Source organism: Panulirus ornatus, chromosome 18 (genome assembly GCF_036320965.1).
Source record: "Panulirus ornatus isolate Po-2019 chromosome 18, ASM3632096v1, whole genome shotgun sequence".
Lineage (NCBI taxonomy): Eukaryota > Metazoa > Arthropoda > Malacostraca > Decapoda > Palinuridae > Panulirus > Panulirus ornatus.
In genome coordinates, this window is record NC_092241.1 from 44,686,243 (window position 1) to 44,830,421 (window position 144,179).

The 144,179-nt window shown below is 41.4% G+C and overlaps 2 protein-coding genes across 2 annotated transcripts in view; both read right to left on the minus strand.

The window, feature by feature from the left end:
- Positions 1-57,004: 57,004 nt before the first annotated feature.
- Positions 57,005-115,699, minus strand: LOC139755045 (uncharacterized). The gene is made up of 4 exons (XM_071673028.1): positions 115,594-115,699; positions 106,688-106,866; positions 63,937-64,016; positions 57,005-63,588 (listed from the first exon to the last, which is right to left on the minus strand). The coding sequence occupies exons 2-4, from the start codon at positions 106,851-106,853 to the stop codon at positions 63,433-63,435; spliced, it is 402 nt and encodes a 133-aa protein (XP_071529129.1). The 5' UTR covers positions 106,854-106,866; positions 115,594-115,699; the 3' UTR covers positions 57,005-63,432.
- Positions 115,700-117,991: 2,292 nt separating this feature from the next.
- The window catches only part of CNBP (CCHC-type zinc finger nucleic acid binding protein), a 439,472-nt gene continuing 413,284 nt past the window's right edge, over positions 117,992-144,179 (minus strand). The window contains exon 7 of the mRNA XM_071673026.1: positions 117,992-118,866. Within this exon, the coding sequence (XP_071529127.1) occupies positions 118,779-118,866 (88 nt within the window). The 3' untranslated portion in view covers positions 117,992-118,778. The remainder of the gene's footprint in view (positions 118,867-144,179) is intronic.

Genomic DNA, 144,179 nt, shown 5'->3' on the forward strand with positions numbered 1-144,179 from the left:
ACGTGAGCTGAAAAGGAAGGCACATTGAAAGTGAAATGAGAAGGTATCTGGGATCTTGAAAAAAGAATAAGAAAGTGTTATGAAATGAAGAATATGGAGAGAATCAGAGAAATATCGTAGCGACAGTGATGGGAACAGATAGTGATGGGGTAACGGGCAAAGAAAAGATCAAAACCAGATGAAGAGATGATTGTGAGAGTCACGAAGATTGGTACGGTGAAATGAGGGGAGACACCGAGTCTTCCAGATGATGAAACGAGGTAAAGCAGGAGTGGATGGCATCGTAGCTGAGTTTACCTAAAAAGGAAATATAAACGTTTATTGATAGTCAGGCTACCCAACGTTTGTATGGTCCTGGGTGAGGTGCCTGGGGACTGGCAGAGTGCATGTATAATGTCATAATGTAATGGTAAAAGTAACACAAGACAAGGCTCGAATTACAAAAGTATAAATCCTTTAAGTATGTTTACAAGTTGTACGGGAGAGTGATGGTCTGCTCAGCGTATCAGACTGGCCAGGAGTAATGTGGCTTTAGCATAAGTAGAAGGTTTGTGGGGCAGGTGTTTGCTCTGAAGACTTTGTTTGGTAAATACTTGGAGGAAAAGAATGGCGTGTATGAAGCATTCATGTATCTGAAGAAAGTTCATAATAGGGACGAGAATGAGGCCTTGTGGAAGGGGCTATAAATATTTTGGTTACGTAAATGGAAAGTTACTTAACGAAGTGAAGAAGTTTTACCGGGAAAGTGAAGGAAGGGAGGAGGATGAGGGGATCTCGGTGAAGGTGGATGTGCCACAAGGATCCGTAATGTCGCGAGGTGGTTGATCATTGAGACGGGTGAGGGAGGCGAAAACAGGGGTCACCTGGAGTGTGTGTGTGTGTGTGTGTGTGTGGGGGGGGGGGGGGGTGTACGTGGGTATGATCCTGGATTGGGGGGGGGGGGGGGTCATCGTCACGGCAGGTGCATCACTGGTTGTTTGATGTTGGCTCGGCTCTTGAGGCAGACTTCAGAGAAAACCTCCAGAAGCGGGTGACGGAGGATGGCAGAGTGTGAGAGGAGAAACGTGAGAGCAAACCTGAACCAAAGTAATGAGGTGCAGCAGCGGGGACACGAGACTGGCTGGTTTAAGAGTAAGACTGAATGACGAGGAAGTGGACGTGGCAGTGGATAGAACTATGGGGGCTGAAGTGAGCCACAGCCTGGGAGAGAAAAAGTCAGGTCTTGCGTGGAGCGTGAGGGAGGAGAGGTCAGTATGTGGGAGGGCAAATATGTCTGCATTTGAAGTTATAGTTGTCTGGATGGCGTCGTGTGGACAAGAGTTGATATCCGAGAAATGAAATGTTTGAGGATGGTATATGGCGTGCCGAGTTGAACATGTATAGAATGACGGTGTATGTGTGTGTGTGTGTGTGTGAGAGAGAGAGAGAGAGAGAGAGAGAGAGAGAGAGAGAGAGAGAGAGAGAGAGAGAGAGAGAGAGAGAGAGAGAGAGAAGCTTGGTAGTAAGTGCGGTACGAGTGAGAGAGTTGACCAAATCTGCTGAGACGATTAGAACAATGACTGAAGAAGAAGATCTGTGTGTCAAGAGTGGAGGGAGCAGGAGGGGTAGGGGAGACCTAGAAGGAAATGGAGGGATATGGTAAGGGAGGCTTTGGGGTATGGGGGGGTTAAGACTCAGGAGGGTGAGAGGCGTGCGCGGGATGGTAGGCATTGCATGTGCCAGGTAAAAGTGGAGGGAGGAGGGAGTTGCTGTGACCAGATCATCAGATGTGGTCAGCGTAAACCATAATCCAGGCTGTAGAGTTTGGCTGTGGCTGGAAGGCACTGCATTCAGTACACTGGATGTGAGCAGACGAGGCCGTTGTTCACTTGTCCCTAACGATCCTTTGCTAAAGTGATTCAAACAAATAAGAAATGAAAAGAAAATCATCCAGCAGTTAAGACACACCTTATAGATAACTGGGCACCTGATTCAGAAGCGGGGAAAAAATCAACAAAGACGCCACAGATGTAAACAATAAATAATAACATCAATAATGACACACTTGGGAAGGCGTCTCCACATCTGGCGTCATCATTACGTTCCTAGAGTCTACACTACGTCATACGTGACCCAGTGTTGCTGCGTCCAGAAGCCGAGGGTAATGATATTCTATATATAATAATGCGCTACACCACCACCACCAAGTACGTTCCCTGGCGTTCGGCGTTACGTCACCCACAGTGTTGGTCGCTCAATGAAACCTTCCCTGCTGCCGGTAGTCGCTGGGAGTCACGACGCTGTGTTCCCACTTCGTCATATGTTACCTGAACACTGTATTGTACAATGATATCTTATATATGTATCCTGCGTGGATCAGAAGTGTGAGTAATCATTATTATAGAGAAGTCTTAGAAAAAACGAAGAAAACACGAAGTTAAAAGAAAAACAAACGTTCGCTTCAAACTGGTTTAGAACACTTTAAACAAAAATGGTGCATACTGGACCACGGTGTGGCTGTGGTGTGGGTTGTGTGGTACAGCCTGTGTAATGCAGGTTATGGGATAGGTTGTGTGTGGTGCAGGTTATATGACCCTGACTGTGTAGTACAGGATGTGTAGTGCATGTGTGGTACAGGTTGTGGTGCAAGATGTGTGGTACAGGTTGTGTGGTACAGGTTATGTGGTGCATATTGTGTGGTACAGGTTGTGTGGTGCATATTGTGTTACAGGTTGTGTGGTGCATATTGTGTGGTTCAGGTTTTGTGGTACATATTGTGTGGTACAGGTTGTTTGGTGCATATTGTGTGGTTCAGGTTGTGTGGTGCATATTGTGTGGTACAGGTTGTATGGTGCATATTGTGTTACAGGTATTATTGTGCATATTGTGTGGTACAGGTTGTGTGGTACATATTGTGTGGTACAGGTTGTGTGGTGCATATTGTGTGGTTCAGGTTGTGTGGTACATATTGTGTGGTACTGGTTGTGTGGTGCATATTGTGTGGTACTGGTTATATAGTGCATATTGTGTGGTACAGGTTGGGTGGTACTTATTGTGTGGTACAGGTTGTGTGGTGCATATTGTGTGGTACAGGTTGTGAGGTGCATATTGTGTGGTACAGGTTGTGTGGTGCATATTGTGTGGTACAAGTTATGTGGTACATATTGTGTGGTGCAGGTTGTGTGGTGCATATTGTGTGGTACTGGTTATATAGTGCATATCGCGTGGTGTAGGTTGTGTGGAACATATTGTGTGGTACAGGCTATGTGGTACATATTGTGTGGTACGGGTTGTGTGGTGCATATTGTGTGGTACTGGTTGTGTGGGGCATACTGTGTGGTATTGGTTATACAGTGCATATTGTGTGGTTCAGGGTTTGTGGTGCATATTGTGTGGTACTGGTTATATAGTGCATATTGTGTGGTGTAGGTTGTGTGGTGCATATTGTGTAATACTAGTTATATAGTGCATATTGTGTGGTGTAGGTTGTGTGGTACATATTGTGTGGCACAGGTTGTGGAGTGCAAATTAAGTGGTACTGATTGTGTGGTGCATATTGTGTGGTACTGGTTATATAGTGCATATTGTGTGGTACAGGTTGTGTGGTGCATATTGTGTAATACTAGTTATATAGTGCATATTGTGTGGTGTAGGTTGTGTGGTACATATTGTGTGGTATTGTTTATATAGTGCATATTGTGTGGTACTGGTTGTGTGGTGCATATTGTGTGGTACTGGTTATATAGTGCATATTGTGTGGTACAGGTTGTGTGGTGCATATTGTGTGGTACTGGTTGTGTGGTGCATATTGTGTGGTACTGGTTATATAGTGCATATTGTGTGGTACAGGTTGTGAGGTGCATATTGTGTGGTACTGGTTATATAGTGCATATTTTGTAGTGAAGGTTGTGTGGTGCATATTGTGTGGTACAGGTTGTATGGTGCATATTTTGTGGTACTGGTTGTGTGGTGTATATTGTGTGGTACTGGTTATACAGTGCATATTGTGTGGTGCAGGTTGTGTGGTGCATATTGTGTAGCACTAGTTATATAGTGCATATTGTGTGGTGTAGGTTGTGTGGTGCATATTGTGTGGTACAGGTTGTGTGGTGCATATTGTGTGGTGCAGGTTGTCTGGTGCATATTGTGTGGTACTAGTTATATAGTGCATATTGTGTGGTACAGGTTGTGAGGTGCATATTGTGTGGTACTGGTTGTGTGGTGCATATTGTGTAGTACTGGTTATATAGTGCATATTGTGTGGTGTAGGTTGTGTGGTGTATATTGTGGGGTACAGGTTGTGTGGTGCATATTGTGGTGCAGGTTGTGTGGTGCATATTGTGTGGTACTGGTTGTGTGGTGCATATATGTGGTACTGGTTATATAGTGCATATTGTGTGGTAAAGGTTGTGTGGTGCATATTGTGTGGTACTGGTTGTGTGGTGCATATTATGTGGTACTGGTTGTGTGGTGCATATTGTGTGGTACTGGTTATATAGTGCATATTGTGTGGTACAGGTTGTGTGGTGCATATTGTGTAGTACTGTTTATATAGTGCATATTGTGTGGTGTAGGTTGTGTGGTGTATATTGTGGGGTACAGGTTGTGTGGTGCATATTGTGGTGCAGGTTGTGTGGTACATATTGTGTGGTGTATATTATGCGGTGTAGGTTGTGTGGTACATATTGTGTGGTACTGGTTATATAGTGCATATTGTGTGGTACAGGTTGTCTGGTACTTATTGTGTGGTACAGGTTGTGTGGTGCATACTGTGTGGTACAGGTTGTGAGGTGCATATTATGTGGTACTGGTTATATAGTGCACATTGTGTGGTACAGGTTATGTGGTGCATATTGTGTAGTACTGGTTATATAGTGCATATTGTGTGGTGTAGGTTGTGTGATGCATATTGTGTGGTACAGGTTGTGTGGTGCATATTGTGTGGTACTGGTTGTGTGGTGCATATTGTGGTTCAGGTTGTGTGGTGCATATTGTGTTGTGCAGTTTGTGTGGTACATATTGTGTGGTGTAGGTTGTGTGGTGTATATTATGCGGTGTAGGTTGTGTGGTACATATTGTGTGGTACTGGTTATATAGTGCATATTGTGTGGTACAGGTTGTCTGGTACTTATTGTGTGGTACAGGTTGTGTGGTGCATACTGTGTGGTACAGGTTGTGAGGTGCATATTATGTGGTACTGGTTATATAGTGCACATTGTGTGGTACAGGTTGTGTGGTGCATATTGTGTAGTACTGGTTATATAGTGCATATTGTGTGGTGTAGGTTGTGTGATGCATATTGTGTGGTACAGGTTGTGTGGTGCATATTGTGTGGTACAGGTTGTGTGGTGCATATTGTGTGGTACAGGTTGTGTGGTACATATTGTGTGGTACAGGTTGTTGGTGCATATTGTGTGGCACTGGTTGCGTGGTGCATATTGTGTGATACAGGTTGTGTGGTGCATATAATGTGGTACAGGTTGTGTGGTGCATATTGTGTGGTACAGGTTGTTGGTGCATATTGTGTGGCACTGGTTGCGTGGTGTATATTGTGTGATACAGGTTGTGTGGTGCATATCGTGTGACACAGGTTGTGTGGTGCATATTCTATTGTGCAAGTTGTGTGGTACATAGCGTCTGGTGTAGGCTGTGTGGTGCATATTGTGCGGTGTAGGTTGTGTGGTACATATTGTGTGGTGCAGGTTGTGTGGTGCGTATTGTGTGGTACTGGTTGTGTGGTGCATATTGTGTGGTACTTATTGTGTGGTACATGTTGTGTGGTGTATATTGTGTGGTACTTGTTGTGTGGTGCATATTGTATGGTACTAGTTATATAGTGCATATTGTGTGGTACAGGTTGTGTGGTACTTATTGTGTGGTACAGGTTGTGTGGGTCATATTGTGTGATACTGGTTATATAGTGCATATTGTGTGGTACAGTTGTGTGGTATTTTTTGTGTAGCACAGGTTATGTGGTACATATTGTGTGGCAGAGGTTGTGTGGTGCATATTGTGTGGTACTGGTTGTATAGTGCATATTGCGTGGTGTAGGTTGTGTGGTGCATATTGTGTGTTACACGTTGTGTGGTGCATATTGTGTGGTACTGGTTATATAGTGCATATTGTGCGGTGTAGGTTGTGTGGCACATATTGTGTGGTACAGGTTGTGTGGTGCATATTGTGTGGTACAGGTTGTGGTGCATATTGTGTGGTACAGGTTGAGTGGTGCATATTGTGTGGAACTGGTTGCGTGGTGCATATTGTGTGATACAGGTTGTGTGGTGCATATTGTGTTGTGCAAGTTGTGTGGTACATACTGTGTGGTGTAGGCTGTGTGGTGCATATTGTGCGGTGTAGGTTGTGTGGTACATATTGTGTGGTACTGGTTATATAGTGCATATTGTGTGGTACTTTTTGTGTGGTGCATATTGTGTGGTACAGGTTGTGTGGTGCATATTGTGTGGTACCGGTTGTGTGGTACATATTGTGTGATACTGGTTGTGTGCATATTGTGTGGTACTGGTTATATAGTGCATATTGTGTGGTACAGGCTGTGTGGTACTTATTGTGTGGTACAGGTTGTGTGGTGCATATTGTGTGGTACAGGTTGTGAGGTGCATATTGTGTGGTACAGGTTGTGTGGTGCATATTGTGTGGTACAGGTTATGTGGTACATATTGTGTGGTATAGGTTGTGTGGTGCATATTGTGTGGCACTGGTTATATAGTGCATATTGTGTGGTGTAGGTTATGTGGTACATATTGTGTGGTACAGGCTATGTGTTACATATTCTGTGGTACAGGTTGTGTGGTGCATATTGTGTGGTACAGGTTGTGTGGTGCATATTGTGTGGTATTGGTTATACAGTGCATATTGTATGGTATAGGGTTTGTGGTGCATATTGTGTGGTACTCGTTATATAGTGCATATTGTGTGGTTTAGGTTGTGTGGTACATATTGTGTGGTCCAGGTTGTGGGGTGCAAATTAAGTGGTACTGATTGTGTGGTGCATATTGGGTGATACTGGTTATATAGTGCATATTGTGTGGTACTTTTTGTGTGGTGCATATTGTGTGGTACAGGTTGTGTGGTGCATATTGTGTGGTACCGGTTGTGTGGTACATATTGTGTGATACTGGTTGTGTGCATATTGTGTGGTACTGGTTATATAGTGCATATTGTGTGGTACAGGCTGTGTGGTACTTATTGTGTGGTACAGGTTGTGTGGTGCATATTGTGTGGTACAGGTTGTGAGGTGCATATTGTGTGGTACAGGTTGTGTGGTGCATATTGTGTGGTACAGGTTATGTGGTACATATTGTGTGGTATAGGTTGTGTGGTGCATATTGTGTGGCACTGGTTATATAGTGCATATTGTGTGGTGTAGGTTATGTGGTACATATTGTGTGGTACAGGCTATGTGTTACATATTCTGTGGTACAGGTTGTGTGGTGCATATTGTGTGGTACAGGTTGTGTGGTGCATATTGTGTGGTATTGGTTATACAGTGCATATTGTATGGTATAGGGTTTGTGGTGCATATTGTGTGGTACTCGTTATATAGTGCATATTGTGTGGTTTAGGTTGTGTGGTACATATTGTGTGGTCCAGGTTGTGGGGTGCAAATTAAGTGGTACTGATTGTGTGGTGCATATTGGGTGATACTGGTTATATAGTGCATATTGTGTGGTACAGGTTGTGTGGTGCATATTGTGTAGTACTGGTTATATAGCACATATTGTGTGGTGTAGGTTGTGTGGTACATATTGTGTGGTATTGGTTATATAGTGGATATTGTGTGGTACTGTTGTGTGGTGCATATTGTGTGGTACGTTTTATATAGTACATATTGTGTGGTACAGGTAGGTTGTGTGGTGCATATTGTGTGGTACTGATTATATAGTGCATATTGCGTGGTACAGGTTGTGTGGTGCATATTGTGTAGCACTGGTCATATAGTGCATATTGTGTGGTGAAGGTTGTGTGGTGCATATTGTGTGGTACAGGTTGTTGGTGAATATTTTGTGGTACTGGTTGTGTGGTGTATATTGTGTGGTACTGGTTATATAGTGCATATTGTGTGGTACAGGTTGTGTGGTGCATATTGTGTAGCACTGGTTATATAGTGCATATTGTGTGGTGTAGGTTGTGTAGTGCATATTGTGTAGTACAGGTTGTGTGGTGCATATTGTGTGGTACTGGTTGTGTGGTACTGGTTATATAGTGCATATTGTGTGGTACTGGTTATATAGTGCATATTGTGTGGTACAGGTTGTGTGGTGCATATTGTGTAGTACTGGTTATATAGTGCATATTGTGTGGTGTAGGTTGTGTGGTGTATATTGTGGGGTACAGGTTGTGTGATGCATATTGTGGGGTACAGGTTGTGTGGTGCATATTGTGTGGTACTGGTTGTATGGTGCATATTGTGTGGTACTGGTTATATAGTGCATATTGTGTGGTACAGGTTGTGTGGTGCATATTGTGTGGTACAGGTTGTGTGGTGTATATTGTGTGGTACTGGTTATATAGTGCATATTGTGTGGTACAGGTTGTGTGGTGCATATTGTGTAGCACTGGTTATATAGTGCATATTGTGTGGTGTAGGTTGTGTAGTGCATATTGTGTGGTACAGGTTGTGTGGTGCATATTGTGTGGTACATATTATGTGGTTCTGGTTGTGTGGTGCATATTATGTGGTACTGGTTATATAGTGCATATTGTGTGGTACAGGTTGTGTGGTGCATATTGTGTAGTACTGGTTATGTAGTGCATATTGTGTGGTGTAGGTTGTGTGGTGTATATTATGGGGTACAGGTTGTGTGATGCATATTGTGGGGTACAGGTTGTGTGGTGCATATTGTGTGGTACTGGTTGTATGGTGCATATTGTGTGGTACTGGTTATATAGTGCATATTGTGTGGTACAGGTTGTGTGGTGCATATTGTGTGGTACAGGTTGTGTGGTGTGTATTGTGTAGTACTGGTTATATAGTGCATATTGTGTGGTGTAGGTTGTGTGGTGCATATTGTGTGGTACAGGTTGTGTGGTGCATATTGTGTGGTACTGGTTGTGTGGTGCATATTGTGTGGCACTCGTTATATAGTGCATATTGTGTGGTACAGGTTGTGTGGTGCCTATGTTGTGTGGTACAGGTTGTGTGGTACATATTGTGTGGTACAGGTTGTGTGGTGCATATTGTGTGGTACAGGTTGTGTGGTGCATATTGTGTGGTACTGATTATATAGTGCATATTGTGTGGTACAGTTTGTGTGGTACTTATTGTGTGGTACAGGTTGTGTGGTGCATATTGTGTGGTACTGGTTATATAGCGCATATTGTGTGGTACAGGTTGTGTGATGCATATCGTGTGGTGCATGTTGTGTGGTGCATATTGTGTGGTACAGGTTGTGTGGTGCATATTGTGTGGTACAGGTTTGTGGTTCATATTGTGTGGTACTGGTTGTGTGGTGCATATTGTGTGGTTATAGGTTGTGGTGGTGCATATTCTGTGGTACTGGTTGTGTGGTTCATAGGTGTGGTACAGGTTTGTGGGTGCATATTGTTGTGGTACAGGTTGTGTGGTTCATATTGTGTGGTACTGGTTGTGTGGTGCATATTGTGTGGTACAGGTTGTGTGGTGCATATTCTGTGGTACTGGTTGTGTGGTTCATATTGTGTGGTACAGGTTGTGTGGTGCATATTGTGTGGTACAGGTTGTGTGGTTCATATTGTGTGGTACTGGTTGTGTGGTGCATATTGTGTGGTACAGGTTGTGTGGTGCATATTCTGTGGTACTGGTTGTGTGGTTCATATTGTGTGGTACTGGTTGTGTGGTGCAAGACCACAAATGACGCCCATCGGTTGTCAGTAGATCACAAAAGTTCTTACAATACAGCACAAAGTTAGCACCACAGGAGACTCCTCCATCCCTCATGTTGTGACCACCTGCCACAACACACCACACCACCCGTGTGGGACGATCCTCTGTCTGCCATAGTATACCCGCCCGCTTGCCCGGGATCGCATCAACAATAACAGTTCCTCCAATACAGCTGAGGCCGGACTTAATGATGTTATATGAATATCGATCTGTCTTTGTATATGTGTGACGTCACGTTCTCCGTAAGCCCTATCTGCCGCGTTGAGGAGGAGGAGGAGGAGGAGGAGGAGGAGGAGGAGGAGGAGAAGGAGGAGGAGGAGGAGTGATGGAGGTCATGGTAGGTAGGATGTGTCATCACCCCTGCCTGGCAAGGAAGAACAGGAAGGATTACCAGGCTCATGGCAGAGTGTACATACAAATGATAATGGATCGAGGTCTCGTTGCCTAACCGTCCACACACACACACACACACACACACACACACACAATATGGACTCCTCCTACCTGAACATGACTGCAGATGATGATGCAGAGGTCATGAAATTCGTGACGAGCGAGGCGAGAAGGAAGCCAACGATGTTGATGGGACCAAGACAGACGTCTTCCACAGTTGGTCTGATACGTGGGTGAGGGATACACTGACGGACGCCTCACGAGGAATAATATGATATTAACTACATGAATGTGAAATAAACTGAGGACCTGAGATTATCCCTAACCTGTCGCCAATAGATATGATATATATCCTACTTCATTGTCATACTTGATCGCCGTTTCCCGCGTCAGCAAGGTTGCCCCAGGAAACGGACGAAGAAAGACCCATCCACACATATACACACATATATACATACACCTAATATATACATATACCTACATATATACATACATATACATACACATGTACATATTCATACTTGCTCATCTTTATCTACTCCCGGTGCCATCCTGCCCCACAGGAAACAGCATCACTACCCCCTGCGTCAGCCAGGTAGTACCAAAAAAACAGACGAAAAAAAAGGCTATATTCGATCACACTCAGTCTCTAGCAGTCATGTGTAATGCACTGAAACCACAGCTCCCTTTCCACATCCAGGCCCCACAGACCTTTCCATGGTTTACCCCACACATTTCACATGCCCTGATTTAATCCACTGACAGCACATCGACCTCATTCAATCTATTCAGTGCACGCCTCTCACCCTCCTGCATGTTCAGGCCCAGATCACTCAAAACTTTTTTCACTCCTCCCTTCTCCAATTTGGTCTCCCGCTTCTCCTTCTTCCCTCCACCTATGACACATATATCCTCTTTGTCAACCTTTCCTCACTCATTCTCTCCAAAAGTCGAAACCATTTCAACCACACATCTCTCAACCACACTTATCTTTATTACCACACATCTCTTTTACCCTTTCATTACTTACTCGATCAAACCACCTCACACCACATATTGTCCTCAAACATCTCATTTCCAACACATCTACCATCCTCCGTACAACCCTATCTTTAGCCCATGACTCGCAAACACATAACATTGTTGGAACCACTATTCCTTCAAACATACCCATTTTTGCTCTCTGAGATAACCTTCTCTCTTTCCTCACATTCTTCATCTCTTTCAGAACTTTCGCCCCCTCCCCATCCTTTGACGCACTTCCGCTTCCATTCGTTGCTAAGTCCACTCTCAGATATCTAAAACATTTCACTTCCTCCAATACTTCTCCATTCAAACTTACATCCGAACTAACATGTCCCTCAACCCTTGATTTTGTTTACATTCCGCCCTCAATTTTCTCCTTTGACACACTTTTCCAAACTCAGTCACCAAATTCTACAGTTATCCACTCGAATCAGCCACCAGTGCTGTATCATCGGCGAACAACAAATGACTCGGTTACAAGGCCCTCTCATCCACAACAGACTGCATACTTGCCCCTCTCTCCAAAACTTGCATTCGCCTCCCTAACCACTCCCTCCATAAACACATTATACAACTATGGAGACAGCACACACCCCTGCCGCAAACCAACATTCACTGGGAACCAATCATTTTCCTCTCTTCCTACTCGTACACATGCCTTACACCTTTAATAAAAAACTTCTCACTGCTTCTAACAGCTTATCTCCCACATCGTATACTCTTAATACCTTCCACAGAGCATCTCTATCAACCCTATCATATGCCGTCTCCAGATCCATAAATGCCACGTACAATATCCATCTACTTTTCTAAGAATTTCTCACACCACACATTATTCAAGCAAACACCTGATCAACACGTCCTCTACCACTTCTGAAACCACACTGCTCCTTTCCAGTCTGATGCTCTGTACATTACTTCACCCTCTCAATCAATACCCTCCCGTACAATTTCCTAGGTATACTAGAAAAAAAAAAACTTATGCTTCTGTAGTTTGAGCAGCTCTTTATCCCCTTTGCCTTTGTTCAATGGCACTATGCATGCGTTCAGCCAATCCTCAGGCACTTCACCATGATCTATACATACAATGAATATCCTTACCAACCAATCAACAACACAGTCATCCGCTTTCTTAATAAATTCAACTGCAAAACCATCGACTCCCACCGCCTTGCCAGATTTCATCTTCCGAAAGGCTTTTACTACCTCTTCTCTCTTCAAATCACCCTCCCTAACTCTCTCACTTAGCATACCACCCCGACCAAATTACCGTACATCTGCCACTCTATCATCAAACTTATTTAACAAACTTTTAAAGTACTCACTCCATCTATTCGTCACTCCATCACTATCTGTTATCACTATCCCCTTACCCTCTTCACCGAAGTTCCCATTTGTTTTCTTGTCTTTCGCACATTATTTACCTCCTTCCAAAACATCGTTTTATTCTCCCTAGCAACTTTACTTCTTCATTCCACCAATCACTACCCTTTCTATTCCGCAGACCTCCCACCTTCCTCATGCATCTCTTGCACATACCATCACTCCTTCCCTATTATATCCTATTCCTCACCTACTCCACCTCGCGTCATTTGCTCTCAACTTTTGCCATTATACACTCAATCTCTCCTGGCATTTCTTCTCACAAGTATCCTTTTCAAACTCACTTACTCTCTCTACTCTCTTCTCCCTGACATTCTTTTTTTTTTTTTTGAAAACCTCTACAAATCTTCACCTTCGCCTCCACAAGATAGTCATCAGACATCACTCCAGCGGTTCCTCTTAACAAATCTACATCTAGAAGTCTCTCTTTCACACGCCTGTCAATTAATACCTAATCTAGTAATGCCCGTTGATCATCTCTCCTACTCACACACGTATACTTGTGTATATCTCTCGTTTTGAACTATATATTTCCAATCACCAGTCTCTTTTCGGCACATAAACCCATAAGCCCTTCACCATTTCCATTCACAACACTGAGTACTCCATATACACCACTTGTACACTCAATTGTCACATTACTCACCCTCACATTTTTATCACCAACCACTAGCAACCGGTTTCGTTCACCGAAATTGCTGACGCACTCATTCATCTGCTCCCAAAACACTTGCCTCTTAAGATCTTTCTTCTCATGATCAGGTGCACAGGCACTACTAATCACCCATCTCTCGCAATTCACTTTCAGTTTTACCCACATCAGTCTAGAATTTACTTTTTTACACTGTGTGATATCACACACACAAAACTCCTGCTTCAAGAGCAGTGCTACTCCTTATATATATATATATATATATATATATATATATATATATATATATATATATATATATATATATATATATATATATATATATATATCTTTTTCTTTTAAACTATTTGCCATTTCCCGCGTTAGCGAGGTAGCGTTAAGAACAGAGGACTGGGCCTTTTTTGGAATATCCTCACCTGGCCCCCTCTGTTCCTTCTTTTGGAAAATAAAAAAAAAATGAGAGGGGAGGATTTCCAGCCCCCCGCTCCCTCCCCTTTTAGTCGCCTTCTACGACACGCAGGGAATACGTGGGAAGTATTCTTAATCCCCTATCCCCAGGGGGAATATATATATATATACATATATATATATATATATATATATATATATATATATATATATATATATATATATATATATATATATATATATATATATACAGGGTGTCCAAAAAAATGTATTCACTCTTTAAATGACATTAAATGCAGTGTTTATTGACTTACAAACAAGATCAATGGTTGAAATTAATCAAATGAAATCAAGTACATGTTTACAAATATTCAAACTGACGACCACCACTTTCCAAACACAGCCAATAACATAGACCAATGGATTCGACAACGTTACGAAGTATTTCACTTGGAACTGCGAGACATTGTCTTTCAATTTCCTGTTTCAGCTCATCGACAGTTGCTGGTTTTGCGCGGTAAACCTTTCCTTTGAGGTGTTATTTATTTATTTTGCTTTGTCGCTGTCTCCCGCGTTAGCGAGGTAGCGCAAGGACACAGACGAAAGGATGGCCCAACCCACCCATATACACATGTATATACATACACGTCCACACATGCAAATATACATACCTATACGTCTCAATGTACACATATATATACACACACAGACATATACATATATACAAATGTACATATTCATACTATCTGCCTTTATTTATTCCCATCGCCACCTCGCCACACATGGAATAACAGCACCCTCCCCCTCATGTGTGCGAGGTAGCGCCAGGAAAAGACAACAAAGGCCCCATTCGTTCACACTCAGTCTATAGCTGTCGTGTAATAATTCACCGAAACCACACCTCCCTTTCCACATCCAGGCCCCACACAACTTTCCATTGTTTACCCCAGACACTTCACATGCCCTGGTTCAATCCATTGACAGCACGTCGACCCCGGTATCCCACATCGATCCAATTCACTCTATTCCTTGCCCGCCTTTCACCCTCCTGCATGTTCAGGCCCCGATCACTCAAAATCTTTTTCACTCCATCTTTCCACCTAAAATTTGGTCTCCCACTTCTCCTCGTTCCCTCCACCTCTGACACATATATCCTCTTGGTCAATCTTTCCTCATTCATTCTCTCCATGTGACCAAACCATTTCAAAACACCCTCTTCTGCTCTCTCAACCACACTCTTTTTATTTCCACACATCTCTCTTAATCTTACATTACTTACTCGATCAAACCACCTCACACCACACATTGTCCTCAAACATCTCATTTCCAGCACATCCACCCTCCTGCGCACAACTCTATCCATAGCCCACGCCTCGCAACCATACAACATTGTTGGAACCATTTTGCTTTCCGAGATAATGTTCTCGACTTCCAAACATTCTTCAAGTCTCCCAGAACTTTCGCCCCCTCCCCCACCCTATGATTCACTTCCGCTTCCATGGTTCCATCCGCTGCCAGATCCACTCCCATATATCTAAAACACTTTACTTCCTCCAGTTTTTCTCCATTCAAACTTACCTCCCAATTGACTTAACCCACAACCCTACTGTACCTAATAACCTTGCTCTTACTCACATTTACTCTTAACTTTCTTCTTTCACACACTTTACCAAACTCAGTCACCAGCCTCTGCAGTTTCTCACATGAATAAGCCACCAGCGCTGTATCATCAGCGAACAACAACTGACTCACTTCCCAAGCTCTCTCATCCACAACACACTGCATACTTGCCCCTCTTTCCAAAACTCTTGCATTCACCTCCCTAACAACCCCATCCATAAACAAATTAAACAACCATGGAGACATCACACACCCTTGCCGCAAACCTACATTCACTGAGAACCAATCACTTTCCTCTCTTCCTACACGTATACGTGCCTTACATCCTCGATAAAAGCTTTTCACTGCTTCTAACAAACTGCCTCCCACACCATATATTCTTAATACCTTTCACAGAGCATCTCTATCAACCCTATCATATGCCTTCTCCAGATCCATAAATGCTACATACAAATCCATTTGCTTTTCTAAGTATTTCTCACATACATTCTTCAAAGCAAACATCTGATCCACACATCCTCTACCACTTCTGAAACCACGCTGCTCTTCCCCAGTCTGATGCTCTGTACATGCTTTCACCCTCTCAGTCAATACCCTCCCATATAATTTACTAGGAATACTCAACAAACTTATACCTCTGTAATTTGAGCACTCACTCTTATCCCCTTTGCCTTTGTACAATGGCACTATGCAAGCATTCCGCCAATCCTCATGCACCTCACCATGACTCATACATACATCAAATAACCTTACCAACCAGTCAACAATACAGTCACCCCCTTTTTTAATAAATTCCACTGCAATACCATCCAAACCTGCTGCCTTGCCGGCTTTCATCTTCCGTAAAGCTTTTACTACCTCTTCTCTGTTTACCAAATCATCCTCCCTAACCCTCTCACTTTGCACACCACCTCGACCAAAACACCCTATATCTGCCACTCTATCATCAAACACATTCAAGAAACCTTCAAAATACTCACTCCGTCTCCTTCTCACATCACTACTACTTGTTATCACCTCCCCATTAGCCCCCTTCTCTGAAATTCCCATTTGCTCCCTTGTCTTACGCACTTTATTTACCTCCTTCCAAAATATCTTTTTATTCTCCCTAAAATTCAATGATACTCTCTCATCCCAACTCTCATTTTCCCTCTTTTTCACCTCTTGCACCTTTCTCTTGACCTCCTGCCTCTTTCTTTTATACATCTCCCACTCATTTGCATTTTTTCCCTGCAAAAATCGTCCAAATGCCTCTCTCTTCTTTTTCACTAATAATCTTACTTCTTCATCCCACCACTCACTACCCTTTCTAATCAACCCACCTCCCGCGCTTCTCATGCCACAAGCATCTTTTGCGCAAGCCATCACTGATTCCCTAAATACATCCCATTCCTCCCCCACTCCCCTTACCTACTTTGTTCTCACCTTTTTCCATTCTGTACTCAATCTCTCCTGGTACTTCCTCACACAAGTCTCCTTCCCAAGCTCACTTACTCTCACCACTCTCTTCACCCCGACATTCACTCTTTTCTTCAGAAAACCCATACAAATTTTCACCTTCGCCTCCACAAGATAATGATCAGACATCCCTCCAGTTGCACCTCTCAGCACATTAACATCCAAAAGTCTCTCTTTCGCGCGCCTATCAATTAACACGTAATCCAATAACGCTCTCTGGCCATCTCTCCTACTTACATACGTATACTTATATATATCTCGCTTTTTAAACCAGGTATTCCCAATTACCAGTCCTTTTTCAGCACATAAATCTACAAGCTCTTCACCATTTCCATTTACAACACTGAACACCCCATGTATACCAATTATTCCCTCAACTGCCATATTACTCACCTTTGCATTCAAATCGCCCATCACTATAAGCCGGTCTCGTGCATCAAAACCACTAACACACTCATTCAGCTGCTCCCAGAACACTTGCCTCTCATGATCTTTCTTCTCATGCCCACGTGCATATGCACCAATAATCACCCATCTCTCTCCATCAACTTTCAGTTTTACCCATATCAATCTAGAATTTAGTTTCTTACACTCTATCACATACTCCCACAACTCCTGTGTCAGGAGTAGTGCTACTCCTTCCCTTGCTCTTGTCCTCTCACTAACCCCTGACTTTACTCCCAAGACATTCCCAAACCATTCTTCCCCTTTACCCTTGAGCTTCGTTTCACGCAGAGCCAAAACATCCAGGTTCCTTTCCTCAAACATACTACCTATCTCTCCTTTTTTCTCATCTTGGTTGCATCCACACACATTTAGACACCCCAATCTGAGCCTTCGAGGAGGATGAGCACTCCCCGCGTGACTCCCTCTGTTTCCCCTTTGAGAAAGTTAAAATACAAGGATGGGAGGGTTTCTGGACCCCCGCTCCCGTCCCCTTTAGTCGCCTTCTACGACACGTGAGGAATGCGTGGGAAGTATTCTTTCTCCCCTATCCCCAGGGATTAAACTTTTGAGGTATCCCCATAAACCTTTGAGGTATCCCCATAAAAAGAAGTCCATTGGAGTGAGGTCTGGAGAACGTACATGGAATTCAACACCACCTCTTGGCCCGGTCCATCTATTCGGCAAAGTTGCATCGAGATAGGCCCTTACATCACGATGGTAGTGGGCAGGTGCTCATCTGGCTGAAAGTAAATCTCTTCGTCACCAAACAACTCTTCGATGTGTGGACCGACGGATCCCTGAAGCACGTTTAGGTAAACCTTACCAGTGACAACACTTCAGTCAGGAAAGAATGGCCCTAAGATGGCCCATGTTGATCTCCCACACCACAGTGTAACCCATGCGGATTTTGAGGAGACCAGTAGGTGCAACTGTGTCCATTAATTGAGCCATTCAACGTACAGGTGGTCTCATCGCTCCAGATAGTTATGTATGGAAATGCTGCATCCTCCACGCATTTGTCCAGCAGCCATTCACAAAATTCAACTCTCCGGTCAGGATCATCTTCATGTAACACGTGAATTAATGTTGGCATGTAACATCTCTAACGGACCCGATTCAAAATGCGATGGGCGCTCGATTTTGGGATTCCTGTCTCACGAGCCATTTGTCATACAGATTTCTGTGATCAGTGTACGGTCTCCAACAATTGTTCTTCTTCTGCATGACTGGTTCATGATCGTGGTCTTCCTGAACGATGCTTATGAACGTAGTGAACAGTTCCATCAGCTTCAAACTTTACTCTGATGCAAGCAATGGTGCGTCCAGTTGGTGGATATCTTTTTTTTTTTCTTTGCTGTGTCGCTGTCTCCCGCGTTTGCGAGGTAGCGCAGGGAAACAGACGAAAGAAATGGCCCAACCCACCCCCATACACATGTATATACATACGTCCACACACGCAAATATACATACCTACACAGCTTTCCATGGTTTACCCCAGACGCTTCACATGTCCTGATTCAATCCACTGACAACACGTCAACCCCGGTATACCACATCGATCCAATTCACTCTATTCCTTGCCCTCCTTTCATCCTCCTGCATGTTCAGGCCCCGATCACACAAAACCTTTTTCACTCCATCTTTCCACCTCCAATTTGGTCTCCCACTTCTCCTCGTTCCCTCCACCTCCGACACATATATCCTCTTGGTCAATCTTTCCTCACTCATTCTCTCCATGTGCCCAAACCATTTCAAAACACCCTCTTCTGCTCTCTCAACCACGCTCTTTTTATTCTCACACATCTCTCTTACCCTTACGTTACTTACTCAATCAAACCACCTCACACCACACATTGTCCTCAAACATCTCATTTCCAGCACATCCATCCTCCTGCGCACAACTCTATCCATAGCCCACGCCTCGCAACCATACAACATTGTTGGAACCACTATTCCTTCAAACATACCCATTTTTGCTTTCCGAGATAATGTTCTCGACTTCCACACATTCTTCAAGGCTCCCAGGATTTTCGCCCCCTCCCCCACCCTGTGATCCACTTCCGCTTCCATGGTTCCATCCGCTGCCAGATCCACTCCCATATATCTAAAACACTTCACTTCCTCCAGTTTTTCTCCATTCAAACTTACCTCCCAATTGACTTGACCCTCAACCCTACTGTACCTAATAACCTTGCTCTTATTCACATTTACTCTTAACTTTCTTCTTTCACACACTTTACCAAACTCAGTCACCAGCTTCTGCAGTTTCTCACATGAATCAGCCACCAGCGCTGTATCATCAGCGAACAACAACTGACTCACTTCTCAAGCTCTCTCATCCACAACTGACTCACTTCTCAAGCTCTCTCATCCACAATAGACTTCATACTTGCCCCTCTTTCCAAAACTCTTGCATTTACCTCCCTAACAACTCCATCCATAAACAAATTAAACAACCATGGAGACATCACACACCCCTGCCGCAAACCTACATTCACTGAGAACCAATCACTTTCCTCTCTTCCTACATGTACACATGCCTTACATCCTCGATAAAAACTTTTCACTGCTTCTAACAACTTGCCTCCCACACCATATATTCTTAATACCTTCCACAGAGCATCTCTATCAACTCTATCATATGCCTTCTCCAGATCCATAAATGCTACATACAAATCCATTTGCTTTTCTAAGTATTTCTCACATACATTCTTCAAAGCAAACACCTGATCCACACATCCTCTACCACTTCTGAAACCACATTGCTCTTCCCCAATCTGATGCTCTGTACATGCCTTCACCCTCTCAATCAATACCCTCCCATATAATTTACTAGGAATACTCAACAAACTTATACCTCTGTAATTTGAGTACTCACTCTTAACCCCTTTGCCTTTGTACAATGGCACTATGCACGCATTCCGCCAATCCTCAGGCACCTCACCATGAGTCATACATACATTAAATAACCTTACCAACCAGTCAATAATACAGTCACCCCCTTTTTTCATAAATTCCACTGCAATACCATCCAAACCTGCTGCCTTGCCGGCTTTCATCTTCCGCAAAGCTTTTACTACCTCTTCTCTGTTTACCAAATCATTTTCCCTAACCCTCTCACTTTGCACACCACCTCGACCAAAACACCCTATATCTGCCACTCTATCATCAAACACATTCAACAAACCTTCAAAATACTCACTCCATCTCCTTCTCACATCACCACTACTTGTTATCACCTCCCCATTTGCACCCTTCACTGAAGTTCCCATTTGCTCTCTTGTCTTACGCACTTTATTTACCTCCTTCCAGAACATCTTTTTATTCTCCCTAAAATTTAATGATACTCTCTCACCCCAACTCTCATTTGCCCTCTTTTTCACCTCTTGCACCTTTCTCTTGACCTCCTGTCTCTTTCTTTTATACATCTCCCACTCAATTGCATTTTTTCCCTGTAAAAATCGTCCAAATGCCTCTCTCTTCTCTTTCACTAATAATCTTACTTCTTCATCCCACCACTCACTACCCTTTCTAATCAACCCACCTCCCACTCTTCTCATGCCACAAGCATCTTTTGCGCAATCCATCACTGATTCCATAAATGCAACCCATTCCTCCCCCACTCCCCTTACTTCCATTGTTCTCACCTTTTTCCATTCTGTACTCAGTCTCTCCTGGTACTTCCTCACACAAGTCTCCTTCCCAAGCTCACTTACTCTCACCACCCTCTTCACCCCAACATTCACTCTTCATTTCTGAAAACCCATACAAATTTTCACCTTAGCCTCCACAAGATAATGATTAGACATCCCTCCAGTTGCACCTCTCAGCACATTAACACCCAAAAGTCTCTCTTTCGCGCGCCTGTCAATTAACACGTAATCCAATAACGCTCTCTGGCCATCTCTCCTACTTATATACGTATACTTATGTATATCCCGCTTTTTAAACCAGGTATTCCCAATCACCAGTCCTTTTTCAGCACATAAATCTACAAGCTCTTCACCACTTCCATTTACAACACTGAACACCCCATGTATACCAATTATTCCCTCAACTGCCACATTACTCACCTTTGCATTCAAATCACCCATCACTATAACCCGGTCTCGTGCATCAAAACCACTAACACACTCATTCAGCTGCTCCCAAAACACTTGCCTCTCATGATCTTTCTTCTCATGCCCACGTGCATATGCACCAATAATCACCCATCTCTCTCCATCAACTTTCAGTTTTACCCATATTAATCGAGAATTTACTTTCTTACATCCTATCACATACTCCCACAACTCCTGTTTCAGGAGTAATGCTACTCCTTCCCTTGCTCTTATCCTCTCACTAACCCCTGACTTTACTCCCAAGACATTCCCAAACCACTCTTCCCCTTTACCCTTGAGCTTCGTTTCACTCAGAGCCAAAACATCCAGGTTCCTTTCCTCAAACATACTACCTATCTCTCCTTTTTTCACATCTTGGTTACATCCACACACATTTAGACACCCCAGTCTGAGTCTTCGTGGAGGATGAGCACTCCCCGCGTGACTCCTTCTTCTGTTTCCTTTTTTACAAAGTTTAAAAAAGATACAAGGAGGGGAGGATTTCTGGCCCTCCGCTCCCGTCCCCTCTAGTCGCCTTCTACGACACGCGAGGAATGCGTGGGAAGTATTCTTTCACCCCTATCCCCAGGGATAATATACATATATATATATACATACATACACATACATACGCACATATACACACACACACACATATACATATATATACATATGAAAAATGTAAGAAATAATTTAGAAACTGAAACTTCTAGCTTGAAATGAAATGAAAAAGTGAATGTCACAATGGTTCAACCTCTGGCTATGGAAAAGGGAAATGTATAATTTATTTACACAAACGTCAATAGTGGTTCTCATCAATTTAACCACTGTATCATACTGCCTGGTCCAGTATGATACAGTATTATGGTGGATATCTGTGAAATTGTTTTCTAAATTGTCTTAGCACTTCTTTAATGTTTTCATACTTCCAGTTACATTTTATGACAAATGTTCTTTCTTCAAAACGTAGTCGTACTTCTGCCGTTTTTAGGGTCAATTGGGTCTGAAGAATGAAGAATAAATTAGTGAGTTTTAGGGTGTCAAAAAGGGAAAAATATATTTATCATACTTTGTCGCTGTCTCCCGCGTTAGCGAGGTGGCGCAAGGAAACAGACGAAAGAATGGCCCAACCCACCCACATACATATGTATATACATACATGCCCACACACAGCACATGTACATACGTAGACATCTCAACGTATAAATATATATATATATATATATATATATATATATATATATATATATATATATATATATATATATATATATATATATATACACACAGACATATACATATATACACACGTACATAATTCATAGTCTGCCTTATTCATTCACGTCGCCATCCCGCCACACATGAAATGACAACCCCTTCCCCCCGCATGTGCGCGAGGTAGCACTTGGAAAAGACAACTAAGGCCACATTCGTTCACACTCAGTCTCTAGCTGTCATGTAATAATGCATCGAAACCACAGCTCCCTTTCCACATCCAGGCTCAACAAAACTTTCCATGGTTTACCCCAGACGCTCCACATGCCCTGGTTCAATCCACTGACAGCACGTCGACCCCGGTATACCACATCGTTCCAATTCACTCTATTCCTTGCTCGCCTTTCACCCTCCTCCATTTTCAGGCCCGGATAACTCAAAATCTTTTTCACTCCATCTTTCCACCTCCAATTTGGTCTCCCACTTCTCCTTTTTCCCTCCACCTCTGACAAATATATCCTCCTTGTCAATCTTTCCTCACTCATTCTCTCCATGTGACCAAACCATTTCAATACACCCTCTTCTGCTCTCTCAACCACATTCTCTTTATTACCCCACATCTCTCTTACTCTTTAATTACTTACTCGATCAAACCATTTCATTTCCAACACATCTACCCTCCTCCGCACAACCCTATCTATAGCCCTTGCCTTGCAACCAAATAACATTGTTGGAACCACTATTCCTTCAAACATACCCATTTTTGCTCTCCCAGATAACGTTCTCGCCTTCCACACATTCTTCAACGCTCCCAGAACTTTCGCCCCCTCCCCAATCTTGTGACTCACTTCCGCTTCCATGGTTCCATCCGCTGCCAAATCCACTCCCAGATATCTAAAACACTTCACTTCCTCTAGTTTTTCTCCATTCAAACTCACCTCCCATTCAACTTGTCCCTCAACCCTACTGTACCTAATAACCTTGCTCTAAGTCACATTTACTCTCAGCAAATTAAACAAATTAAACAACCACTGAGACATCACGAACCTGTGACGCAAACCGACATTCACTGAAAACCAATCACTTTCCTCTCTTCCTACACGTACACATGCTTTACATCCTTGGTAAAAACTCTTCACTGCTTCTAGCAACTTACCTTCCACACCATATACTCTTGATTACTTCCACAAAGCATCATTATCAACCTTATCATATGCCGTCTCCAGTTCCATAGATGCTACATACTAATCCATCTGTTTTTCAAAGTATTTCTCACATACATTCTTCAAAGCAAACACCTGATCCACACATCCTCTACCACTTCTGAAACCACACTGCTCTTCCCCAATCTGATGCTCTGTACATACCTTTACCCTCGCAATCAATACCCTCCCATATAATTTCCCAGGAATACTCAAAAACCTATACCTCTGTAATTTGAACACTGACCTTTATCCTTTTTGCCTTTGTACAATGGCACTATGCATGCGTTCAGCCAATCCTCAGGCACTTCATCATGAACCATACATACAATGAATATCCTTACCAACCAATCAACAACACCGTCACCCCCTTTTATATAAATTCCACAGCAATACCAACCAAACCCGCCGTCTTGCCGGATTTCATCTTCCACAAAGTTTTCACTACCTCTTCTTTGTTTACCAAACAATATATATATATATATATATATATATATATATACATATATATATATATATATATATATATATATTCTTTTCATTCGTCTATTATACTTTGTCGCTGTCTCCCGCGTTAGCGAGGTAGCGCAAGGAAACAGACGAAAAAATGGCCAAACCCACCCACAATACACATGTATATAAATACACGTCCCCGCACGCACATATGCATACCTATACATTTCAACGTATATATATATATATATATATATATATATATATATATATATATATATATATATATATATATATATATATATATATATATATATATATATATATGTAAGAAAGTAAATTCTCGATTAATATGGGTAAAACTGAAAGTTGATGGAGAGAGATGGGTGATTATTGGTGCATATGCACCTGGGCATGAGAAGAAAGATCATGACAGGCAAGTGTTTTGGGAGCAGCTGAATGAGTGTGTTAGTGGTTTTGATGCACGAGACCGGGTTATAGTGATGGGTGATTTGAATGCAAAGCTGAGTAATGTGGCAGTTGAGGGATTAATTGGTATACATGGGGTGTTTAGTGTTGTAAATGGAAATGGTGAAGAGCTTGTAGATTTATGTGCTGAAAAAGGACTGGTGATTGGGAATACCTGGTCTAAAAAGCGAGATATACATAAGTATACGTATGTAAGTAGGAGAGATGGCCAGAGAGCGTTATTGGATTACGTGTTAATTGACAGGTGCGCGAAAGAGAGACTTTTGGATGTTAATGTGCTGAGAGGTGCAACTGGAGGGATGTCTAATCATTATCTTGTGGAGGCGAAGGTGAAAATTTGTATGAGTTTTCAGAGAAGAAGAGTGAATGTTGGGGTGAAAAGGGTGGTGAGAGTAAGTGAGCTTGGGAAGGAGACTTGTGTGAGGAAGTACCAGGAGAGACTGAGTACAGAATGGAAAAAGGTGAGAACAATGGAAGTAAGGGGAGTGGGGGAGGAATGGGATGTATTTAGGGAATCAGTGATGGATTGCGCAAAAGATGCTTGTGGCATGAGAAGAGTGGGAGGTGGGTTGATTAGAAAGGGTAGTGAGTGGTGGGATGAAGAAGTAAGATTATTAGTGAAAGAGAAGAGAGAGGCATTTGGACGATTTTTGCAGGGAAAAAATGCAATTGAGTGGGAGATGTAAAACAGAAAGAGACAGGAGGTCAAGAGAAAGGTGCAAGAGGTGAAAAAGAGGGCAAATGAGAGTTGGGGTGAAAGAGTATCATTAAATTTTAGGGAGAATAAAAAGATGTTCTGGAAGGAGGTAAATAAAGTGCGTAAGACAAGGGAACAAATGGGAACTTCAGTGAAGGACGCAAATGGGGAGGTGATAACAAGTAGTGGTGATGTGAGAAGGAGATGGAATGAGTATTTTGAAGGTTTGTTGAATGTGTTTGATGATAGAGTGGCAGATATAGGGTGTTTTGGTCGAGGTGGTGTGCAAAGTGAGAGGGTTAGGGAAAATGATTTGGTAAACAGAGAAGAGGTAGAAAAAGCTTTGCGGAAGATGAAAGCCGGCAAGGCAGCAGGTTTGGATGGTATTGCAGTGGAATTTATTAAAAAAGGGGGTGACTGTATTGTTGACTGGATGGTAAGGTTATTTAATGTATGTATGACTCATGGTGAGGTGCCTGAGGATTGGCAGAATGCGTGCATAGTGCCATTGTACAAAGGCAAAGGGGATAAGAGTGAGTGCTCAAATTACAGAGGTATAAGTTTGTTGAGTATTCCTGGTAAATTATATGGGAGGGTATTGATTGAAAGGGTGAAGGCATGTACAGAGCATCAGATTGGGGAAGAGCAGTGTGGTTTCAGAAGTGGTAGAGGATGTGTGGATCAGGTGTTTGCTTTGAAGAATGTATGTGAGAAATACTTAGAAAAGCAAATGGATTTGTATGTAGCATTTATGGATCTGGAGAAGGCATATGATAGAGTTGATAGAGATGCTCTGTGGAAGGTATTAAGAATATATGGTGTGGGAGGCAAGTTGTTAGAAGCAGTGAAAAGTTTTTATCGAGGATGTAAGGCATGTGTACGTGTAGGAAGAGAGGAAAGTGATTGGTTCTCAGTGAATGTAGGTTTGCGGCAGGGGTGTGTGATGTTTCCATGGTTGTTTAATTTGTTTATGGATGGGGTTGTTAGGGAGGTGAATGCAAGAGTTTTGGAAAGAGGGGTAAGTATGAAGTCTGTTGGGGATGAGAGAGCTTGGGAAGTGAGTCAGTTGTTCGCTGATGATACAGCGCTGGTGGCTGATTCATGTGAGAAACTGCAGAAGCTGGTGACTGAGTTTGGTAAAGCGTGTGAAAGAAGAAAGTTAAGAGTAAATGTGAATAAGAGTACGGTTATTAGGTACAGTAGGGTTGAGGGTCAAGTCAATTGGGAGGTAAGTTTGAATGGAGAAAAACTGGAGGAAGTGAAGTGTTTTAGATATCTGGGAGTGGATCTGGCAGCGGATGGAACCATGGAAGCGGAAGTGAATCATAGCGTGGGGGAGGGGGCGAAAATCCTGGGAGCCTTGAAGAATGTGTGGAAGTCGAGAACATTATCTCGGAAAGCAAAAATGGGTATGTTTGAAGGAATAGTGGTTCCAACAATGTTGTATGGTTGCGAGGCGTGGGCTATGGATAGAGTTGTGCGCAGGAGGGTGGATGTGCTGGAAATGAGATGTTTGAGGACAATGTGTGGTGTGAGGTGGTTTGATCGAGTAAGTAATGTAAGGGTAAGAGAGATGTGTGGAAATAAAAAGAGCGTGGTTGAGAGAGCAGAAGAGGGTGTTTTGAAATGGTTTGGGCACATGGAGAGAAGGAGTGAGGAAAGATTGACCAAGAGGATATATGTGTCGGAGTGGGAGGGAACGAGGGAGAAGAGGGAGACCAAATTGGAGGTGGAAAGATGGAGTGAAAAAGATTTTGTGTTGATCAGGGCCTGAACATGCAGGAGGGTGAAAGGAGGGCATAGGATAGAGTGAATTGGATGAGATGTGTTATACCGGGGTTGACGTGCAGTCATGTGGATTGAATCAGGCATGTGGAAGCGTCTGGGGTAAACCATGGAAAGTTGTGTGGGGCCTGGATGTGGAAAGGGTGCTGTGGTTCGGGGCATTATTGCATGACAGCTAGAGACTGAGTGTGAACGAATGTGGCCTTTGTTGTCTTTTCCAGTGCTACCGTCGCATACATAAGGAGGAGGGGATGGGTATTCCAGTGGGCGAGGTGGCGATGGGAATGAATAAAGGGCAGACAGTGTGAACTTTGTGCATGGGTATATTATGTATTGTGTCTTGTGTGTGTATATATATGTGTACATTGAGATGTAGAGGTATGTATATTTGCAGTGTGTGGACCGTGTATGTATATACATTGTGTTTGGGGGGGGGTGGGCCATTTCTTTTCGTCTGTTTCCTTGCGCGTATCTCGCAAACGCGGAGACACGCGACAAAAGGCAATAATAAAATAAATAATATATATATATGATATATGATATATATATTATATATATATATATATATATATATATATAAGTATATATATATCTTCTATCCCTGGGGATAGGGGATTAAGAATACTTCCCACGGATTCCTGCGTGTCGTAGAAGGCGACGAAAAGGGGAGGGAGCAGGGGGCTGGAAAATCCTCCCCTCTCATTTTTTTTCTTTTAATTTTCCAAAAGATGGAACAGAGGGGGCCAGGTGAGGATATTCCACAAAGGCCAGTCCTCTGTTCTTAACGCTACCATCGCTAACGCGGGAAATGGCGAATAGTTTAAAAGAAAAAAAAAAGAAAATATATATATGTATATTATTTATATTATATATATTATATATATATATATATATATATTATATATATATATGTATATATATATAGTATATATATATAGTATATATATATGTATATATACATATATATATATATTATATATATAATATATATATATATAAATATATATATATATATATATATATATATTATATAGATATATGGAGAAAAACTGGAGGAAGTGAAGTGTTTTAGAGATCTGGGAGTGGGATCTGGCAGCGGATGGAACCATGGAAGCGGAAGTGGATCATAGGGTGGGGGAGGGGGCGAAAAATTCTGGGAGCCTTGAAGAATTGGTGGAAGTCGAGAACATTAGCTCGGAAAGCAAAAATGGGTATGTTTGAAGGAATAGTGGTTCCAACATGTTGTATGGTTGCGAGGCGTGGGCCTATGGTTAGAGTTGTTGCCGCAGGAGGGTGGGATGTGCTGGAATGAGATGTTTGAGGACAAATGTGTGGTGTGAGTGGTTTGATCGAGTAAGTAATGTAAGGGGTAAGAGAGATGTGTGGAAAATAAAAAGCGGCGTGGTTGAGAGAGCAGAAGAGGGTGGTTTTGAAATGGTGTTGGGCACATGGAGAGAATGAGTGAGGAAAAGATTGACCAAGAGGATATATTGTGTCGGAGGTGGAGGGAACGAGGAGAAGTGGAGAACCAAATTGGAGGTGGAAAGATGGCAGTGAAAAAGATTTTGTGTGATCAGGGCCTGAACATGCAGGAGGGTGAAAAGGAGGGCAAGAAATAGAGTGAAGTGGAGAGATGTGTTATACCGGGGTTGACGTGCTGTCAGTGGATTGAATCAGGGCATGTGAAGCGTCTGGGGTAAACCATGGAAAGTTGTGTGGGGCCTGGATGTGGAAAGGGGAGCTGTGGTTTCGGGCATTATTGCATGACAGCTAGAGACTGAGTGTGAACGAATGTGGCCTTTGTTGTCTTTTCCTAGTGCTACCTCTCGTCGCATACATGAGGGGGGAGTGGGATGGTATTCATGTGTGGCGAGGGTGGCGATGGGAATGAATAAAGGCTGACAGTGTGATTTAGTGCATGGGTATATATTGTTATGTGGTCTGTGGTGTGGTATATATATGTGTACATTGAGATTATAGGAATGGAGAGAATGTATAGGTATGGAGAGAATGAGTGAGGAAAGATTGACAAAGAGGATATATGTGTCAAAGGTGGAGGGAACAAGGAGAAGTGGGAGACTAAACTGTAGATGGAAGGATGTAGTGAAAAAAAGTTTGAGTGATCGGGGCCTGAAAAATGCAGGAGGGTGAAAGGCATGCAAGGAATAGAATAAAGGCAGCAAGTATGAATTATGTACATGTGTATATATGTATATGTCTGTGTATGTATATATATGTATACAGTGAAATGTATAGGTATGTATATGTGCGTGTGTGGACGTGTATGTATATACATGTGGATGTGGATGGGTAGGGCCATTCTTTCATCTGTTTCCTTACGCTACCTTGCTAACGCAGGGGACCGACAAAGTATAATATATATATATATATATATATATATATATATATATATATATATATATATATATATATATATATATTCCTTCAAACATAACCATTTTTTGCTTTCCGAGTTAATGTTCTCGACTTCCACACATTCTTCAAGGTTCCCAGAATTTTCGCCTCCTCCCCCACCTTATGATTCACTTCCGCTATATATATATATATATATATATATATATATATATATATATATATATATATATATATATATATATATATATATTTATATATACATAGCTCTGAGTGAAACGAAGCTCAAGGGTAAAGGAGAAGAGTGGTTTGGGAATGTCTTGGGAGTAAAGTCAGGGGTTAGTGAGAGGACAAGAGCAAGGGAAGGAGTAGCACTACTCCTGAAACAGGAGTGGTGGGAGTATGTGATAGAGTGTAAGAAAGTAAATTTTAGATTGATATGGGTAAAACTGAAAGTTGATGGAGAGAGATGGGTGATTATTGGTGCATATGCATCTGGGCATGAGAAGAAAGATCATGAGAGGCAAGTGTTTTGGGAGCAGCTGAATGAGTGTGTTAGTGGTTTTGATGCACGAGACTGGGTTATAGTAATGGGTGATTTGAATGCAAAGGTGCGTAATGTTGCAATCGAGGGAATATTTGGTATACATGGGGTGTTCAGTGTTGTAAATGGAAATGGTGAAGAGCTTGTAGATTTATGTGCTGAAAAAGGACTGGTGATTGGGATACCTGGTTTAAAAAGCGAGATATACATAAGTATACGTATGTAAGTAGGAGAGATGGCCAGAGAGCATTATTGGATTACATGTTAATTGATAGTCGCACGAAAGAGAGACTTTTGGATGTTAATGTGCTGAGAGGTGCTACTGGAGGAATATCTGATCATTATCTTGTGGAGGCGAAGGTGAAGATTTGTAGGGGTTTTCAGAAAAGAAGAGAGAATGTTGGGGTGAAGAGAGTGGTGAGAGTTAGTGAGCTTGGGAAGGAGACTTGTGTGAGGAAGTACCAGGAGAGAGTGAGTTCAGAATGGAAAAAGGTGAGAACAAAGGACGTAAGGGTAGTGGGGGACGAATGGGATGTATTTAGGGAAGCAGTGATGGCTTGCGCAAAAGATGCTTGTGGCATGAGAAGTGTGGGAGGTGGGTTGATTAGAAAGGGTAGTGAGTGGTGGGATGAAGAAGTAAGACTATTAGTGAAAGAGAAGAGAGAGGCATTTGGACGATTTTTGCAGGGAAAAAATGCAAATGAGCGGGAGATGTATAAAAGAGAGAGGCAGGAGGTCAAGAGAAAGGTGCAAGAGGTGAAAAAGAGGGCAAATGAGAGTTGGGGTGAGAGAGTATCATTAAATCTTAGGGAGAATAAAAAGATGTTTTGGAGGGAGGTAAATAGAGTGCGTAAGACAAGGGAACAAATGGGAGCTTCAGTGAAGGGGGCTAATGGGGAGGTGATAACAAGTAGTGGTGATGTGAGAAGGAGATGGAGTGAGTATTTTGAAGGTTTGTTGAATGTGTTTTGGAAGGAGGTAAATAGAGTGCGTAAGACAAGGGAGCAAATGGGAGCTTCAGTGAAGGGGGCTAATGGGGAGGTGATAACAAGTAGTGGTGATGTGAGAAGGAGATGGAGTGAGTATTTTGAAGGTTTGTTGAATGTGTTTGATGATAAGAGAGGCAGATATAGGGTGTTTTGGTCGAGATGGTGTGCAAAGTGAGAGGGGTAGGGAAAATGATTTGGTAAACAGAGAAGAGGTAGTAAAAGCTTTGCGGAAGATGAAAGCCAGCAATGTAGCAGGTTTGGATGGTATTGCAGTGGAATTTATTAAAAAAGTGGGTGACTGTATTGTTAACTGGTTGGTAAGGTTATTTAATGTATGTATGATTCATGGTGAGGTGCCTGAGGATTGGCGGAATGCTTGCATAGTGCCATTCTACAAAGGCAAAGGGGATAAGAGTGAGTGCTCAAATTACAGAGAAATAAGTTTGTTGAGTATTCCTGGTAAATTATATGGGAGGGTATTGATTGAGAGGGTGAAGGCATGTACAGAGCATCAGATTGGGAAAGAGCAGTGTGGTTTCCGAAGTGGTAGAGGATGTGTGGATCAGGTGTCTGCTTTGAGGAATATATGTGAGAAATACTTAGAAAAGTAAATGGATTTGTATGTAGCATTTATGGATCTGGAGAAGGCATATGATAAGAGTTGATAGAGATGCTCTGTGGAAGGTATTAAGAATATATGGTGTGGGAGGCAAGTTGTTAGAAGCAGTGAAAAGTTTTTATAGAGGATGTAAGGCATGTGTACATGTAGGAAGAGAGGAAAGTGATTGGTTCTCAATGAATGTAGGTTTGCGGCAGGGGTATGTGATGTCTCTATGGTTGTTTAATTTGTTTATGGATGGGGTTGTTAGGGAGGTGAATGCAAGAGTTTTGGAAAGAGGGGCAAGTGTGCAGTCTGTTGTGGATGAGAGAGCTTGGGAAGTGAGTCAGTTGTTGTTCGCTGATGATACAGCCCTAGAGGCTGATTCATGTGAGAAACTGCAGAAGCTGGTGACTGAGTTTCGCAAAGTGTATGAAAGAAGAAAATAAGAGTAAATGTGAATAAGAGCAAGGTTATTAGGTACAGAAGGGTTGAGGGTCAAGTCAATTGGGAGGTAAGTTTGAATGGAGAAAAACTGGAGGATGTAAAGTGTTTTAGATATCTGGGAGTGGATCTGGCAGCGGATGGAACCATGAAGTGGAAGTGAATCATAGGGTGGGGGAGGGGGCGAAAATTCTGGGAGCCTTGAACAATGTTTGGAAGTCGAGAACATTATCTCGATCAAAAATGGGTATGTTTGAAGGAATAGTGGTGCCAACAATGTTGTATGGTTGCGAAGTGTGGGCTATGGATAGAATTGTGCGAAGGAAGGTGGATGTGCTGGAAATGAGATGTATGAGGACAATATGTGGTGTGAGGTGGTTTGATCGAGTAAGTAATGTAAGGGTAAGAGGGATGTGTGGAAATAAAAAGAGTGTGGTTGAGAGAGCAGAAACGGTGTTTTGAAATGGTTTGGTCACATGGAGAGAATGAGTGAGGAAAGATTGACCAAGAGTATATATGTGTCAGAGGTGGAGGGAGCGAGGAGAAGTGGGAGAACAAATTGGAGGTGGAAAGATGGAGTGAAAAAGATTTTGAGTGATCGGGGCCTGAACATGCAGGAGGGGTGAAAGGCGTGCAAGGAATAGAGTGAATTGGAACGATGTGGTATACCGACGTGCTGTCAATGGATTGAACCAGGGCATGTGAAGCGTCTGGGGTAAACAATGGAAAGTTCTGTGGGGCCTGGATGTGGAAAGGGAGCTGTTGTTTCGGTGCATTATTACATGACAGCTAGAGACTGAGTGTGAACGAATGGGGCCTTTGTTGTCTTTTCCTAGCTCTACCTCGCACACATGAGGAGGGAGGTGGTTGTTATTCCGTGTGTGGCGGGGTGACGATGGGAATAAATAAAGGCAGACAGTATGAATTGTGTACATGTGTATATATGTATATGTCTGTGTGTGTATATATATGTGTACATTGAGATGTATAGGTATGTATATTTGCGTGTGTGGACATGTATGTATATAAATGTGTATGTGGGTGGGTTGGGCCATTCTTTCGGGAGACAGCGACAAAGCAAAATAAATACATAAATAATTTTTTTTTTTTTTTTTTTGCTTTGTCGCTGTCTCCCGCATTTGTGAGGTAGCGCAAGGAAACAGACGAAAGAAATGGCCCAACCCACCCCCATACCCATGTATATACATACATCCACACACGCAAATATACATACCTACACAGCTTTCCATGGTTTACCCCAGACGCTTCACATGTCCTGATTCAATCCACTGACAGCACGTCAACCCCGGTATACCACATCGATCCAATTCACTCTATTCCTTGCCCTCCTTTCACCCTCCTGCATGTTCAGGCCCCAATCACACAAAATCTTTTTCACTCCATCTTTCCACCTAAAATTTGGTCTCCCACTTCTCCTCGTTCCCTCCACCTCCGACACATATATCCTCTTGGTCAATCTTTCCTCACTCATTCTCTCTATGTGCCCAAACCATTTCAAAACACCCTCTTCTGCTCTCTCAACCACGCTCTTTTTATTTCCACACATCTCTCTTACCCTTACGTTACTTACTTGATCAAACCACCTTACACCACAAATTGTCCTCAAACATCTCATTTCCAGCACATCCATCCTCCTGCGCACAACTCTATCCATAGCCCACGCCTCGCAACCATACAACTTTGTTGGAACCACAATTCCTTCAAACATACCCATTTTTGCTTTCCGAGATAATGTTCTCGACTTCCACACATTCTTCAAGGCTCCCAGAATTTTCGCCCCCTCCCCCACCCTATGATCCACTTCCACTTCCATGGTTCCATCCGCTGCCAGATCCACTCCCAGATATCTAAAACACTTCACTTCCTCCAGTTTTTCTCCATTCAAACTTACCTCCCAATTGACATGACCCTCAACCCTACTGTACCTAATAACCTTGCTCTTATTCACATTTACTCTTAACTTTCTTCTTTCACACACTTTACCAAACTCAGTCACCAGCTTCTGCAGTTTCTCACATGAATCAGCCACCAGCGCTGTATCATCAGCAAACAACAACTGACTCACTTCCAAAGCTCTCTCATCCACAACAGACTTCATACTTGCCCCTCTTTCCAAAACTCTTGCATTCACCTCCCTAACAACCCCATCCATAAACAAATTAAACAACCATAGAGAGACATCACACACCCCTGCCGCAAACCTACATTCACTGAGAACCAATCACTTTCCTCTCTTCCTACATGTACACATGCCTTACATCCTCGATAAAAACTTTTCACTGCTTATAACAACTTGCCTCCCACACCATATATTCTTAATACCTTCCACAGAGCATCTCTATCAACTCTATCATATGCCTTCTTCAGATCCATAAATGCTACATACAAATCCATTTGCTTTTCTAAGTATTTCTCACATACATTCTTCAAAGCAAACACCTGATCCACACATCCTCTACCACTTCTGAAACCACACTGCTCTTCCCCAATCTGATGCTCTGTACATGCCTTCACCCTCTCAATCAATACCCTCCCATATAATTTACCAGGAATACTTAACAAACTTATACCTCTGTAATTTGAGCACTCACTCTTATCCCCTTTGCTTTTGTACAATGGCACTATGCAAGCATTCCGCCAATCCTCAGGCACCTCTCCATGAGTCATACATACATTAAATAACCTTACCAACCAGTCAATAATACAGTCACCCCCTATTTTAATAAATTCCACTGCAATACCATCCAAACCTGCTGCCTTGCCGGCTTTCATCTTCCGCAAAGCTTTTACTACCTCTTCTCTGTTTACCAAATCATTTTCCCTAACCCTCTCAATTTGCACACTACCTCGACCAAAACACCCTATATCTGCCACTCTATCATCAAACACATTCAACAAACCTTCAAAATACTCACTCCATCTCCTTCTCACATCACCACTACTTGTTATCACCTCCCCATTTGCACCCTTCACTGAAGTTCCCATTTGCTCCCTTGTCTTACGCACTTTATTTACCTCCTTCCAGAACATCTTTTTATTCTCCCTAAAATTTAATGATACTCTCTCACCCCAACTCTCATTTGCCCTCTTTTTCACCTCTTGCACCTTTCTCTTGACCTCCTGTCTCTTTCTTTTATACATCTCCCACTCAATTGCATTTTTTCCCTGCAAAAATCCTCCAAATGCCTCTCTCTTCTCTTTCACTAATAATCTTACTTCTTCATCCCACCACTCACTACCCTTTCTAATCAACCCACCTCCCACTCTTCTCATGCCACAAGCATCTTTTGCGCAATCCATCACTGATTCCCTAAATACATCCCATTCCTCCCCCACTCCCCTTACTTCCATTGTTCTCACCTTTTTCCATTCTGTACTCAGTCTCTCCTGGTACTTCCTCACATAAGTCTCCTTCCCAAGCTCATTTACTCTCACCACCCTCTTCACCCCAACATTCACTCTTCTTTTCTGAAAACCCATACAAATCTTCACCTTAGCCTCCACAAGATAATGATCAGACATCCCTCCAGTTGCACCTCTCAGCACATTAACATCCAAAAGTCTCTTTTTCGTGAGCCTGTCAATTAACACGTAATCTAATAACGCTCTCTGGCCATCTCTCCTACTTACATACGTATACTTATGTATATCTCGCTTTTTAAACCAGGTATTCCCAATCACCAGTCCTTTTTCAGCACATAAATCTACATCTCTTCACCATTTCCATTTACAACACTGAACACCCCATGTATACCAATTATTCCCTCAACTGCCACATTACTCACCTTTGCATTCAAATCACCCATCACTATAACCCGGTCTCGTGCATCAAAACCACTAACACACTCATTCAGCTGCTCCCAAAACACTTGCCTCTCATGATCTTTCTTCTCATGCCCACGTGCATATGCACCAATAATCACCCATCTCTCTCCATCCACTTTCAGTTTTACCCATATCAATCAAGAATTTACTTTCTTACATTCTATCACATACTCCCACAACTCCTGTTTCAGGAGTACTGCTACTCCTTCCCTTGCTCTTGTCCTCTCACTAACCCCTGACTTTACTCCCAAGACATTCCCAAACCACTCTTCCCCTTTACCCTTGAGCTTCGTTTCACTCAGAGCCAAAACATCCAGGTTCCTTTCCTCAAACATACTACCTATCTCTCCTTTTTTCACATCTTGGTTACATCCACACACATTTAGACACCCCAGTCTGAGCCTTCGAGGAGGATGAGTACTCCCCGCGTGACTCCTTCTTCTGTTTCCCATTTTAATATATATATTCATAAATGTATATAGCAGAAGTGAATCATAGGGTGTGGGAGGGGGCGAAAATTCTGGGAGCCTTGAAGAATGTGTGGAAGTCGAGAACATTATCTCGGAAAGCAAAAATGGGTATGTTTGAAGGAATAGTGGTTCCAACAATGTTGTATGGTTGCTAGGTGTGGGCTATGGATAGAGTTGTGCAGATGAGGGTGGATGTGCTGAAAATGAGGTGTTTGAGGACAATATGTGGTGTTAGGTGGTTTGATAGAGTAAGTAATAATAGGGTAAGAGAGATGTGTGGTAATAAAAAGAGTGTGGTTGAGAGAGCAGAAACGGTGTTTTGAAATGTTTTGGTCACATGGAGAGAATGAGTGAGGAAAGATTGACCAAGAGGATATATGTGTCAGAGGTGGAGGGAACGAGAAGTGGGAGACCAAATTGGTGGAAAGATGGAGTGAAAAAGATTTTGAGTGATCGGGGCCTGAACATGCAGGAGGGTGAAAGGAGTGCAAGGAATAAAGTGAATTGGAATGATGTGGTATACCGGGGTCGACGTGGTGTCAATGGATTGAACCAGGGCATGTGAAGCATCTGGGGTAAACCATGTAAAGTTTTGTGGGGCCTGGATGTGGAAAGGGAGCTGTGGTTTCAGTGCATTATTACATGACAGCTAGAGACTGAGTGTGAACGAATGGTGCCTTTGTTGTCTTTTCCTAGCGCTACCCTGCACACATGAGGGGGGAGCGCGTTGCTATTCCATGTGTGGCGGGGTGGCAATGGAAATGAATAAAGGCAGACAGTATGAATTATGTACATGGGTATATATGTATATGTCTGTGTGGGTATATATATGTATACATTGAGATGTATAGGTACGTATATTTGCGGGTGTGGACGTGTATGTATATACATGTGTATGTGGGTGGGTTGGGCCATTCTTTCATCTGTTTCCTTGCGCTACCTCACTAACACAGGAGACAGTGACAAAGCTAAATAAATAAATACATATACAAGTTATTACCTGAATGCATCTGTAATTGGTTCTTCCATAAGTGGAAAGATACATTCAGCAAGGATGTATAATCAGTAAGGAGTATAAGAGAGATGTATCGGATGTGTGAATTCAGAGATCCATAGATTCAGATATGTATGCAAACATTATGCTTTCTTATTTTGCAGATGTGGATGCAAATGACAGACTATGACATCCTTGTGGATGCCTATGTGGAAGTTTTCAGAATATTTTGTTTTTATCTTAATAGATTAAGAATTATTCATTCATTATAGAACATCAATCATTTCCAAACGACAACTACTTTCATCACAAAATACCATGTGTTTGTAGTTTCTTATTGTTATGACAAGTTTAGCCATACAAGTTGTGTGTTAGCAAGATGCAGGATAGGGACCGAACTCGTCATGCATCCCACCAACCACTTTCCCTAAACTCCATCCTTTTAAAAGTGGTTAACTCCTAATCTATTAACAGCTCTTCTTTCATCACTTTGTCATTCAGTATTTAAAGTTCAAGACAGGCAAGTTTTTCTTCAAAAACAAAAGTTTCTCTGCCATTTCTGCTAAAAGTCGCTTATGTTTTGCATCACAGATGAAGCCAGCACTGACAAAAACACAAGGGGACACTGCTTGGGATAAGCAAAGATAACACAAGTGAACTTCGGCAAATCAGGGTAGTTTCTCTTTCTTTCTCCCACCATCGCAAACTGTCTTCACTTGTTCCACTGACTCTTTTTTTTTTTTGATATGTGATACTTCTCAATATCTTCCATTACACTCTTGCTTGCTGCATGTGTCTCTTCTGCTTCATTATCATTACTGAAGCAAGGACAGGGGTCATTGCCTCATCCAATTTTCCATAGGTGTTGGTAGTGTTAATTGTGTTTTGTCATCTCCTCTTCATTTTCTGGTTGGTTCATCATCTTCATTTGCCTTGGTGCTAAGTTGAGTCAGCTCTTCAGTGATGTGAGAAGAGAAAAAGAATTTACTTTTATTTCATTTTTATTTATTTATTTTGCTTTGTCGCTGTCTCCCACGTTTGCGAGGTATCGCAAGGAAACAGACGAAAGAAATGGCCCAACCCACCCCCATACACATGTATATACATACACGTCCACACACGCAAATATACATACCTATCCATCTCAATGTACACATATATATACACACACAGACACATACATATATACCCACCATGCACACAATTCACACTGTCTGCCTTTATTCATTCCCATCGCCACCTCGCCACACATGGAATACCATCCCCCTCCCCCCTCATGTGTGCGAGATAGTGCTAGGAAAAGACAACAAAGGCCCCATTCATTCACACTCAGTCTCTAGCTGTCATGCAATAATGCCCGAATCCACAGCTCCCTTTCCACATCCAGGCCCCACATAACTTTCCATGGTTTACCCCAGACGCTTCACATGCCCAGATTCAATCCACTGACAGCACGTCAACCCCGGTATACCACATCGATCCAATTCACTCTATTCCTTGCCCGCCTTTCACCCTCCTGCATGTTTAGGCACTGATCACTCAAAATCTTTTTCACTCCATCTTTCCACCTCCAATTTGGTCTCCCACTTCTCCTCGTTCCCTCCACCTCCGACACATATATCCTCTTGGTTAATCTTTCCTCACTCATTCTCTCCATGTGCCCAAACCATTTCAAAACACCCTCTTCTGCTCTCTCAACCACGCTCTTTTTATTTCCACACATCTCTCTTACCCTTACATTACTTACTCGATCAAACCACCTCACACCACACATTGTCCTCAAACATCTCATTTCCAGCACATCACCCTCCTCCGCACAACTCTATCCATAGCCCATGCCTCGCAACACTACAACATTGTTGGAACCACTATTCCTTCAAACATACCCATTTTTGCTTTCGGAGATAACGTTCTCGACTTCCAAACATTCTTCAAGGCTCCCAGGATTTTCGCCACCTCCCCCACCCTATGATTCACTTCCGCTTCCATGGTTCCATCTGCTGCCAGATCCACTCCCAGATATCTAAAACACTTTACTTCCTCCAGTTTTTCTCCATTCAAACTTACCTCCCAATTGACTTGACCCTCAACCCTACTGTACCTAATAACCTTGCTTTTATTCACATTTACTCTTAACTTTCTTCTTTCACACACTTTACCAAACTCAGTCACCAGCTTCTGCAGTTTCTCACATGAATCAGCCACCAGCGCTGTATCATCAGCGAACAACAACTGACTCACTTCCCAAGCTCTCTCATCCACAACAGACTTCATACTTGCCCCTCTTTCCAAAACTCTTGAATTCACCTCCCTAACAACCCCATCCATAAACAAATTAAACAACCATGGAGACATCACACACCCCTGCCGCAAACCTACATTCACTGAGAACCAATCACTTTCCTCTCTTCCTACACGTACACATGCCTTACATCCTCCATAAAAACTTTTCACTGCTTCTAACAACTTGCCTCCCACACCATATATTCTTAATACCTTCCACAGGGCATCTCTATCAACTCTAACATATGCCTTCTCCAGATCCATAAATGCTACATACAAATCCATTTGCTTTTCTAAGTATTTCTCACATACATTCTTCAAAGCAAACACCTGATCCACACATCCTCTACCACTTCTGAAACCACACTGCTCTTCCCCAATCTGATGCTCTGTACATGCCTTCACCCTCTCATCAATACCCTCCCATATAATTTACCAGGAATACTCAACAAACTTTTTTTTTTTTTTTTTTTATACTTTGTCGCTGTCTCCCGCGTTTGCGAGGTAGCGCAAGGAAACAGACGAAAGAATAGCCCAACCCCCCCCATACACATGTATATGCATACGTCCACACACGCAAATATACATACCTACACAGCTTTCCATGGCTTACCCCAGACGCTTCACATGCCTTGATTCAATCCACTGACAGCACGTCAGCCCCGGTATACCACATCGCTCCAATTCACTCTATTCCTTGCCCTCCTTTCACCCTCCTGCATGTTCAGGCCCCGATCACACAAAATCTTTTTCACTCCATCTTTCCACCTCCAATTTGGTCTCCCTCTTCTCCTCGTTCCCTCCACCTCCGACACATATATCCTCTTGGTCAATCTTTCCTCACTCATCCTCTCCATGTGCCCAAACCACTTCAAAACACCCTCTTCTGCTCTCTCAACCACGCTCTTTTTATTTCCACACATCTCTCTTACCCTTAAGTTACTCACTCGATCAAACCACCTCACACCACACATTGTCCTCAAACATCTCATTTCCAGCACATCCATCCTCCTGCGCACAACTCTATCCATAGCCCACGCCTCGCAACCATACAACATTGTTGGAACCACTATTCCTTCAAACATACCCATTTTTGCTTTCCGAGATAATGTTCTCGACTTCCACACATTCTTCAAGGCCCCCAGAATTTTCGCCCCCTCCCCCACCCTATGATCCACTTCCGCTTCCATGGTTCCATCCGCTGCCAGATCCACTCCAAGATATCTAAAACACTTCACTTCCTCCAGTTTTTCTCCATTCAAACTCACCTCCCAATTGACTGGACCTTCAACCCTACTGTACCTAATAACCTTGCTCTTATTCACATTTACTCTTAACTTTCTTCTCCCACACACTTTACCAAACTCAGTCACCAGCTTCTGCAGTTTCTCACATGAATCAGCCACCAGCGCTGTATCATCAGCGAACAACAACTGACTCACTTCCCAAGCTCTCTCATCCCCAACAGACTTCATACTTGCCCCTCTTTCCAAAACTCTTGCATTTACCTCCCTAACAACCCCATCCATAAACAAATTAAACAACCATGGGGACATCACACACCCCTGCCGCAAACCTACATTCACTGAGAACCAATCACTTTCCTCTCTTCCTACACGTACACATGCCTTACATCCTCGATAAAAACTTTTCACTGCTTATAACAACTTTCCACCCACACCATATATTCTTAATACCTTCCACAGAGCATCTCTATCAACTCTATCATATGCCTTCTCCAGATCCATAAATGCTACATACAAATCCATTTGCTTTTCTAAGTATTTCTCACATACATTCTTCAAAGCAAACACCTGATCCACACATCCTCTACCACTTCTGAAACCACACTGCTCTTCCCCAATCTGATGCTCTGTACATGCCTTCACCCTCTCAATCAATACCCTCCCATATAATTTACCAGGAATACTCAACAAACTTATACCTCTGTAATTTGAGCACTCACTCTTATCCCCTTTGCCTTTGTACAATGGCACTATGCACGCATTCCGCCAATCCTCAGGCACCTCACCATGAGTCATACATACATTAAATAACCTTACCAACCAGTCAACAATACAGTCACCCCCTTTTTTAATAAATTCCACTGCAATACCATCCAAACCTGCTGCCTTGCCGGCTTTCATCTTCCGCAAAGCTTTCACTACCTCTTCTCTGTTTACCAAATCATTTTCCCTAACCCTCTCACTTTGCACACCACCTCGACCAAAACACCCTATATCTGCCACTCTATCATCAAACACATTCAACAAACCTTCAAAATACTCACTCCATCTCCTCACATCACCACTACTTGTTATCACCTCCCCATTAGCGCCCTTCACTGAAGTTCCCATTTGCTCCCTTGTCTTACGCACTTTATTTACCTTCTTCCAGAACATCTTTTTATTCTCCCTAAAATTTAATGATACTCTCTCACCCCAACTCTCATTTGCCCTCTTTTTCACCTCTTGCACCTTTCTCTTGACCTCCTGTCTCTTTCTTTTATACATCTCCCACTCACTTGCATTTTTTCCCCGCAAAAATCGTCCAAATGCCTCTCTCTTCTCTTTCACTAATAATCTTACTTCTTCATCCCACCACTCACTACCCTTTCTAATCAACCCACCTCCCACTCTTCTCATGCCACAAGCATCTTTTGCGCAATCCATCACTGATTCCCTTAATACATCCCATTCCTCCCCCACTCCCCTTACTTCCATTGTTCTCACCTTTTTCCATTCTGTACTCAGTCTCTCCTGATACTTCCTCACACAAGTCTCCTTCCCAAGCTCACTTACTCTCACCACCCTCTTCACCCCAACATTCACTCTTCTTTTCTGAAAACCCATACAATTCTTCACCTTAGCCTCCACAAGATAATGATTAGACATCCCTCCAGTTGCACCTCTCAGCACATTAACATCCAAAAGTCTCTTTCGCGTGCCTGTCAATTAACACGTAATCCAATAACGCTCTCTGGCCATCTCTCCTACTTACATACGTATACTTATGTATATCTCGCTTTTTAAACCAGGTATTCCCAATCACCAGTCCTTTTTCAGCACATAAATCTACAAGCTCTTCACCATTTCCATTTACAACACTGAACACCCCATGTATACCAATTATTCCCTCAACTGCCACATTACTCACCTTTGCATTCAAATCACCCATCACTATAACCCGGTCTTGTGTATCAAACCCACTAACACACTCATTCAGCTGCTCCCAAAACACTTGCCTGTCATGATCTTTCTTCTCATGCCCAGGTGCATATGTACCAATAATCACCCATCTCTCTCCATCAACTTTCAGTTTTACCCATATTAATCGAGAATTTACTTTCTTACATTCTATCACATACTCCCACAACTCCTGTTTCAGGAGTTGTGGGAGTATGTCTTATATCTATATCAAAATATGTTGAAACTCAGTACAAATCTTCACTTCGAAGCCAGAAAAATCTTTTTTCAGCATCAGCTCGCATTGCTTGTTTCATGATGTTTACTACCTGTGTTACTTTTTTATCTTGGGGCGACTCAATCATTGGTTCAATATCTGGGTCAAAGCCTGAAACTGAGGTATCACTTACTTCTGGTGTGCTTGGCTGAAGAGTGGTTTGCAAGAAACTACAAGCGACATATTATCACCCATTGTAGATGTTGAGTCACTCAATCATTTCGTGATATCTTCATATGGGTCTAGAGCTTTTGCACATTTAGACATTATCAACCATTCAGTGGTGCTAAGTTGCTTTATTCTGGAGTTGGTAGCAGCGTACAAACATAGTGACTCCTTTCTTTCTAGTGCTCTTTTCATCATGTGGAAGGTGCTGTTCCACCCTGTGGATGTATAATGGACAACACATAGCTTGTTCTTGCAGCCTGTCCAAATCATTTTTAGTTCATCTTGTGCCATCACTGAGTGATGAAAATGAGTAGCAATACTGTGACATTTCTAAATTATCTCATCTATTTCAACCTGTGATGATATTGCAGTTTTAACACCTTGTATTTTATGCACAGCACAATCTAAATTATTTACAACTGTCAAGAACATGGCTCTTTCCATATTTAATCCAGCATCATGCAAAACACAGTGCACATTTATACAAGAAATGTCCCACTTCACACAACAAATCATCAAACTTTCTAGAAACTTACCTCACCTGTGTGCTGTTCTTGTAGTGGTTCAGTTAGACTCAGCAACGAAGCACCTGCTGAGTTATCTGACCACACATCAGTTGTGAAAGAAATCTTGCTTTCACTTCACTACATCGATCAATCCTTATATTTCACTAAAAACAGACTCATACATGTCACTGCATATCGTTAAGGAAATAAAAGTTTTGCTGCTTCAGCCATCAGTCTCTTGAATCCTATGTCCTCAACATGACTGACTGATAAAACACCCATTACTAACACTTCTGCTACACACTTATCAAGTTTCTTTGATTTAAAGTTAGAGGCATCCCACAGTTTTCCACTCTGAAAATATTCTTTAACATTCCTTTGTTTACTGTCTGACTTCACTTTTTGCAATGAAGTTTTTTCCATCTTTAGTTTCTCCTCAAACTTCTTTCTTTCTTCTGCTTCTAACTCTTCATACTGTTCTTCGAGCATTGATTTGAAACAATTTTTCAAAGAAGTAGTTCCATGCCCCTTTTATGAATAATCTTTTTTGCACAAAAGACACCATGCTAAGTTATTTGGTTGTTCCATGAAGTACTTCCACACTTGACTGTTTCTTGATGCCATTGTACATAAAAAAAGTCAGTAAGGTTTGGTAAACTTGACTATTTCACTTCAAGCAGTGTGATCAACTGACACATTGCCAGGTTTCCAACAACACTTTATCATGGAGTGCTAAAGGCACTCAGCACTGCCAGTTCTTGTTTTTCAGTCTTATTTTGTATATCCACCATATCCTCTATATAAGGATGCTGATGTTTATCACAATTGTGGATGTGGATGCAGATTTAAAAAATTATATGGGGGCAGATATCCGATACATGTCTAAGGTACAGTCTGTGAAGTGCCGTCTTGCTGCAAAGGAGTCAGTCATGTCCATGACCTTACCTGGAGTGCTGTGTAAAAACTGCATGAGACCCATAAAGGGACTTGGGGCTGTTCAATAATAATATATGAGTATGTAGGTATACTTGAGCTTTATCAAACATGGCAGTTAAAATATAATATGTAAACAATAATGAACAAGTAAAATCCAATTCTAATCTTCATTACTTTATTTTTGATAACATTTTTTTTCACATTATTTTGAATCATCAGAATCTATGCATAAGATTTTACAACTGTGGTTGTACCTATGTAACCATATGTACCAATAAATTCTTACCTAACAGATAGTTACCCATACATGATCATGAATTCCCAGTTCAGGGTGTACATTCATTTTAATATTTCAATAGCAATTACATGTACTAAAAACACTTAATCTACCATAACTTATTACTCTTATCCTAACTTCTAACACTGGAAACAACTGAAGTTTGGTGTAAAAACTGATTAATGTTTATCAACATACTCTAGGGAAATATGAAATGGTACCAATGCATGTTTCCCCTTTGTCATCTGAGCAAGAGATGCTAGCAGTATGAGATAATGCATTTAAAGAGACTGCAACAGAAGTGTCTGCATATGTTACAATCGTCATTTTCCCTGAAGACAACCATCTATGAATGGGTTTAACCTGATTGTAAAGTGATACTCTGAAAGTAGGAGGCAGAAAACTCTAGAACTACAAGCAACAACTGAACTCCCCTGTCCAAAAAATCCTACTGTGGCAGAAAGGTGATCTGCATACGCTAAAGAGCAGCAGGAGAAGAGAATTTTTTTTCTTAATGCTTTACCGCTGTCTCCTGCGTTAACGAGGTAGCGTAAAGAAACAGACGAAAGAATGGCCCAACCCACCCACAATAAACATGTATATACACATACACACACATAAATTATATATATATATAATTTGCGGAAGATGAAAGCCGGCAAGGCAGCGGGTTTGGATGGTATTGCAGTGGAATTTATTAAAAAAGGGGGTGACTGTATTATTGACTGGTTGGTAAAGTTATTTAATGTATGTATGACTCATGGTGAGGTGCCTGAGGATTGGCGGAATGCGTGCATAGTGCCATTGTACAAAGGCAAAGGGGATAAGAGTGAGTGCTCAAATTACAGAGGTATAAGTTTGTTGAGTATTCCTGGTAAATTATATGGGAGGGTATTGATTGAGAGGGTGAAGGCATGTACAGAGCATCAGATTGGGGAAGAGCAGTGTGGTTTCAGAAGTGGTAGAGGATGTGTGGATCAGGTGTTTGCTTTGAAGAATGTATGTGAGAAATACTTAGAAAAGCAAATGGATTTGTATGTAGCATTTATGGATCTGGAGAAGGCATATGATAGAGTTGATAGAGATGCTCTGTGGAAGGTATTAAGAATATATGGTGTGGGAGGAAAGTTGTTAGAAGCAGTGAAAAGTTTTTATGGAGGATGTAAGGCATGTGTATGTGTAGGAAGAGAGGAAAGTGATTGGTTCTCAGTGAATGTAGGTTTGCGGCAGGGGTGTGTGATGTCTCCATGGTTGTTTAATTTGTTTATGGATGGGGTTGTTAGGGAGGTAAATGCAAGAGTTTTGGAAAGAGGGGCAAGTATGAAGTCTGTTGGGGATGAGAGAGCTTGGGAAGTGAGTCAGTTGTTGTTCGCTGATGATACAGCGCTGGTGGCTGATTCATGTGAGAAACTGCAGAAGCTGGTGACTGAGTTTGGTAAAGTGTGTGGAAGAAGAAAGTTAAGAGTAAATGTGAATAAGAGCAAGGTTATTAGGTACAGTAGGGTTGAGGGTCAAGTCAATTGGGAGGTGAGTTTGAATGGAGAAAAACTGGAGGAAGTGAAGTGTTTTAGATATCTGGGAGTGGATCTGGCAGCGGATGGAACCATGGAAGCAGAAATGGATCATAGGGTGGGGGAGGGGGCGAAAATTCTGGGGGCCTTGAAGAATGTGTGGAAGTCGAGAACATTATCTCGGAAAGCAAAAATGGGTATGTTTGAAGGAATAGTGGTTCCAACAATGTTGTATGGTTGCGAGGTGTGGGCTATGGATAGAGTTGTGCGCAGGAGGATGGATGTGCTGGAAATGAGATGTTTGAGGACAATGTGTGGTGTGAGGTGGTTTCATCGAGTGAGTAACGTAAGGGTAAGAGAGATGTGTGGAAATAAAAAGAGCGTGCTTGAGAGAGCAAAAGAGGGTGTTTTGAAGTGGTTTGGGCACATGGAGAGAATGAGTGAGGAAAGATTGACCAAGAGGATATATGTGTCGGAGGTGGAGGGAACGAGGAGAAGAGGGAGACCAAATTGGAGGTGGAAAGATGGAGTGAAAAAGATTTTGTGTGATCGGGGCCTGAACATGCAGGAGGGTGAAAGGAGGGCAAGGAATAGAGTGAATTGGAGCGATGTGGTATACCGGGGTTGACGTGCTGTCAGTGGATTGAATCAAGGCATGTGAAGCGTCTGGGGTAAACCATGGAAAGCTGTGTAGGTATGTATATTTGCGTGTGTGGACGTATGTATATACATGTGTATGGGGGGGTTGGGCCATTTCTTTCGTCTGTTTCCTTGCGCTACCTCGCAAACGCGGGAGACAGCGACAAAGTATAATAAATAAATAAATATAAATATATATATATATATATATATATATATATATATATATATATATATATATATATATATATATATATATATATTTTTTTTTTTTTTCATACTATTCGCCATTTCCCGCGATAGCGAGGTAGCATTAAGAACAGAGGACTGGGCCTTTGAGGGAATATCCTCACCTGGCCCTCTTCTCTGTTCCCTCTTTTGGAAAATTAAAAAAAAAAAAAAAATGAGAGGGGAGGATTTCCAGCCCCCCGCTCCCTTCCCTTTTAGTCACCTTCTATGACACAGGGAATACGTGGGAAGTATTCTTTCTCCCCAATCCCCTATTATTGTTATTTTGCTTTGTCGCTGTCTCCCGCGATAGCGAGGTAGTGCAAGGAAACAGACAAATATATATATATATATATGGATTGAACCAGGACATGTGAAACATCTGGGGTAAACTATGGAAAGGTCTGTGGGGCCTGGATGTGGAAAGGAAGCTGTGGTTTCGGTGCATTATTACATGACAGCTAGAGACTGAGTGTGAACGAATGTGGCCTTTGTTTTTTATCCTTGCTATACCTCGCACACATGAGGGGGGGAGGGGGATGTTATTTCATGTGTGGCAGGGTGGCGATGGGAATGAATAAAGGCCGACAGTATGAATTATGTACATGTGTATATATGTATGTGTCTGTGTGTGTATATATATGTATACGTTGAGATGTATAGGTATGTATATTTGCGTGTGTGGACATGTATGTATATACATTAGTATGTGGGTGGGGTGGACCATTCTTTCATCTGTTTCCTTGTGCTACCTCGTTAACGCGGGAGATGCCTACTAAGCAAAATAAAATATAAATATATATATATATATATTTACATTTTTCATATGTATATATACGTATATGTGTGTGTGCATGTATATGTGCGTGTGTGTGTGTGTGTGTGTGTATATATATATATATATATATATATATATATATATATATATATATATATATATATATATATATATATACATTTTTTTTTTTTTTTTTTTTTTTTTTTTTTATACTTTGTCGCTGTCTCCCGCGTTTGCGAGGTAGCGCAAGGAAGCAGACGAAAGAAATGGCCCAACCCCCCCCATACACATGTACATACACACGTCCACACACGCAAAATATACATACCTACACAGCTTTCCATGGTTTACCCCAGACGCTTCACATGCCTTGATTCAATCCACTGACAGCACGTCAACCCCTGTATACCACATCGCTCCAATTCACTCTATTCCTTGCCCTCCTTTCACCCTCCTGCATGTTCAGGCCCCGATCACACAAAATCCTTTTCACTCCATCTTTCCACCTCCAATTTGGTCTCCCTCTTCTCCTCGTTCCCTCCACCTCCGACACATATATCCTCTTGGTCAATCTTTCCTCACTCATTCTCTCCATGTGCCCAAACCATTTCAAAACACCCTCTTCTGCTCTCTCAACCACGCTCTTTTTATTTCCACACATCTCTCTTACCCTTACGTTACTTACTCGATCAAACCACCTCACACCACACATTGTCCTCAAACATCTCATTTCCAGCACATCCATCCTCCTACGCACAACTCTATCCATAGCCCACGCCTCGCAACCATACAACATTGTTGGAACTACTATTCCTTCAAACATACCCATTTTTGCTTTCCGGGATAATGTTCTCGACTTCCACACATTTTTCAAGGCTCCCAAAATTTTCGCCCCCTCCCCCACCCTATGATCCACTTCCGCTTCCATGGTTCCATCCGCTGACAGGTCCACTCCCAGATATCTAAAACACTTCACTTCCTCCAGCCTCTCACCATTCAAACTCACCTCCCAATTGACTTGACCCTCAACCCTACTGTAACTAATAACCTTGCTCTTATTGACATTTACTCTTAACTTTCTTCTTCCACACACTTTACCAAACTCCGTCACCAGCTTCTGCAGTTTCTCACATGAATCCGCCACCAGCGCTGTATCATCAGCGAACAACAACTGACTCACTTCCCAAGCTCTCTCATCCCCAACAGACTTCATACTTGCCCCTCTTTCCAAAACTCTTGCATTTACCTCCCTAACAACCCCATCCATAAACAAATTAAACAACCATGGAGACATCACACACCCCTGCCGCAAACCTACATTCACTGAGAACCAATCACTTTCCTCTCTTCCTACACGTACACATGCCTTACATCCTCGATAAAAACTTTTCACTGCTTCTAACAACTTTCCTCCCACACCATATATTCTTAATACCTTCCACAGAGCATCTCTATCAACTCTATCATATATATATATATATATATATATCCCTGGGGATAGGGGATTAAGAATACTTCCCACGTATTCCCTGCGTGTCGTAGAAGGCGACTAAAAGGGGAGGGAGCGGGGGGCTGGAAATCCTCCCCTCTCGTTTTTTTTTAATTTTCCAAAAGAAGGAACAGAGAATTGGGCCAGTCAAAGGCCCAGTCCTCTGTTCTTAATGCTACCTCGCTAACGCGGGAAATGGCGAATAGTTTAAAAGAAAGAAAAGATATATTTACATTTTTCATATGTATATATACGTATATGTGTGTGTGCATGTATATGTGCGTGTGTGTGTGTGTGTGTGTGTATATATATATATATATATATATATATATATATATATATATATATATATATATATATATATATATATATATTTTTTTTTTTTTTTTTTTTTTTTTTTTTTTTATACTTTGTCGCTGTCTCCCGCGTTTGCGAGGTAGCGCAAGGAAACAGACGAAAGAAATGGCCCAACCCCCCCCATACACATGTACATACACACGTCCACACACGCAAAATATACATACCTACACAGCTTTCCATGGTTTACCCCAGACGCTTCACATGCCTTGATTCAATCCACTGACAGCACGTCAACCCCTGTATACCACATCGCTCCAATTCACTCTATTCCTTGCCCTCCTTTCACCCTCCTGCATGTTCAGGCCCCGATCACACAAAATCCTTTTCACTCCATCTTTCCACCTCCAATTTGGTCTCCCTCTTCTCCTCGTTCCCTCCACCTCCGACACATATATCCTCTTGGTCAATCTTTCCTCACTCATTCTCTCCATGTGCCCAAACCATTTCAAAACACCCTCTTCTGCTCTCTCAACCACGCTCTTTTTATTTCCACACATCTCTCTTACCCTTACGTTACTTACTCGATCAAACCACCTCACACCACACATTGTCCTCAAACATCTCATTTCCAGCACATCCATCCTCCTACGCACAACTCTATCCATAGCCCACGCCTCGCAACCATACAACATTGTTGGAACTACTATTCCTTCAAACATACCCATTTTTGCTTTCCGGGATAATGTTCTCGACTTCCACACATTTTTCAAGGCTCCCAAAATTTTCGCCCCCTCCCCCACCCTATGATCCACTTCCGCTTCCATGGTTCCATCCGCTGACAGATCCACTCCCAGATATCTAAAACACTTCACTTCCTCCAGCCTCTCACCATTCAAACTCACCTCCCAATTGACTTGACCCTCAACCCTACTGTAACTAATAACCTTGCTCTTATTGACATTTACTCTTAACTTTCTTCTTCCACACACTTTACCAAACTCCGTCACCAGCTTCTGCAGTTTCTCACATGAATCCGCCACCAGCGCTGTATCATCAGCGAACAACAACTGACTCACTTCCCAAGCTCTCTCATCCCCAACAGACTTCATACTTGCCCCTCTTTCCAAAACTCTTGCATTTACCTCCCTAACAACCCCATCCATAAACAAATTAAACAACCATGGAGACATCACACACCCCTGCCGCAAACCTACATTCACTGAGAACCAATCACTTTCCTCTCTTCCTACACGTACACATGCCTTACATCCTCGATAAAAACTTTTCACTGCTTCTAACAACTTTCCTCCCACACCATATATTCTTAATACCTTCCACAGAGCATCTCTATCAACTCTATCATATATATATATATATATATATATCCCTGGGGATAGGGGAGAAAGAATACTTCCCACGTATTCCCTGCGTGTCGTAGAAGGCGACTAAATGGGAAGGGAGCGGGTGGCTGGAAATCCTCCCCTCTCGTTTTTTTTTTTTTTTTTTTTTTTTTTTTTCCCCAAAAGAGGGAACAGAGAAGGGGGCCAGGTGAGGATTTTCCGTCTAAGGCCCAGTCCTCTGTTATTAACGCTACCTCGCAAACGCGGGAAATGGCGAATCGTATGAATATATATATATATTATCCCTGGGGATAGGGGTGAAAGAATACTTCCCACGCATTCCTCACGTGTCGTAGAAGGCGACTAGAGGGGACGGGAGCGGGGGGCCAGAAATCCTCCCCTCCTTGTATTTTTTAACTTTCTAAAATGGGAAACAGAAGAAGGAGTCACGCGGGGAGTGCTCATCCTCCTTGAAGGCTCAGATTGGGGTGTCTAAATGTGTGTGGATGTAACCAAGATGTGAAAAAAGGAGAGATAGGTAGTATGTTTGAGGAAAGGTACCTGGATGTTTTGGCTCTGAGTGAAACGAAGCTCAAGGGTAAAGGGGAAGAGTGGTTTGGGAATGTCTTGGGAGTAAAGTCAGGGGTTAGTGAGAGGACAAGAGCAAGGGAAGGAGTAGCACTACTCCTGAAACAGGAGTTGTGGGAGTATGTGATAGAATGTAAGAAAGTAAATTCTCAATTAATATGGGTAAAACTGAAAGTTGATGGAGAGAGATGGGTGATTATTGGTGCATATGCACCTGGGCATGAGAAGAAAGATCATGAGAGGCAAGTGTTTTGGGAGCAGCTGAATGAGTGTGATAGTGGTTTTGATGCACGAGACCGGGTTATAGTGATGGGTGATTTGAATGCAAAGGTGAGTAATGGGGCATTTGAGGGAATAATTGGTATACATGGGGTGTTCAGTGTTGTAAATGGAAATGGTGAAGAGCTTGTAGATTTATGTGCTGAAAAAGGACTGGTGATTGGGAATACCTGGTTTAAAAAGTGAGATATACATAAGTATACGTATGTAAGTAGGAGAGATGGCCAGAGAGCGTTATTGGATTATGTGTTAATTGACAGGCACGCGAAAAAGAGACTTTTGGATGTTAATGTGCTGAGAGGTGCAACTGGAGGGATGTCTGATCATTATCTTGTGGAGGATAAGGTGAAGATTTGTAAGGGTTATAACAAAAGAAGAGTGAATGTTGGGGTGAAGAGGGTGGTGAGAGTAAGTGAGCTTGGGAAGGAGACTTGTGTGAGGAAGTACCAGGAGAGACTGAGTACAGAATGGAAAAAGGTGAGAACAATGGAAGTAAGGGGAATGGGGGAGGAATGGGATGTATTTAGGGAATCAGTGATGGAGTGCGCAAAAGATGCTTGTGGCATGAGAAGAGTGGGAGGTGGGTTGATTAGAAAGGGTAGTGAGTGGTGGGATGAAGAAGTAAGATTATTAGTGAAAGAGAAGAGAGAGGCATTTGGACGATTCTTGCAGGGAAAAAATGCCAAGTGAGTGGGAGATGTATAAAAGAAAGAGACAGGAGGTCAAGAGAAAGGTGCAAGAGGTGAAAAAGAGGGCAAATGAGAGTTGGGGTGAGAGAGTATAATTAAATTTTAGGGAGAATAAAAAGACGTTCTGGAAGGTGGTAAATAAAGTGCGTAAGACAAGGGAGCAAATGGGAACTTCAGTGAAGGGCGCAAATGGGGAGGTGATAACAAGTAGTGGTGATGTGAGAAGGAGATGGAGTGAGTATTTTGAAGGTTTGTTGAATATGTTTGATGACAGAGTGGCAGATATAGGGTGTTTTGGTCGAGGTGGTGTGCAATGTGAGAGGGTTAGGGAAAATGATTTGGTAAACAGAGAAGAGGTAGTAAAAGCTTTGCGGAAGATGAAAGCCGGCAAGGCAGCAGGTTTAGATGGTATTGCAGTGGAATTTATTAAAAAAGGGGGTGACTGTATTATTGACTGGTTGGTAAGGTTATTTAATGTATGTATGACTCATGGTCATGGTGAAGTCTGTTGGGGATGAGAGAGCTTGGGATGTGAGTCAGTTGTTGTTCGCTGATGATACAGCGATGGTGGCTGATTCATGTGAGAAACTGCAGAAGCTGGTGACTGAGTTTGGTAAAGTGTGTGAAAGAAGAAAGTTAAGAGTAAATGTGAAGAAGAGCAAGGTTATTAGGTACAGTAGGGTTGAGGGTCAAGGCAATTGGGAGGTAGGTTTGAATGGAGAAAAACTGGAGGTGAAGTGTTTTAGATATCTGGGAGTGGATCTGGCAGCGGATGGAACCATGGAAGCAGAAGTGGATCATAGGGTGGGGGAGGGGGCGAAAATTCTGGGAGCCTTGAAGAATGTGTGGAAGTTGAAAACATTATCTCGGAAAGCAAAAATGGGTATGTTTGAAGGAATAGTGGTTCCAACAATGTTGTATGGTTGCAAGGCGTGGGCTATGGATAGAGTTGTGCGCAGGAGGATGGATGTGCTGGAAATGAGATGTTTGAGGACAATGTGTGGTGTGAGGTGGTTTGATTGAGTAAGTAACGTAAGGGTAAGAGAGATGTGTGGAAATAAAAAGAGCATGGTTGAGAGAGCAGAAGAGGGTGTTTTGAAGTGGTTTGGGCACATGGAGAGAATGAGTGAGGAAAGATTGACCAAGAGGATATATGTGTCGGAGGTGGAGGGAACAAGGAGAAGTGGGAGACCAAATTGGAGGTGGAAAGATGGAGTGAAAAAGATTTTGTGTGATCGGGGCCTGAACATGCAGTAGGGTGAAAGGAGGGCAAGGAATAGAGTGAAATGGATCGATGTGGTATACCGGGGTTGACATGGTGTCAGTGGATTGAATCAGGTCATGTGAAGCGTCTGGGGTAAACCATGGAAAGCTGTGTAGGAATGTATATTTTGCGTGTGTGGACGTATGTATATACCTATGTTTGGGGGTGGGTTGGGCCATTTCTTTCGTCTGTTTCCTTGTGCTACCTTGCAAACGCGGGAGACAGCGACAAAGTAAAAAAAAAAGAAAAAAAAAGAAAGAAATGGTGAGGTGCCTGAGGATTGACGGAATGCGTGCATAGTGCCATTGTACAAAGGCAAAGGGGATAAGAGTGAGTGCTCAAATTACAGAGGTATAAGTTTGTTGAGTATTCCTGCGAAATTATATGGGAGGGTATTGATTGAGAGGGTGAAGGCATGTACAGAGCATCAGATTGGGGAAGAGCAGTGTGGTTTTAGATGTGGTAGAGGATGTGTGGATCAGGTGTTTGCTTTGAAGAATGTATGTGAGAAATACTTAGAAAAGCAAATGGACTTGTATGTAGCATTTATGGATCTGGAGAAGGCATATGATAGAGTTGATAGAGATGCTCTGTGGAAGGTATTAAGAATATATGGTGTGGGAGGCAAGTTGTTAGAAGCAGTGAAAAGTTTTTATCGAGGATGTAAGGCATGTGTACGTGTAGGAAGAGAGGAAAGTGATTGGTTCTCAGTGAATGTAGGTTTGCGGCAGGGGTGTGTGATGTCTCCATGGTTGTTTAATTTGTTTATGGATGGGGTTGTTAGGGAGGTGAATGCAAGAGTTTTGGTAAGAGGGGCAAGTATGAAGTCTGTTGTGGATGAGAGAGCTTGGGAAGTGAGTCAGTTGTTGTTCGCTGATGATACAGCGCTGGTGGCTGATTCATGTGAGAAACTGCAGAAGCTGGTGACTGAGTTTGGTAAAGTGTGTGAATGAAGAAAGTTAAGAGTAAATGTGAAATAGAGCAAGGTTATTAGGTACTGTAGGGTTGAGGGTCAAGTCAATCGGGAGGTAAGTCTGAATGGAGAAAAACTGGAGGAAGTAAAGTGTTTTAGATATCTGGGAGTGGATCTGGCAGCGGATGGAACCATGGAAGCAGAAGTGGATCATAGGGTGGGGGAGGGGGCGAAAATCCTGGGAGCCTTGAAGAATGTTTGGAAGTCGAGAACATTATCTCGGAAAGCAAAATGGGTATGTTTGAAGGAATCGTGGTTCCAACAATTTTGTATGGTTGCGAGGCGTGGGCTATGGATAGAGTTGTGCGCAGTAGGGTGGATGTGCTGGAAATGAGATGTTTGATGACAATGTGTGGTGTGAGGTGGTTTGATCGAGTAAGTAACGTAAGGGTAAGAGCTCTAGATGTGTGGAAATAAAAAGAGCGTGGTTGAGAAAGCAGAAGAGGGTGTTTTGAAATGGTTTGTGCACATGGAGAGAATGAGTGAGGAAAGATTGACCAAGAGGATACATGTGTCGGAGGTGGAGGGAACGAGAAGTTGGAGACCAAATTGGAGGTGGAGAGATGGAGTGAAAAAGATTTTGTGTGATCGGGGCCTGAACATGCAGGAGGGTGAAAGGAGGGCAAGGAATAGAGTGAATTGGATCAATGTGGTATACCAGGGTTGACGTGCTGTCAGTGGATTGAATCAGGGCATGTGAAGCGTCTGGGGTAAACCATGGAAAGCTGTGTAGGTATGTATATTTGCGTGTGTGGACGTGTATGTATATACATGTGTATGGGGGTGGGTTGGGCCATTTCTTTCGTCTGTTTCCTTGCGCTACCTCACAAACGCGGGAGACAGCAAAAAAAAAAAAATAATATATATAAAACCTGTATACAGTATGATTAATAACGTACTGCCAAAAAGAACTAAAATAATTCAAGGTTACCAATTTAGGTATTTAGTTGACAAGAACAAAGCCATTCCAAAAGCTGGGAAAATGAACCAAATGGAAAGAAAAGTATATGCAAGAGAGGGATTATTTTATACATAAGATTACAAATGCTGCTGTTTTGAACTAGTGAATGAAAGTAACCTAACTGCTTCAAACAGGTACCCCTATCAATTTTCAGGTGTTCCCACTGAACATGGAGCACAAACTTGTCATCAGGGAACTAAAGACATAACACATGTGGCTGAAATAACAGGGTAACAATAGGATGCACATTGAGCAACTGATAATATATTACAAAGATACAGGATGAACAACTGAAAATATATAAAACTCATTTGCTTCCCATCACTTCACACAAAAGTTTTGAGAAAATGCTGTTCAGTGTCACTTTTGGGAGAAGCAAATGCTTATGAGGTCATACTGGAATAGTAATTTTATCATAAACCACAATTCCTTTAACCTAACATGAAAAGACTCAGGAAGAACAAGTCCATCTCATAACATTATCAGTTAGGTACAATACAGTGAACTATATGTACATTAATCATTTAAGTATTCACAACTTGGTACATTTCAGGAATCCTAGCTGTATTTCAGTATGCACAATCTACTGTAATGATCTGCATTCTAAATCTGCCTCATTCTCTAATTTACTGGGCATTCTAAGAAATAAGGGATAAGTTGCCTGTGCACATGCTTTAAATACTTGTCTCATCAGAACTTAAAGAGATTTGGTAAAACTTTATATGTTACAACAACTGTAGGCTTGTGTGTTACAAGACGAAATGTGTTAATATACAGAGTAATCTCTGACTTCCATGATTTTTGTAGATCCTTAAGAAAACTCTACTTTAAAGATATCAGTGTCAAGTGTTGAGATAAAGTGTTTTATGGCTTCTGATGCAGGTAGTCTCTCTCTCTCTCTCTCTCTCTCTCTCTCTCTCTCTCTCTCTCTCTCTCTCTCTCTCTCTCTCTCTCTCTCATATTCTAAGCACATAAACAAATCCTGTATGTCAAAATCATAGCTGGATCATGCAGTATGGTTATTGTCTTTGTATTGATATTCTTAAGGAATTTCATAGGAAATATGACTCTGCATACACTGATCATTTTCCATAATGAAGCTAAAACTTGAGGTAATTTCTTTTCTGCTATGCCAAAATGGAACCTGTATGGTTATGGGAAGAGTGAAACACAGTAAAGACAGCATAAAACAGCAAACAAATGCCAGGTTCAAATGAGTCTGAGGATGATGCAAGAAAAGCAACTTATGATACTTTCCTCACATGATATTTTGGGTGGAAAACTTAGGCCAGATTCAAGCTGTGTGCTCATTGGTGAAGAATTCATGAACAGAGGGAAAGGTACCAGAACTGAAGAACAAATCAGATGCAGGTAGTTCATACTGTCTAAGGACAGAAATAAAGTATGCAAAAACAGTCATAATATCGTTTTAAAGGGTTGACAGCACAATTAGAATGGTAAAATCTGTCTTTATATAATGGGACATCACTTTTTAGAACTAAGCTGCAAAATGTCTGGAATCTGAGTCTCAAAGATTTCATATTTGTGTTCTTTTCAGACAGTAAGGATAAACTGAGAAGCCTTTAAAACAACATAGATATGGCTGCAATGAAGAACATCTGGAGAAATACAAACATACTTCAACCAGTCTTGTGTTTAAGCATTCATTTTAACTAACAGGTGTTACCAGGCTATGCCTGCAAGAGGTTACAACATGAGGAGGTTACAACATGAGTGAAAAGTCATCTTTGGCAAAGCTATACCACTGGGAGTACATTCTCTTTAAAGACCTTTTCATTCTAAAGGAGTCCACATTTCCTTGATACTAGAAATAGTACAGCAAAAGCCTTCAGAAAGAGGTACTGGGTAACAATAGAATGCTTTCACAGAAATTTGGTCCTGGGGTAATAAAAAAAAAAATACAAATATTTATCAACAAACAAGCATTATTCATCAGCCCATTCTGACTGACATTCTTAATGTGATCATAATCCCTCTCTTAGAAACAAAATGAAACACCCTTCAAAACCAGACAAACCACAAAACTTTCCAACATCTTTTTGGAAGTGTTATAATGGATAGGAAGAAATATATTTTCTGTGCCATCAGTCATCAATTCAACTTTTAGAAAAAAATCATCATAAAACCAAAATTTCTGTTACTATGAAGGTTGTAGATTTTCACACCATCAAAGGCCTCTACAAAAAGGATGCTAAAGAGTTTAACTACAAATTGTCAGAAATAAAAATGACAAAACACAGTCTTCCTAGGTTTCTGATATGCTCATGAGGAGCAAAACCTTCAGCACCTGTTCAAATCATATACCTAGTTCAATGTAAGTGGATAGCCTCTTCCTATAAACTTATAATGTTTACAGTGATGATCTAAACATCAACTATTATTCGATTCCACATGCAAGTCATAACATCACAAGTGAGAAATCACCTTCATGAGGCTGTATCACTGTCAATGGACAGACATGAGAGCACCTGTGATTAGGACCTTCTCACTCTAATGGAGTCGAACCAACCCATCTCCCACATGAAACACAGCCTCAAAAGGTGCAGGGGCTCTATAAAATGGATCCCAGGGTTAAATGATGTGACAATAATAATGATAACGATAGTAATAGATATCACTCCTGTTAAAGGTGGATGTTTCATAAAAACATACATGCTCTAACAATAAGTTCAGTCAGTAACATGACATGAGCAGCTGTCTCTTGGAATGCTCTTATACAACCGATCAACTGGTGTTAAGTGCAGATGAGCATGGTATCATTAATAATGCAAACAAAAGTGTTTATCACATTCACTTCCCAAAACTCTAAAGTCATTTACAAACATTCCACAATACATGATAGACATTTGCTCAATATTGTTAAAGCTCCATAAATCTGGCTCATGTAATAGCTAATAATTAAAGATAATGATGACAATGACAAAGATGAAGCAAATCAGGTTTGAAAACCTTAGAACTCTCAAGACATCTAAAACCTGACAAAACATGACAACTCTTCATTCTTTTCTGTTACAGCTCAATACACCTGGCTCACATAATAACTGATAAAGAACAGATGATGATGATAAAGTATAATATCCTTATTCCCATACGACATTTTCTGATTAGGAAACATTCCTTTTGCAAACCTATCTGTCTATATATTCCTGACACCTCCTCCCAATGGGAACTTCCATCAAGGGGGTGGCTACGGCAAAAGAGTCTCCACTCATCCGTCCTTACGTGCCTCCCTTGCATACACCATTCTACAAACTGTTCCAACATCCCCTTCCCTCCAGCACTCTTCCACTCTATTTCCCTATGTCACAAGTGGTCTTTTCTCACCATCCCCTTTACTTATACCATCATATGCTACTCTTGTAAACTACGTCTTCATTCTTTCCACATACCTAAACTACCTCAAAGTATTACGTTTCACCCACTCTACCACTCCACAATTCATCCCCTTTGAATTCTCATCCATACCAAATCTTTCATACACCCCTTCATTTCTTTCTTCATTCCATCTAGTCGCACCACATGCTCCTTTTAAATAGTCCATTTCCAAAGTCTGGATTCTTGACTTCTGTGACTCATTCTACGTCCATATTTGGGCTGTCTGGGTCATGGTTGGGAGGACTATGCTGTCCTTTGATCCCTACTTCACTTCCATACTTACAACTCTACCCTTCATCATTCTATTAAGCAACCCAGTGATTCCCCTACTCTGCATTGCTCTCTCCCTTACCTCTTTGTCCATTTCATCAGACTTTCCCAAGATAGCTCTCAAATACTTAAATTTAGTCACCTCTTCCAGTCTTTCTGTAAAATCAATGTCACATAAAGCTTAAAAACCAAATTACCACAGGACATGTTCTAATGAGGAAACATCCTTCCCATATCAATGTCATATGACCTTTTCTAACATAACTTTAATTCTATGCACTGAAATGCTCTTTGTGCAATTAACGTACAGTATCTAATGATTCTGGGTCTGTCACAAATACACTGTTAAGCTTTGTTCTTTTTACAGCTAACCATCTCTCCCATCTCAGTAAAATAATGAAAAGAACAAAGAAGCAACAGCCTCATATGCACACCATCCAATCTCTAGCTGTCAAACATATTGTACCAAAGCCAGTACATACCATCCACAGTCAATCCCCACAGGCTACACCAAGGTTCACCTAAACCACTTCATATGCCACTGTTCAGCCCAATGAAAGCATGTTGCCTTCATTCTTAAATAGCTACTGAATATTCTTATAAGCACACATGCATCAGAAATATTCAATGTCTTCATTTATAAGGGTAACGTAAAATGTTTTAAAAGATATTACATACATTTCTTAATGGAGATAATATACTCTTCAAAAATTCTGAGATTATTCAGTCAAGGCAAAGCTGGGATTTCCAGCTATGCCTAATTTAGAAAGAATTGCAGGAAAAGCTGCACACACATCTTGCTTTATTTTAAATCTAGTGCCAGTGTTGTGAATGATGCAGTTCACCAATGAAAAAGTTTGTGGTGACTAGTATTAATTAAGTATTTTCCTTTGTGATTTTGCATATACTGTAATTGTGTAAACATATGGATAACATAAAAAAATTATCACTTCTATCACCAATATCAACAATGTGTGCAACAATAAAACTGTAAGTCTACTAACAACTCTTTTGCGAGAACAGTGACAGAGGAAATAAACAAATTCCCAACCCATTACATGACACAATACATAAATGCTATACAAAATTACCCTGAACCATAAAACATACATCTACATAGAAAAGATACCTGATAAAATTACCCTAATATCCTGACTCAAATAACAGCAAATGGAATAACTAACCAATCAGCAGATCAGCTTTTACTGTGACTGATCAGGAAATCTATCTACCTAACTATATCTCTGATCCTCGTTCCCTCCAGGAACTTCCTCAAGGTGGCCACTGCAAAAGATTCTCCATAAGTAGTGAACTTCAGTCCCACTTCTTAACCTTTAGTTTCTCATTTTTAACAAGCCACTGGTAGGGGACAACTCTAGCACAGTGTTTCCAGAGCCTCCTATCTAATGTTCCTACTGACTACTTCTACCTAATTTTTCTGCCTGAATTTCCAACTTAGTACTACCACCTTATGCTTAGCCTAATGTTCCTACTTAATGCTCCAGCCTAATGTCCCTACTTACTTCTATCTATTGCTCCTGACAGTTTGCCAAAAGGCAGAGCTAGCACAAAGCATTCACTGCAGGGAAAGCTTGAGTTACAAAAAATCAATTGTATGAGTTCTCTTTGTAAAGATGATTTTCTGCTCTAAAAACATATTCATTTAGAAACATGCATGCTTATATGTAGCATTTCATGTATAACAATGCCAAATCTAACCCTCATATTGCTAGAGCACATCCAGCCATTTCTTAAAGTCTGTACAAATAACAAGTCAAAAAGTATGAGAACAACATGTCTGAATTTTAATGAAAATGGTTAATAAACACAATAAACATAAGTAGATGTGAACGTAAAACCAGGCAATTATATTGTAAAAAGTACTATATAATCCAAAAAGGCTACTAGAGATGTCAAAGGTAACATAAGCTCTACTGATTTAGGCATGCTTGACCAAAGGGAATGAGGTGTATGCTGTAACCCAAAACGTCGTATACACTTCGAAATATCGGATTACTTTCTTGGGCAAGAAGTAACCCTGAGCTAGACATTCAACAGGTCTTTGTACTTATTCAACTGGGAAAACTAATTAAAACTCCTTCGGAATATACATTCTCAATAAAAAACTTAAGGTGATAACTCCCTGGTTCCCTACTTTTATCATGGTTTCCAATAAATAAAAAATTTTCCTAAATGAGAGAATTCCCTAAAACAACAGTCTCACTGTAATACACAGTGTAATATATCATAATGACCAAATGTTATGCGATAAGCAGTTATCAAATCATAGGTAACCTCTGACTATGAAGTTCACTTCCAAGGTATGAAACATGATTCATGATGATCTATTTTGCTAAAATGTTAGAGTGCTCTCCATATAACATGCTGATGCAAATAAGTTAAATGAATCAATTAATCATTGAAAGATAAATTCATATCAAAAACTTAACCAAAGTTAGGGAGCAAATAAAGTTACAAGATGAGGATGTCAAGGATACTAGAACACCTCTTTTACTTTGTGTGGGTGAACAAATTAGCCCAATTATCTCAAACACCTTTTCCCAGTATCTACAAAATAAATTTCAATAAACAACACTGAAATGCCATATACTTTTACTTCTTACAGCAGGCAAGGCAAAGTCTGTTTGTATATCTAACTGTGTTGCTGTAGTGGTTATTTAACTTTGATAATCAAAAAATTTTTACAATAAAAACCTGATAATTTTCAAATCACACTATTCTTCAAAATGCAAAGAAAGGCAAGCAATTCTTCTGTATCATTTTATGTTTACTTTTGCAACAGAATTATAAAACAAATAGAAATATATATGCAGAGACAATATCTCTAAAGCTTTCCATCTAATAAATCACTTTAAAAAGGGTGACACGATTCTTTCAGCTAACTGTCTGAAGCAAAAGCAACAATGAATCAATGCAGGTTTCCTTGAAGTCAGCATCCCTTGACCTTTCTAAAAAGCTAACAAACTTCTTATCAAAAGCATAAGCCATTTCACCCTAGAAGAATCTCAGACTCAATTAAGTGAGCCAAAATTCAATAAACCTTAAGAAATACCATCATCATTTTCCTGGAAGAAAGGTCTCCGGAGCTGACATATCAAAGTAAACTGACTGGTCCTTTTTCTTGTTTTATTCCAGCCCTCATATACATAAACTACAACACTTACAAAGAATATCCAAAAAACAGCATTTCATTAAATCTGTGCTATCGTGCAAGCAAACTCCTGAGTATATCAACAATGTTGAATGGATTATAAATAAGTGAACTTTGAGGCCTTATGGAAACCCTCACAAATTGGCACCAGTCCAATGAACCCATGCAACACTCAGATGATTTTCAATCTTTTGCTTGCTTGAGAACAATGCTACTCCCTATTCTAGAATTCCTGCCAACTCCTTTGTCCAGCCTGGCCTGGAAGTTAAAACAGAGTGGTTACTGTAAAAGTAAATGTTTGCACTGATAAAACAGTCTCATCACCTGGTTAAGATGATGCCTGGGATCTAAAACAGCTAAAAAAATTAACTGGTTGCTCTGAGAAAGTTTTGAGTATTGTTACATAGCATAAACCCTGTGCATGGTAAAAAAAAAAAAAAAAAATACAGATACAAGGCTGAAAAGATACATTAGTTCAGAATCGCTGACGCTTTTTTTCTAAATACCATGGACTGTCTGCTGCCCCTCTTTTTGTTCCTTGTTGATATGGCATTCTCTGGATGTGCTCCTCTTCATATCGTCCATTCCTCACAGCATCAAATTGGTCATCACAGAGATCATCTTGCATTCCCTGATAGAAGTTGTACAGCAAAGACAAAGCCACAAATTAATATCCAAAAACTGCTAAGTTGAGAAAAAGCATACAAAGATTGCACAGTAATTAATCAAGTTCCATGCAGAATAAATTAGATGTGAGGTTCTGTGGGACAGGAAGCTATGAGTATCATGAAGGTCCAAGAAAGCTATGAGGTTCCTTAACACTAAGGACTACATTATGGAAGAGAATCAGTAAATGAAAGAGAAGGCTACAAGTGCAATAAGTGAAAACACTCATTATGGAGGGATCTCTTCACATTACAAAATCATCCTTGCTGATAATCAGGAATTAAGGGACAAAATCAAAGAAAATACTCTTTACCATTCCACCAAAGTTGCCTCCCTGGCAACCAAACATTGGTCTCCCCTTCAGCATTGCCTCTGCCTCACGTTCCATCAGTTCTGCAAACATAAGTTTTTAAACAAAAGTTAGAATTCAACTGTCTTCAATACATTTTAACAATACTTACAATTTCATCAAATAAACAAGTTTTTCCTAGCATATACATTGGCAGCACATTTCTCTGTCCATATTACTTGAGCAGACATGAGATTGGACGTAAAACTCTTTCAAGAAAACAAACGATGTTTGGGTCAACCATCATCCTAATATTTTACTTCCATCTGCAGCCTAATCTAAACACAATTTGGTGATCTGGAAACCCACTTGAGCCACACAGTTCACAATCAAAGAGGATAATGTTAACTCATCAATGATGCATTTAAGTACTAATGCCAGAAAACAGATGGAGAAAGGTCACACCTGCTCAAACTCATTTTCGAGATGTCATGTGTAATGCACCAAAGCCACACCTCCCTATCCACATCCAGGCCCCACAAACCTTTCCATGGTTTACCTCAAACATTTCATATGCCCTGGTTCAGCCCAGTAAGAGCACGTTGACCCCAGTATACCACATCATTCCAGTTCTCTCAATTCCGTGCATGCCTTTAACCCTCCTGCATGTTCAGGCCCCAATTGCTCAAAATCTTTTTCATTTCCTCCTTACACCTCCAATTTGGTTTTCTGCTTCTCTTTGTTCTCTCCACTTCTGACACATATATCCTCATTCTCAACATCTCCTTGCTCATTCTCACCATTTGTCCAAACTATTTCAACACACCCTCTTTCACTCTCTTAACCACACTGTTTATTTCCACATATCTCTTGTAACCTTTCATTACTTACTTGATCCCACCAACTCACACTCACATGTTGTCCTCAAACATTTCAATTCCAAGAAATCCACCCTCCTCTGCACAGAACCCATACCTCGCAACCATGTAATACTGTTGGAACTACTATTCCTTCAAACATTCCCATTTTTGTCCTCCAAGATAACTTTTTCTCTTTCCACACATTCTCCATCGCTCCCAGAACATTTGCCCCCTCCCCCACCCTATGACTCACTTCTGCCTCCATAGTTCCATTCACTGATAAGTCTACTCCCAGATATCTAAACACTTTACTTCCTCCAATTTTTCTTCATTCAAAATTGCATCCCAACTAAATTATTCCTTAACCCAGCTGATCTTAAAAACTTTGTTTTTATTCACTTTTAATCTCAAAATTCTCATTTTACAAATTCTTCCAAACTCAGTCACCAACTTCTGCAGTTTCTCACTCAAATCAGCAACCAGAGCTGTATCATCAGCAAACAACAACTGATTTACTTATAAAACCCTCTCATCCCAACAGACTGCATATTTGCCCCTCTCTCCAAAACTTGTGCTTACCTCCCTCACCATCCCATCAATGAATTAATTAAACAACTGTGGTGATATCACACACCCCTGCCACAGACCAATGTTCACAAGGAGCCATTCACTCTCCTCTCTTTCTACTCATACACAAGCCTTATACCCTTGATACAAACTTCTCATTCCTTTTAGTAGCTTACCTCCCACATCATATATTCTTAACAACTTTCACAAAACATCTCTACCAACCCTATCATATGCCTTCAGATCCATGAATACCGCATAAAAATTCATCTGTTTTTCTAAGTACATCTTCTACCACTTCTAAAAATGTAATATTTAGTGTAGTATATTAGTCAGGGTGGTTACAATCAAACACTTAATAGTCCAAAAATAATTGCTTTACTCTGGGAAAACTTCCAATACCTACAGGGGTCGGTTATAAAGTTATGTTTCATACACAGAACTCAGTTGGGCCAAAAAGAAAATGCATCCATTCCCTATTAATATGTTTACTGACATCTGTAACTTGCTCACTATCAAGGAATTTACGAAATCCTTGATATATTATAGAAGTACAGAATAATCTAAATACTACAAACAGAAAAGACATCCATGAAATTATACAAGTATAGTTCTGTTTCATTTTCATTGTATCAAATACAATTTTGTACTCCTTAACATTACTGTCATATTCTACAAATCTAGTCTCACAAGTTTATTTATGACTCTTTCAGACCTTGTTTTAAATCTAACTGGGCTTCCTGAGGAACCATGCAAGATGAACTTATTCCATGTCTCTCCCCTGCATATGTCAAACTCCATTTGGCTTGGAAAACTGATGTTGCCCTTTCTTTGAATCAACTTCAAGTGTTTTATCACATTCCTGAATCACAACTTGCCCAGAACTCATTAGTCCTGTAGCCTACTAAGTGTCCTCACCCCACTTCTGTATGATTACTTTCCTCTGAGCTCCCTGCTCTGACAACTTTACACTTCTAAATCTCATTTGATCAACAAGTCTTCCTGGCAACTCTATCAACACACAGTTCTATCTTATATAACAGGATCCAGTTACTGCCACTGCAACTCCTGAAACCTAACGAACTCCCCTACTACGACAATGCTCCACAAACATTTCACCATTTACTCTAAATTCCCTCTAAAGTCTGCCCTTATCATAATATTTCTTTTGTTCTTCTTGTTTCCTTTATATGTTTTATCTATCTGGTGTCAGTAGGTCATATAGATTTCTACTTATTAGCAACACTGCCTGCTGGGGTAATCCCAGTTATAAACTGTGGAGAACAACTACATCTGAATAATGACCTTGACAACCTTGTTTTGATGTCTGCTTTTCTCATTTTCTTTAGCCCATTTTTGAATTTGAACAGCTCTTGCAGCCATTCCAAAAGAGCTATGGAGAAGAGGAGCACAAGTAACCTGGTCAATCCCATTTTTCTGTATAAATTGGCCAAGTTCATAACTGGTTAACTGGCTTCCATTATCACTAACATGCATTAAGGGTAGACCATGAGTGATAAAAATATCCCTTAACTCAGCAATGGTTGTGAAGGCTGATGTACTATTCATAATTCTTTACTCTATCCATTCTGAATAGGCATCAATGAAGACCAAATACATATACACATATACCCTGTAAACAGTCATGCAAAATCTACATGTACTCTCTCCCATAGCTTAACAGGGTATGGCAACATGTGAAAGGATGCAACACAGGATTCATTTATGTTCAAATGAAAAATCTCACAAGCTTCTACCATTTGTTCAATATCCCTATCTAAATTAGGCCAACAAACATATGATCTAGCAATCCCCTTTATTATGGAGATATCTGGATGAGCTTTATGATGTTTTCTTAATACACCTTGCTTTCCTGCTAGGGAGACCACTACCCTGTTCCCCTACATTATGTAACTTTCATCCGTGCTAAGTTCATCTTTAAAGCACATAAAATGACAAACTCAGGAACCTGAGCAGCTTTTGACCAACCATTCTTTATAAATTCTTTATAAAAGACAAAGCTTTAGTAAATACTGGGTCATGCACTATCCATCTCCTGATGTGCTTAGCTACAACTTGTGAATCTTCAATGTGCTCTTACAATATGGCTGGTATCTGTGGGGAGTGGTACTGATGCTGGTTTTTCTGCCAAAGGTAACCTACTCAACAGGTCAGCATTTGCATCGCCATGACCATTTCTAAATTACAACTGTTACATTCTCGTATTAGCCATACTGTTACAATTTGTATTTCATTACATACACTACATAGTTTCATATGATAAGTTTTACCGACTAAATGCAAAAAGTGGATACAAACTTAAAATTTTAAGTATCTTGTCATCAACAATAAGGTGTAGCGACATTTCTTGCTGGGTTCATTTACATCTATCACTAACAGGCGCTGTTTTTCCACATTCTAAAACATAGTGTTCTAGTTTGTGTCCAAATCTTTGACCACAAACTTTACAAATCACATGGTTAACCTTCCTCTAATACACCCTCATACTTTATTTTTAAATCCTTTTTATTACTTTTCATTACTATCCACCTGTTCCTGTACATTAAACAAACACCTACTGATGGCAACTCATATACCAGACATCAGTGTGTGACATGAACTATTATAACACCTTTAACTTCCAATCTTTCTGCTGTGTATGACTCTAATATCATATCATCTGTTAGTTTCTCTTGTAATACGGGTACCTTGTCGCACAGACTCTCATAAACATGTTTATTAATCATGGTAAAACTTGCACCAGTGCCTTATTTCTAAATCTACCTCTTGCACTTCAATATTTAGTCTAAACATAAATGGTAAAATACTCCCCAGTTGTACCTCACTTTTGTTTCCACCGCTATAATACAGTACAGAACTGAAATCAAAATGGTCCTCTTTACCTTTCTCAACACCATTATTATTTTTTAATCCTTCTTACCGGTTTTCTACATTTTCCACTTGATACATTTTACCTCCTCTTAGCGGTGCCCTTCTCCTTCCTGGTGGTCCTCTTACCCCTCTTGGCACTGTTCTCCTTCCTCTTAGTAAAAGCAATCTCTTAGTTGTGTTGTTTGGAGAAGGCTTGATACTCCTACGAGGAAATACCCATCCATCCTTTTTTCCTTGGTCCAGTCATGCTGCTGAAACTACTGACATTTACAGGAGAAATGGCCTACTTGTTAGCAATTGTAGCACCTCTTGTCTTTGGCCCAACAGCTGTCTGGATGATGAACACTGCATTTCCAACAGGGTGTGCCCTGTATCAATGTATGCAGGAATGATGGCTGTTTCATATCTGACATGCCCTTCTGTGTTGCCTTTATTGCCACTGCCAAATAGTAGATCTTCTTGCACAACAGAGTCTCACTAGTCTTGGGCTCCAATGCCAATAGTTTTACTTAAATCTGTTCATCACAATTACCTCCAATCAACTGGTCAGGCAACATTTGATCTTGTGGGTCTGTAGTCAAAGAGCTGAAATTGCAGTGCTCTGTTAGTTCTTTCACGGCAGTCATATACTGAGTAACACTCTCCTGATCACCTGATTCTGTTATGGAATTTCAATCTTACTACTGTGCCTGACAGATTTGGCTCAAGATGTTTAGATAACACTTCACAGAGTCCTTCAAAACCAATTATCCAAGATGTTTAGGCTTCAAAAAAAATTTTCAGTAACTTGTTTGTCTTAGGTCCAACCACTGTTATCAACACATTTTTCTTCTTGACTGTATCGTTTATATCATTTGCCAAGAAATAATGTTGCAGATGCTCCTTGTACTCAGTCCAGGATTCAATGCTTGGATCAAATTCACTTACGTGACCAATTAGAGACACTGTTACTGCTTGTAGTAAACCAACTGCAGAAATCATTCGTTAAAGCCGACTGGTGGTCACAGAAGCAACCCTATTTTCTATTTTTCAATAACTTCCATAGGTTGCCCATCCTAATTTCACACAGTTTTGTCCTCATTGCCACTTTAAGTAACATTCAGCATAGGGTAGTTCCAATCAAACACTAAACAGTCCAAAAATAATGGTTTTAGATGACAAAACTTTTAGTAACTACAGCAATTGGTTATGCAGTTATGTTCTGTAAACAGAACCCAGTTGGGCCACAAAGGAAAAGTATTCATTCCCTATAGAGTTATGGCAGAAATCACACTGCTCCTCCCCTATCTGATACTCTGTACATGCCTTCACCCACTCAATCAATACCCTCCCATACAACTTACCAGGTATACTCAACAAACTTATACTTCTGTAGTTTGAACACTATCTTATTTCCTTTACCTATATACAATGGCACTATACACGCATTCCGCCAATCCTTAGGCACTTCACCAAGATCCTTATATACACTGAATATCCTTACCAACCAATCAAGAACACAGTCATCCTCTTTCTCAACAAATTCAACTACAATACCACTGACTCCTGCCACCTTCCCGCATCTCATCTTCTGCAAGGCTTCCACCACTCTCCAAGACTCTCTCAATTCACATACTACCCAGATCAATATAACGTACATTTGCCATTCTATCAACAAACACATTTAACAATCCTTCAAAATACTCAATCCATCTCCTCCTCACTCCTCCTCACCTGTTATCACTTCCTCTTTTGCCCCCTTCACCAATGTTCCTATTTGTTCTCTTGTCTTTTGCACATTATTTACCTCCTTCCAATTTTTTTTTTATCCTTCCTAAAGTATAATGACACTCTCACCCCAGCTCTCATTTGCCCTCTTTTTCAACCCCTGCCACTTTCTCTTATACATCTCTCAATCATTTGCACTCTTTCTCTGTAAGTACTGTCCAAATGCCTCTCTTTTCTCTTTCATTTAGCATCTTTACATCTTCATCCCACCACTCATTACCCTTTCTATTCTGCCTACCTCCTGTCTCTAGCAAGCCAAAAGCATCTCTTGTAAATGCCATCACTGCTTTCCTAAATACCCCCCATTCCTCATCCACTCCCCTTATTTCATCTGCTCTCACCTTTTGCCATTCTACACTCAATATCTTGTGGTATTTCTTCACACAAGTCCTCTTTCCAAGCTCACTTACTCTCACTACTCTCTTCTCCCCAAAACTGTTTCCACTTTTTCAAAAATATCCACAAATTTTCAACCTCACCTCCACAAGAAAGTGATCAGACATCTCATCAGCTGCCCCTGCTAGCACAATTACATCCAAAAGTTTCTCTTTTACATACCTATCAATTAATCCAAAAGTCTCTCTTTTACATACCTATCAATTAACGCATAATCTAACAATGCCTGTTAACCTTCGCTGCAACTCACATACGTATATTTATGCATACGTCTCTTTTTATAACAGGTATTGTCAATAACCAGTGGTTTTTTCAGCACATATCTCCACAAGCTCTTCACCATTTCCATTCATAACACTGAATACACCATGCAAACCAATCATTCCCTCAACTGCCACCATACTTACCTTTGCATTTAAATAATCTATCACTAATACCTGGTCTCATGGACCAAAACTACCAACACAATGACTCAGCTACTCCCAAAACACTTGCCTCTCATGATCTTTCTCCAAAACTCTTCCATTTACCTCTCTAACCACCCCATCCATAAACAATTTCAACAACCATGGGTACATCACACACCCCTATTGCAGACCGACATTCAGTGAGGGAATATCCTCACTTGGCCCTCTTCTCTGTTCCTTCTTTTGGAAAATTAAAAATGGGAGGGGATTTCCAGCCTTCGACACACAGGGAATACATGGGAAGTTTGAGGACAATATGTGGTGTGAGGTGGTTTGATCGAGTAAATAATGAAAGGCTAAGAGAGCAATGTGGTAATAAGAAGAGTGTGACTGAGAAAGCAGAATGAGCAAGGAAAGATTGACAAAGAGAATATATGTGACAGAGGTGAAGGGAACAAGAAGTGGGAGACCAAATTGGAGGTGAAAGGATGATGTGAAAAATATTTTGAGCAATTGGAGCCTGATTATACAGGAGGGTGATAGGCGTGCAAGGAATATAGTGAACTGGAACGATGTGGTACACTATTTGTCTGGAGCCTGGATGTGGAAAGGGAGCTGCGGTTTCAGTGCACTACACATGACAACTAGAGACGTGAGTGTGAATGGATGTGGCCTTTGTTGTCTTTTCCTTGCACTATCCCACATGTGCACAGGAGGGGAGGGGGTGCCATTTCATGTGTGGCGGGGTGGCGATGGGAATGGATAATGGTAGCAAGTATGGATATGTACATGTGTGTATATGTATATATCTGTGTACGTAGAGGTATGTATATGTTGAGATGTATAGATATGTATACGTAGGTGTGTGACGTTATGTATATACATGTATATGTAGGTGGGTTAGACCATTCTTTCGTCTGTTTATTAGCGCTACCTCGCTAACGTGAGAGACAGTGACAAAGTAAAATCCTCCCCTCCTTGTATTTTTTAACTTTCTAAAATGGGAAACAGAAGAAGGAGTCACGCGGGGAGTGCTCATCCTCCTCGAAGGCTCAGACTGGGGTGTCTAAATGTGTGTGGATGTAACCAAGATGTGAAAAAAGGAGAGATAGGTAGTATGTTTGAGGAAAGGAACCTGGATGTTTTGGCTCTGAGTGAAACGAAGCTCAAGGGTAAAGGGGAAGAGTGGTTTGGGAATGTCTTGGGAGTAAAGTCAGGGGTTAGTGAGAGGACAAGAGCAAGGGAAGGAGTAGCACTACTCCTGAAACAGGAGTTGTGGGAGTATGTGATAGAATGTAAGAAAGTAAATTCTCGATTAATATGGGTAAAACTGAAAGTTGATGGAGAGAGAGATGGGTATTTATTGGTGCATATGCACCTGGGCATGAGAAGAAAGATCATGAGAGGCAAGTGTTTTGGGAGCAGCTGAATGAGTGTGTTAGTGGTTTTGATGCACGAGACCGGGTTATAGTGATGGGTGATTTGAATGCAAAGGTGAGTAATGTGGCAGTTGAGGGAATAATTGGTATACATGGGGTGTTCAGTGTTGTAAATGGAAGTGGTGAAGCGCTTGTAGATTTATGTGGTGAAAAAGGACTGGTGATTGGGAATACCTGGTTTAAAAAGCAAGATATAAATAAGTATACGTATATAAGTAGGAGAGATGGCCAGAGAGCGTTATTGGATTACGTGTTAATTGACAGGCGCGCAAAAGAGAGACTTTTGGATGTTATTGTGCTGAGAGGTGCAACTGGAGGGATGTCTGGTCATTATCTTGTGGAGGCTAAGGTGAAGATTTGTATGGGTTTTCAGAAGAGTGAATGTTGGGGTGAAGAGGGTGGTGAGAGTAAGTGAGCTTGAGAAGGAGACCTGTGTGAGGAAGTACCAGGAGAGACTGAGTACAGAATGGAAAAAGGTGAGAACAATGGAAGTAAGGGGAGTGGGGGAGGAATGGGATGTATTTAGGGAATCAGTGATGGATTGCGCAAAAGATGCTTGTGGCATGAGAAGAGTGGGAGGTGGGTTGATTAGAAAGGGTAGTGAGTGATGGGATGAAGAAGTAAGATTATTAGTGAAAGAGAAGAGAGAGGCATTTGGACAATTTTTGCAGGGAAAAAATGCAATTGAGTGGGAGATGTATAAAAGAAAGAGACAGGAGGTCAAGAGAAAGGTGCAAGAGGTGAAAAAGAGGGCAAATGAGAGTTGGGGTGAGAGAGTATCATTAAATTTTAGGGAGAATAAAAAGATGTTCTGGAAGGAGGTAAATGAAGTGCGTAAGACAAGAGAGCAAATGGGAACTTCAGTGAAGGGCGCAAATGGGGAGGTGATAACAAGTAGTGGGGATGTGAGAAGGAGATGGAGTGAGTATTTTGAAGGTTTGTTGAATGTGTTTGATGATAGAGTGGCAGATATAGGGTGTCTTGGTCGAGCTGGTGTGCAAAGTGAGAGGGTTAGGGAAAATGATTTGGTAAACAGAGAAGAGGTAGTAAAAGCTTTGCGGAAGATGAAAGCCAGCAAGGCAGCAGGTTTGGATGGTATTGCAGTGGAATTTGGTGACTGTATTATTGACTGGTTGGTAAGGTTATTCAATGTATGTATGACTCATGGTGAGGTGCCTGAGGATTGGCGGAATGCGTGCATAGTGCCATTGTACAAAGGCAAAGGGGTTAAGAGTGAGTGCTCAAATTACAGAGGTATAAGTTTGTTGAGTATTCCTGGTAAATTATATGGGAGGGTATTGATTGAGAGGGTGAAGGCATGTACAGAGCATCAGATTGGGGAAGAGCAGTGTGGTTTCAGAAGTGGTAGAGGATGTGTGGATCAGGTGTTTGCTTTGAAGAATGTATGTGAGAAATACTTAGAAAAGCAAATGGATTTGTATGTAGCATTTATGGATCTGGAGAAGGCATATGATAGAGTTGATAGAGATGCTCTGTGGAAGGTATTAAGAATATATGGTGTGGGAGGAAAGTTGTTAGAAGCAGTGAAAAGTTTTTATCGAGGATGTATGGCATGTGTACGTGTAGGAAGAGAGGAAAGTGATTGGTTCTCAGTGAATGTAGGTTTGCGGCAGGGGTGTGTGATGTCTCCATGGTTGTTTAATTTGTTTATGGATGGGATTGTTAGGGATGTAAATGCAAGAGTTTTGGAAAGAGGGGCAAGTATGAAGTCTGTTGGGGATGAGAGAGCTTGGGAAGTGAGTCAGTTGTTGTTCGCTGATGATACAGCGCTGGTGGCTGATTCATGTGAGAAACTGCAGAAGCTGGTGACTGAGTTTGGTAAAGTGTGTGAAAGAAGAAAGTTAAGAGTAAATGTGAATAAGAGCAAGGTTATTAGGTACAGTAGGGTTGAGGGTCAAGTCAATTGGGAAGTAAGTTTGAATGGAGAAAAACTGGAGGAAGTAAAGTGTTTTAGATATCTAGGAGTGGATCTGGCAGCGGATGGAACCATGGAAGCGGAAGTGGATCATAGGGTGGGGGAGGGGGCGAAAATTCTGGGAGCCTTGAAGAATGTGTGGAAGTCGAGAACATTATCTCGGAAAGCAAAAATGGGTATGTTTGAAGGAATAGTGGTTCCAACAATGTTGTATGGTTGCGAGGCGTGGGCTATGGATAGAGTTGTGCGCAGGAGGATGGATGTGCTGGAAATGAGACGTTTGAGGACAATGTGTGGTGTGAGGTGGTTTGATCGAGTAAGTAACGTAAGGGTAAGAGAGATGTGTGGAAATAAAAAGAGCGTGGTTGAGAGAGCAGAAGAGGGTGTTTTGAAATGGTTTGGGCACATGGAGAGAATGAGTGAGGAAAGATTGACCAAGAGCATATATGTGTCGGAGGTGGAGGGAACGAGGAGAAGTGGGAGACCAAATTGGAGGTGGAAAGATGGAGTGAAAAAGATTTTGTGTGATCGGGGCCTGAACATGCAGGAGGGTGAAAGGAGGGCAAGGAATAGAGTGAATTGGATCGATGTGGTATACCGGGGTTGACGTGCTGTCAGTGGATTGAATCAGGGCATGTGAAGCTTCTGGGGTGAACCATGGAAAGCTGTGTAGGTACGTATATTTGTGTGTGTTGACGTATGTATATACATGTGTATGGGGGTGGGTTGGGCCATTTCTTTCATCTGTTTCCTTGCGCTACCTCGCAAACGCGGGAGACAGCGACAAAGCAAAAAAAAAAAAAAGAAAAAAAAAATATATTTTTTTATACTATTCGCCATTTCCCATGTTAGCGAGGTAGCGTTTAGAACAGAGGAATGAGCCTTTGAGGAAATATCCTTACTTAGCCCTCCTTCTCTGTTCCTTCTTCTGGAAAATTAAAAACGAGAGGGGAGGATTTCCAGCCCCCCTCTCCCTTCCCTTTTAGTCGCCTTCTACGACACGCAGGGAATACATGGGAAGTATTCTTTCTCCCCTATATGGGAGAAACCATGGAATGGTCTGTGAGGCTTGTTTATGGATAGGGGGCTCTAGTTTCAGCGAAACATACATAACATGAACATAATGTTTTATTAACTGTAATCATTTCAGAATAGAATACTTAATACACTGATGGTCAAGCAAATGTATTTACTCCAATTTTATGTGAATTATCTTTACATTCTCCAACTTATGAACAGGGTTCAGTCATGTAACCTGTTCGTAAGTTGGGGATCTCCAGGAATGCTTATGAAAGACTGCAGAGAAGGAAAAAAAAATTGGCTGAATGTAACAACTTAATTCATCTAAACGGGCTGTTTCTTCATTACTGTCTGCCACAAGAACTTCTCGATTTTCATATGTCAAAAATCCATTGACATCAATAAGAATGCTACTGACAACATCACCTTGACCACAGTTTATGAGATCTTGTAGTGTAATTTTGCAGGGATCAGCTAGTTTTACCATATCAAAGATCTCATCTTTTACATCCTCAAAATTCACTGGTTCTTGATTATGCTTTCGCATCTGCTCTTGAATTGATCGAAAGAAATGATTTAATGTGAACACATTCAAGTATCCTCGACCATCAATATCAAGAATTCTGAAAAAATAGTGCAAAGCTTGAGGTTCTCTTGAATAGGTACTTTCAACCCATTTCAAAACACCCTCTTCTGCTCTCTCAACCACACTCTTTTTATTTCCACACATCTCTCTTACCCTTACATTACTTACTCGATCAAATCACCTCACACCACATATTGTCCTCAAACATCTCATTTCCAGCACATCCACCCTCCTGCACACAACTCTATCCATAGCCCACGCCTCGCAACCATAAAACATTGTTGGAACCACTATTCCTTCAAACATACCCATTTTTGCTTTCCGAGATAATGTTCTCGACTTCCAAACATTCTTCAAGGCTCCCACAATTTTCACCCCCTCCCCCACCCTATTATTCACTTCCGCTTCCATGGTTCCATCCACTGCCAGATCCACTCCCAGATATCTAAAACACTTTACTTCCTCCAGTTTTCCTCCATTCAAACTTACCTCACAATTCACTTGTCCCTCAACCCTACTGTATCTAATAACATTGCTCTTATTCACATTTACTCTCAGCTGTCTTCTTTCACACACTTTACCAAACTTAGTCACCAGCTTCTGCAGTTTCTCACATAAATCACCACCAGCGGTGTATCATCAGCGAACAACAACTAACTCACTTCCCAAGCTCTTTCGTCCACAACAGACTGCATACTTGCCCCTCTTTCCAAAACTCTTGTATTCACCTCCCTAACAACCCCATCCATAAACAAATTAAACAACCATGGAGACATCACACATCCCTGCTGCAAACTGAGAACCAACCACTTTCCTCTCTTCCTACACGTACACATGCCTTACATCCTCGATAAAAACTTTTCACTGATTCTAACAACTTCCCACCCACACCATATATTCTTAATACCTTCCACATAGCATCTCTATCAACTCTATCATATATCTTCTCCAGATCCATAAATGCTACATACAAATCCATTTGCTTTTCTAAGCATTTCTCATATACATTCTTCAAAGCAAACACCTGATCCACATGTCCTCTACCACTTCTGAAACCACACTGCTCTTCCACAATCTGATGCTCTGTACATGCTTTCACACTCTCAATCAATACCCTCCCATATAATTTCCCAGGAATACTCAACAAACTTATTACCTATTTATTTATTTTGCTTTGTTGCTGTCTCCCGTATTAGCGCAAGGAAACAGACGAAATAATGGCCCAACCCACCCACATACACATGTATACACGTACGCGTCCATTCACGCAAATATACATACCTATACATCTCATATATATATATACATATATATATATATATATATATATATATATATATATATATATATATATATATATATATATACATATATACATATATATATATATACAATCCCTGGGGATAGGGGATTAAGAATACTTCCCACGTATTCCCTGCGTGTCGTAGAAGGCGACTAAAAGGGGAGGGAGCGGGGGGCTGGAAATCCTCCCCTCTCGTTTTTTTTTTTAATTTTCCAAAAGAAGGAACAGAGGGGGCCAGGTGAGGATATTCCAAAAAAGGCCCAGTCCTCTGTTCTTAACGCTACCTCGCTAACGCAGGAAATGGCGAATAGTTTGAAAAAAAAAAAAAAAAAAAAAAAATATATATATATATATACACACACACATATACATATATACACATGTACATAATTCATACTGTCTGCCTTTATTCATTCCCATCGCCACACATAAAATAACAAACTCCTTCCCCCTCTTGTGTGCAAGGTAGCGATAAAAAAAGACAACAAAGGCCCCATTCGTTCACACTCAGTCTCTAGCTGTCATGTAATAATGCACCGAAACCACAGCTCCCTTTCCACATCCAAGCCCCAAAGAACTTTCCATGGTTTACCCCAGATGCTTCACATGCCCTGATTCAATCCACTGACAGCATGTCAACCACAGTATACCACATCGTTCCAATTCACTCTATTCCTTGCACGCCTTTCACCTTCCTGCATGTTCAGGCCCTGTTCACTCAAAATCTTTTCCACTCCATCTTTCCACCTCCAATTTGGTATCCCACTTCTCCTCGTTCCCTCCACCTCTGACACATATATCCTCTTGGTCAATCTTTCCCCACTCATTCTCTCCATGTGACCAAACCATTTTAAAACACCCTCTTCTGCTCTCTCAACCACACTCTTTTTATTACCACACATCTCTCTTACCCTTACATTACTTACTCGATCAAACCACCTCACACCACATTTTGTCTTCAAACATCTCATTTCCAGCACATCCACCCTCCCCCACACAACTCTATCCATAGCCCACGCCTCGCAACCAAACAACATTGTTGGAACCAATGTTCCTTCAAAAATACTCATTTTTGCTTTCCGAGATAATGTTCTCAACTTCCACACACTCTTCAAGGCTCCCAGAACTTTCGCCCCCTCCCCCACCCTATGATTCACTTCCGCTTCCATGGCTCCATCCACTGCCAAATCCACTCCCACATATCTAAAACACTTCACTTCCTCCAGTTTTTCTCCATTCAAATTTACCTCCCAATTGACTTGACCCTCAACCCTACTGTACCTAATAACCTTGCTTTTATTCACATTTACTCTCAACTTTCTTCTTTCACACACTTTACCAAACTCAGTCACCAGCTTCTGCAGTTTCTCACATGAATCAGCCACCAGCGCTGTATCATCAGCGAACAATAACTGACTCACTTCCCAAGCTCTCTCATCCACAACAGACTGCATACTTGCCCCTCTTTCCAAAACTCTTGCATTCACCTCTCAAACAACCCCATCCATAAACAAATTAAACAACTATGGAGACATCACACACCCCTGCCGCAAATCTACATTCACTGAGAACCAATCACTTTCCTCTCTTCCGATTCGTACACGTCTTACATCCTCGATAAAAACTTTTCACTGCTTCTAACAACTTGCCTCCCATACCATATATTCTTAATACCTTCCACAGAGCATCTCTATCAACTCTATCATATGCCTTCTCCAGATCCATAAATGCTACATACAAATCCATTTGCTTTTCTAAGCATTTCTTACATACATTCTTCAAAGCAAACACCTGATCCACACATCCTCTACCACTTCTAAAACCACACTGCTCTTCCCCAATCTGATGCTCTGTACATGCCTTCACCCTCTCAATCAATACCCTCCCATATAATTTACCAGGAATACTCAACAAACTTATACCTCTGTAATTTGAGCACTCACCTTTGTCCCCTTTGCCTTTGTACAATGGCACAATGCAAGCATTCTGCCAATCCTCAGGCACCTCACCATGAATCATAAATACATTAATTAACTTTACCAACCAGTCAACAATACAGTCACCCCCTTTTTTTATAAATTCCACTGCAATACCATCCAAACCCGCTACCGGCTTTCATCTTCCGCAAAGCTTTTATTACCTCTTCTCTGTTTACCAAATCATTTTCCCTAACCCTCTCACTTTGCACACCACCTTGACTAAAACACCCTATATCTGCCACTCTATCATCAAACACATTCAACAAACCTTCAAAATACTCACTCCAACTCCTCACATCACCACTACTTGTTATCACCTCCCCATTAGCCCCCTTCACTGAAGTTCCCATTTGTTCCCTTGTCTTATGCACTTTATTTACCTCCTTCTGAAACATCTTTTTACTCTCCCTAAAATTTAATGATACTCTCTCATCCTAACTCTCATTTGCCCTCTTTTTCACCTCTTGCACCTTTCTCTTGACCTCCTGCCTCTTTCTTTTATACATCTCCCACTCATTTGCATTATGTCCTTGCAAAAATCGTCCAAATGCCTCTCTCTTCTCTTTCACTAATAATCTTACTTCTTCATCCCACCACTCACTACCCTTTCTAATCTGCCCACCTCCCACGCTTCTCATGCCACAAGCATCTTTTGCGCAAGCCATCACTGCTTCCCTAAAGGCATCCCATTCCTCCCCCACTCCCCTTACCTCCTTTGTTCTCACCTTTTTCCATTCTGTACTCAGTCTTTCCTGGTACTTCCTCACACAAGTCTCCTTCCCAAGCTCACTTACTCTCACCACTCTCTTCACCCCAACATTCTCTTCTTTGCCCTTGTACAATGGCACCATGCATGCATTCTGCCAATCCTAAGGCACCTCACCATGAGTCATACATACATTAAGTATCCTTACCTACCAGTCAACAAGACAGCCATCCCCTTTTTTAATAAATTCCACTGCAATACCATCGAAACCCGCTGCCTTGCCAACTTTCATATATATATATATATATATATATATATATATATATATATATATATATATATATATATATTCTTATGCTTAGTTGGTGTTTCCTGCATCAGCGAGGCAGCGTATGGAAACAGACGACGAATGGCCCAACCCCCACATACACATATATATACATAAATGCCCATACAAGCATATATACATTCATTTACATTTCAACATATACATACATATGTATACACAAACTTTTTTTTTTTTTTTTTTTTGCTTTGTCGCTGTCTCCCGCGTTTGCGAGGTAGCGCAAGGAAACAGACGAAAGAAACAGCCCAACCCACCCCCATACACATGTATATACATACGTCCACACATGCAAATATACATACCTACACAGCTTTCCATGGTTTACCCCAGACGCTTCACATGCCCTGATTCAATTCACTGACAGCACGTCAAACCTGGTATACCACATCGATCCAATTCACTCTATTCCTTGCCTTCCTTTCACCCTCCTGCATGTTCAGGCCCCGATCACTCAAAATCTTTTTCACTCCATCTTTCCACCTCCAATTTGGTCTCCCACTTCTCCTCGTTCCCTCCACCGCCGACACATATATCCTCTTGGTCAATCTTTCCTCACTCATTCTCTCCATGTGCCCAAACCATTTCAAAACACCCTCTTCTGCTCTCTCAACCAAGCTCTTTTTATTTCCACACATCTCTCTTACCCTTACGTTACTTACTCGATCAGACCACCTCACACCACACACTGTCCTCAAACATCTCATTTCCAGCACATCCATCCTCCTGCGCACAACTCTATCCATAGCCCACGCCTCTCAACCATACAACATTGTTGGAACCACTATTCCTTCAAACATACCCATTTTTGCTTTCCGAGATAATGTTCTCGACTTCCACACATTCTTCAAGGCTCCCAGGATTTTCGCCCCCTCCCCCACCTTATGATCCACTTCCGCTTCCATGGTTCCATCCGCTGCCAGATCCACTCCCAGATATCTAAAACACTTTACTTCCTCCAGTTTTTCTCCATTCAAACTTACCTCCCAATTGACTTGACCCTCAACCCTACTGTACCTAATAACCTTGCTCTTATTCACATTTACTCTTAACTTTCTTCTTTCACACACTTTACCAAACTCAGTCACCAGCTTCTGCAGTTTCTCACATGAATCAGCCACCAGCGCTGTATCATCAGCGAACAACAACTGACTCACTTCCCAAGCTCTCTCATCCACAACAGACTTCATACTTGCCCCTCATTCCAAAACTCTTGCATTCACCTCCCTAACAACCCCATCCATAAACAAATTAAACAACCATGGAGACATCACACACCCATGACGCAAACCTACATTCACTGAGAACCAATCACTTTCCTCTCTTCCTACACGTACACATGCCTTACATCCTCGATAAAAACTTTTCACTGCTTCTAACAACTTGCCTCCCACACCATATATTCTTAATACCTTCCACAGAGCATCTCTATCAACTCTATCATATTCCTTCTCCAGATCCATAAATCCTACATACAAATCCATTTGCTTTTCTAAGTATTTCTCACATACATTCTTCAAAGCAAACACCTGATCCACACATCCTCTACCACTTCTGAAACCACACTGCTCTTCCCCAATCTGATGCTCTGTACATGCCTTCACCCTCTCAATCAATACCCTCCCATATAATTTACCAGGAATACTCAACAAACTTATACCTCTGTAATTTGAGCACTCACTCTTATCCCCTTTGCCTTTGTACAATGGCACTATGCACGCATTCCGCCAAGCCTCAGGGACCTCACCATGAGTCATACATACATTAAATAACCTTACCAACCAGTCAACAATACAGTCACCCCCTTTTTTAATAAATTCCACTGCAATACCATCCAAACCTGCTGCCTTGCTGGCTTTCATCTTCCACAAAGCTTTTACTACCTCTTCTCTGTTTACCAAATCATCTTCCCTAACCCTCTCACTTTGCACACCACCTCGACCAAAACACCCTATATCTGCCACTCTATCATCAAACACATTCAACAAACCTTCAAAATACTCACTCCATCTCCTTCTCACATCACCACTACTTGTTATCACCTCCCCATTTGCGCCCTTCACTGAAGTTCCCATTTGCTCCCTTGTCTTACGCACTTTATTTACCTCCTTTCAGAACATCTTTTTATTCTCCCTAAAATTTAATGATACTCTCTCACCCCAACTCTCATTTGCCCTTTTTTTCACCTCTTGCACCTTTCTCTTGACCTCCTGTCTCTTTCTTTTATACATCTCCCACTCAATTGCATTTTTTCCCTGCAAAAATCGTCCAAATGCCTCTCTCTTCTCTTTCACTAATACTCTTACTTCTTCATCCCACCACTCACTACCCTTTCTAATCAACCCACCTCCCACTCTTCTCATGCCACAAGCATCTTTTGCGTAATCCATCACTGATTCCCTAAATACATCCCATTCCTCCCCCACTCCCCTTACTTCCATTGTTCTCACCTTTTTCCATTCTGTACTCAGTCTCTCCTGGTACTTCCTCACACAAGTCTCCTTCCCAAGCTCACTTACTCTCACCACCCTCTTCACCCCAACATTCACTCTTCTTTTCTGAAAACCCATACAAATCTTCACCTTAGCCTCCACAAGATAATGATCAGACATCCCTCCAGTTGCACCTCTCAGCACATTAACATCCAAAAGTCTCTCTTTCGCGCGCCTGTCAATTAACACGTAATCCAATAACGCTCTCTGGCCATCTCTCCTACTTACATAAGTATACTTATGTATATCTCGCTTTTTAAACCAGGTATTCCCAATCATCAGTCCTTTTTCAGCACATAAATCTACAAGCTCTTCACCATTTCCATTTACAACACTGAACACCCCATGTATAACAGTTATTCCCTCAACTGCCACATTACTCAGCTTTGCATTCAAATCACCCATCACTATAACCCGGTCTCGTGCATCAAAACCACTAACACACTCATTCAGCTGCTCCCAAAACACTTGCCTCTCATGATCTTTCTTCTCATGCCCAGGTGCATATGCACCAATACTCACCCATCTCTCTCCATCAACTTTCAGTTTTACCCATATTAATTGAGAATTTACTTCCTTACATTCTATCACATACTCCCACAACTCCTGTTTCAGGAGTATTGCTACTCCTTCCCTTGCTCTTGTCTTCTCACTAACCCCTGACTTTACTCCCAAGACATTCCCAAACCACTCTTCCCCTTTACCCTTGAGCTTCGTTTCACTCAGAGCCAAAACATCCAGGTTCCTTTCCTCAAACATACTACCTATCTCTCCTTTTTTCACATCTTGGTTACATCCACACACATTTAGGCACCCCAATCTGAGCCTTCGAGGAGGATGAGCACACCCCGCGTGACTCCTTCTTCTGTTTCCCATTTTAGAAAGTTAAAAAAAATTTATTTTATTTTATTTTATTTTGCTTTGTTGTTGTCTCGCGTTAGTAAGGTAGTGCAAGGAAACAGACGAAAGAATGGCCCAACATATATATATATATATATATATATATATATATATATATATATATATATATATATATATATATATATATATATATTTTTTTTTTTTTTTTTTTTTTTTTTTATACTTTGTCGCTGTCTCCCGCGTTTGCGAGGTAGCGCAAGGAAACAGACGAAAGAAATGGCCCAACCCCCCCCCCCCATACACATGTACATACACACGTCCACACACGCAAATATACATACCTACACAGCTTTCCATGGTTTACCCCAGACGCTTCACATGCCTTGCTTCAATCCACTGACAGCACGTCAACCCCTGTATACCACATGACTCCACTTCACTCTATTTCTTGCCCTCCTTTCACCCTCCTGCATGTTCAGGCCCCGATCACACAAAATCTTTTTCACTCCATCTTTCCACCTCCAATTTGGTCTCCCTCTTCTCCTCGTTCCCTCCACCTCCGACACATATATCCTCTTGGTCAATCTCTCCTCACTCATTCTCTCCATGTGCCCAAACCATTTCAAAACACCCTCTTCTGCTCTCTCAACCACGCTCTTTTTATTTCCACACATCTCTCTTACCCTTACGTTACTTACTCGATCAAACCACCTCACACCACACATTGTCCTCAAACATCTCATTTCCAGCACATCCATCCTCCTGCGCACATCTCTATCCATAGCCCACGCCTCGCAACCATACAACATTGTTGGAACCACTATTCCCTCAAACATACCCATTTTTGCTTTCCGAGATAGTGTTCTCGACTTCCACACATTTTTCAAGGCTCCCAAAATTTTCGCCCCCTCCCCCACCCTATGATCCACTTCCGCTTCCATGGTTCCATCCGCTGACAGATCCACTCCCAGATATCTAAAACACTTCACTTCCTCCAGTTTTTCTCCATTCAAACTCACCTCCCAATTGACTTGACCCTCACCCCTACTGTACCTAATAACCTTGCTCTTATTCACATTTACTCTCAACTTTCTTCTTCCACACACTTTACCAAACTCAGTCACCAGCTTCTGCAAAGTGAGAGGGTTAGGGAAAATGATTTGGTAAACAGAGAAGAGGTAGTAAAAGCTTTGCGGAAGATGAAAGCCGGCAAGGCAGCAGGTTTGGATGGTATTGCAGTGGAATTTATTAAGAAAGGGGGTGACTGTATTGTTGACTGGTTGGTAAGGTTATTTAATGTATGTATGACTCATGGTGAGGTGCCTGAGGATTGGCAGAATGCGTGCATAGTGCCATTGTACAAAGGCAAAGGGGATAAGAGTGAGTGCTCAAATTACAGAGGTATAAGTTTGTTGAGTATTCCTGGTAAATTATATGGTAGGGTATTGATTGAGAGGGTGAAGGCATGTACAGAGCATCAGATTGGGGAAGAGCAGTGCGGTTTCAGAAGTGGTAGAGGATGTGTGGATCAGGTGTTTGCTTTGAAGAATGTATGTGAGAAATACTTAGAAAAGCAAATGGATTTGTATGTAGCATTTATGGATCTGGAGAAGGCATATGATAGAGTTGATAGAGATGCTCTGTGGAAGGTATTAAGAATATATGGTGTGGGAGGCAAGTTGTTAGAAGCAGTGAAAAGTTTTTATCGAGGATGTAAGGCATGTGTACGTGTAGGAAGAGAGGAAAGTGATTGGTTCTCAGTGAATGTAGGTTTGCGGCAGGGGTGTGTGATGTCTCCATGGTTGTTTAATTTGTTTATGGATGGGGTTGTAAGGGAGGTAAATGCAAGAGTCCTGGAAAGAGGGGCAAGTATGAAGTCTGTTGGGGATGAGAGAGCTTGGGAAGTGAGTCAGTTGTTGTTCGCTGATGATATATATATATATATATATATATATATATTTTTTTTTTTTTCATACTATTCGCCATTTCCCGCATTAGCGAGGTAGCGTTAAGAACAGAGGACTGGGCCTTTGAGGGAATATCCTCACCTGGCCCCCTTCTCTGTTCCTTGTTTTGGAAAATTAAAAAAAAAAAAATGAGAGGGGAGAATTTCCAGACCCCCGCTCCCTTCCCTTTTAGTTGCCTTCTACAACACGCAGGGAATACGTGGGAAGTATTCTTTCTCCCCTATCCCCAGAGATAATACATATATATATATATATATCCCTGGGGATAGGGGAGAAAGAATACTTCCCACGTATTCCCTGCGTGTCGTAGAAGGCGACTAAAAGGGAAGGGAGCGGGGGGCTGGAAATCCTCCCCTCTCAATTTTTTTTTCTTTTTTCTTTTCCAAAAGAAGGAACAGAGAAGGGGGCCTGGTGAGGATATTCCCTAAAAGGCCCAGTCCTCTGTTCTTAACGCTACCTCGCTAATGCGGGAAATGGCGAATAGTATGAAAGAAAAAGAAAGAAAAGATATATATATATATATATATATAGATATATTTTTTTTTTTTTTTTTTTTTATACTTTGTCGCTGTCTCCCGCGTTTGCGAGGTAGCGCAAGGAAACAGACGAAAGAAATGGCCCAACCCCCCCCCCCCCATACACATGTACATACACTCGTCCACACACGCAAATATACATACCTACACAGCTTTCCATGGTTTACCCCAGACGCTTCACATGCCTTGCTTCAATCCACTGACATCACGTCAACCCCTGTATACCACATGACTCCAATTCACTCTATTTCTTGCCCTCCTTTCACCCTCCTGCATGTTCAGGCCCCGATCACACAAAATCTTTTTCACTCCATCTTTCCACCTCCAATTTGGTCTCCCTCTTCTCCTCGTTCCCTCCACCTCCGACACATATATCCTCTTGGTCAATCTCTCCTCACTCATTCTCTCCATGTGCCCAAACCATTTCAAAACACCCTCTTCTGCTCTCTCAACCACGCTCTTTTTATTTCCACACATCTCTCTTAACCTTACATTACTTACTCGATCAAACCACCTCACACCACACATTGTCCTCAAACATCTCATTTCCAGCACATCCACCCTCCTGCGCACAACTCTATCCATAGCCCACGCCACGCAACCATACAACATTGTTGGAACCACTATTCCTTCAAACATACCCATTTTTGCTTTCCGAGATAATGTTCTCGACTTCCACACATTCTTCAAGGCTCCCAGGATTTTCGCCCCCTCCCCCACCCTATGATTCACTTCCGCTTCCATGGTTCCATCTGCTGCCAGATCCACTCCCAGATATCTAAAACACTTTACTTCCTCCAGTTTTTCTCCATTCAAACTTACCTCCCACTTGACCTGACCCTCAACCCTACTGTACCTAATAACCTTGCTCTTATTCACATTTACTCTTAACTTTCTTCTTTCACACACTTTACCAAACTCAGTCACCAGCTTCTGCAGTTTCTCACATGAATCAGCCACCAGCGCTGTATCATCAGCGAACAACAACTGACTCACTTCCCAAGCTCTCTCATCATAACAGACTTCATACTTGCCCCTCTTTCCAAAACTCTTGCATTCACCTCCCTAACAACCCCATCCATAAACAAATTAAACAGCCATGGAGACATCACACACCCCTGCCGCAAACCTACATTCACTGAGAACCAATCACTTTCCTCTCTTCCTACACGTATACATGCCTTACATCCTCGATAAAAACTTTTCACTGCTTCTAACAACTTGCTTCCCACACCATATATTCTTAATACCTTCCACAGAGCATCTCTATCAACTCTATCATATGCCTTCTCCAGATCCATAAATGCTACATACAAATCCATTTGCTTTTCTAAGTATTTCTCACATACATTCTTCAAAGCAAACACCTGATCCACACACCCTCTACAACTTCTGAAACCACACTGCTCTTTCCCAATCATCTGATGCTCTGTACATGACTTCACCCTCTCAATCAATACCCTCCCATATAATTCACCAGGAATACTCAACAAACATATATATATATATATATATATATATATATATATATATATATATATATATTGGGGATGAGAGAGCTTGGGAAGTGAGTCAGTTGTTGTTCGCTGATGATACAGCGCTGGTGGCGGATTCATGTGAGAAACTGCAGAAGCTGGTGACTGAGTTTGGTAAAGTGTGCGGAAGAAGAAAGTTAAGAGTAAATGTGAATAAGAGCAAGGTTATTAGGTACAGTAGGGTTGAGGGTCAAGTCAATTGGGAGGTGAGTTTGAATGGAGAAAAACTGGAGGAAGTGAAGTGTTTTAGATATCTGGGAGTGGATCTGTCAGCGGATGGAACCATGGAAGCGGAAGTGGATCATAGGGTGGGGGAGGGGGCGAAAATTTTGGGAGCCTTGAAAAATGTGTGGAAGTCGAGAACATTATCCCGGAAAGCAAAAATGGGTATGTTTGAAGGAATAGTGGTTCCAACAATGTTGTATGGTTGCGAGGCGTGGGCTATGGATAGAGTTGTGAGCAGGAGGATGGATGTGCTGGAAATGAGATGCTTGAGGACAATGTGTGGTGTGAGGTGGTTTGATCGAGTAAGTAACGTAAGGGTAAGAGAGATGTGTGGAAATAAAAAGAGCGTGGTTGAGAGAGCAGAAGAGGGTGTTTTGAAATGGTTTGGGCACATGGAGAGAATGAGTGAGGAAAGATTGACCAAGAGGATATATGTGTCGGAGGTGGAGGGAACGAGGAGAAGAGGGAGACCAAATTGGAGGTGGAAAGATGGAGTGAAAAGGATTTTGTGTGATCGGGGCCTGAACATGCAGGAGGGTGAAAGGAGGGCAAGAAATAGAGCGAATTGGAGTGATGTGGTATACAGGGGTTGACGTGCTGTCAGTGGATTGAACCAAGGCATGTGAAGCGTCCGGGGTAAACCATGGAAAGCTGTGTAGGTATGAATATTTGCGTGTGTGGACGTGTGTATGTACATGTGTATGGGGGGGGGGGTTGGGCCATTTCTTTCGTCTGTTTCCTTGCGCTACCTCGCAGACGCGGGAGACAGCGACAAAGTATAAAAAAAAAAAAAAAAAAATATATATATATATATATATATGGTGTGGGAGGCAAGATGTTAGAAGCAGTGAAAAGTTTTTATCGAGGATGTAAGGCATGTGTACGTGTAGGAAGAGAGGAAAGTGATTGGTTCTCAGTGAATGTAGGTTTGCGGCAGGGGTGTGTGATGTCTCCATGGTTGTTTAATTTGTTTATGGATGGGGTTGTTAGGGAGGTGAATGCAAGAGTTTTGGAAAGAGGGGCAAGTATGAAGTCTGTTGGGGATGAGAGCTCTTGGGAAGTGAGTCAGTTGTTGTTCGCTGATGATACAGCGCTGGTGGCTGATTCATGTGAGAAACTGCAGAAGCTGGTGACTGAGTTTGGTAAAGTGTGTGAAAGAAGAAAGTTAAGAGTAAATGTGAATAAGAGCAAAGGTTATTAGGTACAGTAGGGTTGAGGGTCAAGTCAATTGGGACGTGAGTTTGAATGGAGAAAAACTGGAGGAAGTGAAGTGTTTTAGATATCTGGGAGTGGATCTGGCAGCGGATGGAACCATGGAAGCGGAAGTGGATCATAGGGTGGGGGAGGGGGCGAAAATTTTGGGAGCCTTGAAGAATGTGTGGAAGTCAAGAACATTATCTCGGAAAGCAAAAATGGGTATGTTTGAAGGGATAGTGGTTCCAACAATGTTGTATGGTTGCGAGGCGTGGGCTATGGATAGAGTTGTGCGCAGGAGGATGGATGTGCTGGAAATGAGATGTTTGAGGACAATATGTGGTGTGAGGTGGTTTGATCGAGTAAGTAACGTACGGGTAAGAGAGATGTGTGGAAATAAAAAGAGCGTGGTTGAGAGAGCAGAAGAGGGTGTTTGAAATGGTTCGGGCACATGGAGAGAATGAGTGAGGAAAGATTGACCAAGAGAATATATTTGTCAGAGGTGGAGGGAACGAGGAGAAGAGGGAGACCAAATTGGAGGTGGAAAGATGGAGTGAAAAAGATTTTGTGTGATCGGGGCCTGAACATGCAGGAGGGTGAAAGGAGGGCAAGGAATAGAGTGATTTGGAGCGATGTGGTATACCGGGGTTGACGTGCTGGCAGTGGATTGAATCAAGGCATGTGAAGTGTCTGGGGTAAACCATGGAAAGCTGTGTAGGTATGTATATTTGCGTGTGTGGACGTATGTATATACATATGTATGGGGGTGGGTTGGGCCATTTCTTTCATCTGTTTCCTTGCGCTACCTCGCAAACGCGGGAAACAGCATCAAAGCAAAAAAAAAAAAAAAAAAAAAAAAAAAATATATATATATATATATATATATATATATATATATATATATATATATATATATATATATATATATATATACTTCTTACTCCAAAGGAGTCTATCATTACCCTACTGCTGACTGTAGCACAGCTCTGAAGTAGTAGGAGCACCAAGGAAGGGTTCCCGGGTTAGTTAATCAAATAAATTATATAAATATTATTATTATTATGCTTAATTGCTGTTCCCCGCGTCAGTGGGGTAGCACCAGGAAACGCGAAGAATGGCTCATCCACTCTTATACACATATGTATACAAACACAGACATACATATATACACATGTGCATATTCATACTTGCTTGCCTTCATCCATTCCTGTCGCTACCCCGTCCCACAGGAAATAGCATTGCTACCTCCCTTTTATGGGCCTCATGTAACTTTAAGGTTGCCCATAATCAGGAGCATGGAGATAAGGAACTTTTTTGGAGGAAGAAGTTCCTCGGCAAGAGTGTGCTTACTTTCATTAACTGACAATGGTATAGCTTAATCAAAGGTGACTTTTCACAAGTGATGTAACCACAAGCCTTGAAGCTGCTGGGTGCTCTGTAGGAAGGGTCTTTTGGTTGTATAATAATAATGAATAATATATATATGTATATATATATGTATATTTTCTTTCTTTCATACTATTCGCCATTTCCCGCATTAGCGAGGTAGCGTTGAGAACAGAGGACTGGGCCATTGAGGGAATATCCTCACCTGGGCCCCTTCTCTGTTCCCTCTTTTGGGAAAAAAAAAAAAAAAAAAAAAAAAAAGATATATATATATATATATATATATATATATATATATATATATATATATATATTATCCCTGGGGATAGGGGAGAAAGAATACTTCCCACGTATTCCCTGCGTGTCGTAGAAGGCGACTAAAAGGGGAGGGAGTGGGGGGCTGGAAATCCTCCCCCTCTCGTTTTTTTTTTTTTTCCCAAAAGAAGGAACAGAGAAGGGGGCCAGGTGAGGATTTCCCTCAAAGGCCCAGTCCTCTGTTCTTAACGCTACCTCGCTGATGCGGGAAATGGCGAATAGTATGAAAGAAAGAAAAGATATATATATATATATATATATATATATATATATATATATATATATATATATATATATATATATATATATATATATATATATATATTATTATATTATTTATTATACTTTGTCGCTGTCTCCCGCGTTTGCGAGGTAGCGCAAGGAAACAGACAAAAGAAATGGCCCAACCCACCCCCATACACATGTATATACATACGTCAACACACGCAAATATACATACCTACACAGCTTTCCATGGTTTACCCCAGACACTTCACATGCCTTGATTCAATCCACTGACAGCATATCAACCCCGGTATACCACATCGCTCCAATTCACTCTATTCCTTGCCCTCCTTTCACCCTCCTGCATGTTCAGGCCCCAATCACACAAAATCTTTTTCACTCCATCTTTCCACCTCCAATTTGGTCTCCCTCTTCTCCTTGTTCCCTCCACCTCTGACACATATATCCTCTTGGTCAATCTTTCCTCACTCATCCTCTCCATGTGCCCAAACCACTTCAAAACACCCTCTTCCGCTCTCTCAACCACGCTCTTTTTATTTCCACACATCTCTCTTACCCTTACGTTACTCACTCGATCAAACCACCTTACACCACACATCTCATTTCCAGCACATCCATCCTCCTGCGCACAACTCTATCCATAGCCCACGCCTCGCAACCATACAACATTGTTGGAACCACTATTCCTTCAAACATACCCATTTTTGCTTTCCGAGATAATGTTCTCGACTTCCACACATTCTTCAAGGCCCCCAGAATTTTCGCCCCCTCCCCCACCCTATGATCCACTTCCGCTTCCATGGTTCCATCCGCTGCCAGATCCACTCCCAGATATCTAAAACACTTCACTTCCTCCAGTTTTTCTCCATTCAAACTCACCTCCCAATTGACTTGACCCTCAACCCTACTGTACCTAATAACCTTGCTCTTATTCACATTTACTCTTAACTTTCTTCTTCCACACACTTTACCAAACTCAGTCACCAGCTTCTGCAGTTTCTCACATGAATCAGCCACCAGCGCTGTATCATCAGCGAACAACAACTGACTCACTTCCCAAGCTCTCTCATCCCCAACAGACTTCATACTTGCCCCTCTTTCCAAAACTCTTGCATTCACCTCCCTAACAACCCCATCCATAAACAAATTAAACAACCATGGAGACATCACACACCCCTGCCGCAAACCTACATATATATATATATATATATATATATATATATATATATATATATATATATATATATATATATATATTTTTTTTTTTTTTTTTTTTTTTTTTTATACTTTGTCGCTGTCTCCCGCGTTTGCGAGGTAGCGCAAGGAAACAGACGAAAGAAATGGCCCAACCCCCCCCCCCCATACACATGTACATACACACGTCCACACACGCAAATATACATACCTACACAGCTTTCCATGGTTTACCCCAGACGCTTCACATGCCTTGCTTCAATCCACTGACAGCGCGTCAACCCCTGTATACCACATGACTCCAATTCACTCTATTTCTTGCCCTCCTTTCACCCTCCTGCATGTTCAGGCCCCGATCACACAAAATCTTTTTCACTCCATCTTTCCACCTCCAATTTGGTCTCCCTCTTCTCCTCGTTCCCTCCACCTCCGACACATATATCCTCTTGGTCAATCTCTCCTCACTCATTCTCTCCATGTGCCCAAACCATTTCAAAACACCCTCTTCTGCTCTCTCAACCACGCTCTTTTTATTTCCACACATCTCTCTTACCCTTACGTTACTTACTCGATCAAACCACCTCACACCACACATTGTCCTCAAACATCTCATTTCCAGCACATCCATCCTCCTGCGCACATCTCTATCCATAGCCCACGCCTCGCAACCATACAGCATTGTTGGAACCACTATTCCCTCAAACATACCCATTTTTGCTTTCCGAGATAATGTTCTCGACTTCCACACATTTTTCAAGGCTCCCAAAATTTTCGCCCCCTCCCCCACCCTATGATCCACTTCCGCTTCCATGGTTCCATCCGCTGACAGATCCACTCCCAGATATCTAAAACACTTCACTTCCTCCAGTTTTTCTCCATTCAAACTCACCTCCCAATTGACTTGACCCTCACCCCTACTGTACCTAATAACCTTGCTCTTATTCACATTTACTCTCAACTTTCTTCTTCCACACACTTTACCAAACTCAGTCACCAGCTTCTGCAGTTTCTCACATGAATCAGCCACCAGCGCTGTATCATCAGCGAACAACAATTGACTCACTTCCCAAGCTCTCTCATCCCCAACAGACTTCATACTTGCCCCTCTTTCCAGGACTCTTGCATTTACCTCCTTTACAACCCCATCCATAAACAAATTAAACAACCATGGAGACATCACACACCCCTGCCGCAAACCTACATTCACTGAGAACCAATCACTTTCCTCTCTTCCTACACGTACACATGCCTTACATCCTCGATAAAAACTTTTCACTGCTTCTAACAACTTGCCTCCCACACCATATATTCTTAATACCTTCCACAGAGCATCTCTATCAACTCTATCATATGCCTTCTCCAGATCCATAAATGCTACATACAAATCCATTTGCTTTTCTAAGTATTTCTCACATACATTCTTCAAAGCAAACACCTGATCCACACATCCTCTACCACTTCTGAAACCGCACTGCTCTTCCCCAATCTGATGCTCTGTACATGCCTTCACCCTCTCAATCAATACCCTCCCATATAATTTACCAGGAATACTCAACAAACTTATACCTCTGTAATTTGAGCACTCACTCTTATCCCCTTTGCCTTTGTACAATGGCACTATGCACGCATTCCGCCAATCCTCAGGCACCTCACCATGAGTCATACATACATTAAATAACCTTACCAACCAGTCAACAATACAGTCACCCCCTTTCTTAATAAATTCCACTGCAATACCATCCAAACCTGCTGCCTTGCCGGCTTTCATCTTCCGCAAAGCTTTTACTACCTCTTCTCTGTTTACCAAATCATTTTCCCTAACCCTCTCACTTTGCACACCACCTCGACCAAAACACCCTATATCTGCCACTCTGTCATCAGACACATTCAACAAACCTTCAAAATACTCATTCCATCTCCTTCTCACATCACCGCTACTTGTTATCACCTCCCCATTTACGCCCTTCACTGAAGTTCCCATTTGCTCCCTTGTCTTACGCACCCTATTTACCTCCTTCCAGAACATCTTTTTATTCTCCCTAAAATTTACTGATAGTCTCTCACCCCAACTCTCATTTGCCCTTACACCACACATCTCATTTCCAGCACATCCATCCTCCTGCGCACAACTCTATCCATAGCCCACGCCTCGCAACCATACAACATTGTTGGAACCACTATTCCTTCAAACATACCCATTTTTGCTTTCCGAGATAATGTTCTCGACTTCCACACATTCTTCAAGGCCCCCAGAATTTTCGCCCCCTCCCCCACCCTATGATCCACTTCCGCTTCCATGGTTCCATCCGCTGCCAGATCCACTCCCAGATATCTAAAACACTTCACTTCCTCCAGTTTTTCTCCATTCAAACTCACCTCCCAATTGACTTGACCCTCAACCCTACTGTACCTAATAACCTTGCTCTTATTCACATTTACTCTTGACTTTCTTCTTCCACACACTTTACCAAACTCAGTCACCAGCTTCTGCAGTTTCTCACATGAATCAGCCACCAGCGCTGTATCATCAGCGAACAACAACTGACTCACTTCCCAAGCTCTCTCATCCCCAACAGACTTCATACTTGCCCCTCTTTCCAAAACTCTTGCATTCACCTCCCTAACAACCCCATCCATAAACAAATTAAACAACCATGGAGACATCACACACCCCTGCCGCAAACCTACATATATATATATATATATATATATATATATATATATATATATATATATATATATATATATGTTAATTGACAGGTGCGCGAAAGAGAGACTTTTGGATGTTAATATGCTGAGAGGTGCAACTGGAGGGATGTTTGATCATTATCTTGTGGAGGCTAAGGTGAAGATTTGTATGGGTTTTCAGAAAAGAAGAGTGAATATTGGGGTGAAGAGGGTGGTGAGAGTAAGTGAGCTTGGGAAGGAGACTTGTGTGAGGAAGTACCAGGAGAGATTGAGTACAGAATGGAAAAAGGTGAGAACAATGGAAGTAAGGGGAGTGGGGAAGGAATGGGATGTATTTAGGGAATCAGTGATGGATTGCGCAAAAGATGCTTGTGGCATGAGAAGAGTGGGAGGTGGGTTGATAAGAAAGGGTAGTGAGTGGTGGGATGAAGAAGTAAGATTATTAGTGAAAGAGAAGAGAGAGGCATTTGGACAATTTTTGCAGGGAAAAAATGCAATTGAGTGGGAGATGTATAAAAGAAAGAGACAGGAGGTCAAGAGAAAGGTGCAAGAGGTTAAAAAGAGGGCAAATGAGAGTTGGGGTGAGAGAATATCATTAAATTTTAGGGAGAATAAAAAGATGTTCTGGAAGGAGGTAAATAAAGTGCGTAAGACAAGGGAGCAAATGGGAACTTCAGTGAAGGGCGCAAATGGGGAGGTGATAACAAGTAGTGGTGATGTGAGAAGGAGATGGAGTATTTTGAAGGTTTGTTGAATGTGTTTGATGATAGAGTGGCAGATATAGGGTCTTTTGGTCGAGGTGGTGTGCAAAGTGAGAGGGTTAGGGAAAATGATTTGGTATACAGAGAACAGGTAGTAAAAGCTTTACGGAAGATGAAAGCCGGCAAGGCAGCAGGTTTGGATGGTATTGCAGTGGAATTTATTAAAAAAGGGGGTGACTGTACTGTAGACTGGTTGGTAAGGTTATCTAATGTATGTATGACTCATGGTGAGGTGCCTGAGGCTTGGCGGAATGCGTGCATAGTGCCATTGTACAAAGGGAAAGGGGATAAGAGTGAGTGCTCAAAGGGTAAGAGAGATGTGTGGAAATAAAAAGAGCATGGTTGAGAGAGCAGAAGAGGGTTTTTGAAATGGTTTGGGCACATGGAGAGAATGAGTGAGGAAAGATTGACCAAGAGGATATATGTGTCGGAGGTGGAGGGAACGTGGAGAAGTGGGAGACCAAATTGGAGGTGGAAAGATGGAGTGAAAAAGATTTTGTGTGATCGGGGCCTGAACATGCAGGAGGGTGAAAGGAGGGCAAGGAATAGAGTGAATTGGAATGATGTGGTATACCGGGGTCGACGTGCTGTCAGTGGATTGAACCAGGGCATGTGAAGCGTCTAGGGTAAACCATGGAAAGTGTGTGGGGCCTGGATGTGGAAAGGGAGCTGTGGTTTCGGTGCATTATTACATGACAGCTAGAGACTGAGTGTGAACGAATGGGGCGTTTGGTGTCTTTCCTAGCGCTACCTCGCACACATGAGGGGGGAGGGGGTTGTTATTCCATGTGTGGCGGGGTGGCGATGGGAACAAATAAGGGCAGACAGTGTGAATTGTGTGCATGGGTATATATGTATGTCTCTGTGTGTGTATATGTATGTGTACATTGAGATGTATAGGTATGTATATTTGCTTGTGTGGACGTGTATGTATATACATGTGTATGGGGGTGGGTTGGGCCATTTCTTTCGTCTGTTTCCTTGCGCTACCCCACAAATGCGGGAGACAGCGACAAAGCAAAATAACAAAAAAAAAATGTATATAATTCATACTTGCTGCCTTTATTCATTCCCGTCGCCACCCTGCCACACATGAAATGACAACCCCCTCCCCTGCATGTATGCGAGGTCGCGCTAAGAAAAGACAACAAAGGCCACATTCGTTCACACTCAGTCTTTAGCTGTCATGTATAATGCACCAAAACCACAGCTCCCTTTCTACATCCAGGCCCCACAAAACTTTCCATGTTTTACCCCAGACGCTTCACATGCCCTGGATCAATCCATTGATAGCACGTCCACCCAAGTATACCACATCGTTACAATCCACTCTATTCCTTGCATGCCTTTCATCCTCCTGCATGTTTAGGCCCCGATCGCTCAAAATCTTTTTCATTCCATCTTTCCACCTCCAATTTGGTCTCCCACTTCCCCTCGTTCCCTCCACTTCTGACACATATATCCTTTTTGTCAATCATTCTTCACTCATTCTCTCCATGTGACCAAACCATTTCAATACACCCTCTTCTGCTCTCTCAACCACACTCTTTTTCCAACCACACATCTTTCTTACCCTTTCATTACTTACTCGATCAAACCACCTCACACCACATATTGTCCTCAAACATATCATTTCCAACACATCCACCCTCCTCTGCCCAACTCTATCTATAGCCCACGCCTCCCAACCCTATAACATTTTTGGAACCACTATTCCTTTAAATATACCCATTTTTGCTTTCCGAGATAATATTCTCGCCTTTCACACATTTTCAACACTCACAGAACTTTTGCCCCCTCCCCCACCCTGTGACTCACTTCCGCTTCCATCCACTGTCAAATCCACTCCCAGGCATCTGAAACTCTTCACTTCCTCCAGTTTTTTCTCCATTTAAACTTGCATCCCAATTGACTTGTCCCTCAACTCTACTGTACCTATAATCTTGCTCTTATTCACATTTACTCTTAGCTTTCTTCTTTCACACACTTTATCAAACTCAGTCACAAGCTTTTGCAGTTTCTCACCCGAATCTGCCACCAGTGCTGTATCATCAGTGACCAACAACTGACTTGCTTCCCAAGCTCTCTCATCCACAACAGATTGCATACTTGCCCCTCTCTCCAAAACTCTTGCATTCACCTCCCTAAGAACCCCGTCCATAAACAAATTAACCATGGACACATCACGCACCCCTGCTGCAAACCGACATTCACTGAGAACCAAACACTTTCCTCTCTTCCTACTCGTACACATGCTTTACATTCTCGATAAAAACTTTTCACTGCTTCTAACAACTTGTCTCCCACACCATATATTCTTAATACCATCCAAAAAGCATCTCTATCAACTTTATCATATGCCTTCTCCAGATACATAAATGCTACATACAAATCCATTTGCTTTTCTAAGTATTCCTCACATACATTTTTCAAAGTAAACACCTGATCCACACATCCTCTATCACTTCTGAAACCAAACTGCTCTTCCCTAATCTGATGCTCTGTACATGCCTTCACCCTCTCAATCAATACCCACCCATATAATTTCCCAGGAATACTCAACAAACTTATACCTCTGTAATTTGAGCACTCACCTTTATCCCCTTTGCCTTTGTACAATGGCACTATGCATGCATTCCGCCAATCCTCAGACACCTCACCATGAACCAGACATACATTAAATATCCTTAACAACCAGTCAACAACACAGTCACTAAGTTTTGCAGGGAAATAGTGCAAATGAGTGGGAGATGTATAAAAGAAGGAGGCAGGGGGTGCAGGAGGTCAAGAGAAAGGTGCTAGATATGAAAATGAGGGCAAATGAGAGATGGGGTGAGAGATTATCATAAAATTTTAGGGAGAATAACAAGATGTTTTGGAAGGAGGTAAATAAAGTGCGTAAGACAAGAGAACAAATGGGAACATCAGTGAAGGGGGCTAATGGGGAAGTGATAACAAGTGTAGTGGGTATTTTGAAGGTTTGTTGGATGTGTTAGATGACAGAGTGGCAGATATAGGGTGTTTTGGCCAAGGTGGTGTGCGAAGTAAGAGGGTTAGGAAGAATGATTTGGTAAACAGAGAATAGGTAGTAAAAGCTTTGCGGAAGATGAAAGCTGGCAAGGAAATGGGTTTGGATGGTACTGCAGTGGAATTTATCAAAAGAGGGAGTTATAGGTATTATGTTAATCAATTCTTTAGATGCTGGGAAATAACTGTACAAAGTCAAATGGAAAGTGATTTACACTTTTCAAATATGTAATGACCCAAGTTAAAGTCTGACTCCCAGTATGATAGAGTGATGACCCAACAACAAAAGGTAAAGCTATTCCTAAGTCTGTCATGATATGCATCTAGAATATAAAGTGCTTCTTCAGAAATATGCACATTACTGTGCAAAAGTTAACTTGTTTTTGAGTCTCAGATATTGGTGATCTTTCATTCTGGAAAGCATTCTTATAGTATGAACTGTCAGCAATCTAGAACATTTAATTTATTCAACATACAGCTAAAGTTTTGAGAATTTTTTCTAGAGAGGCAGAAAGTTAAAAAAAAATCATGGTAGTGTTCAACAATGAAGTAAAACCATCTTTGACATTCTAAAATACGGATAACTACAAACAGTTCCTATGGATATGGTCTATACAGAATGAATATAAAAATAAGTGAAAGATAGTATATAAAAATCATCATAACTTTTTGCACATGGTGCTTTTTAGCTTAATTCATCAGAAACACAACCAAAATACCAAAGTAGGATACAATGGTGCTTGATTGCTGATTGCAGCTCACCCATTTTCCTATCCACAATACAATCCTATCATTTCTTATTCAATCAACCTTCCTCAAAACACATACTGTCCTTAAGCATTTCATTTCCATAGCATCAACCCTCTTTGTTATATTTCTGGGACTCACACTTCATATCTAAACAACACTGATTGTACTAGTAACTATACAATCAAACATACCTTAATGCTCCAAGGACTTCTGACCCCTCATTACTTCTACAGCCCACTTCAGCTCCAATGGTTCCATTAGCTGCCATATCCAATCCCAAGTATCTAAAATGTCCCACAACCTCCAAGTTCTCTCCATTCAAACTCATACTCCAAATAACCTGTCTCTCTTCACTTCTAAAACTGATATCCTTGCTTTTACTCACAATCATTCTGAGCTTTCTCCTTTCATGCATACTCCTAAACTCAGACAACAGCTTCTGTAGTTTCTAATGTAAATCTGCCACCAATGCTGCATCATCAACTCACCTTGCAGGCCCCCCATCCCCAACAGACTGCATACCTGCTACTTTCTCCAAGATCCTTTTATTCACCTCCCTCATTATCACATCCATACACAGAGTAAACAGCATGGTGACATCGCACACCCCTGCTGAAGATCAATCTTCACCTGAAACCAATCTCGTTCCTTTCTTGATAAAAACTCACTGCTTCCAGCAGCTTTCCTAAAAGATGTCAAAAAGTAAAGGAGCTTAGAGATATACTCAGATAAACATATAGGTGACTCTCAAGCCAGCTAACTTATGCAAGGTATAAGAGAGCAACGAGTATAGTAGAAAAAGAAGAGGAACAGAAAGACTTTTGAAAAGAATACAGGGGGCAAGGCAGGTGAAAATCCAAAATTTCCACAAATTCTTCAGGAGATTGTCACTTAAAGAGCAGCTAATCAGGTTAGAGGATTCAGTGGGATAAATAGCAAAGGATGATGTAAGGACATAAGAACCAAATTACAAGTTCAAAATTTTAGTTACTGTGAAACACACAATAACCCTATGGGATGGAGTGGGGGCTTTAGAAAACACTGAATTGTCTAGAAAAAATTAACAAAATACAAAAAGGTCAAGGTTCTAATGAAATTTCACCTTTAGAAGGTGTTGACCCATACAAAGGTCAAGGTCCAAATGAAATTTCAACATGTATTGAAAGTTTGTGCAGACACATTAAAAAGGGCTACTGAAATAGTGTTCAAGATGTTGCTAGAGAAAGGCAAAGTCCCAAGAGAGTGGAAAAGTAATAGGTAGTAGATGGCAGGCAGCCACCGACCAGAGAGGGATATTACTGGTACTACCCACTGGTCATTGGGAGGGTTAATAATGGCTGAGTAATGAGCCAGCACTTCAGTGACAGTCAAGTTGCACTCATTTGATCCAGGTAGTCGTCTTTTCTTTTTGCCTCGTCCACATGTGGGCTGCTGACATTCTGTCCACAAACATACAATCTCCTCTTGTCACACATAACACTTGTAAAACTTAAACCCAAACAACTCATTCTTCGTAACACTAGACTTTCTTGCAATTAGCACTAAGTGCTAGCTCTGCCTTTGGCAAAATGGTAAGAGCAATAGACAGAAGCAGTAGGTAGGAATGTTCCACGTGAGTATTAGGTATAAACATTAGCTCGTAGTAGTAGGTAGAAACATAAGGTGGGAGCATTCTGTACAAGCAGTAGGTTGAAACATTAGGCAGGACCATTAGGTAGACACAGTAGAGAGAAGTAGTTGGCCGGAACATGAGGTAAGAACCTCTAAAAATGCTGCTTTAGAATTACTATCTGCCAGTGGCCTGCTAAGAGTAAGGCACTAAGAGATAAGTAGAACTGGAGTTCAACAGTTAATGAGACTTTTGTTGTGGCCATCCCTTTGAGGAAGTTCCCTAAGGAAATGGGCATCCGACTGATAAATAGGTAGTGGAAAAGGGCAAATGCCATAACCATCTATAAGAAAGGAGACCACGAAGAGACAATGCACTATAGACCCATCTCCTTGACATGTGTGGTCTGTAATAGACTGGACAAGTTAACTAGAAAGCAAATATATGACTTTCAACAAAGGAAAAATTTTCAGAAAGGCAACATGGTTTCAATGATTGGAAGTCATGTATAATGAACCTTTTAGATTTCTATGAGGGTGAGCTCTGTCTTTGACAAAAGGGAAAGCTGGGTACAATGTTTATATCTTGACTGCCAGAAAGCATTTAACACTTTACCGCATGGGAGTGTGATAAAGCTGGAATACTAGGCAGGAATAAGTGAAGACTCCTCCAATGGTTAGCGTATCTTAGTGGAAGGGAACTGAGGACACGACTCTTACCTAAATATGTATGAGGGAAGTGAGAGGAGGATTGCATCAGTTTACAAGAGGATCTAAACTGACTCCCATACAATATACCAGATACACAAAACAAACTTACAACTTTGTAATTTAAACATTATCTTTTATTCCCCTTGTCTTTATACAATGGCCCTTTATAGAAAGGTATTCCACCAATTCTCAGGCATCTCAACACAAGCCATACATATACTGAAAATCCTAATAAATCAATCAACAATGCAAACATTCTCCTTTCATAAGAAATTCAGCTGCAGTCCCATTCATTCTGGCTGCTTTGCTGCATTTCATCATACACAAAGCTATTAACCTCTTCCCTTCTCACCAAATCACTTTCTGTGACTCTTTTACTTAGCATACTTCCATGTCAAAACCATATCTATCTGCCACCTTATCACTGTACACACTTAAGTCTATCTATATATCTATAACTCTGATACCTGTTCCCTCCAGGAACTCTCTCAAGGGGATGGCAATAGTCTCTATAACTGGAAGACCATCGCAACTTCTTTGCCTTTTGTGCCCTTAAACGGCCACTGGCGGAGGGTGCCCAAGTGCAGTGTTTGCAGAGGTTCCTACATAATGTTCCTACTAACTACTTCTACTTAATGCTCCTGCCTTATGTTCCTACCTTCTACTTCTGCCTAATGGTTCAACCTAATCTAACAACCCTTTAAAATACTCCATCTCCTCTTCACCTCATTTCTGCCTGCAATCACTTCACCATTTGCCCCCTTCACTGATGTTCCAATTTGTTTTCTTGATTTCTCACACTTATAACCTCCTCCCAAAACATTTTCTTATTCTCTCTGAAATATACAAATACTCACTCACTCTAACTCTCATTTGCCCCATTTCTCATCCCCTGCAACTTTCTCTTGACATCTATCCTCTTTCTCTTGTACATCTTCCAATAATTTGCACTCCTCCCATACTGACAATGCCCAGACACCTCTCTCTCTTTTACAAGCATCAAACTTAATCATGCCACTAATCACTAACCCCTCTTTCCCCTGTCTACCTCCCACCTTTTGCATGCCACACAATTTTGCATATGTAAAAAGGGCTCCCTAAATATCTCCCAATCCTCATCCACTCCTCCAGCTTTATTTACTCTCACCTTTTGCCATTCTACACTTGATCTCTCCGGGTATCTCTTCTCAAAAGCCTCTTTTCCATGCTTAATCACTTCACGAACATCTTCCAAACCATATCATTTACTCTATTCCTAAAACTCTTACAAACCTTCACGCACATCTCCACCAAGTAATAATCAGACATCCCAACAGCTGCCTATCTCAGTGCATTCACATCTATGAGTCTCTCCTTTGCACACCTGTCAGTAAGTAAATAATCTAGTATTGCTTTCCAAGTCACCCATAGTTTTTTCAGCACAACTACATATGCTGTTCACCATTCATATTCTCAACAATGGATATGTCAGCTCCCCTAGTTAAACCCTCAATGCCACATTACTCACTCTCACATTCATTGTTCACTGTTTTTCTGATCAAAGGGAATATAATGGTTCACCATAAACACAAAAAAAGGCTGGATCTGATACTGCACCCTCAATACAGTAAAATTTCTTTAGTTCGGAATGGTTGGGAACATGCAGTTCCCAGACTAACAGTTTTTCTAGAGTACAGATAGTGAACATTTTCAAGGAGTCTGAAGGTTTAAAAAACAGTAGAGTCTGGAAATGCATGCTAATTTCATCAACATGATACAATCATCTGATTTACAGTTCTCTTCACACTAACAACATCATCCATGTTGAAGAGAAAGCACTAAAAAAAAAAGAATTATCAAACTCCTTCCCAAATTAACCTGAGTATATTCCACCTAAGCATTCCTTTAGATAGTAAGCAAAACAGTATTGTACTCTAAAAAGTGATTACATATGTAACAAAGAATTTCATTCATTTATCTACATGAAAATTTAAAACATGGAAATAAAAAGATATGTCTTTTGGAGTATCTCACAAGTTGAACGTTTAGATTCTTAATCCAAGTAAATACACTAATAATGTAGCTGAGTTGAGTATAGTGTTAGATTGATGATGATGCAGGACTGACGGCTTCATAATCAGTGGTCCTTAGGCAGATCTTTAATATTTTCCCCTGGTTCTTAAAGCCATATTCAGCAAAAATTTTCATCTAATGAAGCCCCTTTATCAGATTTTTGCATAACTGCTACTTTCTTGAGGACAGTAAGTGTAACATGCTTATGTCTGGCAGGAATGAATTTACCATAAAGTTATGATCTCTTGGAGTCCATAATGAGGGCTTAAAGTGTTATAACTTTCCAAGACAGAGAAGGTTAAAGGAAAAATCAACGTTCAAAATGAACAAGGACACTGACGTGCCAGTATACTGTGTCTAATAGAGGCTCTACAACTAGCCCAAGTGATACTGAACTACAGTTGAATATTCAACAAAATTCTTTGTATTTGCTTAGTTTCTTAGTCTTAATTACTGACAACTTCACAAATTGTCAAGCTGAACTCTTCTGACCCAGATAGCTGTCTTCTCTTTCTGCCTCAGCCACATGTAGACTGCTGGCATTCTGTCCACAAACATACAATCTCAACTTATCAGACCTAACACTTGACAACACTTGACCCATACAACTCATTCTTTGCAACTTTACATTTTCCTGTAGTGAGCACTATCTGCTAGCTCTGCCTTTTGGCATATTGATAGGAGCAACAGACAGAAGTGGGTAAGAACATTAGACAGAAGCACTAGGGAGAAACGTTAGGAAGAAGTAATAGGTAAGAGCATTAGTTGGGAGAATTAGGTAGACAATAGGTGAAAGTAGTGGTGGGAACATTTGGTAGGAGTCTCTGAAAACACTGCACTAGAGTTGCTCTCTGTTGGTGGCCTGTTAAGGGTGAGGCACTAAAGGTTAAAAAGTGGCACTGGAGCTCAACAGTTAAACAGACTCTCTTGCGTGGCCACCTCCTTTAAGGAATTCCCAAAGCGAATGGGCATCAGAGATAAAGACTGACAGAATTAGTCCTATCTACTGTTTTACTACACCTTGCAGTAACTTACATGAACCAAATGTGCAAGGTGTACATAGCTCAGCTGTGCATCCAAAAAAAAATGTCCCTACATTAGCCACGTGCTGATGCTGTTACAAAAACCAACCACACCTGAACTTGTAATGATGAAATGATCTCTTTTTCTATTAAACAATACCATTCTCTGTTTTTCTTGGTTCCTTAGTCTTAATAAATGTTTTTTTTATTACTACAATTAGCAATAAATGAACCATAAGTGTAAAGTTAGGTAAGGGAATTCGCTCTTTAAATGGCCTACTGCAGCTGAACTCGTGATGCGATTTCTTCTTTGATTGCACTATAACATTCTCTATTTTTGCTTAGTTTCAGTCTTAATAATTTCATACAGTGTTGTGCTACATTTTGGAGTAAATGGCATGAACCGTAAGTATCAGGTGAACATGAATGAACATGTATGTGCATACAAAAACGTATTACAACTGAAGCCATGTCCCCATGCTGTAACAGTGGCCGACTGTGGCTGAACTTGCAAGGAAGTGATTTCTTCTATGATTACATATTAACATCCTCTTAATTTTGCTTTGTTTCTTTGTCTTTAAATCATTTTATGTTGTGTTGTGTATCACTTTCTTAAGTTTTGCAGAATCTCATGTGGCCCATAAGTGTAACGTAAAGATGAGTATACACGTACATACAAAAATGAGTCACTTCATCAGGCATGCGCCCATGCTGTTACAACAGCTTCTGCAGCTGAACTCTTAAGGAAGCAATCTCTTCTTCGATTATACGACATTTTCTATTTTTGCTTGCTTTGTTAGTTTTGATACATGTATTTCATATTGTTTCCTTACATTCTGCAGTAAATTACATCAAAAAATAACCTAAAAGTGCAGGTATATAAACTGACTATAGAGTAACAAAACAAGCACAGCACTTAACGAGTGGTAATTTTCTGAACCAGTTCATTAAAACAATAAAATATCAACAAGCTATGTTTCCTTGTATGCCATTGCTACGAAATGAAAAATAGAACAAAAGCAGGTCTAATGATGACAACAGTATACCAGCAAGGAAACATATGTATCAACTTATATCACAAAAATCCTTATGAACAAAGAAAAAAAATAAGTATTCAAGAGAATAATGAGCCACTTCACTGTAAAGTCAAACCTCTTCATAAATCAGTTCAACCTCAACATGAACAAAAATCCTATTCTCATAAACTGGACAACAATAGGAATGACAGCACAGATGGCTGAGGTGGTGGAAGGCTGCAAAACAACATCATGGATAAGATATGTGCATATAGATTCAGATGATTTTAGCACTATTTTTGAGTAGTTTTGTGGAAATGCCCTTCCAGATACATTACAAATATGTTCTGTGTGAGCACTGAACAATCCTATGGCATATCTGTGTCATGTGTATGCTTATCTCACTGATGTCAGCTATGTGGATTTGATGGCTTCTTGCTAAAACATAAGCTTCTGCAGGGGGATAACAATTACCCTCTCCCCTAGATAGACTAATGAAATAATTACAAAAAACATAATATCATTCATAATTTAATTAAAGAATAATTAGAAAATCTATGGATACTTTTCTTTTTTCCTTCACTCAGTATATTTCAGACTTTATATATAAATTCACACTGGACACTAAATTTACCAGCTGGTAGTAATGTCACCAGATTTTCCTATTTTGTCAACTCTACTCCTCTCTGAAGACATCTTTTGGATGCCAATTTGGTAGGACAAAAAGAATGAAATGCAAATGAGGGCTTTGCTTTTTAGTAGTTCAAAGTCCTGCCTTAGGTGTGTTCATATTTTTGACATATATACCTTTCCATGGCTAATCACTGGAGCATGGCTTGCAAATTCAATACTCTCTAATAACATAAAGAAATCCTAGCTCCACTCTTCTTCTTGTTTAGAGGTGCCCAAATCTCTTGAGCAGTCTTCCATTGAGTTATTGTCATCTATCATAAATCATATTTTCAGACATTGAGTAAAAGATACTCACCCATCTTAAGTTTCTCTGTTTTATATTCATGACGCACAGCAGCCAATCTTCTCTCTAGCTGCTCCATTTCTGACTGCAAGTCAGACTCCAGCAACATTTTCTTCTCCTTGTACTTTTCAAACAGACGTTTCCATCGCATTTCATAGTCACAATCAAAAGAGTTCATGTCTGAAAACCTGCTGAACCAACAGTGTACATAAAAACTTCTTAAAATCTTAAAAAAGCTAAAAAATCAGCCACACATAAATGAGAGAAACCTTGTATATGAACATTCGAAAACATATGTCACAAATCCTCAACTACTTCTAAAAAGTTAAACAACTCTAAATCTGTGCGGCAATTTTCAATGTTTCTATTTTCCTATTTATCTTTATTTATTTTGCTTTGTCTGTGTCTCCTGCATTAATGAGGTAGCACAAGGAAAGAGACGAAAGAATGGCCCAACCCACCCACTTACACAGGTATATACATACACATCCACACACGCAAATATACATACCTATACATCTCAATGTATACATATATATACACACACAGACATATACATATATACACATGCACATGATTCATACTGTCTGCCTTTATTCATTCCCATCGCCACCCCGCCACATCCCCTCCCCCCCCAAATGCGCACGAGGTAGCACTAGGAAAAGACAACAAAGGCCACTTTCGTTCACATTGAGTCTCTAGCTGTCATGTAATAATGCACCGAAACCACAGCTCCCTTTCCACATCCAGGCCCTATTTTCTTTTAAATTATCTAGTTTGCTTACTTTGACAAAAATATTTTCTCTTCCTTAGTCTAATTTCACTCCCATTCACCTTATATCTTGAAAGTCCTTCTGATACTTTTTCATTAACTTAGTCATTAATTTCCAACTCTACACTAGATCTAACTCACAATTTCCTTCTTCTCATTCATATAATTCTTAATTCTCTAGTCCTCCCTTCTCTTCATTGCAATAGATCTATCACCCAAACATCTGCATTTCAATATATCGCCAATCTGCTGTCTCTTTTTACCTATAATCTTTCTCCTTATCCACATACTTCATTCTTTCATGCTGCAATTGCTTAGCAATTTGAAAAGACTGAAGAGGCAGTACCTACCAATGTGTCCCTAAGACAAGAGTTTGCTATGAGGGATGGCTTTCATGTTGTATGCTGCTTATCTGGATTATAGGTAAAATTAACATAATCTAGACTTTAGAATTTCAGAAAATTTTACTATTTATATATATAAATATTTATTTATTATACTCTGTTGCTGTCTCCCGCGTTAGCGAGGTAGCGCAAGGAAACAAACGAAAGAATGGCCCAACCCACCCACATACCCATGTATATACATATGCATCCATAAACACACATAAACATACCTATACATCTCAACGTATACATATATATACACACACAGAAATACAAATATATACAAATGTACATAATTCATAGTCTGCCCTTATTCATTCACATCACCACCCCGCCACACATGAAATGACAAACCCCTCACCCGCATGTGCCCGAGGTAGCGCTAGGAAATGACAACAAAGGCCACATTCGTTCACACTCAGTCTCTAGTTGTCATGTATAATGCACCAAAAACACAGCTTCCTTTCCACATTTAGGCTCCACAGAACTTTCCATGGTTTACCCCAGACGCTTCACATGCCCTGGTTCAATCCACTGACAGCACATCGACCCCTGTATACCACATCATTCCAATCCACTCTATTCCTTGCATGCCTTTCACCCTCTTGCATGTTCAGGACCCGATCACTCAAAATCTTTTTCACTCCATCTTTCCACCTCCAATTTGGTCTCCCACCTCTCCTCGTTCCCTCCACCTCTGACACATATATCCTCTTTGTCAATTTTTCCTCACTCATTCTCTCCATGTGACCAAATCATTTCAAAACACCCTCTTCTACTCTCTCAACCACACTCTTTTCATTACCACACATCTCTCTTACCCTTTCATTACTTACACGATCAAACCACCTCACACCACATACTGTCCTCAAACATATCATTTCCAGCACATCCACCCTCCTCCACACAACTCTATCCATAGCCCACACCTTGCAACCATATAACATTGTTGGGACCACTATTCCTTCAAACATACCCATTTTTGCTTTCCAAGATAACGTTCTTGACTTCCACACATTTTTCAACACTCCCAGAACTTTCGCCCCCTCCCCCACCCTATGACTCACTTCTGTTTCCATGGTTCCATCCACTGCCAAATCCACTCCCAGATATCTAAAACACTTCACTTCTTCCATTTTTTCTCCATTCAAACTTACCTCCCAATTGACTTGTCCCTCAACCCTACTCCACCTAATATCCTTGCTCTTATTCACATTTACTCTCAGCTTTCTTCTTTCACACACACTTTGCCAAACTCAGTCACCAGCTTCTGCAGTTTCTCACATGAATCAGCCACCAGCACTGTATCATCAGCGAACAACGACTGACTCACTTCCCAAGCTCTCTCATCCACAACAGACCGCATACTTGCCCCTCTTGCATTCACCTCCCTAACAACCCCATCCATAAACAAATTAAACAACCATGGAGACATCACACACCCCTGCCGCAAACCTACATTCACTGACAACCAATCACTTTCCTCTCTTCCTACACATGCACATACCTTACATCCTCGATAAAAACTTTTCACTGCTTCTAACAACTTACCTCCCACACTATATATTCTTAATACCTTCCACAGAGCATCTGTATCAACTCTATCATATGCCTTCTCCAGATCCATAAATGCTACATACAAATCCATTTGCTTTTCTAAGTATTTCTCACATACATTTTTCAAAGCAAACACCTGATCCACACATCCTCTACCACTTCTAAAACCACACTGCTCTTCCCCAATCCCCAATCTGATGCTCTGTACATGCCTTCACTCTCTCAATCAATACCCTCCCATATAATTTCTCAGGAATACTCAACAAACTTATACCTCTGTAATTTGAGCACTCACTCTTATCCCCTTTGCCTTTGCACAATGGCATTATGCAAGCATTCCTCCAGTCCTCAGGCAACTCACTGTGAGTCATACATATATTAAATAACCTTACCAACCAGTCAACAATACAGTCACCCCCTTTTTTAATAAATTCCACTGAAACACCATCCAAACACGCTGCCTTGCCAGCTTTCATCTTCCGCAAAGCTTTTACTACCTCTTCTCTGTTTACCAAATCATTCTCCCTAACCTTCTCACTTTGCACACCACCTTGACCAAAACACCCTATATCTGCCACTCTATCACACCTTGACCAAGACACCCTATATCTGCCACTCTATCATCAAACACATTCAACAAACCTTCAAAATACTCACTACATCTCCTTCTCATATCACCACTACTTGTTATCAACTCCCTATTATCCCCCTTCACTAATGTTCCCATTTGTTCCCTTGTCTTATGCAATTTATCTACCTCCTTCCAAAACATCTTTTTATTCTCCCTAAAATTTAATGATACTCTCTCACCCCAACTCTCATTTGCCCTCTTTTTTGCCTCTTGCACCTGACTCTTGACCTCCTGCCTCTTTCTTTTATATGTCTCCCAGCCAATTGCATTATTTCCCTGTAAAAATTGTCCAAATGCCTCTCTCTTCTCTTTCACTAATAATCTTACTTCTTCATCGCACCACTCACTACCCTTTCTAATCTGCCTACCTCCCACACTTCTCATGCCACAAGCATCTTTTGCGCAAGCCATCACTGCTTCCCTAAATACATCCCATTCCTCCCCTGTGGATTTATAAGAGGTACAACCTACTGGCAATTCAGCACTTTTTATAATGAAAAAGATACTATTCTTTCAAATATTCACCATTGTCTGCATCAGCAGGATAGTGCCAAGAACAAATGGCCTCATTCACTCACATCCAATTTCTGGATGTCATATGAAGCACTGAAACCAAAGCCCCCAACCAATAAAAAGACAACTAAAAACTATTTATACAGGATTATATATTTCTGCCTTCTTTATGAAATACCTAAAAATCTTGCCATCCAAATAAAACTATATTTTGGTCTCTAAAAAATTCAAAAGTCTATTTACATTAACATTTTTGTCATGTATTTCCTCAATACTATTATTTTTTCCACTGCTATCAAGCAATTCCTACCTGACTCTTAAGACTACTGTATTTTTGGCATTCCATTATTACATGTTCCACAGTAACATTGCAACTGCAGATTTTACATATTGAGGCAGGTCTCTTCTCCATTTAGTGACCATGGGTTAACACAATACTGCATAAGTAATACTAAAGCAAAATGGAATTTTCACAAAATGGCAATTCTTGCTGAAGGAGGAATGCCAAACTTCAAATACTATCCTTTTCTATCCTCTGTCGTTTCTTATTTCTTTTGGTTTCCAAGTCCAATCAAACTTGCCATATACATCTAACATTATCATTTATTCTGCTCATAAATCATTGTGAAGAACAGTTCTCATGTACAAATTGCTCAATATATCAGCTTTATACAGGGGTCAACATGCTGTCATTGGATTGAACCAGGGCATGTGAAGTGCCTGGAGTAAACCATGGAAAGTTTTATGGGCCTGGATGTGGAAAGGGAGCTGTGGTTTTGGTGCATTACACATGACAGCCAGAGACAGTGTGAATGAATGTGGCTTTTTCTTTGTCTGTTCCTGGTGCTGCCTCGCATGTGTGTGGCAGGATGGCTACGGGAATGGATGAAGGCAGCAAGTATGGATATGTACATGTGTATATATGTATATGTCTCTGTATGTATGTATTCGTTGAAATGTATGTGTATACATATGTGTGTGTGTGGGCATTTATGTATATACATGTGTATGTGAGCAGGTTGGGCCATTCCTCGTCTGTTTCCTTGCGCTACCTTGCTAACGCGGGCGACAGCGGTAAAAAGAAAAAAATGCTTTAACCTCAGTATCTGCTACTTCATTACTGCTAACATGTCCAGTCACTTGCCAAATTCTACAGCTTTTGAAGCAACTCTCACAATCCAATCTTGGAGTTTTAGGACTATGGGGTGCACTGGAGCATCATGTGAAAAGGCTTGGATTGTGCTTGGGTAATCAGAGTAGACTGTAAATTATATTTTAGGAGACCATTTATATAATTCATGTGCAGGCTGAATATTACACAGTTATGCAGTAAATATGGAACATTCTCATGGTACTTTTGTTATATGAGATTCTTCTTCAATAATCATGGCAAAGCCTACATCTTCATCACAGTTTGAGCCATCAGGAAGTACCTTTATTTTGTATGCATAAGTACTATCATACCAAAGGAATTTTCTTTATATTATTATTGATACAAAGTTACGTTTAGTTGCTTTCATCCAGTTGCAGCAAAGTCCGATCTCAGAGACTTTCCAAGGAACAACTGCAAAGAATACTGTGTACATATACAGCAAAGAGGGGAAGCATCATACATCTGGTTCAGTAACATCATGAATATTCATTCACTTGGTAAGCTCACAATATATTTACATAAAGTTTTACTACATACATATTTACTATTTTCTTCTTATTTTCATATTTGCTTGCTTTTTCACACAACAGCAAGGTAAAGTCACGAAAAGATGAAGAAAATGCCTCATTCATTCATAGCCATCCTTTAGCTGTCATGTGTATTACACCAAAACCACAGCCAGATCCCTATCCACAACCAGGCCCTACACGCCTTTCCATGGTTTCCCTCAGATGTTACATATGCCCTGGTTCATTCCACTAACAGCACATCCCTCCCTGTATACCAAATTGCTCTAATTCACTCCATCCTGTGCATGTCCTTCACTCTCCTCATGATCAATCCCTGAGTACTCAAAAAATTTCACTCTATTCTTCCATCTTTAATTTGGACTCCCCACTTTTCCTTGTCCCCTCCAATTCTGGTATATATTTCCTCTTTGTCAACCTCTCCTCACTCATTCTCTCCATATGTCCATACCATCTTCAACTCTCTCAAATATGCTCTTACTACCAAACTTGTCTCTCACCTTAATGTCACTTCCACACTAAATCCTCATAACACCATATATTGCCCTCAAACACTTCATTTACAACACATGCATCCTCCTCCGTACATTCTCATCTACAGGCCAGGCCTTGAATCCATACAACATCATTTGGACTACTATATGTTCAAACATGTCCATTTTCACCCTACCAGAGAGCAACTTCTCTTTCTATACATTCCTCAAAGTTCCCAGAACCTTCCCTCCTCACTCATCCTGTGACTCATCTCCATTACCATGGTTCTGTTCACTGCCATGTCCACTCCCAGGTATCTAAAACATCCCACTTCCTCCAAAGTTTCTCTATTCCAACTAATCTATCTATCTGCACTGCTAAACATTAGTGTAAAACTCCCTCCCCAGACGGTACAAATAACTAATTAAAGCTAGGTAATTACAACTACCATCACAACAAATTTTTATAATTTTGCTGTAATGAACAAAATTACTAATAAATGACATTGATTTTACCATGAAAAGGTTTACTATGTGAAACAAAATAATAACCATAAATAAATTTTGCAGCACATGAAAAATAAATGATAATATATGCATGATGGCAACTCAACTACAGAGTCTTACACTTTCATAGCACTTTATGCCAGCACAACTGCAAATTGTCTATGTGTATATGAATGACAGCAACGGACAAAATACACAAGTGATTTTCTTTATTGTCATATGATTATCTTTTAAATTATTAGGTTAAATAAATTTTAACAGGACCTGAAAAACATGAATTCTCAGGGTGAAAAAAGAACTTGAAGGTGGCTGGTCACACAGGCAATTTCTATAGCAGGTTTTCTTAAGGAAACTTGTTCCTGGTGACTCACTATCTGCTGAACAACAGTGAGCTCAGTTAAATGAGCAGAACCACTTAGCTGTGAATATGCGGCTTAGTAAAAAATTTTTTTTTTTTTTTTTTTGCTTTGTCGCTGTCTCCCGCGTTTGCGAGGTAGCGCAAGGAAACAGACGAAAGACATGGCCCAACCCACCCCCATATACATGTATATACATACGTCCACACACGCAAATATACATACCTACACAGCTTTCCATGGTTTACCCCAGACGCTTCACATGCCCTGATTCAATCCACTGACAGCACGTCAACCCCGGTATACCACATCGATCCAATTCACTCTATTCCTTGCCCTCCTTTCACCCTCCTGCATGTTCAGGCCCCGATCACACAAAATCTTTTTCACTCCATCTTTCCACCTCCAATTTGGTCTCCCACTTCTCGTTCCCTCCACCTCCGACACATATATCCTCTTGGTCAATCTTTCCTCACTCATTCTCTCCATGTGCCCAAACCATTTCAAAACACCCTCTTCTGCTCTCTCAACCATGCTCTTTTTATTTCCACACATCTCTCTTACCCTTACGTTACTTACTCGATCAAACCACATCACACCATACATTGTCCTCAAACATCTCATTTCCAGCACATCCATCCTCCTGCGCACAACTCTATCCATAGCCCACGCCTCGCAACCATACAACATTGTTGGAACAACTATTCCTTCAAACATACCCATTTTTGCTTTCCGGGATAATGTTCTCGACTTCCACACATTCTTCAAGGCTCCCAGAATTTTCGCCCCCTCCCCCACCCTATGATCCACTTCCGCTTCCATGGTTCCATCCGCTGCCAGATCCACTCCCAGATATCTAAAACACTTTACTTCCTCCAGTTTTTCTACATTCAAACTTACCTCCCAATTGACTTGACCCTCAACCCTACTGTACCTAATAACCTTGCTCTTATTCACATTTACTCTTAACTTTCTTCTTTCACACACTTTACCAAACTCAGTCACCAGCTTCTGCAGTTTCTTACATGAATCAGCCACCAGTGCTGTATCATCAGCGAACAACAACTGACTCACTTCCCAAGCTCTCTCATCCCCAACAGACTTCATACTTGCCTCTCTTTCCAAAACTCTTGCCTTTACCTCCCTAACAACCCCATCCATAAACAAATTAAACAACCATGGAGACATCACACACCCCTGCCGCAAACCTACATTCACTGAGAACCAATCACTTTCCTCTCTTCCTACACGTACACATGCCATACATCCTCGATAAAAACAAACAATACCGACCTAACTTGGATGAATATGCAGTGTCGATTACTGAAAAGAGTGACTTTTGAGTTCGACATTTTTTCCTGATTACTGTTGAGCATCTCAATCTGCAAAGGTTCCTATGAAGCAACAATCATGGCCATGAACAATCAGAATGGAAACAGATACAGTTCATACCATTTAAACCAATAATTAATAGGCAATCTATTTGGAATTCAAATATAAAAGTATATAGTTCCAGTATGTCAGTACTATTGAAGTCTATCAAAGAAATACTATTACTTGATGAATATTACTGCTTTTATCTAAAATGTTCCTAACATGCTTTTGACTTTGTGATGTTTGCTGGTACAAGCAAAAGATATACACAACAGACTTTGGGTTGAGGTCACAAAAATGTGCCAAAACACCTTACAGTGAGCCAGAAATAAGTTCCCAGGAGAAAATTTGTCAAACAAATGTGCCCGTGACAATGTCCTAAATGAGGTGTTAAGAGGTTAATAATGCCTGCAATCATTTCAAGTCTGAATAATGTTACAGAAAATCATTCTACTTTGGCAGAATGAGGTTATTCTTAACACAGTAGTTTAGGATTGATCTTTTATGCTTTACAACTAACAATTTGTTATTCCATTTGCTTATTTACTTAGAAATTTTCCTGTTTCTTTAATCCTAGCTGATCAATTAGCTATCAATTTTAACTCATTTTAAGCCATCTGCCCCATCAGCAGTTATTCAGAATCACTGTTACATGTTTAAGTCACTTACCTGGGCCCTGCCTTTCTTTCTAGTTTGAACCTTTCATTCTTCTGTCTGGCACTTCTAGGTGGCCCTTCTCTATTCCACACACCACTGGAGAAAAAAAAGGAATAAAATAACAAAACCTCAACTTTACAATGTCCATTCTAAATACTCTAATTCTACCGTTAAAAGTTAGGGTAGCTAATATGAGGCTTTGCAAGCATGACTTATGACAAAGCTGATCAATACCAGAACCTACAAGAGCCCAATAACCCAGAATATGACCTACAACATAACATCATTATTGAATTATGAATACAATATCTTTAACATGGATTTACATTAAACTAGATAATAATTCTTCTTTCTAAGACCTTATATCAGCTTATATTATCATTTCCATAATGCATGGCCTTCAATCAAAATATGACCATAAATCTACCAAATAAAACTCACTAAAGTAGTTAAACATGAATCAAAATTACTACACTCTAGTTAATCTTAAAGTAAGGCTAGAAAAACTTGGCTTCTTCAAGGCAAGCTCTCACATCCCAAGAAAACCAATCACTTAATGTCACTAAGCCTATAGCCTTGCTGAAGTAGTCATACATCATATAATGAATTGAAAAAAATATCATTTTTTAATACACTTTCTCACTGTTTCCCATGACAGCGAGGTAGCGCCAGGAAACAGACGAAGAATGGCCCATATATATATACACAAACACCCATACAAACACATATACATACACACACATGCACATTTGCTTGCCTTTATCCATTGCTCTTGCTACCCCATCCCACAGGAAGCAGCATCGTTACCCCATGCTTCAGCAAGATAGCACCAGAAAAACAGACAAAAAGGCCACATTTGTTCACACTCAGTCTCTAGCTGACATGTGTAATGCTTCAAAACAACAGCTCCCTATCCACATTCAGGCCCGGCAGACCTTTCCATGGTTTATCCCAAACACTTCACATGCCCTGGTTCAGCCCATTAACTACACTTATTTATCTATTTATTTTGCTTTGTCGCTGTCTCCCACGTTTGCGAGGTAGCGCAAGGAAACAGACAAAGAAATGGCCCAACCCACTCCCATACACATGTATATACATACACGTCCACACACGCAAATATACATACCTATACATCTCAATGTACACATATATATACACACACAGACACATACATATATACCCATGCACACAATTCACACTGTCTGCCTTTATTCATTCCCATCGCCACCTCGTCACACATGGAATACCATCCCCTTCCCCCCTCATGTGTGTGAGGTAGCGCTAGGAAAAGACAACAAAGGCCCCATTCGTTCACACTCAGTCTCTAGCTGTCATGCAATAATGCCCGAAACCACAGCTCCCTTTCCACATCCAGGCCCCACACAGCTTTCCATGGTTTACCCCAGACGCTTCACATGCCCTGATTCAATCCACTGACAGCACGTCAACCCCGGTATACCACATCGATCCAATTCACTCTATTCCTTGCCCTCCTTTCACCCTCCTGCATGTTCAGGCCCCGATCACACAAAATCTTTTTCACTCCATCTTTCCACCTCCAATTTGGTCTCCCACTTCTCGTTCCCTCCACCTCCGACACATATATCCTCTTGGTCAATCTTTCCTCACTCATTCTCTCCATGTGCCCAAACCATTTCAAAACACCCTCTTCTGCTCTCTCAACCATGCTCTTTTTATTTCCACACATCTCTCTTACCCTTACGTTACTTACTCGATCAAACCACATCACACCATACATTGTCCTCAAACATCTCATTTCCAGCACATCCATCCTCCTGCGCACAACTCTATCCATAGCCCACGCCTCGCAACCATACAACATTGTTGGAACAACTATTCCTTCAAACATACCCATTTTTGCTTTCCGAGATAATGTTCTCGACTTCCACACATTCTTCAAGGCTCCCAGAATTTTCGCCCCCTCCCCCACCCTATGATCCACTTCCGCTTCCATGGTTCCATCCGCTGCCAGATCCACTCCCAGATATCTAAAACACTTTACTTCCTCCAGTTTTTCTACATTCAAACTTACCTCCCAATTGACTTGACCCTCAACCCTACTGTACCTAATAACCTTGCTCTTATTCACATTTACTCTTAACTTTCTTCTTTCACACACTTTACCAAACTCAGTCACCAGCTTCTGCAGTTTCTCACATGAATCAGCCACCAGCGCTGTATCATCAGCGAACAACAACTGACTCACTTCCCAAGCTCTCTCATCCCCAACAGACTTCATACTTCCCTCTCTTTCCAAAACTCTTGCCTTTACCTCCCTAACAACCCCATCCATAAACAAATTAAACAACCATGGAGACATCACACACCCCTGCCACAAACCTACATTCACTGAGAACCAATCACTTTCCTCTCTTCCTACACGTACACATGCCATACATCCTCGATAAAAACAAACAATACCGACCTAACTTGGATGAATATGCAGTAAGTCGATTACTGAAAAGAGTGACTTTTGAGTTCGACATTTTTTCCTGATTACTGTTGAGCATCTCAATCTGCAAAGGTACCTATGGAGCAACAATCATGGCCATGAACAATCAGAATGGAAACAGATACAGTTCATACCATTTAAACCAATAATTAATAGGCAATCTATTTGGAATTCAAATATAAAAGTATATAGTTCCAGTATGTCAGTACTATTGAAGTCTATCAAAGAAATACTATTACTTGATGAATATTACTGCTTTTATCTAAAATGTTCCTAACATGCTTTTGACTTTGTGATGTTTGCTGGTACAAGCAAAAGATATACACAACAGACTTTGGGTTGAGGTCACAAAAATGTGCCAAAACACCTTACAGTGAGCCAGAAATAAGTTCCCAGGAGAAAATTTGTCAAACAAATGTGCCCGTGACAATGTCCTAAATGAGGTGTTAAGAGGTTAATAATGCCTGCAATCATTTCAAGTCTGAATAATGTTACAGAAAATCATTCTACTTTGGCAGAATGAGGTTATTCTTAACACAGTAGTTTAGGATTGATCTTTTATGCTTTACAACTAACAATTTGTTATTCCATTTGCTTATTTACTTAGAAATTTTCCTGTTTCTTTAATCCTAGCTGATCAATTAGCTATCAATTTTAACTCATTTTAAGCCATCTGCCCCATCAGCAGTTATTCAGAATCACTGTTACATGTTTAAGTCACTTACCTGGGCCCTGCCTTTCTTTCTAGTTTGAACCTTTCATTCTTCTGTCTGGCACTTCTAGGTGGCCCTTCTCTATTCCACACACCACTGGAGAAAAAAAAGGAATAAAATAACAAAACCTCAACTTTACAATGTCCATTCTAAATACTCTAATTCTACTGTTAAAAGTTAGGTTAGCTAATATTAGGCTTTGTAAGCATGACTTATGACAAAGCTGATCAATACCAGAACCTACAAGAGCCCAATAACCCAGAATATGACCTACAACATAACATCATTATTGAATTATGAATACAATATCTTTAACATGGATTTACATTAAACTAGATAATAATTCTTCTTTCTAAGACCTTATATCAGCTTATATTATCATTTCCATAATGCATGGCCTTCAATCAAAATATGACCATAAATCTACCAAATAAAACTCACTAAAGTAGTTAAACATGAATCAAAATTACTACACTCTAGTTAATCTTAAAGTAAGGCTAGAAAAACTTGGCTTCTTCAAGGCAAGCTCTCACATCCCAAGAAAACCAATCACTTAATGTCACTAAGCCTATAGCCTTGCTGAAGTAGTCACACATCATATAATGAATTGAAAAAAATTATCATTTTTTAATACACTTTCTCACTGTTTCCCATGACAGCGAGGTAGCGCCAGGAAACAGACGAAGAATGGCCCATATATATATATATATATATATATACACAAACACCCATACAAGCACATATACATACACACACATGCACATTTGCTTGCCTTTATCCATTGCTCTTGCTACCCCATCCCACAGGAAGCAGCATCGTTACCCCCTGCTTCAGCAAGATAGCACCAGAAAAACAGACAAAAAGGCCACATTTGTTCACACTCAGTCTCTAGCTGACATGTGTAATGCTTCAAAACAACAGCTCCCTATCCACATTCAGGCCCGGCAGACCTTTCCATGGTTTATCCCAAACACTTCACATGCCCTGGTTCAGCCCATTAACTACACTTATTTATCTATTTATTTTGCTTTGTCGCTGTCTCCCACGTTTGCGAGGTAGCGCAAGGAAACAGACAAAAGAAATGGCCCAACCCACTCCCATACACATGTATATACATACACGTCCACACACGCAAATATACATACCTATACATCTCAATGTACACATATATATACACACACAGACACATACATATATACCCATGCACACAATTCACACTGTCTGCCTTTATTCATTCCCATCGCCACCTCGTCACACATGGAATACCATCCCCTTCCCCCCTCATGTGTGTGAGGTAGCGCTAGGAAAAGACAACAAAGGCCCCATTCGTTCACACTCAGTCTCTAGCTGTCATGCAATAATGCCCGAAACCACAGCTCCCTTTCCACATCCAGGCCCCACACAACTTTCCATGGTTTACCCCAGATGCTTCACATGCCCTGATTCAATCCACTGACAGCACGTCAACCCCGGTAAACCACATCGATCCAATTCACTCTATTCCTTGCCCTCCTTTCACCCTCCTGCATGTTCAGGCCCCGATCACTCAAAATCTTTTTCACTCCATCTTTCCACCTCCAATTTGGTCTCCCACTTCTCCTTGTTCCCTCCACCTCAGAGACATATATCCTCTTGGTCAATCTTTCCTCACTCATTCTCTCCATGTGCCCAAACCATTTCAAAACACCCTCTTCTGCTCTCTCAACCACGCTCTTTTTATTTCCACACATCTCTCTTAACCTTACATTACTTACTCGATCAAACCACCTCACACCACACATTGTCCTCAAACATCTCATTTCCAGCACATCCACCCTCCTGCGCACAACTCTATCCATAGCCCACACCTCGGAACCATATAACATTGTTGGAACCACTATTCCTTCAAACATACCCATTTTTGCTTTCCGAGATAATGTTCTCGACTTCCACACATTCTTCAAGGCTCCCAGGATTTTCGCCCCCTCCCCCACCCTATGATTCACTTTCACTTCCATGGTTCCATCTGCTGCCAGATTCACTCCCAGATATCTAAACCACTTTACTTCCTCCAGTTTTTCTACACTCAAACTTACCTCCCAATTGACTTGACCCTCAACCCTACTGTACCTAATAACCTTGCTCCTATTCACATTTACTCTTAACTCTCTTCTTTCACACACTTTACCAAACTCTGTCACCAGCTTCTGCAGTTTCTCACATGAATCAGCCACCAGCGCTGTATCATCAGCGAACAACAACTGACTCACTTCCCAAGCTCTCATCCACAACAGACTTCATACTTCCCCCTCATTCCAAAACTCTTGCATTCACCTCCCTAACAACCCCTCCGTAAACAAATTAAACAACCATGGAGACATCACACACCCCTGCCACAAACCTACATTCACTGAGAACCAATCACTTTCCTCTCTTCCTACATGTACACATGCCTTACATCCTCGATAAAAACTTTTCAATGCTTCTAAGAACTTGCCTCCCACACCATATATTCTTAATACCTTCCACAGAGCATCTCTATCAACTCTATCATATGCCTTCTTCAGATCCATAAATGCGACATACAAATCCATTTGCTTTTCTAAGTATTTCTCACATACATTCTTCAAAGCAAACACCTGATCCACACATCCTCTACCACTTCTGAAACCACACTGCTCTTCCCCAATCTGATGCTCTGTACATGCCTTCACCCTCTCAATCAATACCCTCCCATATAATTTACCAGGAATACTCAACAAACTTATACCTCTGTAATTTGAGCACTCACTCTTATCCCCTTTGCCTTTGTACAATGGCACTATGCACGCATTCCGCCAAACTTCAGGCACCTCACCATGAGTCACACATACATTAAATAACCTTACCAACCAGTCAACAATACAGTCACCCCCTTTTTTAATAGATTCCACTGCAATACCATCCAAACCTGCTGCCTTGCCGGCTTTCATCTTCCGCAAAGCTTTTACTACCTCTTCTCTGTTTACCAAATCATTTTCCCTAACCCTCTCACTTTGCACACCACCTCGACCAAAACACCCTACATCTGCTACTCTATCATCAAACACATTCAACAAACCTTCAAAATACTCACTCCATCTCCTTCTCACGTCACCACTACTTGTTATCACCTCCCCATTAGCGCCCTTCACTGAAGTTCCCATTTGCTCCCTTGTCTTACGCACTTTATTTACCTCCTTCCAGAACATCTTTTTATTCTCCCTAAAATTTAATGATACTCTCTCACCCCAACTCTCATTTGCCCTCTTTTTCAACTCTTGCACCTTTCTCTTGATCTCCTGTCTCTTTCTTTTATACATCTCCCACTCAATTGCATTTTTTCCCTGCAAAAATCGTCCAAATGCCTCTCTCTTCTCTTTCACTAATAATCTTACCTCTTCATCCCACCACTCACTACCCTTTCTAATCAACCTACCTCCCACGCTTCTCATGCCACAAGCATCTTTTGCGCACTCCATCACTGATTCCCTAAATACATCCCATTCCTCCCCCACTACATATGGAAGCATATTTTTTTTTTTTTTTATTATACTTTGTCGCTGTCTCCCGCGTTTGCGAGGTAGCGCAAGGAAACAGACGAAAGAAATGGCCCAACCCACCCCCATACACATGTATATACATACGTCCACACACGCAAATATACATACCTACACAGCTTTCCATGGTTTACCCCAGACGCTTCACATGCCTTGATTCAATCCACTGACAGCACGTCAACCCCGGTATACCACATCGCTCCAATTCACTCTATTCCTTGCCCTCCTTTCACCCTCCTGCATGTTCAGGCCCCGATCACACAAAATCTTTTTCACTCCATCTTTCCACCTCCAATTTGGTCTCCCTCTTCTCCTCGTTCCCTCCACCTCCGACACATATATCCTCTTGGTCAATCTTTCCTCACTCATTCTCTCCATGTGCCCAAACCACTTCAAAACACCCTCTTCTGCTCTCTCAACCACGCTCTTTTTATTTCCACACATCTCTCTCACCCTCACGTTACTCACTCGATCAAACCACCTCACACCACACATTGTCCTCAAACATCTCAATTCCAGCACATCCATCCTCCCGCTCACAACTCCATCCATAGCCCACGCCTCGCATATATTATAAAAAAAAATTTATAACAGAAATCAAAATCCAAAATCCTTCATGATAAACCAAAGAAAGCATGATGAAGTGATTAGAGCCACTGGCTCAATGCTAAAACTGGGCAAATTATGCAGTATAAAAAGGGGTTTCTAATGCCACATCCTCATACCAAGAAGGCCAGCTTCTTTGACACAAACCATAATGAAGCTAACCTATTTTGCAGCATCTCCGCATTAGAGCCCAATGTATACCATATTATGATCCAAGGCTGATTACATTGCTTGACCACTTGAAGATAAAATACAATTGTTAAATAAAAAATTACAGAGCAAACATCTCTTTGCATTTGTATCCTATTCCTTCCCTCCTCCATACCCATGCATGTAACAACTACTGCCTCCACTTTTCCCACATTCATTAGCTCTTCAAAATACTCTTTTCCATCTTCCGTTCGTTTCCTCATTTTGATTCAGCAATTTCCATTCCTTACTTCTCACATTACCATCTCCACTCTTACATCCACCTTCCAGTATATTTTCTTATCACCCCAAACCTTTTCACTTAACTTTCTTCCAAAATCTTCATCTACTCTTTCTTTGCTTTTCTCTATCAACCTCTTGAGAATATTCCATTTACACATTTTGTATTCTTCCCTCCTCATTTGTTAAACTTCCACTGGTACATTCCTATTGAGCAATCTACCTTTTTCTTTCCCACAGCATTTCTAATCTCTTCTGTCCACCATGGATTGCCCTTTTTATTACTGTATCTCACTACCTTGTATATCCAACTACTGATTCTGAACCTTTACTAGTATTTCATTAAATAACTTTACAACTCATTCACACGAGTGCATTCCTACATTCACTGCACTTCCATTTAGGCTTTCAGTTACCTTTCTTTCATACTCCTCCCTGTATTTTTCCAGATTCATCTCACTTGCTTATACTTTCACCTCTCCATCCTTCCTTACACCATACCTCCATTTCTCCCTGATCCTCATCCCAAAAGAACCTTAAAATGGTCAGTCTCCAAAGAATCTTCTCACAACTCTTGCATTCAGCACAGCCTTTCTCAATCTTTCATCCATTGCAACACAGTCAATCAAATCCTTTTGCTCTTTTCTTCCATCATTCCTCAGCCATGTATATATCTGTCGATTATCTTCTTCTGAGAAAAGGTGTTCATAAGGAATAAACCCCTCTCAGAACAAATATCCACAAGATAGCTGTCATTCTCATTTACTCCATGCACTCTCCATTTACCTACTATCTCAAAAATTCCATCACTTCCCACTTTTGCATTCATATTACCCAATACGACCACATTTCTCTCATTCTCAAAATTGTTTACACAGTCATTCAAATTCCCCAACCATACAGATACCCTTTAAACATGAAGCAAATAATCACACGACTCTGTAAATACTTTATTACAGCCTTAATGACCTCCAAACACCATTTCAACCCCAGATTTGTATTCAGCTTGGAAAAGTCCTAATACTGAGATTATCAAGGAAAATATATTTCTTTTCAAAAAAAAAAAAAAATTGCTGATATTACTTTAAGAAATTTTATAGCCCAAAAAACTTTTTGTTTTAATATCAAAATGTAACATAATGAAACACTTCTATACTTGAAATGATCATAAAATCCCTCACTAAGCATATAAATACTCATAAAATACAAAGCAAATAACTACAAGAATCATTAAATAAAATCAAATATTTCATTACGGCCCTTAATGACCTCTAAACAACACTTCCATCCCAGATTAAAATTCAAGATTAAAAACAGTCCTAATGCTGAGACTATCAAATGCATCTATTAACCTTTAAAAAGTAATGAAAAGTGCACGCATTAGTTCACTTAATTTTCAAGCCTAAAACAGTCTTTGTTTTAAAACCGAAATATAATAAATACTTTTACACCGGTAAGTAATGAAAGGGTAAGAGATATGTGTGGTAATATAAAGAGTGGTTGAGAGACCAGAGGGTGTGTTGAAATGGTTTGGTCACATGGAGAGAATGAGTGAGGAAAGATTGACCAAGAGGATATATGTGTCAGAGGTGGAAGGAATGAGAATAAGTGGGAGACCAAATTGGAGGTGGAAAGATGGAGTGAAAAAGATTTTGAGGGATCGGGGCCTGAACATGCAGGAGGGTGAAAGGCGTGCAAGGAATAGAGTGAATTGGAACGATTTGGTATACTGGGGTCAACATGCTGTCAATGGATTGAACCAGGGCATATGAAGCGTCTGGGGTAAACCATGGAAAGTTTTGTGGGGACAGGATGTGGAAAAGGAGCGGTGGTTTTGGTGCATTATACATGACAGACAGAGACTGAGTGTGAATGAACGTGGCCTTTGTTGTCTTTTGCTAACACTAACTCGCACGCATGCAGGGGGAGGGGGAAGGTGTCATTTCATGTGTGGTGGGGTGGCGACGGGAATGAATAAAGGCAGCAACTATGAATTATGTATATGAGTATATATATATTTATTTATTTATTTTGCTTTGTCGCTGTCTCCTGCGTTACATGCTTATACATACACATCCACACACGCAAATATACATACCTATACATCTCAACGTATATATATATATATATATATATATATATATATATATATATATATATATATATATATATATATATATATATATCCCCTGGGGATAGGGGAGAAAGAATACTTCCCACGTATTCCCTGCGTGTCGTAGAAGGCGACTAAAAGGGAAGGGAGCGGGGGGCTGGAAATCCTCCCCTCTCGTTTTTTTTTTTTTTTTCTTCTTTTTTTTTTTTTTTCAAAAGAAGGAACAGAGAAGGGGGACAGGTGAGGATATTCCCTCAAAGGCCCAGTCCTCTGTTCTTAACGCTACCTCGCTATCGCGGGAAATGGCGAATAGTATGAAAAAAAAAAAAAAAAAAAAAAAAAAATATATATATATACACAGACATATACAAACATGTACATAATGCATACTGTCTGCCCTTATTCATTCCCACTGCCACCCCGCCACACATGGAATAACAACCCCCTCCCCCCTCATGTGTGCGAGGTAGCACTAGGAAAAGACAACAAAGGCGACATTCGTTCACACTCAGTCTCTGGCTGTCATGTAATAATGCACCGAAACCACAAGTCCCTTTCCACATCCAGGCCCCACAGAACTTTCCATGGTTTACCCCAGACGCTTCACAAGCCCTGGTTCAATCCATTGACAGCACGTCCACCCCGGTATACCACATCGTTCCAATTCACTCTATTCCTTGCACGCCTTTCACCCTCCTGCATGTTCAGGCCCCAATCACTCAAAATCTTTTTCACTCAATCTTTCCACCTCCAATTTGGTCTCCCATTTATTCTCATTCTCTCCACCTCTGACACATATATCCTCTTGGTCAATCTTTACTCACTCATTCTCTCCATGTGACCAAACCATTTCAAAACACCCTCTTCTGCTCTCTCAACCACACTCTTTTTATTACCACACATCTCTCTTACCCTTACATTACTTACTTGATCAAACCACCTCACACCACATACTGTCTTCTCAAACATCTCATTTCCAGCACATCCACACTCCTTCGCACAACTCTATCCATAGCCCACACCTCGCAACCATACAACATTGTTGGAACCACTATTCCTTCAAACATACCCATTTTTGCTTTCCGAGATAATGTTCTTGACTCCACACATTTTTCAAGGCTCCGAGAATTTTCGCCCCCTCCCCCACCCTATGGTTCAATTCCGCTTCCATGGTTCCATCCGCTGTCAAATCCACTCTCAGATATCTAAAACACTTCACTTCCAGTTTTTCTCCATTCAAACTTACCTCCCAATTGACTTGACCCTCAACCCTACTGTACCTAATAACCTTGCTCTTATTCACATGTACCCTCAACTTTCTTCTTTCACACACCTTACCGAACTCAGTCACCAGCTTCTGCAGTTTCTCACATGAATCAGCCACCAGTGCTGTATCATCAGCAAACAACAACTGACTCACTTCCCAAGCTCTCTCATCCAAAACAGACTGCATACTTGCCCCTCTTTCCAAAACTCTTGCATTCACCTCCCCATCCATAAACAAATTAAACAACCAAGGAGACAACACACACCCCTGCCGCAAACCTACATTCATTGAGGACCAATCACTTTCCTCTCTTCCTACACGTACACATGCCTTACATCCTCGATAAAAACTTTTCACTGCTTCTAACAAATTGCCTCCCACACCATATATTCTTAATACCTTCCACAGAGCATCTCTATCAACTCTATCATATGACTTCTCCAGATCCATAAATGCTACATACAAATCCATTTGCTTTTCTAAGTATTTCTCACATACATTCTTCAAAGCAAACACCTGATCCACACATCCTCTACCACTTCTGAAACCACACTGCTCTTCCCCAATCTGATGCTCTGTACATGCCTTCACCCTCTCAATCAATACCCTCCCATATAATTTGCCAGGAATACTCAACAAACTTATACCTCTGTAATTTGAGCACTCACCTTTATCCCCTTTGCCTTCCTAGAATGGCACTATGCAAGCATTCCGCCAATCCTCAGGCACCTCACCATGAGTCATACATACATTAAATAACCTTACCAACCAGTCAACAATACAGTCACCCCCTTTATTAAAAAATTCCACTGCAATACCATCCAAATCCGCTGCCTTGCCGGCTTTCATCTTCCGCAAAGCTTTTACTACCTCTTCTCTGTTTACCAAATCATTTTCCCTAACCCTCTCACTTTGCATACCACCTCGACCAAAACACCGTATATCTGCCACTCTATCATCAAACACATTCAACAAACCTTCAAAATACTCACTCCATCTCCTTCTCACATCACCAATGCTTGTTATCACCTCCCCATTAGCCCCCTTCACCGAGGTTCCCATTTGCTCCCTTGTCTTACACACTTTATTTACCTCCTCCCAAAACATCTTTTCACTCTCCCTAAAATTTAATGACACTCTCAACCCAACTCTCATTTGCCCTCTTTTTCACCTCTTGCACCTTTCTCTTGACCTCCTGTCCCTTTCTTTTATACATCTCCCACTCAATTTCATTTTTTCCCTGCAAAAATCATCCAAATGCCTCTCTCTTCTCTTTCACTAATTATCTTACTTCTTCATCCCACCACTCACCACCCTTTCTAATCTGCCCACCTCCCATGCTTCTCATGCCACAAGCATCTTTTGCGCAAGCCATCACTGCTTCCTTAAATACATCCCATTCCTCCCCCACTCCCCTTACCTCCTTTGTTCTCACCTTTTTCCATTCTGTACTCAGTCCCTCCTGGTACTTCCTCGCATCAAAACCACTAACACACTCATTCCGCTGCTCCCAAAACACTTGCCTCTCATGATCTTTCTTATCATGCCCAGGTGCAAATGCACCAAATACACCCATCTCTCTCCATCAACTTTCAGTTTTACCCATATCAATCTAGAATTTACTTTCTTACACTCTATCACATACTCCCACCACTCCTGTTTCATGAGTAGTGCTACTCCTTCCCTTGCTCTTGTCCTCTCACCAACCCCTGACTTTACTCCAAGACATTCCTAAACCACTCTTCCCCTTTACCCTTGAGCTTCGTTTCACATAGAGCCAAAACATCCAGGTTCCTTTCCTCAAGCATACTACCTATCTCTCCTTTTTCTCATCTTGGTTAAATCCACATACATTCAGACACCCCAATCTGAGCCTTCGAGGAGGATGAGCACTTCCCGCGTGACTCCTTCTGTTTCCCCTTTTAGAAAGTTAAAATACAAGGAGGGGAGGGTTTCTAGCCCCCCACTCCCATCCCCTTTAGTCGCCTTCTATGACACGTGAGGAATGCGTGGGAAGTATTCCTTCTCCCCTATCCCCAGGGATATACATATTTTTTTTTTTTTTTTGCCGCTGTCTCCCGCGTTTGCGAGGTCGCGCAAGGAAACAGACGAAAGAAATGGCCCAACCCACCCCCATACACATGTATATACATACGTCCACACACGCAAATATACATACCTACACAGCTTTCCATGGTTTACCCCAGACGCTTCACATGCCTTGATTCAATCCACTGACAGCACGTCAACCGTGGTATACCACATCGATCCAATTCACTCTATTCCTTGCCCTCCTTTCACCCTCCCGCATGTTCAGGCCCCGATCACACAAAATCTTTTTCACTCCATCTTCCCACCTCCAATTTGGTCTCCCTCTTCTCCTCGTTCCCTCCACCTCCGACACATATATCCTCTTGGTCAATCTTTCCTCACTCATTCTCTCCATGTGACCAAACCATTTCAAAACACCCTCTTCTGCTCTCTCAACCACGCTCTTTTTATTTCCACACATCTCTCTTACCCTTACGTTACTTACTCGATCAAACCACCTCACACCACACACTGTCCTCAAACATCTCATTTCCAGCACATCCATCCTCCTGCGCACAACTCTATCCATAGTCCACGCCTTGCAACCATACAACATTGTTGGAACAACTATTCCTTCAAACATACCCATTTTTGCTTTCCGAGATAATGTTCTCGACTTCCACACATTCTTCAAGGCTCCAAGAATTTTCGCCCCCTCCCCCACCCTATGATCCACTTCCGCTTCCATGTTTCCATCCGCTGCCAGATCCACTCCCAGATATCTAAAGCACTTCACTTCCTCCAGTTTTTCTCCATTCAAACTTACCTCCCAATTGACTTGACCCTCAACCCTACTGTACCTAATAACCTTGCTCTTATTCACATTTACTCTTAACTTTCTTCTTTCACACACTTTACCAAACTCAGTCACCAGCTTCTGCAGTTTCTCACCTGAATCAGCCACCAGCGCTGTATCATTAGCGAACAACAACTGACTCACTTCCCAAGCTCTCTCATCCCCAACAGACTTCATACTTGCCCCTCTTTCCAAAACTCTTGCATTCACCTCCCTAACAACCCCATCCATAAACAAATTAAACAACCATGGAGACATCACACACCCCTGCCGCAAACCTACATTCATTGAGAACCAATCACTTTCCTCTCTTCCTACACGTACACATGCCTTACATCCTTGATAAAAACTTTTCACTGCTTCTAACAACTTGCCTCCCACACCATATATTCTTAATACCTTCCACAGAGCATCTCTATCAACTCTATCATATGCCTTCTCCAGATCCATAAATGCTACATACAAATCCATTTGCTTTTCTAAGTATTTCTCACATACATTCTTCAAAGCAAACACCTGATCCACACATCCTCTACCACTTCTGAAACCACACTGCTCTTCCCCAATCTGATGCTCTGTACATGCCTTCACCCTCTCAATCAATACCCTCCCATATAATTTGTCAGGAATACTCAACAAACTTATACCTCTGTAATTTGAGCACTCACTCTTATCCCCTTTGCCTTTGTACAATGGCACTATGCACGCATTCCGCCAATCCTCAGGCACCTCACCATGAGTCATACATACATTAAATAACCTTACCAACCAGTCAACAATACAGTCGCCCCCTTTTTTAATAAATTCCACTGCAATACCATCCAAACCTGCTGCCTTGCCGGCTTTCATCTTCCGCAAAGATTTTACTACCTCTTCTCTGTTTACCAAATCATTTTCCCTAACCCTCGCACTTTGCACACCACCTCGACCAAAACACCCTATATCTGCCACTCTATCATCAAACACATTCAACAAACCTTCAAAATACTCACTCCATCTCCTTCTCACATCACCACTACTTGTTATCACCTCCCCATTTGCGCCCTTCACTGAAGTTCCCATTTGCTCCCTTGTCTTACGCACTTTATTTACCTCCTTCCAGAACATCTTTTTATTCTCCCTAAAATTTAATGATACTCTCTCACCCCAACTCTCATTTGCCCTTTTTGCTTTGTCGCTGTCTCCCACGTTAGCGAGGTAGCGCAAGGAAACAGACGAAAGAACGGCCCAACCCACCCACATACACATGTATATACATACACATCCACACACGCAAATATACATACCTATACATCTCAAGTATACATGTATATACACACACAGACATATACATATATACACGTGTACATAATTCATACTGTCTGCCTTTTTTCATTCCCATTGCCACTCCACCACACATGTAATAACAACCCCCTCCTCCCTCATGTGTGCGAGGTAGTGCTAGGAAAAGACAACAAAGGCCCCATTCGTTCAAAGTCAGTCTCTAGCTGTCATGTAATAATGCAACGAAACCACAGCTCCCTTTCCACATCTAGGCCCCACAGAACTTTCCATGGTTTACCCCAGACGCTTCACATGCCCTCGTTCAATCTATTGACAGCACATCGGCCCCGGTATACCACATCGTTCCAATGCACTCTATTCGTTGCACACCTTTCACCCTCCTGCATGTTCAGGCCCCAATCACTCAAAATCTTTTTCACTCCATCTTTCCACCTCCAATTTGGTCTCCCACTTCTCGTTCCCTCCACCTCTGACACATATATCCTCTTGGTCAATCTTTCCTCACTCATTCTCTCCATGTGACCAAACCATTTCAAAACACCCTCTTCTGCTCTCTCAACCACACTCTTTTTATTACCACACACCTCTCTTACCCTATCATTACTTACTTGATCAAACCACCTCACATCACATATTGTCCTCAAACATCTCATTTCCAGCACATCCACCCTCCTGCGCACAACTCTATCCACATATATATGTGTCTGTGTATGTATATATATGTATACGTTGAAATGTATAGGTATGTATATGTGCGTGTGTGGACGTGTATGCATATACATGTGAATGTGGTTGGGTTGGGCCATTCTTTCGTCTGTTTCCTTGCGCTACCTTGCTAATGCGGGAGACAGCGACAAAGTATAATAAATAAATAAATAAATAAAATACTTTATACTTGAAATAATCAAAGAAAATATCTCATAAAGATTCCCCAAGGAAACAATTATCACATTAATACAAAGGAATTATCACAAGGATCTTTAAATACTTTATTACAGCAGTTAATGATCCCAAACACCATTTCAACCTCAGATTCATATTCAGCATGAAAAAATAGTCATCATACTAAGATTATCAAGAAAACCTATCAACTTTCAATAAAAACTAAAAACTGCAGGTAGTACTTGGTAGGCAGCCAAAAACAAAGGAAGTATATTACCAGCACTACCCGCTTGGGTATTGAGAGGGTTAATGACACTTTCATAGTGAGCCAGCACTTCAGTGGTTGTCCAGATGCACTCCTCTAACCCAAGTAGCTGTCTTTTCTTTCTGCCTCACCCATATGTGGGTTACTGGTATTCTGTCCACAAAATATCAATATCTCCTTGTCATACATAACACTTGAGAACACTTAACTCACACAGCTCATTCTTTGTATCTCCAGATTTTTCTGCATTAGCGCTATGCACTTGCCCATTCCTTTTGGTAAAATGTTAGGAGCAATAGATAAAAGTTGTGGGAAGAAACATTTATGCAGGAGCATTAGGTAGAAACATGAGGTACGAGTAGTAGGAAGGAACATTAGGCAGGAGTGTTTGCAAGCACTGTGCTACAGTTGCCCTCTGCCAGTGGCCTGTTCAGGGTGGGCACTTACGAATAAGAAGTGGCACTGGAGTTCCATATTATGGAAACTCTACTATCCGGGCCACCCTTTTAAGGGAGTTCCTTCTGGAAACAGGCATCAGAGATATAGATATGATAGATTGCAGGTATTAGTTCAGGGTGTTTTTTAGCCCCCCAAAACTTATTGCTTTAAAATCAAAATATAACATCATAAAATGCTTTTCTACTTGAAATGATCCAAGAAAATATCTCATATTACTTCCCCAAGCAAACAGATACTTAAAATAAGAAGGAAATGATCACAACAATCTTTTAAACACAGGTTGAGTATTTCTTATCTGAAATACAAGGGACCAGAAGTGTTTCAGATTTCGGAATATTTGCATATACATAATGAGATATCTTGGGGATGGGATGTGAGTCTAAACAAAATACATTTATGTTTCATAATTTTCCACATGAAACAGTTTCTGTAACAATGAACCATCAGAAAGCTAAAGTGTCACAACAGAATAAGCAAAATCACAGTGAGTAATGCATGTATGTTTGGCAGGGATGATGGTTTGTAACAAACTAGCACTAACAGAGCATCAGAGCCTAGCATGGACAAGTAAGGTTAGGTGCGGAATTTCCCACTTGTAACGTCCTGTCACTGCTCAAAACATTTTGGATTTTGGACCATTTCGGATTTCAGATTTTCGTATTAGGAATGCTCAACCTGTACTACATTAAGCCCTTAATGATCCCCAAACATCATTTCAATCCCAGATATGTATTCAACATGAATAGCATTCTCAATACTGAGGTTTTTGAGCAATTCTATTACCCTCTGAAAATTATTATGATCATACTTTGTCGCTGTCTTCCGCGTCAGCAAGGTAGCACAAGGAAACAGACAAAAGAATGGCCCAACCTAACCACATACACATGTATATACATACGCGTCTACACACGCACATATACATGCCTATACATCACAACATATTTTTTTTTTTTTTTTTTTTTGCTTTGTCGCTGTCTCCCACGTTTGCGAGGTAGCGCAAGGAAACAGATGAAAGAAATGGCCCAACCCACCCCCATACACATGTATATACATACGTCCACACACGCAAATATACATACCTAAACAGCTTTCCATGGTTTACCCCAGACGCTTCACATGCCTTGATTCAATCCACTGACAGCACGTCAACCCCAGTATACCACATCGATCCAATTCACTCTATTCCTTGCCCTCCTTTCACCCTCCTGCATGTTCAGGCCCCGATCACACAAAATCTTTTTCACTCCATCTTTCCACCTCCAATTTGGTCTCCCACTTCTCCTCGTTCCCTCCACCTCCGACACATATATCCTCTTGGTCAATCTTTCCTCACTCATTCTCTGCATGTGCCCAAACCATTTCAAAACAACCTCTTCTGCTCTCTCAACCACGCTCTTTATATTTCCACACATCTCTCTTACCCTTACGTTACTTACTCGATCAAACCACCTCACACCACACATTGTCCTCAAACATCTCATTTCCAGCACATCCATCCTCCTGCGCACAACTCTATCCATAGCCCACGCCTCGCAACCATACAACATTGTTGGAACCACTATTCCTTCAAACATACCCATTTTTGCTTTCCGAGATAATGTTCTCGACTTCCACACATTCTTCAAGGCTCCCAGAATTTTCGCCCCCTCCCCCACCCTATGATCCACTTCCGCTTCCATGGTTCCATCCGCTGCCAGATCCACTCCCAGATATCTAAAACACTTTACTGCCTCCAGTTTTTCTACATTCAAACTTACCTCCCACTTGACTTGACCCTCAACCCTACTGTACCTAATAACCTTGCTCTTATTCACATTTACTCTTAACTTTCTTCTTTCACACACTTTACCAAACTCAGTCACCAGCTTCTGCAGTTTCTCACATGAATCAGCCACCAGCGCTGTATCATCAGCGAACAACAACTGACTCACTTCCCAAGCTCTCTCATCCCCAACAGACTTCATACTTGCCCCTCTTTCCAAAACTCTTGCATTCACCTCCCTAACAACCTCATCCATAAACAAATTAAACAACCATGGTGACATCACACACCCCTGCCGCAAACCTACATTCACTGAGAACCAATCACTTTCCTCTCTTCCTACACGTACACATGTCTTACATCCTCGATAAAAACTTTTCACTGCTTCTAACAACTTCCCTCCCACACCATATATTCTTAATACCTTCCATAGAGCATCTCTATCAACTCTATCATATGCCTCCTCCAGATACATAAATGCTACATACAAATCCGTTTGCTTTTCTAAGTATTTCTCACATACATTCTTCAAAGCAAACACCTAATCCACACATCCTCTACTACTTCTGAAACCACACTGCTCTTCCCCAATCTGATGCTCTGTACATGCCTTCACCCTCTCAATCAATACCCTCCCATATAATTTACCAGGAATACTCAACAAACTTATACCTATGTAATTTGAGCACTCACTCTTATCCCCATATATATATATATATATATATATATATATATATATATATATATATATATATATATATATATATATATATATTTCTTTTTTTTTCTTTTCATACTATTTGCCATTTCCCGCATTAGCGAGGTAGCGTTAAGAACAGAGGACTGGGCCTTTGAGGGAATATCCTCATATGGCCCCCTTCTCTGTTCCTTCTTTTGGGAAAAAAAAAAAAAAAAAAAAAAAAAAATGAGGGGAGGATTTCCAGCCCCCACTCCCTTCCCTTTTAGTCGCCTTCTACGACACGCAGGGAATACGTGGGAAGTATTCTTTCTCCCCTATCCCCAGGGATATATATATATATATATATATATATATATATATATATATATATCCGGTCCCCCACCTCTCCCCGCTCCCTCCACCTCCGACACATACATCCTCCCGGTCAACCCCTCCCCACTCACTCTCTCCATGTGCCCAAACCACCTCAAATCACCCTCTTCGCTCTCTCAACCACGCTCCCCCCATTTCCACACATCTCTCCCACCCCCACATTACTCACTCGACCAAACCACCCCACACCACACACTGTCCCCAAACATCTCACCTCCAGCACCTCCACCCTCCTGCGCACAACTCCATCCACAGCCCACGCCCCGCAACCACACAACATTGCTGGAACCACCATTACCTCAAACATAGCCACTCCCGCTTTCCGAGACAATGCTCTCGACTTCCACACACTCCCCAAGGCCCCCAGGACCCTCGCCCCCCCCCCCCCCCCCATGATTCACCTCCGCCTCCACGGTTCCATCCGCTGCCAGATCCACTCCCAGACATCCAAAACACCCCACCTCCCCCAGTCCCTCTCCACCCAAACCCACCTCCCAATTGACCCGACCCCCAACCCCTCTGTACCCAACAACCTTGCTCCCATTCACATTCACTCCCAACTTTCCTCTTTCACACACTTCACCAAACTCAGTACCAAACTCAGCCACCAGCCCCTGCAGCCCCCCACATGAACCAGCCACCAGCGCTGCACCATCAGCGAACAACAACTGACTCACCTCCCAAGCTCTCCCACTCACAACAGACTGCACACCTGCCCCTCCCTCCAAAACTCTTGCATTCACCTCCCCAACGACCCCATCCACAAACAAAGCAAACAACCACGGAGACATCACACACCCCCGCCGCAAACCCACACCCACCGAGAACCAATCACCTTCCTCCCCCCCCACACGCACACACGCCCCACATCCCCAACAAAAACCCCTCACTGCCCCCAACAACTCGCCTCCCACACCACACACTCCCAACACCCTCCACAGAGCATCTCCATCAACTCCATCACACGCCCTCCCCAGATCCACAAATGCCACATACAAATCCACTTGCCCCTCCAAGCATCTCTCACATACACTCCTCAAAGAAAACACCCGATCCACACATCCCCCACCACCCCCGAAACCACACCGGATTGGAGGTGGAAAGATGGAGCGAGGGGGATTTTGTGTGATCGGGGCCTGAAGGTGCGGGAGGGTGAGGGGAGGGCGGGGAGTGGAGTGAGTTGGATTGGTGTGGTGTACCGGGGTTGGCGTGCTGTCGGTGGGTTGAATCAGGGTATGTGAGGCATCTGGGATAAACCATGGAAAGTTGTGTGGGGCCTGGATGTGGAAAGGGAGCTGTGGTTTCGGGCATTAATGCATGACAGCTGGGGACTGGGTGTGAACGAATGGGGCCTTTGTTGTCTTTTCCTGGTGCTACCTCGCACACGAGGGGGGAGGGGGATGGTATTCCGTGTGTGGCGGGGTGGCGATGGGAATGAATGGGGGCGGACAGTGTGAATTTTGTGCATGGGTATATATGTGTGTGTCTGTGTGTGTGTGCATGTGTGTACGTTGAGATGTATGGGTGTGTATGTGTATTTGCGTGTGTGGACGTGTATGTATATACATTATGTATGGGGGTGGGTTGGGCCATTTCTTTCGTCTATTTCCTTGCGCTACCTCGCAAACGCAGGAGACAGCGACAAAGCAAAATAAATATAAATAAATCTTTTCTTTCAAACTATTCGCCATTTCCCGCATTAGCGAGGTAGCGTTAAGAACAGAGGACTGGGCCTTGAGGGAATACCCTCACCTGGCCCAATTCTCTGTTCCTTCTTTTGGAAAAAAAAAAAAAAAAAAAAAAATATATATGCATGGGGTGTTCAGTGTTGTAAATGGAAATGGTGAAGAGCTTGTAGATTTATGTGCTGAAAAAGGACTGATGATTGGGAATACCTGGTTTAAAAAGCGAGATATACATAAGTATACTTATGTAAGTAGGAGAGATGGCCAGAGAGCGTTATTGGATTACGTGTTAATTGACAGGCGTGCGAAAGAGAGACTTTTGGATGTTAATGTGCTGAGAGGTGCAACTAGAGGGATGTCTGATCATTATCTTGTGGAGGCTAAGGTGAAGATTAGTACGGGTTTTCAGAAAAGAGGAGTGAATGTTGGGGTGAAGAAGGTGGTGAGAGTAAGTGAGCTTGGGAAGGAGACCTGTGTGGGGAAGTACCAGGAGAGACTGTGTACAGAATGGAAAAAGGTGAGAACAATGGAAGTAAGGGGAGTGGGGAGGAATGGGATGTATTTAGGGAATCAGTGATGGATTGCGCAAAAGATGCTTGTGGCATGAGAAGAGTGGGAGGTGGGCTGTTTAGAAAGGGTAGTGAGTGGTGGGATGAAGAAGTAAGAGTATTAGTGAAAGAGAAGAGAGAGGCATTTGGACGATTTTTGCAGGGAAAAAATGCAATTGAGTGGGAGAAGTATAAAAGAAAGAGACAGGAGGTCAAGAGAAAGGTGCAAGAGGTGAAAAAAAGGGCAAATGAGAGTTGGGGTGAGAGACTATCAGTAAATTTTAGGGAGAATAAAAAGATGTTCTGGAAGGAGGTAAATAGGGTGCGTAAGACAAGGGAGCAAATGGGAACTTCAGTGAAGGGCGTAAATGGGGAGGTGATAACAAGTAGCGGTGATGTGAGAAGGAGATGGAATGAGTATTTCGAAGGTTTGTTGAATGTGTCTGATGACAGAGTGGCAGATATAGGGTGTTTTGGTCGAGGTGGTGTGCAAAGTGAGAGGGTTAGGGAAAATGATTTGGTAAACAGAGAAGAGGTAGTAAAAGCTTTGCGGAAGATGAAAGCCGGCAAGGCAGCAGGTTTGGATGGTATTGCAGTGGAATTTATTAAAAAAGGGGGTGACTGTATTACTGACTGGTTGGTAAGGTTATTTAATGTATGTATGACTCATGGTGAGGTGCCTGAGGATTGGCGGAATGCGTGCATAGTGCCATTGTACAAAGGCAAAGGGGATAAGAGTGAGTGCTCAAATTACAGAGGTATAAGTTTGTTGAGTATTCCTGGTAAATTATATGGGAGGGTATTGATTGAGAGGGTGAAGGCATGTACAGAGCATCAGATTGGGGAAGAGCAGTGCGGTTTCAAAAGTGGTAGAGGATGTGTGGATCAGGTGTTTGCTTTGAAGAATGTATGTGAGAAATACTTAGAAAAGCAAATGGATTTGTATGTAGCATTTATGGATCTGGAGAAGGCATATGATAGAGTTGATAGAGATGCTCTGTGGAAGGTATTAAGAATATATGGTGTGGGAGGCAAGTTGTTAGAAGCAGTGAAAAGTTTTTATCGAGGATGTAAGGCATGTGTACGTGTAGGAAGAGAGGAAAGTGATTGGTTCTCAGTGAATGTAGGTTTGCGGCAGGGGTGTGTGATGTCTCCATGGTTGTTTAATTTGTTTATGGATGGGGTTGTTAGGGAGGTAAATGCAAGAGTCCTGGAAAGAGGGGCAAGTATGAAGTCTGTTGGGGATGAGAGAGCTTGGGAAGTGAGTCAGTTGTTGTTCGCTGATGATACACAGCGCTGGTGGCTGATTCTTGTGAGAAACTGCAGAAGCTGGTGACTGAGTTTGGTAAAGTGTGTGGAAGAAGAAAGTTAAGAGTAAATGTGAATAAGAGCAAGGTTATTAGGTACAGTAGGGGTGAGGGTCAAGTCAATTGGGAGGTGAGTTTGAATGGAGAAAAACTGGAGGAAGTGAAGTGTTTTAGATATCTGGGAGTGGATCTGTCAGCGGATGGAACCATGGAAGCGGAAGTGGATCATAGGGTGGGGGAGGGGGCGAAAATTTTGGGAGCCTTGAAAAATGTGTGGAAGTCGAGAACATTATCTCGGAAAGCAAAAATGGGTATGTTTGAAGGAATAGTGGTTCCAACAATGTTGTATGGTTGCGAGGCGTGGGCTATGGATAGAGATGTGCGCAGGAGGATGGATGTGCTGGAAATGAGATGTTTGAGGAAAATGTGTGGTGTGAGGTGGTTTGATCGAGTAAGTAACGTAAGGGTAAGAGAGATGTGTGGAAATAAAAAGAGCGTGGTTGAGAGAGCAGAAGAGGGTGTTTTGAAATGGTTTGGGCACATGGAGAGAATGAGTGAGGAAAGATTGACCAAGAGGATATATGTGTCGGAGGTGGAGGGAACGAGGAGAGGAGGGAGACCAAATTGGAGGTGGAAAGATGGAGTGAAAAAGATTTTGTGTGATCGGGGCCTGAACATGCAGGAGGGTGAAAGGAGGGCAAGGAATAGAGTGAATTGGAGCGATGTGGTATACAGGGGTTGACGTGCTGTCAGTGGATTGAATGAAGGCACGTGAAGCGTCTGGGGTAAACCATGGAAAGCTGTGTAGGTATGTATATTTGCGTGTGTGGACGTGTGTATGTACATGTGTATGGGGGGGGGGTTGGGCCATTTCTTTCGTCTGTTTCCTTGCGCTACCTCGCAAACGCGGGAGACAGCGACAAAGTATAAAAAAAAAAAAAAAATATATATATATACATATATATATATATATATATATATATATATATATATATATATATATATATATATATATATATTGAAGGTTTGCTGAATGTGTTTGATGATAGAGTGGCAGATATAGGGTGTTTTGGTCGAGGTGGTGTGCAAAGTGAGAGGGTTAGGGAAGATGATTTGGTAAACAGAGAAGAGGTAGTAAAAGCTTTGTGGAAGATGAAAGCCGGCAAGGCAGCAGGTTTGGATGGTATTGCAGTGGAACTTATTAAAAAAGTGGGTGACTGTATTGTTGACTGGTTGGTAAGGTTATTTAATATATGTATGACTCATGGTGAGGTGCCTGAGGATTGGCGGAATCCGTCATAGTGCCATTGTACAAAGGCAAAGGGGATAAGAGTGAGTGCTCAAATTACAGAGGTATAAGTTTGTTGAGTATTCCTGGCAAATTATATGGGAGGGTATTGATTAAGAGGGTGAAGGCATGTACAGAGCATCAGATTGGGGAAGAGCAGTGTGGTTTCAGAAGTGTTAGAGGATGTGTGGATCAGGTGTTTGCTTTGAAGAATGTATGTGAGAAATACTTAGAAAAGCAAATGGATTTGTATGTAGCATTTATGGATCTAGAGAAGGCATATGATAGAGTTGATAGAGATGCTCTGTGGAAGGTATTAAGAATATATGGTGTGGGAGGAAAGTTGTTAGAAGCAGTGAAAAGTTTTTATCGAGGATGTAAGGCATGTGTACGTGTAGGAAGAGAGGAAAGTGATTGGTTCTCAGTGAATGTAGGTTTGCGGCAGGGGTGTGTGATGTCTCCATGGTTGTTTAATTTGTTTATGGATGGGGTTGTTAGGGAGGTGAATGCAAGAGTTTTGGAAAGAGGGGCAAGTATGAAGTCTGTTGGGGATGAGAGAGCTTGGGAAGTGAGTCAGTTGTTGTTCGCTGATGATACAGCGCTGGTGGCTGATTCAGGTGAGAAACTGCAGAAGCTGGTGACTGAGTTTGGTAAAGTGTGTGAAAGAAGAAAGTTAAGAGTAAATGTGAATAAGAGCAAGGTTATTAGGTACAGTAGGGTTGAGGGTCAAGTCAATTGGGAAGTGAGTTTGAATGGAGAAAAACTGGAGGAAGTGAAGTGTTTTAGATATCTGGGAGTGGATCTGGCAGCGGATGGAACCATGGAAGCGGAAGTGGATCATAGGGTGGGGGAGGGGGCGAAAATTCTGGGAGCCTTGAAGAATGTGTGGAAGTCGAGAACATTATCTCGGAAAGCAAAAATGGGTATGTTTGAAGGAATAGTGGTTCCAACAATGTTGTATGGTTGCGAGGCGTGGGCTATGGATAGAGTTGTGCGCAGGAGGATGGATGTGCTGGAAATGAGATGTTTGAGGACAATGTGTGGTATGAGGTGGTTTAATCGAGTAAGTAACGTAAGGGTAAGAGAGATGTGTGGAAATAAAAAGAGCGTGGTTGAGAGAGCAGAAGAGGGTGTTTTGAAATGGTTTGGGCACATGGAGAGAATGAGTGAGGAAAGATTGACCAAGAGGATATATGTGTCGGAGGTGGAGGGAACGAGGAGAAGAGGGAGACCAAATTGGAGGTGGAAAGATGGAGTGAAAAAGATTTTGTGTGATCGGTGCCTGAACATGCAGGAGGGTGAAAGGAGGGCAAGGAATAGAGTGAATTGGAGCGATGTGGTATACCAGGGTTGACGTGCTGTCAGTGGATTGAATCAAGGCATGTGAAGCATCTGGGGTAAACCATGGAAAACTGTGTAGATATGTATATTTGCGTGTGTGGACGTATGTATATACATGTGTATGGGAGTGGGTTGGGCCATTTCTTTCGTCTGTTTCCTTGCGCTACCTTGCAAACGCAGGAGACAGCGACAAAGCAAAAAAAAAAAATATATATATATATATATATATATATATATATATATATATTTTTTTTGCTGCTTTGTCGGTCTCCCGCGTTTGCGAGGTAGCGCAAGGAAACAGACGAAAGAAAATGGCCCAACCCACCCCCATACACATGTATATACATACGTCCACATACGCAAATACACATACCTACACAGCTTTCCATGGTTTACCCCAGACGCTTCACATGCCCTGATTCAATCCACTGACAGCACGTCAACACCGGTATACCACATCGATCCAATTCACTCTATTCCTTGCCCTCCTTTCACCCTCCTGCATGTTCAGGCCCCGATCACACAAAATCTTTTTCACTCCATCTTTCCACCTCCAATTTGGTCTCCCACTTCTCCTTGTTCCTTCCACCTCAGACACATATATCCTCTTGGTCAATCTTTCCTCACTCATTCTCTCCATGTGCCCAAACCATTTCAAAACACCCTCTTCTGCTCTCTCAACCACGCTCTTTTTATTTCCACACATCTCTCTTACCCTTACGTTACTTACTCGATCAAACCACCTCATACCACACATTGTCCTCAAACATCTCATTTCCAGCACATCCATCATCCTGCGCACAACTCTATCCATAGCCCACGCCTCGCAACCATACAACATTGTTGGAACCACTATTCCCTCAAACATACCCATTTTTGCTTTCCGAGATAATGTTCTCGACTTCCACACATTCTTCAAGGCTCCCAGGATTTTCGCCCCCTCCCCCACCCTATGATCCACTTCTGCTTCCATGGTTCCATACGCTGCCAGATCTACTCCCAGATATCTAAAACACTTTACTTCCTCCAGTTTTTCTCCATTCAAACTTACCTCCCAATTGACTTGACCCTCAACCCTACTGTACCTAATTACCTTGCTCTTATTCACATTTACTCTTAACTTTCTTCTTTCACACACTTTACCAAACTCAGCCATCAGCTTCTGCAGTTTCTCACATGAATCAGCCACCAGCGCTGTATCATCAGTGAAGAACAACTGACTCACTTCCCAAGCTCTCCCATCCCCAACAGACTTCATACTTGCCCCTCTTTCCAAAACTCTTGCATTCACCTCCCTAACAACCCCATCCATAAACAAATTAAACCACCATGGAGACATCGCACACCCCTGCCGCAAACCTACATTCACTGAGAACCAATCACTTTCCTCTCTTCCTACACGTACACATGCCTTACATCCTTGATAAAAACTTTTCACTGCTTCTATATATATATAAGGAAATCCTCCCCTCTCTTTTTTTTTTTTTTTTTTAATTTTCCAAAAGAAGGAAGAGAGGGGGCCATGTGAGGATATTCCAAAAAAGGCCCAGTCCTCTGTTCCTAACGCTACCTCGCTAACGCGGGAAATGGCGAATGGTTTAAAAGAAAGAAAAAGATATATATATATATATATATATATATATATATATATATATATATATATATGGAGAGAATGAGTGAGGAAAGATTGACCAAGAGGATATATGTGTCGGAGGTGGAGGGAACGAGGAGAAGAGGGAGACCAAATTGGAGGTGGAAAGATGGAGTGAAAAGGATTTTGTGTGATCGGGGCCTGAACATGCAGGAGGGTGAAAGGAGGGCAAGGAATAGAGTGAATTGGAGCGATGTGGTATACAGGGGTTGACGTGCTGTCAGTGGATTGAATCAAGGCATGTGAAGCGTCCGGGGTGGGCCATGGAAAGCTGTGTAGGTATGTATATTTGCGTGTGTGGACGTGTGTATGTACATTTGTATGGGGTGGGTTGGGCCATTTCTTTCGTCTGTTTCCTTGCGCTACCTCGCAACCGCGGGAGACAGCGATGAGGTATAAAAAAAAAAAAAAAAAAAAAAATATATATATATTTTAAATTTTCCAAAAGAAGGAACAGAGAAGGGGGCCATATGAGGATATTCCCTCAAAGGCCCAGTCCTCTGTTCTTAACGCTACCTCGCTAATGCGGGAAATGGCGAATAGTATGAAAAAAAAAAAAAAAAAAATATATATATATATATATATATATATATATATATATATATATATATATATATATATATATATATATATCCCTGGGGATAGGGGAGAAAGAATACTTCCCAAGTATTCCCTGCGTGTCGTAGAAGGCGACTAAAAGGGGAGGGAGCGGGGCCTGGAAATCCTCCCCTCTCAGTTTTTTTTTTTTTTTTTTTTTTTCCCCAAAAGAAGGAACAGAGAATTCGGCCAGGTGAGGGTATTCCCTCAAAGGCCCAGTCCTCTGTTCTTAACGCTACCTCGCTAATGCGGGAAATGGCGAATAGTTTGAAAGAAAGAAAGAATATATATATATATATATTTTTTTTTTTTTTTTTTTTTTTTTTTTATACTTTGTCGCTGTCTCCCGCGTTTGCGAGGTAGCGCAAGGAAACAGACGAAAGAAATGGCCCCCCCCCCCCATACACAT

Coding starts and splice junctions, on each gene's coding strand:
- LOC139755045 (XM_071673028.1), bottom strand. CDS start 106,853: ATGAACTCTTTTGATTGTGACTATGAAATGCGATGGAAACGTCTGTTT. Junction 64,017..106,687: donor AACAGAGAAACTTAAGATGG/GTGAGTATCTTT, acceptor TTATGTTTGCAG/AACTGATGGAACGTGAGGCA. Junction 63,589..63,936: donor GAGGCAACTTTGGTGGAATG/GTAAAGAGTATT, acceptor AACTTCTATCAG/GGAATGCAAGATGATCTCTG.